General features: G+C 42.0%; 1 protein-coding gene across 1 annotated transcript; it reads right to left on the bottom strand.

Moving 5' to 3' along the window:
* Positions 1–87,687: 87,687 nt before the first annotated feature.
* Positions 87,688–143,450, bottom strand: cdc5l (CDC5 cell division cycle 5-like (S. pombe)). Its single transcript, XM_078541995.1, has 16 exons — positions 143,223–143,450; positions 134,584–134,687; positions 131,745–131,906; positions 129,866–129,993; positions 125,788–125,887; positions 123,352–123,570; positions 119,041–119,185; positions 115,515–115,703; positions 114,267–114,415; positions 112,846–113,008; positions 109,077–109,241; positions 108,776–108,856; positions 108,263–108,505; positions 103,001–103,198; positions 89,188–89,400; positions 87,688–88,168 (listed from the first exon to the last, which is right to left on the bottom strand). Exons 1-16 carry the CDS (start codon positions 143,265–143,267, stop codon positions 88,061–88,063), a joined length of 2,412 nt encoding a protein of 803 aa, XP_078398121.1. The 5' UTR covers positions 143,268–143,450; the 3' UTR covers positions 87,688–88,060.
* Positions 143,451–144,179: the final 729 nt, after the last annotated feature.

The following is a 144,179-nucleotide window of genomic DNA, read 5'->3' as shown; positions in this document are numbered from 1 at the left end:
GGGTGCATGGCGGTCAGCAGCAAGAGCTGGGGGGTGCCTCTCAGTGGGCCCACTCCTTCCCAATGTCCAGTCCCTCGCTCAGGCACTAAGGTGCCTTTGGTTGAGAGGTCACCCCAGCCCCCACCACCCCCTGGAGGTGACAGGCTGGCTGTACAGTTTTACCTGTTGTGCACGCTGCATGGTGAGAGGCTCCTCTTCAGCTGGGTTAATACAAGCAGTGGTGGTGTGAGGCCCTTAAGTAGTAATTGATCGGCCACTCAAGGGTCTCAATTGGTGGCGGGCCAGGAAGGCCAACCAGGACCTTAATTTTGGCAGAGGCAGAAAGATGGTGGGTTCTGGTACGCCACCATCCCACCTAATTACATGCCCTTCCTGCCTCCCAGCTCAAGACCACCGAGAGCGTAAGATTTTTTTCAGACTTAGCATTAGATCGACATCAAAGTTTTAAAGCTATTTTGGCAATCTTATAGGCACATTTTGTTAGGTAAGAAAATTCTGCAATATCTAGATCCCAGCCTAATTCCTGAGTTTTCTGTCACCAGCCATGTGAGTGGCCACAGGTATTCAGCACTCATTTCTTTTATTTGAGAATTCTGGCATTGCAATCTTTAGTCAGTTTGTTAGTCCAGGACTCTGGCCACTGATTATTTACTGGTCCTTCTTTTTTTTAAATCACTTATATTCAACTTTATTCAAAAATAGAGCTAAACTGTAGCTCTTAAGTTTTTGGGCATGGGAGGATAGGACAAGAAGATAATTTGGGTAGAGTTGCTTCAGAATTTAGGGCAAGATCCAGCTTCATCCCAGTATCTGCCTCCTGTTTATGTTGCAAAGTATAGCAGAAGCACGGAACCTTCCAGCCTTGCCCGTTATGTCCTGAGGTAGGACAGGCAAGGTGGCATTTTTTGCTTAAAATCCCAGGTAGGAGAAAGCACGCCTACATATTCCAAGTGTACAAACTATGGTAAAAACTAGAAGGTAGGCACCTAATGCCAGTTTCCTGATAACAATCCATCAGCTGGGCAGAGTCAACACTGAGCCATACTGGTCATCTGAAGTCCCATCCCATCACGGGTCCAGTTGTGAAGTGGAATACAATGCGTTTCAGAGACGTTATTTTTTTGCTTTCCTTAACTGTACGTATAATTCTGGTGTTATTCTATGATTTAATCATATCACTTGACCAATTGCAGGTCTCCAAGGTACTGCAGCAGTCACTGTGATGTCCTGTTGAACTTGTGGCACTGTACTATAATTGGTATCCAGACAATGCTACAATGTCATCACTACCTCAAACACTACGGTTATGGCACAGCGGATGGTAAATGCTGAGCTGCTCAAACTCCAGAGGGAAACTTGAAACAGCTGCCAAAACAGTTTTTGCAATTTATATAGCTGGAGGAGTGGTTTTGAAATCAGGGGAAAAATTTTCCCCTTTCGGGGGGGATGTGTGGGACCAGGCACGCCTCCGATTGGTGCCCACGATTGGGGGCGCGCTGCCATTTTACGTGGGCAGGCCAATTAAGGCTCGCCCAGCGTGACGTCCGCCAGGAAGTGCTCCCTGTGCAAGCGTGCGAAAGAGCTCACAGACCTCCCTGAGGCTAAGTGCTGCCTCACACTGTCACATGAGTTGGGACATATCCATGAGTTTTATTGAAACCTGTCTTAAAGATTTAAATACCCTCATGAAACCTCATCCCACCCGTGGATGAGGTTTCATGCTTTTTCCGAAGCCCGCCAGGGCTCCCGGCCTGCCCGCCAACCTTAAGGTTGGATAGGCAGGTCTATCAATGACCTTAATTACTTTTTCAATGGCCTCAATAGGCCGTTGACAGGTCGGCGGGCACACAGCTGATTTGGTTGCGCCCCCCCCCACCCCAACCTGAAAATGGAAATGACGCGGGGTGGCATTGGGAGTTCCACCCGATGTCATCCCGCGTCATTTTATGCGTTGGCGAGCGGGCCCCGGCCCCCGCTCGCCGACCGGAAGATCCTGGCCCAGGAAATGATGTCCCCGGCTCCTTGTGATGATTTCATAGTAAAGTAAACATTTATTAAAAAAATAAAGAAAACAAATAAAACACAATAACACTTAAACACACGAATGGTTTCACACAGTAAACATTACTTTGAAACAGTTCCACAAATCTTAACTTAACCACCCTCAAAGCTAACCTTCCCCTTTTCTATTCAGCAACTATCCTTATAGATTTTGGAATCTATAGAAGTCCAGTAATTTTTATCACACAGTGCTTTTTCCTTGAAAGGTCCTCTGAGGCTGACAGCAACTGCTTCTTTCAATCTGGCCTTGTTCACACTGTCTTCTGGGAGCTTTGACCAGCTGCCCTGCTGTCTCCTGGGGGACCTAAGCAGCTACCCCTCACATAGGCTTCAGTATTTCCTTAAATGTGTTCCTTCTCTTTGACCTCTCTATTATCTCAACTAGTCTCTTCAGAAATGCTTTCTTTCCAGAATTGATTAAATTATTCTTTACCTTAGCTCGTAGGCCTATAAAAACAAACTTATCCTATTTTACCTTATTTCCTTACACCTTTTTACAACCTGCATATACCCCCTTTGATCTAAAACAACTCAATTCAAAACTATTCCTGTTATTGCTTTATGTAAAACTCTGATTGAAGTTCCTCTTCGTTCATGAACATTTCAAAACCACGGTTACTGTTGACTTTAGACCCTTACCATCACTCTAGCTCTTAATCCAATTACAGCCTGATATCCAGTACATATGAAAATATGCCAGGGTTATTACCAGAAGAAAGATGTTACAATTTCTTGTTTTCTAGACACTATTCACAGGACTGTTAACTGTTTAATAGTCAAGGGTTCTGAAAATGTACTTTATGATCATGAGAGACTACTATCCCCTACAATATTCAGCTCAACTATAATTTACGATGTAACTTATTGGAAGTGTGAGCTGATACCAGGGGCAATGGGGAATCTGACACTTTGGTGAATGAACCATCTATCTCCTTAACCAATGATATTTAAGGATTGAGAAAGAAACTGAAAAAATGGAAAAGGAGAGCCAGATCAGATACAGAAAGAGAAATAAAAAGAAAGGTCATCAACCAGAAAGTTTAACTTTGTTTCTCTCCCCACAGATGCTGCTTGACCTGCTGATCATTTCCAACATATTTGGATTTTGTTTCAAATTTCCTGCCTCTGCAGTATTTTGCTTTTGTGCAACAGGTGAAGAAAGATCAGATTAAGAGAGACAGAAAATGTAATAGAAAGGAGAAGTAAGAAGAATATAAAATCTTCAAAAATTGTCAGTTTTAAAATCTCTAAAAATAATTTACCACCTGTAGGAATGAGACTCAGAAGTTAAATTGTTCTCTTTCTGGGCCAGAGGCCGATTGACATGGCATGAACAATTATCACACCATTAAAAGAGTACTTATGCAGCTAATTATGGCACCTATCTTGCAGCAAGGCTAAGGTTGGGATGCTGTTTATGCAAGAGAAACGACAGAGTGATACAAATTAGCCAGCAAATTCTAGAGATTAGCAATTCATGCCATATCTTGTTGTTCCCTGAATATAAATAATGGTATGTATCATGAACTTGACGGTATTTCACCAGGAAGATTTGACACAATGAATTACTAAATTCCAAAAGGCATAAAAATGTCAACTTTCTTCCCAGAGATTCACCCCTATATCTGGCTGCTGGCAAATGTACCTAGGTTCAACTATGTCTGCTATTCTGATAAGACACACATTCTGACATGATTTTCATTGCTTTATAAACTGCTGGATTAAAGGCACATACCTAACCTTATGTTACTGCAAGATTTGTCCAGTAAAAGTAACATATTTCTGGCATCTTGTCTAACCTGCTCTGAGGTTGGTTTCTGCATAAAATGTCCATTTGATTTGTAGTTTGACAACTGCTTCTTTGTTGTCTGACAAGATAATAAAAGGCATTTGAGGGTTTCCACAAAACCAAGACTCCAAAAAGTAACAGGGTGGCATTTCTCAGAAGAAGGCTAAAGTCTATTTTGTATTGTAATATATTTGGTAGTTTAAGGTCCTTACTCCAAAAACACAATTAATAAATATTTTATCTAGGCTGTTACTAAGAGTGGTAAGTTCTACGTAAGGAAATAGAATAAACCATAGCACATTGTAAGGTCAAAAGCAGAAAGGTCCACATACTGTATTGTACAGCTGCACCTTATGTGCTTTGATGCTTCATGTTTAATTCTCGTCTCCTCCAGCCCCCAAACATTTGGTTCTCTTCCCTATGCCACACACAATTTCCTACTATGAACGTGAGCAGGTTGCCTTGTCCTCAGGCTACTGCTAATGCCACTCTTGAATTAATTAACAGAGGGTGATAAGCCTGTCAAACTTTCTTCCTTCTTTCTAAGGTACAATGTTCCTTCCGGTGCCTGATGCCTCAGGAACTTGTTGCGTGAGTTAATTTACATTCTAATATTGTGGCCTGGATTTTAACATTCTGGCCCATTCACGCCGGGAACCCTGAAGTTTCAGCCATATATTTGTCACTGGCTTTTTTAACTCAGTCATGGTATTTGCATTTGACTTCCATGTTTTCTGACCAGTTAGAGCCAGCAGGCATAATGAAGACCTGAAGCAGCCTGTTTCAGCTCCATTATTTAAAGGGGTACTGCGAGCCTCTGAATGGATGCATTTTTGAAGTGCAAGAGCTGAGCCAACAAGTCAGGTTAAGAAGAATGGATTTTACTTTGCAATTATGGCCTAGATCTTCTGGTCTCCGGATCATTGGACTGCCCTGGCACTGCAAACCACCGCTCCCGGCCAAGATCCGCTACAGGACCCTTGGAAGTCCATTTGCAATGACTCTGTGGGAATTGCCCGGAAAATTTAAACTTCCAATGGGCAACTCCCCTGCCCTGGAAGCCCCCAAAAATGTCTCCAACTCTGAGTTAGAGTCAAAGACTTCAGACGGTTCTGACTTGCTTACTGGATAGTTACCCAGGAAATGTTAGACAGAAAATTCCTAGTCTAATTCCTGGGTAGCTATACAACTGACCCCCAAATCACTCACACTGACCCCTCCCTGACTCCCTCCTCAAGCCCCTAACTCCCCCCAACCCTTCGACAAACCTCCTGACCACCTGGCTACCCTTCACTGACCCCACCCCGACTCCCTCCCAACTTGACCTGATCTGACCTCACCACCCTACCCACCTACCACCCCAGCCTCATACCCACCTCCCACCCTACCCACCTGCCACCCTGCCATCCTACCACCCTACCCACCTGCCACCCTACCATCCTACCACCTACCACCCTACCTGCCTACCACCCTATCCACCTGCCATCCTACCCACCCTATCACCCTACCACTCTACACAATTACCATCCTATCCACCTGCCACCCTACCCACCTACCACCCTAAACAATTACCACTCTACCCACCTGCCACCCTACCCCATTACCCACTTACCTCAACAACCCTACCCCCTTACCCACATACAGATGCACCTATTCACCCATTCACTCACCCATTCACTCATACACTAACACACTGAAAAGCTATTTAAATATCCCAGCTTTTCAATGTGTATAGTGAACACTTACCAGAATGCAGCAGCTTATGTCGTAAGAAGGGGCCGTGGATTGTCTTCTCCAATTATCCAGAAGAAGCAGCTCCACTTCAGGTACGCTCTGCTTTTCAGGGGAAGCCAGGATCAGAAGTCGTGGCCAGAAATGCGGAGCTATGGTGGAGCACAGAAAAGTAATCCGGTAGTGATAGCCACTCCTCAGAAGATTCGGGCCATGGAATCATATCGGTTTCCAAAAATAAGGAAGCACCTTGTGGGAGGAAACACACCTGCAGCAAAAGCTCACCTTCAGACAGGGTTTTAGAAATTTATGTACTGCAGGGATTCAACTCCTATTGCAAGTGATCATTTTCCACTTTACATAAAAAATGTGAATGCAATCTTACAGCAGGGAAACATACGCACAAGTTCTCAGGGATTGCGTTACATATAGTTCATAAAAGACAAAAAATATTTAGTAACTGGACCTGGATACATGCAAAGCCTTAACCTAACATATATGAAGTAGACGTGTTAAAATTCAAGGAGCTTCACCATTTGAAATGATGATACAGATATATCTTAGAATTTTATAATAATGTTCTGCAATAATTCTTCCTGGACTAAGATTGCCTGTCTACTGTAAAAAAGGCAATATTATTGATATCCCTTCATTCAAAAATGTCAGGTGAGCTGTAGCGTCCATAGGTTTGATCAACTGCATACTCGTTTATCTCACCCACCTACCACCCTACCCCATTACCCACTTACCTCACCAACCTTACCCCCTTCCCCACATACCTATTCACACAAAAAAATCTGCTGTCAATTTTCTTTCCAGCTTTTCCGAAATGAGAATTATGAATTGTTCGGAATGAGCATGAACATTATATAAAAGCATGCTGAGCTGTTTCTAATCCCCCATTGATTTATATTGTTCCTTTGTCTGCTTTATGTTATGGGCAGTTGAATCTTTTGGTTAATTCTTGCCTTACCCACTTCCTCCTGGAGTCTGTATTGCGTTTTGACTTTTCTTTATTAGACAACAATTTCAAGTTGTTCCCTCTCTTTAAAATGTTTCCTTTTCTTATGTACCAAGGTTTGAATTTTCACTATAATCACTTTCAGATGCTATCCAACAGCTTTTCCTCCCACTAATGAATAAACTTGGTTTTCTGAAAAAGAAAAAGTAGTACTGGAGACCAAGAACAAATAATTAATGTTAATTAAATCTAAAACACATCAAGATAAATCAAACATTAAAATCACTGCCAAATTAAAAAATTAATTACCAAGACTACCAAGCCTAATTATAGCAGGCAACCACAGCATAGCACGTGGTGCCTTTCTGCCTCCTGTAGTAGGAGCCAATAAGGTTTGTTCTAGCATTCCTGATGCCAGGCAATATTTTTGGTTGCTGTCTTTCTCAGAGGGAATCATTCAATCTTTTTTGTGTAGTAGTTAGTAATCACAACACAGTGCACACTGCCTCTTTGACTTCTGTGTAAGGAGTCACTGAGATCCAGTTCTTACATTTCCCATGCTTAAGAGTCTGATTGTCTTGTGTGGGTCCCATAGGTTTTGTGTTCCCAGACTTGGGTCTTTAAAACTTGCTGTGAGACTTGTCAACACAAAACCAATTTTACAATTTCTGGCAAACTGCCAAGAGAAGCAACTCCTGCCTTAGGCACCACCCCTGTAATATAAAAGCAGTGAAAGAGTCTGTTCCTCAGTTTTCTGCCTCAGTTCCAACTCCCATGTGCATGAAAAGACCTGACAGTGCTAAAATTTACATAAAATAATGCTATTTTCTAATATACAGAGCATCATCAGACAACAGGAAAGAACTACCTAATAAAGAGATTCCTATTTTCAAAAGCAATAAGGAATCTGATGATGCACGCACTATCCTGAAATTGTCTTTTAATCCATTTGCCCATCTGGCTTTCATAGCACTCATTCAAATCACTTCAAAGTTTTCAAAAGATAAAACTGCAATTATCATTTTCAACTACAAACAGTAAGGATATTTGAGTCACAGAGTTATTTCCCTGGCAATGTACAATTTTCCATAAAATATTCATCATTAATTTATATCTGTAGGTATTAATCTAGAATGGTTAAAGCCTGTCCTTTCACTGTTTTGATTAATAGCACATACTCCAGTGGGTTTAACAGTGACCAACAGTCCCATATTTTCAAGGATTGTCCCTTTTTTGACTGTTTATCCTGTGTCCCTTAAGAAACGCCATTTTTCCCTTACTTCTAGAGCAGCCTGTGGGAGATTAAGCCTGCGAGTCTCCTCTTGCCTTTGCCTCCTTGTTGTATCTTGTGAGCACTGTGCCTGCTGGCCACCAAGGGGAGTTATGGTCACCAGAATGCCTCCCGCACACCCACACTGCTCTTACTTTAATTCCCTTTAACATGCTAGTTAATGCATCCATTTAAATTAATGCCTGTGATATTTTAACAATTTTTAATCTATTTTAAATGTAAATGTGCTAAAATATCTTAGAATGCAATTTCCATGAACTTATTTTCAGGCACACTAAAAAAGTACCCAAAGGAAATGGCACCCCAAAGTGGCTCCATGTCTTGCATCTTCATTTTCATTAAACATCAAAAATTAGGAGTAACAAAAATTGGCTCCACTGATACCCATTTCAGTTTCTTTGATCCAAGCTCTTGTTAAATGAGGCCACCTGTTAGGAGGGCAGCTTTGCAAATTTTACTATTTAATGCCTTATGGCAATCAGAACCAGAGCAGCTCCAGCAATGGCTTCTTTTCCTGTTTAAAACTGTTGCTTCTGGAGTCCTCCAAGAATCTATTGTTGGCCCTTTCGTATGTCTCATGTGCATGCTGCCTCTTGGCAACATCATCTAAAAACCCAAGAATAGGTTCTGCAAGTACACTGATGACACCAAGCTCTACCCCAGCACCACCTGTCTCAACCTCTGAACTGCCCCTGTGCTGCCAGAATATTTGTTTGACATCCAGTTTTGGGTGTGCAACAATTTCCTACAGTCAAACACCGGGCAGGACAACGCCATTATCATCAGCTCCCGTCATAAGCTCTGCACCATCTGTACCCTTCCCCTCTCAGCTGGATAAGTACAGCTCCAACAACACTCAAGAAGCTTGACACCATCCAGGACAAAGCAGCCTGCTTGATTGGCACCCCTTCCACAAACATTCACTCCTTCCATAATTAATCCATCACCGATGCACAGTGGCAGCAGTGCGTACCATCTACAAGATGCACTGCATGGACTCACCAAGACTCCTTAGGCAACACCTTCCAAACCCACAACCACTACCATCTAGAAGGACAAGGGCAGCAGATAGATGGGAACACCACCACCTGGAAGTTCCCCTCCAAGTCACTCACCATCCTGACTTGGAAATATATCGCTGTTCCTTCACTGTCACTGGGTAAAAATCCTGGAACTTTCTCCCTAACAGCAATGTGGGTATACCTACATCTCAGGGACTGCAGTGGTTCAAGAAGGCAGCTCAGCACCACCTTCTCAAGGGCAATTAGGGATGGGCAAAAAGTGCTGGCCCAGCCAGCAATGCCACATCCTGTAAATAAATAAAAAAAACTCAGAGTGAACCAGGCTATTTGCAACCTTGTTGTCCTATTTAATCCTGAGCTCAGCTTCCAACCCCATTTCTTTTCTATCACAAAAGATGTCTACTTCCACCTCTGTATCACTAACCTCCACCCCTGCCTCAGCCTACCTGCTCATGTGACCTTTCTCACCTCCAAAGTCAAGTATTCTTCTCCTGTCCTGTCCTGTCCTGGCCAGCCTCCTATCCTCCAGGTCCTGTAAACTCCTGCTCATCCAAAACTTTACTTTCACTAATTCTAACTCTTACCACAGTTTCCTTGTTTATGACTCACATCCTTGCTATCTTATTTTGTCTTCCGGTCTGCCCAAAGCCTCAATTTAGAATTCTCATCTCAGTGTTTAAAATAACTTCATGGTTTTTAACTCTATAACCTCTTCCAACCTGAAAACGCCCCAGAACTCTCCATTCCTCTGACATTGGCTTCTTGTGCATCCCCCTTCTCTAGCCCTACAGTTGGTGGGATGACACTGGTGTAGTGGACACTGGTGTAGTGGTAATGTCGCTAGACTAGTAACCCAGCAGCTCAGGCTAATGCTCTGGAGACATGTGTTTAAATCCCTCCATAGAAGCTGATGGAATTTGAATTCAATTAATAAACCTGGAATATAAATGTAGTCATCAGTGATGGTGACCATGGCATAAAAATAGAAAATGCTGTGAAGGTGATAAAGGGGTGGCAATTGGAAGCAAAATTGATAAATTTTTTCCAGGTTCAGATGAGAACATGAATTGGCATCAAAGCACGGTGACCATGACAACCATCATCGATTGTCATAAAAACTCATATGGTTCACTAATGCCTTTTAGGGAAGGAAATCTGCTGTCCTTACTTGGATTAGCCTACATGTGACTCCAGACCCACAGCAATGTGGTTGATTCTTAAATGCCCTCTGAAATGGCATAGCAAGCTACTCAGTTCAAGAGCAGTTTGGGATTGGCAGCAAATGCTGGCCTTGCCAGTGATGCCCATATCCCATGAAAGAATTAAGAGAAAAAAAAAGATTGGTTGCTAGGTTTTCAGCCACCTAAATTTTCTCCCTAAATACCTTCATGTCTGCAACTTTCTCTCCTTCCTTATGACACTCCTTAAAACTCACCTCTTTCACCAATCCTTTGGTGACTCCTCCTAATATCTCCTTTTTTAGCTAGACATTAATTAACTTCTGATTACTCCTCCCCGAAGAGCCTTGACACTTTTTTTTAATGCAATTTGTATTTTAGTTGTTGTTGAGCAACTGCTCCAACTACAGAAAATGCAATCACAATTGGTCTGCAGATGTTAACAAAGGAGAAGACCAAAAAACCTGAAAAATAACAGAAGTTGGGTGTGAAATGCCATATGTACTGCATTTGCTAATGAAGCATCAAAGATTTCTCATTATGGTGTTTATTCTAACACACCAGCTAGTGTCCAGTTCTCTTTAATAAATCAATACATTTGCTACCTGATTCTATCAGAATGTTTCATTAATAAATAGCTGTGATTTTATGGTAATCTATTGGCTGCTTCATGTGGAAACTGTTCTTATGGTGAAGGCACTGCCTCTGGGCCATTCACACTAAGAAAGTCCTAAACTTAACCCTAAGATAAAAGCAAAATACTGCGGATGCTGGAAACCTGAAACAAGAACAAAAATTGCTGGAAAAACTCAGCAGGCCTGACAGCATCTGTGGAGAGAAAGAGTTAGCATTTCGAGTCCAGGTGATTCTTTTTCAGAACTAAAGAGAAATAGAAATGTGGTGAAATATATACTGTATGAGGGGGATGGGGGACAGATGAAGCTGGATAGAAGGCCAGTGATAGGTGGAAGCAAAGGAGAGATTGCAAAAGATGTCATGAACAAAAGGTCGAAGGGGTGTTGATGGTGGTGTTACTGGCTAAAGGAGGTGCTAATGGTGACATTAAGAGTAGAAAGCAGGATGAGCCAGTGACAGATGGCCCTAGTGGGGGGAGGGGACAGTGTGGTAGCAAGGATCAAAATAGGCTAAAAGGTGGGGATAAAACAACGAATGGAAATAAATTTTAAACATAATAATAGAAATAGGTGGGGGAAAAATGTATATATAAAAATTTAAAAATAAATATTAAATAAATTTATTAAAATATGTTAAAATAAATTTAACCTCCAGTTTGTGCCAACTAATCTGATCTCAGCTGGGAAGACAGTAAAAGCTGTACCATTGACCGCAGTGGTAACTGCTCGTGAGGCCCCTCAGAGCCAAATAGCCTGTCAGCCTTCACCGTGGATAATTGTTTCTGGGGTGAGGATGTGGCAAGCGACCCCACTTTGTGGAACTTTACTCCTGTAAGGGAACTAACCCCTTCAGCACAGGGATAAGGGAGAGAAAACTGAAAGACAATCATATTTGACCATTTTAATTTTTAGCTGGCATTTTGCCTCTCTTGCCTTTTTACAGATTGGCCTGTAGAAAACATACTAATGTCAACACTTCAAACCCTCGCTGTTATTTTTAGGATGAAGGAAGTCTTTTGAGTTCTTAATTTTGAGGTTTATGTTTGAATTTATCATTCACATTGAGAATATAAATCTATTTCTATGTCTAAAAGAAAACAGCAAAGGAATGAATAAATTAATAATAGATCATTTAGGGGAATTATTTGTCTCCACACATTTTTGCTGTCACCCATGCACCAGAATAGTTATTTTTAGACCTTGTATGCAATATAACTGTTCTACATTTCTCAGTAGAAAATAAAACACGTAGACTGATATTAAATATTGAAGTTGGATGTCAGACTGTTGTATTTTAACAAGGGTCGCTTTGCTCGCGAGCCCGTTGCACGCTTATCTGTTGGTAGGCGAGTCAATTACAAACATAGAAACATAGAAACTAGGAGCAGGAGTAGGCTATTCAGTCCTTCGAGCCTGCTTCGCCATTCATTATGATCATGGCTGATCATCCAACTCAATATCCTGCTCCCGCTTTCTCCCCATATCCTTTGATCCCTTTGGCCCCAAGAGCTATATCTAACTCCTTCTTGAAAACATACAATGTTTTGGTCTCAGCTACTTTCTGTGGTAACGAATTCCACAGGCTCACCACTGTCTGGGTGAAGAAGTTTCTCCTCAACTCAGTCCTAAATGATCTACCCCATATCCTCAGATTGTGACCCCTGGTTCTGGACTCCCCCACCATCGGGAACATCCTTCCTGCATCTACCCTGTCTAACCCTGTTAGAATTTTATAGGTTTCTATGAGATCCCCCCATCATTATCCTGAACTCCAACGAATATAATCCTATTCGACTCAATCTCTCCTCATATGTCAGTCCCGCCATCCCAGGAATCAGTCAGGTAAACCTTCGCTGCACTCCCTCTATAGCATGTACATCCTTCCTCAGATAAGGAGACCAAAACTGCACACAATATTCCAGGTGTGGTCTCACCAAGGCCCTGTACAATTGCAGCAAGACATCCCTGTTCCTGTACTCAAATCCTCTGGCTATGAAGACCAACATACCATTTGCCTTCTTTGCCGCCTGCTGCACCTGCATGCTTACCTTCAGCGACTGGTGTACAAGGACACCCAAGTTTTGTTGTACATTCCCCTCTCTCAATTTATAGCCATTCAGATAATAATCTGCCTTCTTGTTTTTGCTACCAAAATGGATAACCTCACATTTATCCACATTATACTGCATCTGCCATGCATATGCCCACTCACTCAGCTTGTCCAAATCACACTGAAGCATCTCTACATCCTCCTCACAGCAGACGCAGAGATCAATATGAAATGAAGCACATACTATTTATTTACACAAACAACAGAGCACTAACATGATGTGTGCTTCTTCAGTCAGACCCTACTATAGATTAACATTTACATGGTAGCCCGCGCTACACAGCTATTGGGTCTTACAGTCACGTGGTCAATTTGCTCACAGCCTCTTTAAAGTGTATTACAGCTCAGATTACCACATCCCTCCCCCCTTACTTGAAAGTGCATTTTACAACATATCAATTATTTACAAAAATGAACTATTTACAAATTTTAGTCTCTCAGGAGGCTTTTTCAAACGTGTCGACTGTTGTAGTTCTATGACTTCAGGTGGTTTATCTGAGGCCAAACTCTTAGGAGTTATCTGTTCACTAGGCTCCCCATAGGAACCTGAAAGTTTGCCTCTTCAACTCTCTTAGGCTCAACAGGATCTGCAGGTACTTCCAAAGCGATAGGAGTTCATTCTACCTGTGGTGTAGACTCCAAAGGGAATGTTTGGTGCACCTTTTCTTTTGGATCTGTTTCCCGTTTCCTAAGGTGATCTATATGCCTCCTGATTATCCGACCTTCAACTGATGGACGGTAGGACAGGGTTCCTGTCACTGCACTTGCTTTATCTGGTAGCAATTTGGACCCACCTCCAAAGTTCTACTCGAAAACAGCTTCCCCTACAGTGAAGTTTCTTTCTTGACTATGGCAATTGTGTTCATTTTTCTGGGCCTCCTGACTTCTCTCTACCCTCCCCCCTAAATTTGGCATTATGAGGCTTAACCGTGTCCTGAGATGTGTCTTCATTAATAGCTCTGCAGGGGCAATACCGGTGGCTGTATGTGGTGTGGTTCTGTAACTAAGCAGGAAGCGCAATAACTTTGTTACAGTAGAGTGGGGGCAATGGCACAGTGGTATTGCTGCTCGACTAGTAATCCAGTAACCCAGGAAAATGATCTGGGGACCTCGGTTTGAATCCCACCATGGTGGAATTTGAATTCAATAAAAATCTTGAATTAAAAGTCTAATGGTGACCTTAAACATTACTGATTGTCATAAAAACCCATCTGGTTCACTAATGTCCTTTAGGGAAGGAAATCTGCCATCCTTACCTGGTCTGGCCTCCATGTGACTCCAGACCCACAGCAGTGTGGTTGACTCTTAAATGCCCTCTGAACAAGGGTGTTAAGGGATGTGCAATAAATGCTGGCCAAGCCAGTGATGCCCACATCCAATAAAAAAGAAAGAGTACCCCTCTAGATTTTTCATTCCGGACTTGAAGGTCTGGACTGCCCTCTCGGTGAACCCATTGGATGCAGGGTGGTATGGCGAGATCCTGACATGTGTTATGCCATTGAGGGTTGCAAATCTTTGGAACTCCCTGCTAGTGAATGAAGTTCCATTGTCAGACACTACTACCTCCGGTAAACCATGTATTGCAAAACTCTGACGCAATCTGTCTATGGTGGCGGCAGATGTGGGTGATCTCACCTCGTATACATCCATCCATTTGGAGTGGGAGTCAATAAGTAAGAGGAACGTTGTGACCAAAAAAGGTCCCATGTAGTCAACGTGGAGGTGGACCCATGGCCTTCCTGGCCATTCCCAAGGGTGTAGTGGAGCAGAAGGGAGAAATTTCTGTACCTGTTGGTGCTGTATGCAGCTCTTGAATAAGTTTGCGATCTCAGTGTCCATCCCTGGCCACAATAAGTAGCTGCATGCCAACATTTTCAATCTGGAAATGCTGATGTGAGCGCAATGCAATTGTATTAATAACGGTTGTCTTCCTCTGGGAAGCACAATGACTCTCACTCCCCATTGTAAAATGCCATCCTGGCAGGTGAGCTCATATCTCCTGTTAAAAAAAACAGGGCTTCATTTCGTCCGACTTTGGCTCATTAGACTATCGCTGCAAGACTTGTTCCCTGACATCAGGCAGAACTTAATTGCAGTTGATCCATTCTCTGATCTGTTTGGCGTTCACTGGTGATGAATCCCGAAAGTTTAATAACAAGACGAGTTCTTGAGGGATGGGACATTCACATTGCTGTCCTTCAGGGGTAATTGGCTCAGTGTGTCAGCATTGGCAATCTGGCTTCCCGGCCTGTGGATAAAAGTATGTTCATAAGTAGCTAGAATCAGTGGCCACCTTTGGATGCGTGCCGAGGCGATTGGAGGTATCGCCTTATCTTCCCCAAACAAGCCTAGTAGTGGCTTGTGGTCGGGCACTATGGTGAAGTGGCGACCATGGATGTACTGGTGGAATTTCTTAATGCCAAATATGATGGATAATGCCTCTTTTCCTATTTGTGAGTATCTTCATTCTACCTCACTTAGAGGTGAGGTAGCCAATGGGCCATTCAGAGCCATCTGTCATCCGGTGGGAGACTACTGCCCCTATTCCCTAAGGGGATGCATCACAAACAACAGGGGTGAGGGATCAAGCTTGGGTAGAGGTAGCAATTCAAGATGTAGAGTCAAGACAGGAGAGCAAAATAGTAATTTGAGAAAAGAGGGTCAGAGAATGGCAGGAAGGGACAGAGAGAAAAAACCTAAGAATACATCAACAGTCAAGACTAGATGTTACAAAGGTAACAAAAGGACAAAACTGAAGGCTCTCTATCTGAATGCACATAGCATTCATAACAAAATTAATGAATTGATGGCCCACATTGAAGTAAATAAGTATGATCTGATAGCAATTATGGAAACGTGGCTGCAGGACGACAATGATTGGATCCTTAATGTTGAAGGGTACATGACATTCAAGAAAAATAGGGAGCTGGGTAAAGGTGGAGGGGTAGCACTGTTAATCAAAGAGGGCAATTGGTGCAATAGTTAGAGATGACCTTGGTTCAGGAGATCAGGATATAGAATCGCTTTGGGTGGAGATGAGGAATGGTAGGGGGAAAATGTCATTAGTGCGAGTGGTCTACAGGCCCCCTAACAGTAGCCACAGTGTAAGACAAAGTATTCAAGAGAACATATTGTGTGTTTTTGATAAAGGGACAGTAATAATCATGGGTGATTTTAATATACACAGAAACTGGAAAAATCAGATTGGCAGCAATAGTCTGGATGAGGAGTTCTTAGAATGCTTTCGAGATAGTTTCTTAGAGCAGCATGTTCTGGACCCAATCAGAGAACAGTTTATATTAGGTTTAATATTGTGTTATGTGACAGGATTAATTAATGACCTCAGAGTAAAGGCACCCCTAGGTAGGAGCTACCACAATATGATTGAATTTTACATCCAGTTGGAAAGGGAGAAGATTGGGTCAAAGGCTAGTGTCTTAATTTTAAATAAGGGCAACTATGTGGGGATGAAAGCTGAGCTAGCTGAAGTGAGCTGGGAAACTAGGCTAGAGGGTAGATCAATAGAGAAGCAGTAGCAGACATTTAAGGGATATTTCAGAGTATTCAGAATAAGTACATTCCTACTATAAAGAAAAATTCTAAGGGGAGGCCCTACCATCTGTAGTTAAGTAGAGATGTTAAGGAAAGCATCAAACTTAAGGAAAAAGCATACAACTCCACAAAGATGAGTGGCAGGACAGATGATTGGACAGAATATGAAGAAGGGTGGAGAATGACTAAAAGGCTAATCGGGAGAAAGAAATTAGAGTATGAGAGGAAGCTAGCTAGAAATGTAGAAATGGATAGCAAGAGTTTCTACAGGCACTTAAAAAGGAAAAGAGTAAGTAAAGTGAGTGTTGGTCCTCTAGAGAGTGACAGTGTGGAGTTAATAGTAGATAATATGGAAATGGCGGAAGAAATGAACAAATATTTTACTTCTGTGTTCACTATAGAGGATACAAAAAACATTCCAGTAATAACTGCGAATCAGGAGGTGAACTGGAGAAAGGAACTTGGTGAAATTGAAATCACTAGGGAAAGGGTACTGAGCAAATTGATGGAGCTGCGGGCTGGCAGGTCTCCGGGTCCCGATGGACTACATCCTAGGGACTTAAAAGAGGTAGCTAATGAGGTAGTCAATGCACTGGTGTTAATTTTCCAAAATTCACTAGATTCTGGAAAGGTTCCACCAGATTAGAAAGTAGCAAATATAACCCTTATATTCAAGAAGGGACGGAGGCAGAAGACAGGAAACTATAGGCCAGTTAGCTTGACGTCTGTTGTGGGGAAGTTATTGCAATTGATCATTAAGGAGGTTATAACTGGGCACTTAGAAGATCTCAAGGCAATTGGGAAGAGTCAGCATGGTTTTGTGAAAGAAAAATCATGTTTAACCAATTTATTGGAGTTTTTTGAAGGAGTAACATGCGCAGTGGATAAAGGGGAACCTGTAGATGTACTGTACTTGGATTTCCAGAAGGCATTTGAGAAGGTACAACATCAAAGATTATTATGAAAAATAAAAGTGCATAGTGTAGTGGGTAACGTATTAGCATAACATATTAGCATGGATAGAAGATTGGCTAGCTGGCAGAAAGCAGAGAGTATGCATAAATGGGTCTTTTTCTGATTGGCAGGATGTGATGAGTGACATCCTTCAGGAGGTCTGTACTGAGGCCTCAACTTTTTATGATTTACATCAAACACTTAGATGAGATGAGGGGAGTGAAGACATGGTAGCTAAATTTGCAGATGACACAAAGATAGGTAGGAAAGTATGTTGTGAAGAGGACATAAGGAGGTTGCAGACGGATGTAGAAAAATTGAGTGAGCGGGCAATTTTTAAAAATTCATTCAGGGGATGTGGGCAACACTGGCTAGGCTAGCATTTATTGCCCATGCCTAATTGTTCTTGTTCAATTCAAATTTCACCATCTGCATGGCAAGATTCAAACCCAGGTCCCCAGAGGATTACCCTGGGTCTCTGGATTACTAGTTCAGTAATGATACCACTACACCATCTCCTCCCCTATCTGGAAACTGGAGTTTAATGTGGGAAAATGTGAAGTTGTTCACTTTGGCAGGAAGAACTAAAAAGCAGAGTACTACTCAAATGGAGACCGGCTGCATAATTCTGACGTGCAGAGGGATCTAGGTGTTCTAGTACATGAGTCACAAAAAGTTAGCATGCAGGTACAGCAAGTAGTTAAGAAGGCTATTGGAATGCTATCCTTTATTATGAGAGGGATTGAACATAACAGTAAGGATGTTATGCTTCAGTTATACAGGGCATTGGTGAGACCGCACCTTGAATACTGTGTGCTGTTTTGGCCTCCTTATTTAAGGAAGGATGTAAATGCATTGGAGGTGGTTCAAAAGAGGTTTACTAGATTGATACCTGGAATGAGTGGGCTGTCTTATGAGGAAAGTTTGGACAGACTGGACTTGTTTCCACTAGAGTTTAGAAGAGTGAGGGGCAACTTGATTGAAGTATACAAGATCCTGAACGGCCTTGACAAGGTGGACATCGAAAGGATGTTTCCTCTCGTGGGTGAATCCAGAACTAGGGGGCACTGTTTTAAAATTAGGAGTCATCCTTTTAGGACAGAGATGAGGAGAATTTTTTTCTCTTAGAGAGTTGTGCGACTTTGGAATTCTCTGCCTCAGAAGTTATTGGAGGTGGGGTCATTGAATATCTTTAAGGCAGAGGTAGATAGATTCTTGTTAGGCAAGGGAATCAAAGGTTATCAGGGTTAGATGAGATGTGGAAATCGAAACACAAGAAGATCAGCCATGATCTTATTGAATGGCTGAACAGGCTCGAGGGGTCGAATGGTCTACTCCTATTCCTATTTATTATGTTCTTATGTTCATATGATCAAATCAATTGTTTCTTTGGGTCGAAATGTACCAACAGGGCCAATGAATGTAGTAACTGATTTACTGCTGTAAAAGCCTGTTGTTGTGGGGCTTGGTAAGTCCGCCTGTGGTTTTTCTTGAGTAACTCATATAATGGAGCCAGTACTGTCAACAAATTTGGGAGAAAATGACCATAGCAGTTAACTATTTCCAAGAAGGACTTGAGTTCTGTGGCATTATTCGGTGCTGGCGCCTCATGAATAGCTCCCACCTTGTCTTCTACTGGGTGAAGGCCCTGCAAATCGACCCTATGACCCAGGTAAATCACATCTTTTGCTTGGAACATACATTTCTTCTTTTTCAAGCGTACTCTGGCTTGTGAGAAATGCTTCAATACCTTTTCCAAGTCAGCCAGGTGTTCTTCATCAGTCAGTCCTGTTACCAGGACATCATTGAGATAAACCACCACATGGGGTAGACCTTGGAACAAATTTTCCACAGTCTGTTGGAAAATGGCACAAGCCAATGGGACTCCAAAGGATAACCTGGTATACTGGTATAACTGGTGTGCGTTGATAGTCACAAAATCCCAAGGGGTCTTTTCTAGCTCGACTTGCCGGTAAGTGTGGCTCATGTCGAGTTTCGTATATGCGGATACCCCTGCCAGCTTGGAGTACAATTCATCAATTGTTGGTATAGGATCAAGTCTGTCAAGTCTGGCTACTTTGTTAACAGTCAACTTGTAGTCCCTGCATATTTTCACACTCTGGTCAGGCTTTAGAACTGGTCTGCACTGGAGTGCTGTGTTTGGCAGCAGCAGAGTGCTTCCGTTGGAGCGAAGCGCCAGGAATAAGGGAAATTTAGGGCCAATATAATAAAGTAATATAAATAATCCAAAGTAGAATAAAGTTAATGTAAGGGAAGTAGAGTTAGGGCATGGCAGGGCAGCTCAGTCAAGTGGAAGGCGTGTCCTATAATATGTGCGAAGACATGGATGCTACCGGTGTCCTAGTTGACCAGATGTGCAGGAAGTGCTGTCAGCTGCAGAAACTTGAGCTCCTGGTTTCAGAACTCGAGCAGTGGCTGCAGTCACTGTGGCACATCCGTGAGGCTGAGAGCTACGTGGATAGCACATTCAGAGAGGTAGTCACACCGCAGCTTAAGGGCCTGCAGACAGAGAGGGAATGGGTGACCATCAGGCAGTCCAAGAGAAGTAGACAGGTGGTGCAGGAGTCCCCTGGGATCCCCACTCGCAAATCAGTTTCAGTTTTGGAGGCTGGTTCCTCAGAGGAGTGCAGTCAGAGCCAAGTTTGTGGTGCCATGAGTGGCTCGGGTGTATAGGAGGGGAGGAAGAATAAAGGAAGAGCTATAGTGATAGTGGATTCATTGGTTAGGGAGACAGACAGGCATTTCTGTGGCCGTAGACATGACTCCAGAATGGTATGTTGCCTCGCTGGTGCCAGGGTCAAGGGTGTCAGAGTGGCTGCAGGACATTCTTCTGGGGGAGGGCAAACAGCCAGAGGTCATGGTCCACATGGGAACCAATGACTTAGGTACAAAAGTCCTGCAATCAGAATTTAGGGAGCTAGGTAGAAAATTAGCTAGCAGGACCTCTAATGTAGTAATCTCCAGATTGCTGTCAGTGCCATGTGACAGTGAGTACAGAAATAGGAGGGTAAGGCATATGAATGCGTGGCTGGAAAGATGGTGCAGAAGGAAGGGCTTTAGATTCCTGGGACACTGGGCCTGGTTCTGACACCCGTACAAGCCGGATGGGTTGCACACGAACAGAGCTAGGACTGAGCTCCTTGCAGGGCGTTTTGCTAGTGCTATTGGGAAGGCTTTAAACTAACTCGGCATGGGTGTGGGAACCAAGAAAAAATATTAGAGAGGAATACCAGGGTGCACAAAATACTGGGAGGGACAGATAGCACTAGTATAGAGAATAGTAAGTTAATAGGTATAGTCGGGGAGAAGGACAAAGTAACAAAATCTAAATCAGGGTTATTATGCATGTATGTGAATGCACGGCGTATAGTAAATAAGATTGGGGAGTTACAGATTGCCATGTGGAAATATGGTATTGTGGCGATAACAGAGACCTGGCTCAAGGAAGGGCAGAACTGGGTATTAAACATTCCCGGGTACAAGGTGTTTAGAAGAGATAGAATAGGAAGGAAAGGAGGAGGGTGGTGGTACTGGTTAAGGAGAGCATTGCAATGCTGGAGAAAGAGGATGTCTCAGAGGGTTCAAGGACAGATTCAATTTGGCTAGAGATAAGGAACAAAAGGGGTGCAATTACATTGCTCGGTGTAGTCTATAGACTGCCAAATATTGAGAAGGATGTAGAGGAGCAAATCTGTAGGGAAATTACAGAAAGATGCAGGCATTATAGAGTGGTTATAATGGGAGACTTTAATTACCCGAATGTAGACTGGGACAGTGGTAATGTAAAGGGTGGAGAGGGGCAAAAGTTCCTAGATTGTGTTCAGGAGAATTTTCTACAGTAGTATGTGTCCAATTCAACAAGAAAAGACACACATTGGACCTGGTTCTTGGAAATGGGGTGGGCCAAGTAGATCAAGTGTCAATGAGGGAGCATTTAGGAGACAGTGATCATCGTATTGTATGTTTTAGAATGATGATAGAAAAGGACAATAGGCAATCCAGAGTCAAAATAATTAACTGGACAAGAGCCAGCTCAATAGGGCAAGAACGGAGCTGGGTTAGATAGACTGGAATGAAAGATTGGCAGAAAAAACTGTATCTCAACAATGGGCTACCTTCAAAAAAAGAATTGGTTCAGGCACAGTCAAGGTACATTCCATCGAAACGGAAGGAAAAGGCAGGGCAAAAAAAATCCAGAGCTTCCTGGATGAAAAGGTGGATTGAAATTAAGATAAAGAAGAAAAAGTGTGCTTATGACAGATGTCAGGTAGAAAATACAACTGAGAACCAAGAGGAATACAGAAGGTTCAGAGGGGAGGTGAAAAAGCATATTAGAGAAGCAAAGAGGGATTATGAGAAAAGACTGGCAGTCAACATAAAGGAGAATCCTAAAGTCTTCTATAGGCATTTTAAAGGTAAAAGGGTGGCAAAAGGAGGAGTAGGGCCGATTAGGGACCTATAAGGGAATTTACACATGAGCGAAGGGGTCATGGCTGAGGTATTAAATGAATACTTTGCATCCATCTTTACCAAGGAGGTAGATGCTGCCCAGGCCATGGTGACAGACAAGGAAACTCTGTCACTATAAGGATTCAAAATTGATGAGGAGGAAGTGTTGAATAGACTGTTGGTACTTAAAGTTGACAAGGCACCTGGTCCAGATGAGATGAATCCAAGGATATTGAAGGAATTGAGAGTAGAAATTGCAGGGGCACTAGCTATAATTTTTCAGTCTTCCCTAGACTCAGGGACAGTGCCAGAGGACTGGAGAATTGCAAACATTATGCCCTTGTTCAAAAAAGGTTGGAAGGATAAGCCCAGCAATTACAGACCAGTCAGTTTAACTCCAGTGCTGGGCAAGATTCTAGGAACAATTATTCGGGATAGAATTAGTGGTCACATGGAAAATTATGGGTTGATAAGGAAGAGCCAGTATGGATTTCTAAAGGGGAAATTGTGTTTAATTAACTTTCTGGAGTTTTTTGAAGAGCTAACAGAAAAGGTCGATGAGAGTAATGCTGTTGATGTGATGTACATGGAATTTGAAAAGGCATTTGGTACAGTGCCACACAACTGACTTGTGAGAAAAATTATTGCTCATGGAATAAAAGGGACAGTAGCAACATGGATACAAAATTGGCTGAAAAATAGGAAGCAGAGAGTAATGGTCAATGGATATTTTTTGGGCTGGAAGAAGGTTTGTAGTGGAGTTCCCCAGGGGTCGGTATTGGGACCCTTGCTTTTCCTGATATATATTAATGATCTAGATCTTGGTGTGCAGGGGACAATTTCAAAGTTTGCAGATGATACGAAGCTTGGGAGTGTTGTAAACTGCGAGAAGGGCAGTGTGGAACTTCAAGAGGACATAGACAAGTTGGTGGAGTGGGCAGATAGGTGGCAGATGAAGTTCAATGCAGAGAAGTGTGAGGTGATGCATTTTGGTAGGACGAACATGGACCGACAATATAAAATAAGGGGTGGAATTTTGAAAGGGGTGCAGGAACAGAAAGACCTGGGTGTATATTTGCATAGATCATTGAAGGTGGCAGGACAGGTGGAGTGAGCAGTTAATAAAGCATATAGTATCCTGGGCTTTATTAATAGGGGAATAGAGTACAAGAGCAGGGAGGTTATGCTGAATTTATATAAGACACGTGTTAGACCTCAGCTGGAATATTGTATACAGTTCTGGGCACCACAATATAGGAAGGATGTGAACACATTGGAGAGAGTGCAGAACAGGTTTACAAGAAAGGTCCCAAGGATGAGAAAATTCAGCTGTGGGGATAATGTTATGACACATCAGTTGGTGAAGGCCGTTATTTAAAATCCCAGAGGGAAACTGTAAACAACTGTCATAACTTATATTTTCAAGTGGTATGTTTTGAGATGCAGCTCTAAATTCAGGAATCAGACCACCAGTTCTCAAAATGTTTTTTATTTCAAACTACATGAGACATTTATTAATTTACACCGGTTAAACATATACACGTGGCTACAAATTACTACTATCATAACCTTTTAACAAATTCGCAAACTAATCTCCACTAAGGCAACAACAACCCATAGACTTTAAGCAGAGAGCAGGCAAAGCATTTTCACCTTATAAATTCAAAATGAGGTCCCTTTCCCTTTTGTTCCTGTGCAGACAGTTGTAGGCTTACAGCTGCTTTGATGTTACATGCCTCTGCCCTGTACACACAAAACTGCTTTCTGTAAAACACAGCATTTATCTTTGAATGTAAATTCTCATTGTATCACCAGGCCCTTTGAACTCCACATCTTCTAACAATAAAACTCCTTTCGTAGTACCAGTTTTATTAGTAATATAAACATATTGCTTGGTGTCTCCTAGATAGGTGCGAGATTTCACTCCCACTCTTGAATGCTCTATTCAACAAAATGCAAATGTACCTCTACCTCTCTGTTTACATCTCAAAACTACTATACATTAAAGCACCCAAACTAGCTGGCTTTAATCCAATTAACACACACAGACTAAAGCTCTATCTTAAAAAAATAATTTCCAATAACATTATGTACATTAATAGCTTCATGACAGATAGATTGGAGAAGTTGGGGCTGTTTTCTTTGGAGAGGAAAAGGCTGAGACAAGGCTTGATGGAAGTTTTCAAAGTCATGAGGGGGTTAGACAGAGTAGGTAGGGAGAAGTTGTTCCTACTTGTAAAAGGATCAAGAACAAAAGGGCACAGATTTAAAGTGATTTGCAAAAGAAGCAAATGTGATGTGAGAAAAAACTTTTTCACACAACGAGTGGTTTGAGTCAGGAAAGCACTGCCTAGAAGTGTGGTGGAGGCAGGTTCAATTGAGGCATTGAAGAGTGCACTAGATGATTATTTGAACAGGAACAAGGTGCAGGGGTATGGGGAAAAAGCAGGGCGATGGCACTAGGTCATAATGCTTATTTGGAGAGCCCTGCAGACATGATGGGCCGAATGGCCTCCTTCTGTGTGGTTAAGATTCTGTGATTCTGTGCACTGGAACTATGGGTGCTGTCCATTTGGAAAATTATACAGGTTGTAAGACTCCCATCCTTTCCAACCTGTCGAATTTTATATCCACCTTTCCTCGTAATGCATAAGGGATTGGCCTTCAAATATCTGGGGGTTGCTCCAGGATCAACATGGATTTTGGTTTGGAGTCCATGAATTTTCCCAAGCTCTTCCCTGAATTTTCCCGAGCTCTTCCCTGAATACAGGGACAAGTTTCTGGTAATAATTCTTGTAGGTCTTTCATTCTGAGTTAGAAAATCTCAGTCCACTCTAATTTTATTTCCTTAAGCCAGTTCCGACCAAGTAGAGTTGGACCTGCTATCACTATTAGGGGTAGGTTAGCAGACTGGCTTCCATATTGTACAGGAACCTTGAATATACCTTCCACTTGCATGTTTTTGCCAGTATATGTCTTTAGTCTGGCATCTGAGTTTTCCCGCTTTAGTGTGTTCCCCTATGACTGTCGTGGATGCGCCTGTATCCGCCTCCATTTGAAGGGGTTTTCTGTTGACTTCTACTGCCACTTAGATTGGATCTGTTTTACCCATTTTTAATTTGTGCAGGAAGTACATATCTGACTCTGTTCCTTCTGGCACCTACATTATATAAATTTCATGACTTCTGCCTTTTTGTTTGAACTTTGCCCTCAATCTTTCTTTACAATATCACATAATGTGCCCATTGCAATGACAGTAGAAGCACTCAGTTCTCTTAAATTGTAGTTATTTTCAGGCTGTCTGGTTCCAATTCTGCTATTATGAATGTGGTTTTTATTTGTTAAGCCATTGCTGTTTGCTGGTCTGTTAATGGCGGCTGTTTCACGCCTTTCCGCGGAGCTCTGTGCTTCCACATCATTTCTAGCCGGTGCCTCCCTCCTGATGTGAAGAATGGAGCCATTTGTGCTCCCTTGATTTCTTCTGAGTCCCTGACTGTGCTTTCCATTGTGAGCGCCAACGCCAGGGCTTTGCTGAAATCCAAATTTGTCTCAGACAACAACCTTTTTGAATGGCGTCTTCGTTAATCCTACACACTAATCGGTCTCTTAACATATCATTAATCGTCGTCCCGGACTCACAGTGCTGTGTCAATTGTTTTAAGGCTGCTACATAGCAAGCGACTGTCTCTCCAGGGGCGCGACACCTTAAATTGAATTTAAAACGTTGTGTTGTTACGTAGGGTTTTGCTTGGAACTGGCCTTTCACTAGATTCACCAATTCATCAAAGCTCTTGGAATCTGGGGCATTTAGTGCCGATAGGCTTTGAATTAGGCCACATGTTTTACTGCCACATGTTGACAAGAGGATCGGCCACCTCTTCTCCTCCCCAATATGTTGTTCGCCAAAAAGAAAAACGCGAGGCATTCAATATAATGTGACTAGTCATCGGTGGTCTGATCAAATGGTTCAATGCGGCCCAATTGTGGCATATTGGAAGGTGATGGCTTTGACAACTACGGTGAGGGTTTACAATTGTAAAGTACTTACAATCGGCCTGCAGGCAAGGCTACTTCAGTACAGTTGAGTTTCCGTGGCTTTCCTGGGTGGTGTTTTGTCTCGTTGCCAGTTGTTTTTATTACGGGTCACTTTGCTTGCAAGCCGGTTGCACGCTTATCTGTTGGCAGGCAAGTCGATTACAATATACTGCAGACACAGAGACCAATATGAAATGAAACACATTATTTATTTACACAAACAACAGAGCATTAACATGATGTGTGCTTCTCCAAACAGACCCTACTCCAGACTAACATTAACCTGGTAGCCCGCGCTACACAGCTATTGGGTCTTACAGTCACGTGGCCAATCTGCTCACAGTCTCTTAAAGGGATATTACACCTCAGATTAGCACACAGATCAACCATTGTATTACAAAATAAAAAGCACTTGGAAAAGAAAACACAAAGATTTGTCATTTAATTAAGATTAGATATTGATGAAATCTAATTTTAGGCTTGAGACAGTTTATGAACAAACTGTCAATCCGTCTGAATCACCATACCTTGGTTAGTAATTTTTTAAGCTACCTGGTTTTATCTATTTAGTCAGATAAATGATTCATGAGCTTTAGCATTTTTAAAAAATTTTGGGTGGGTAAGTGGTGTTGCTTAACTGAAGATGTGTGTGTTTTGTAATTGCCCAATTACTTTTAAAGGCTCTCAGACATAATTTATTTACTTTTATGTTCTGTAAGCTCACCACCTTTCTTTTGGCTTCAAAAGGTATACAGAAAATTATCCAACATTAGATAAAAATATAGGCAGACAATGAGCAGAATCGTCCCAGATTTGTACTAAGTGCGGTAGCGGACGGGAAAGAGGACATTTTACCTGCCGACTGCAATGGCAGCTTTGCATGCTGTATCGTCCCATTCCCAGCATGTCCCACCTCATTAATAATGCATTCCTGGGAAACACGCTGAGTCGCTGGCGGGGCAGCCTGATTCACCCACCCTGCCATCACCTCAGGCCTTCAGTAATCCGGGCGCCATACTTAAAGGCCACCACTTCACAGTGCTAGCACTCTGGCTAGCTGGGTCAGAATCCTGGAATTCCCTTCCTAACAGCACAGTGGTGTACCTACACCACAGGGACTGCAGCGATTCAAGAAGGCGGCTCACCACCACCTTCTCTAGGATGGGCAATAAATGCTGGCTGAGCCAGTGATGCCCACATCCCCTAAATGATTTTTTTAAAAAGCTGTGTAAGAGATAGGAAGCTGCTGGGAACTGATGGCTGCCATAGAGAAGATTTGGCTGCCTCCAAATTTAGCAATGCCTTCCTTAAGCACCTACTGGATACAGTGGAGGGCCTCCGCAATGTCCTTTACCCCATTCTGGGCAAAGATTAGCAGCAAGGTGACAGTGGTGGTCGGCGCCAAAGCCCTGCAAAAGATGACAACCACCCAGTGCTGCAAGAGGATGAATGATCTCCTCTGTTCCACCAGGGTAAGTCACTCTTCTCATCACTCTCAACTCACACACTCACAAACCCTTCACATATTCACAGGGATCTCACACCTCAAGGTAAAACACCACTAACTCACACACACACCCTCACATCTCCATCAGGCTCATATTCTCTGGAGCTCGCGTCCTCATCCTGTCCATGGCTCCGCTCACCACACAAACATTCCACACAGTGCCATGTGTTCTACTCACACTCTCTCCATCTGTTTCCATGCAGTAGAAGCTGGTTCACAACAGCAGGGAGAGGTCCCAGACTGGGAGTGGAGTGGCCCACATTAGGCCCCTCGCTCACTTTGAGGAGCGTGCCACCGCACTGACTGGTGAGAACGTGGACCATGTCTGTGGCGACAGTGAGGTTGGCTAGGAACACCCTCATGAGGATCCTGCACCACAACATCACTCTCTCAACACAAGTGTGAGAGCTCTTTCTCCTGCTTTTAACTCTGCTGCCATGCACTAATTATCTCTACTTTGGTTCACAGGGAGCTCTGCCAAGCAACCGACACCCTCAGCCAGTCAGTCCCTCAGCTCAATCCACGTCCTCACCTCCAACCAAGAGGACACCTCCTCCATTGAAGAGCTGGAAATAAGCAGCCTGGAAGACCCATCACAGAGCTTATCCACACCCTCCACCAGCACAGAAACACACCCCTCAGTGGGACCTAGATCCAGAGCAGGCTTGAGGTTCACAATCTGGTGATCACCGCACGGACACATGTCCGCAGCAAGAGGAGACAGGTTCAGCCGAGCTCCCCAGCACTCGGAGGACTTTAGGGGAAGATGCATCTGTAAGGTCCAAGTCAGGCGACGGGCCTCTGGATTTGGCCTTCCAACTCATCATGGAGAGTCAGCAGAAAGTGGGGGATCATCACACAGAGCTGTTGGAAGCCCTCAACAGAGTGTCATGCAATTTGGAGGAATGCATCCCCCTGCTCTCTGATGAAGTGGTGTCCACACGTGCATGTATGGAGGTTTCCATGGGGAGGATGGTAGATGCCTTTGAAACCTTGGTCTAGCAGAATGTGGAGATGCGTACAGACCTGCACTCCATCATGGTAGCCATGGGTGAGTTCCTGCAGTGGCAACGCGAGAGGAAAATGGGGCACATCAACATCCCCCCAGATACACTTCCTCCTCCTCAAGGGGTCAGGCAGGGGCCCTCAGGCATCCACAGGGAGGACAAATGGCATCACACACCATCCTGAGTGATGGTCATCCACTCAGGGCTCTCAGAGGCTGACCTTCCGCTCTGAGTCCCTTTGCCTGTGAACCCCTCAACCTCATCCCCTGTCACTGCAGAGGGAGCAGTTGGTCCACAGAAGGACGGCCAAAGCAAGCCGGGGCCCTCAAGGCCTCAGCTCTCCAGAGGAGCCACACTGAAGTCACCAGCGACAACAGGGCCAATCATTGCACAGGCTGTCTCCACCCCTCCTGCGGATGTCAGGGCAGCACCTAGAAGAAATGGTAAGCCTAAAAATGTTAAGAAATCCTGATCATAAGTGGTTGCACGGGTGAACATTTTGTCACTTTACAATCTGAAAAAATATTCACTTTCACTGAATAATGTGTAATGGTGTCTTTCAGCTTCATTTACAGGCTTTACGAGTCCTTCACCTGCATCACCCCTGCACTTGCTGGTCCACAAGCGATTCTGGAGGGAGAGGTATGTATGTGGCAGCGCCTTTCGGAGCCTTGTGCAAGCACTCTCCCACGCGCGCCTTCTTCCATCACACTCATCTCACTGTCCTGAGCATTTTCAATGCTGCCTGCTGGGGTTCACTTTCAGTTGTCCATTTGGGCTGACTTGTATCTCCACCCACCCACTGATCACACTCCCATGCAGCACCTGTGTACATCCAACACAAGGCTCCGCTCACTTTTACTTTCAGAAGCATGGTTTTTGTAAGGTTTGCTTCCAGCTCTCCTATTCTTTCCACTCCCCCAGTCACCCAAGCCCTTTCTTCCATCACTGTGGATCCCCCTGGCATCACCTACACCTCCCCACCATCACATACCAACCCAAATCCTTATCTTTCCAGGATATCCAGGTGAACATGCATGTTTCCTATCTTCCCACCCCCATCCACATTGGTCTCTCCCACCTCCTCCTTCCCACCCCCAGGGTCTGTGTCTGCCTCCGAGTTCCCATCAACCACCCTCGCCATCCCTTCTCCCGCTACCGTCTCACTCTCACCCTCACCCTCCCATGCGTCCAGCTCACTCAGCCCTCTCTCATACACTCCATTCACTCCTACTATGCCCACCCTCAATTTGCTTCTCAGGAGGCAGTCATTGACTCTTCAGACCCCTCTCTTGCACATTCACCTGGCCATCCCCTTCCCCCTTAATCCTTCCTCCAACATTACCTCCTCCTCCACCTTTACTCCCTCCTCCGCCTTACTTCCTCCTTCCCCTGGGCTCTTTCCTCCCCCTGGACTCCTTCCCCCCTCCAAATCCCTTCCTGCCGCTGGACTCCTTCATCCCCCTGAAGTTCTTCCTCCCCCTGAAGCCCTGGCCCCTCCATAGTCTTGCCCCCCGAACTCTTTCCCCCGCCCGAAATCATTCCTCTCCCTGAATTCCTGTCCCCTTCCAAACTCCATCACCCTCCAAACCTCTTTCCTTACACCTTCTTCCCCATTTAACCTGCCTCCCCAGTTGCCACATTCTCCCCCATTACACCCTCCTCCCATGTATCCCCTCCACCACAACATCACCCCTCCCTCCTGGCACTTCCATTCCCCCCTTCCAACCTCACCCTCCCGACATCTTTGTTCCACCCCCTCTCAGCCTCAACCCCCCAACCTTGTACACCTTCTTCTCCCAGTCAAACCTAGACCTTCCTCTCTCACCACCCACCCTCCAGTTCACCTTCCTCTCCCACTCACAGCTGGATCTTTCTCTCCCCCGCCTCAATGGCCATCAGTAGCAGCCCATGGCCAAAACTGCTTTGGCCTGAAGCGGACCCCAGACATCCACAAAGACCTCCCACCTTCCGTGAGTTGCTTCGTGGCGGAGCCATGTCCATGAAAATCCACCCAGCATGCAATACACATGTTCCTCCAGGGTCTGGTAGCTATAGGGCTCCAGCATCTTCTGCTCCTCAGATGTGCGTGATGTGAGCAAGGCCCTAACGGTAAGTCCCAACTTCTGCATGGCACACTTGTCAAGATGTGTTCTGGGCCAGTGTGTTTTCCCACCTATGTGGGCGCGAAGTTTGATGTGGGGGGATGATTCCGGTAAGCAGGTCTTATGCAGACGTGTAAATTGATGTTCCCGACATACATTGACGTGTGGAGTGGACGATCGTAAACTGGCTTCACAACAGCGTGAAACCGATTTTTGGCTTTCTCGCCATATTGTCTGCTGAAGCCCATCATGATGCCCGACACCAACGTGGACGGAGAATGAATAGTGTTAGACTTCACTACTAGGTTTCTTGACATATAGTTTAGAAATTTGCACCATTTATGAAAACTGAGAACTGAATGATATGTTCATTTGCTAGCAAAAAACTGCATTTGCACTACAACAGAAGCAGTAGTGGAAATTTTGTCTTGCGTTGATACTGCAGTTCTGAGTCAAGGCCCAACTTGGTGACAGAACAATGCAGTCAAAGTCTCTCCCTCTGTTTTGCTCCAGAATTCGCTCGGGCTGACCTTAGATTCTCATTACAACTTCCCAACATAGGTACATAATGAATCAATATTATATCAACATTACATTTATAGTTCTAATGTAGCATAAATTGTTTTAAATTTTCTATCAATCCATGCAGGCAATACTGCATTTATTGCCCTGCCCTTAGTGCCCTTAGAAGATGGTAGTGGGCCTGTTCCTTGAATCACAGCAATCTTTGTAGTAACGGAGCTCCCATAATGGTGTTAGGTTGGGAATCCCAGGACACTAATCCAACAACGGTGAAGGGACAGAGATACCCAAGCCAGGATGGAATGTGACCATTTGGAGATGATGGTGTTCTCACAATATTGTTGCTCTTGTCTTCCTTAGCGATAGTGAACAAAGAAGGGAGGTGCTGCCAAGGCAACCTCGGTGAGTTGCTGCAGTGTATCTGCAAATCATACATACATAGCACACTGGTAGTGGAAGGGGTGAATGTTGAGTCTACTGGCAGAGGCATGGATTATAAGTGAACTGTGCCTTGGATTGTGTCAAGCATCCTGAGTTGTTGTAGCTTCATGCATTGAAACCTTCATCTTGCCTTTGTTCCATTCAGGTTTGACTATTTCATCCTAACTGACTTCGGTTTTGCTCAGGTTCCTCAGTCCCATACTCAATCAAATGCTGCCCTCATGTTAAAGATAGCTACACTAACCTGTCTTCTGGCATTCAGCTCTGTGTCCATGTCAGGACCAAGGCTATTGATAAAGTCTAGAGCTGAGAGGTCCTGGCAGGGCAGGATCATTGGTGAGCAACTCATTGGTGAGTAAGTAAATCTAGAACGTGAAAATGAATCTGTTATCTGACAATGCCATTTTCATTTAGGTAAGCATGGAAATTCACTAAGAGCTGGGTTAAACACATCAAAACTGAAGTTTTACAAAAGGATAGCAATCACTGTATTGTTAAACTACAACAATATCTTTAACCCGCAGTGGCAAACCACCACCCTATCGTCCTGTTCTTTTTCCTGTGGTCATTAAAACCTTTTGCTCTTTCTGCCTGCGGTTATGCTGAAGTTACTTATCTGTTATCGTTGTGGGTTTGAGCTGCAATTGTCCTTGGTTAGGATCAATAGAGACCGCTCGAGGCAAGGCTGCTGGTAAACTTGAAATTTTTTTCAACCTACTTCTAACTATATACGGGATAAGGCTTAGCATGAAGCTTCCCTCAGTCTGCCCTGTTGTCATATAATCACACATCAATGATGATGTGGACTGTCTATTTACATATTTAACATTAACTGCTTATACTATGTCTCCTCCCAAGTCATTGACTCTATTCAATACATTATTTACATTATTTTACACCTCCCCCCGAAGTTCCTGCCTTCATCTCTGATTCACAGAGGTAACCACTGTGTGGTTTCACTGATCTCCACAAACTTGTTCTCAGCTTTGTTGAAGGATGTAAAGTATTCAAATTCTTCTTGTTCTTTCTCAAACTCACTAGAGTAGTATGCAGTGGCAGATTTATAGTTAGTGGGGCCCTGTGCTCAGTTTTATTTTTGCACTGCCCCACCCACCGCCAAACAAAACTCCCCCTCAGGATAACACACACCCACACCCCCATCCCACCAGACACTGCCCAAAACTACAGGGCATTGGTTATTTCACTGGTCCTTTCTCAGTCACGGAACTACTTCTGCACACTATCACATAACCTCAGTTCTCACCACTTAGTCGAGAAAACTTAGTGCCTCTAACGAGATGATATAACTTAAAACGTGTATGCAAATATGCGTTGCTTTGCTCTTGTGGCACAATTGGTTATCACATGGTACATTAATTCTGCACTGTCAGGCAGACAATACTGAGGGAGTACTGCACTGTCAGAGGGACAGTACTGAGGGAGTACTGCACTGTCAGAGGGACAGTACTGAGGGAGTACTGCACTGTCAGAGGGACAGTACTGAGGGAGTACTGCACTGTCAGAGGGACAGTACTGAGGGGGAGCTGCACTGTCAGAGGGACAGTACTGAGGGAGTGCTGCACTGTCAGAGGGACAGTACTGAAGGAGTGCTGCACTGTCAGAGGGTCAATCAGGGAAATGAGCATAGCTGGGAGTTCAGGGATTGGGATGAATATCACACACCATGATTCCAGCCTCAGTGTTTAGATATTCTGGGAATTCCTCTCACTCCAGTTCTCAACACTCACCAGTTTCTTGGTCCTGTTTCTATTGGTTTTAATCCCCTTCTCTCTCCTTCCCAGTGTCTCCTGGGGTTTCCTGGGGTTCACCAGCTCTACTACCTGCTCCCTCCACTATAGGGTCACACCCCCAACTGAACATTATTCATTAGCCAAGCTGTGAGCTGGGTATTCGACCTTGGGGGGAATCACAGCTGGAACCGATTCTGTCTCCAACCAGTAGATAACACTGGTAAAAAGCTCACAGGATCCTGGGCTTAATAAATAGAGGCAGAGGGTTAGAAATGTCAATCTGTGTATATGAAGGGTTAATGTATATCAAGATTACAATGTGTCTGCAGACAGACATATATCTGTCTGTCTCTCACACACACACACACACTCGTATGTGGATGGAAAAGCCATTGCAGCCTCCCTTGCTCCCACATCCAGGACTCTACCCTCACTCATTCCCCTGTAACTGAGGGGACCAGCCTGAGGAAGGGGATTTCCAATGACAGTGAGGCCAGTGGCGGTGAGTGAGGGGCTGCTTATTTATTCCAGGTTCCAGTTCTAGACACTGTCTGCAACCGTGTGTGTGTGTGTGCGTGCGTGTGTATGTGTGTGTATGTGTGTGTGCGTGTGTGTGCGTGTGTATGTGTGTATGTGTGTGTGTGTGTGTGTGAATGAAAGGGCTGCGCAGCCGCCCCCAACCTGCCGAGCGCTGAGTTTTCTCTGTGTGGTTCAGTCAGTGCTGTCCAGGGGCTGTGGGCACGTTGAGCTCTTCAGAGAAGGGAACCTTCACCCCAATGTCTCCAGTGAACGCAAAGGGGAAACTGCCAAGAGATTTTTTGTATACAGCTGAGCAGACAGTTTAACGTCTCAGCTGAAAGATGGCATTTCCAACAGTTCAGCAGTCACTCATCATTTTGGGGCTCCCTTGTCAATTGGGGGCCATGGTATGGTGTGCTTTATGGTAAATCTGCCCCTGATAGTATGTGAATCGTTAGAGACCACCAGCTCACTGTTCCAGTCATCGTCTTGATCTTCTGGGTAACTGGTTCATTCCATTGAAGATCTTCTTCTTGTAGATATGAGTGCACTTCTGTTTCTTCTCACTATTCCATTTCCAGTGTCCGCAAAATCACGGCCGTTGTGATTTTGATCACAAATCCATACTGACTCCCCCACCTGGAGCTCTAGTAAGTGATGTATCCTCTGGCATTGATTATAGTTGCTGGTTTGATTTTGCACAATACTCATCTTCTCCATGCTCTCTCTATACTTGCTGCCTTGTGGCATGGCATAAGCATTTGCAGAAGTTTAGGAATTTGAGTCTGCAGTCGTCTTCCCATTAGAAATTCACATGGAGCCAAACCATTCTGGAGTGATGTGGAATGGTAGCTCAACAGTGCCCAGTTAATTTTGTCATTTTTGTTCAACAAAGCCTTTACTGTCGTTACTCCTCTTTCGGCCTCCCCATTAGCTTGCGGGTATCTGGGTCAGCTAGTTGTGTGGACAAATTCATAGTCTTCTGTGAACTGCTTAAAACATTTGTAGGCAAACTGTGGGCCATTGTCTGAAATGACTAGGATTGCAATGCCGTGCATGGAAAAAATTTCTTTTAATAACGTAATGATATCTTCCAAGGTGGGACCATGAATCACTTAACCTCAATCCATCTGGAGTGATAGTCAACGACTATGAGGAATGTCTTCCCTCTGAGCACAAAGCGATCCATTCCAATGGTCTGGATGGAAATGAGGATACCATCAATGGTCCTTTTTGCTCCTGGCAATGGATTGCACAGGGTGTGTGCAATTTCATAGAATTTCATCCTGAAACAATACTTCAAGCAACGAAGACATCACAGTGTCGTGGATGATTTGCTGATTTACAATGAGAGATTAGTCATACCCAGAGTCCTCTGGTAAGTGTAAGATTTTCTCCGTGACTTTTCTTCACTCCAGTCTTTGAGTCCTGTGGCGTTTTCCACTTTCCTCATGGTCATTTTGCTTGTTGCTTTTTCAGTTGCTGGGTGGTTTACTCTGTGCTTTTTGCATTGTCTTTACTGCTGCCATGATCTGTTATCATTGTTGCGGATGTTAGCTTCAGTTGTCCTTGGTTAGGATCAACAGAGACTGCTGGAGACAGGGCTGTTGATAAACTTCAACTTTTATTGAACATACTTCTAACTATATATAGGACAAGGCTTAGCACAAGGCTTCACAAAAACACTGTCTCTCAGAATGCTCTGTCATGTGATATTAAATCACTGATGACGTAGACTCTTTATTTACATATTTAACATTAACCCTTTAAACTACAGCTTACTCATTGTCACCACTCAGGCAGAACATGGCACTAGAGTGTGAGCTGTGCTGCAAAGCCTACAGGAAGCAGAATGTACACTCAACAACAAATGCGAATCCTTGCAGCCGACTGTCAAGTTCCTTGATGTTATGGCACAGTGGATGGTAAATGCTGAACTACTCAAATTCCAGAGGGAAACTTGAAACAGCTGCTGTGACTGTTTTGCAATTTGTAGTTTTATTTCGAGACGTATGCCTTGAATTCAGTAGTAATAAGCCCACCAAGTCTTAAAGGTTTTTTACAAAACTAAATTAAACATTTATTAATAGAAGAAAAGATTTTAAGCACATACATGGGTCTACAAATTGCTACTTTAGTAACTTCTAACTCCCCTAATTAATCAGACTCCCAGTTACATCTACGGTAAGGCAACAGTAAAACAAAATAGATTTCAACAGACCCAGGCAAAGCACACAATACCCTGGAAAGGGATATTCACAATGAGTTTTCTTAGCTTCGGTTCCTATAGACAGCAAGTTGATACATACGGGCTGGAGGATTTTCACACTTGCTAGATCTTAGAATGTCTTCTCCTTACACATAACCTCATCTCCTTTATACAGGTTTCTCCCTTTTTAATGTAAATTCCATTGTCCCAATATGTCTTTGTAACTTTACTTTTTCCACAACATAAATCTTTCATCGTAATCACATTGTAAGTAATTTTTGGGAAAAATAAACAGTTTGGATTAACTTCTTATGGCTATGTGTAACATCCCATTGTCTCTTTGAAATTCAAACTACTCTGGTTTATCTGAAAATACAAATGTTCCTCACACCACACATCCTAAAACTCCAGCCATGTTTACGTATTTAGCATTTCAAACCTAAATTTGAATAACTCAAACGCTCCAGACAAGCTGTCTGCAATTCAATTAAAACCCACATACACACCTACACACAGAGAAACTAATCCAAACCCCACTATTAACCTACCTTTACAATAAATCACAATGATATTATGAAAATTATTATATTTTCATGACACTTGGGCTTTTGTGAACTCACCTGGTGTCAAAGTTGATCCACAGAAAATAAGAGCAATCAAGGAGATTCCAGCTCATCACAACCTGACTGAGCTCCAGAGATTCATGGATGTGGGAAACCAAGTTGCAAAGTTCTTGCCCAACCTAGTTGTCATCAATAAGCTACTAGATCAGGTCTTATAACAAGGCAATACATGGTGCTGGGAGGGAGCACAACAAAGGTCTTTGGAGAAAATCAGAGATGCTGATATCACCTGATATTTTAATACACCATGACACAGAGCTACCTGTCTTCATTGCTGCTGATGCATTTTCTACAGGATTGGGAGCTGTACTCTTTCAGATACAAACAGGTAGAAAGCGTAGACCAGTTTACTATGCATCCTGTTCACTGACAGATACTGAAGACATATGCAGTGATAGGGAAAGAAACATTGGGCAAAATATTGTGCTTGTTGGGCGGCCACACGCTGGGCCTGAACAAGCGTAAACGAGCGTCCTGACGTCATCGCGTACTCGTGCGATATTTCGGTCAGCAGGCATGTGTGGGAATCGGCAGCGCGCCCACCAACAATTAACAAGCCTATTAAGGCCATTAAAGTTCTAATTAAATGAAATATTTCACTGTTTATCCAACCTTACGGTTGGTGGGCAGGCGAAAAGGCCAAGCGATCTTTGGATTTTTTGCAAAAGCTCATCCATAGGCAGGATGAGGTTTCGATCAGTGATTTTTAAAAAATAAAAAATTTTCAAACTAATGTCTAACATGTCCCTGCTCATGTGACAGGGTGACATGAGAGGACATGTTATTAACATTTTTAAATTCTTTATTTTTTATGTTCAAAAAGCTTCAGCTCCCTGAGGCAGCTCTGTGCCTCAGGCAGCCTTTACTGCGTGTATGCGCAAAGTTCCGTGCTCGCCCTCCTCCCGCCACCCCACCCCCCCCCGCTCGCCCAACAATGGCAGCATTGAGTGCTGCAGCATGCGATTTACGTTGGCTGGCCATTATTGGCCAGCCAGCGTGAAATGGCAGTCGGGGCCCGATCGCAGGCGGCGGTCCGATTCGCGGCTGCTCCCGCTTGCCCCCGCTGAGCCCGCCAGACAACCGGAAAATCCTGGCCATTAGCTGCAATGTGGGCTTGCGAGAAGTTTGCAGGTTATATTCTTGGTCTCTACTCCAAGTTAGAGACAGATCACAAACCCTTAGTGACACTCTTAAATTCTAGGGAGTTAGCAAAAATTCATCCATGACTACAATAATTCAGACTGAGGATGATGAGGTTTGATGCAAAGACAGATGGGAAAACAGCAGACTACAGCAGATGCTTTGTCCTGAATCCCAGTGGCAAGACCTGAAGAAGGCAAGGTGGCCCTTGTCTAATAGGTAGAAACCTTTTTTTTTAATTCATGGGATGTGGATGTCGCTGGCTGGGCCAGCATTTATTCCCCATCCCTAGTTGCCCTTGGTAAGGTGGTGGTGAGCTGCCTTCTTGAACCGCTGCAGTCCATGTGCTGTAGACACACCACAGTGCTGTTAGGGAGGAAGTTCCAGGATTTTGACCAGGGGCAGTAAAGGAACGGCGATATATTTCCAAGTCAGGATGGTGAGTGGCTTGGAGGGGAACTTCCAGGTGGTGGTGCTCCCATGTGTCTGTTGCCCTTGTCCTTCTAGATGGTAGCGGTCATGGGTTTGGAAGGTGCTGCCTATGCACCAGCAACAACCTTAACTCTACCAGCAACAACTCAGAGACCAAATTAAATTAGAGGTGCACAGAAATCCTGATGAAGAATGCATTCAGTTCAGACAGTATTGTGTCAAAGGGCAGCCATGCATGCTGCATGCCACAATCCCATTCTCAGACAACACTATAAACAGAGAGATTACCTCAGTGTAGTTGATGATTTAACCATTTATGATGAGAGACGGGTCATCTGAGCGTCCTGAGACTCGACATACTACCTAGAACAAATGGGCATCACAAAATGTCGAGCCAGAGCAAGATATTCTGTTTGGTGGCCAGGTCTCTCAAAGCCGTTGGAAAAGATTATGTCAAATCGTATTACTTGTGCTATTCATTGTTAGGAGACAAGAAAGCCATTGATGTCATCTTTTTTTCCATCAAGAACATCTTGGGATGGACCTTTTTGAACACAGAGATAAAATGTTGTCGATCATAGTAGACTACTACTCAAGATGGATAGAAGTCAAGCAACTGCAGCGTCAGACCTCTGAAGCAGTACTTACAACACTGAAGGAGATATTTGCAACGCATGGAATCCCCAGACTGTATGACCTTGAGAAACAGACCACAGTTTACCAATGAATATGTTCCAATAAAGTTAATGTGCCATAACCTCCGAGTTCCCCAGCATTGGATTTGGGGGGTACCCTAAAGATGCGCTGGGGAATCCCTCTTGGAAGTTCCAGGTAAGGGTTTGCACACTTCCTCTGGACACTTGCCCTGCACTGGGAGCAATCTGAAAATGCGTTTTAAATAGCAAACCTTTCATTGTTCCGCCAGGGTTACACCAATAGTTACCCAGAAAATATTTCAAGAATTAAAACCTCTTCTAACTTCTTGGATCTATTGTAAACACCCAGATCAGCCCCAATGGCCCTCCTCCCAGACCTCTGATAACCCCCCAATGGACTCTGCCCACACCCTGGTCAATGGCCCAGAAGAAATCCCCCCCACGGGCCCGCACTCCCACCTGACCTCTGACGGCCCCCACGGGCCCAAACTGACCGCACCCCCCCCCCCCACAACTCCGACAACCCCCTGATCTCCGGTCCCACCATCCCCCCACATCCCTGACCTCACACCCTGCCCACCCAACCTCTGCACCCCCGACACTCCCACCCAAACCCCCCAACACCCAACCCCCCACCTGCCACCACTCCTGACCTCCACCCGCCCATGCCCTGACCTCTGAACACCTCACACCCCCACCCCCCAGCCTCTGACCACCCAACCTCTCAACTCTACGACATCCAACCCCCCAGTCCCCAACAACCCCAACATCCAAAACCCCCACCTCGTGATTTCCGAACACCAACCCCTCGACATCCGACTTCTCCACCTGAACCCCCGACATCCAACCATAACCCCCCGACATAAACCCCCGTCCTGCAACCTCCCCACTCCCCCGCCCTCCGATCCCCCCATTCCCCCCAACCCACCACCCCGCCCCCAATTCAACAAGACAATTAGAGAAAAATACCGGCTTTCAAAAAGAAACCTCAAGAAGAAATTTTCTGAGAGATGCGCACATTATTTGAAAGAGTAGGCTTGGGATTTTCCGCTCCTATTTGTGGCAGGAGTCATGGCGGGTGTGGGGGGAAGTTTGGTGAGAGGGACAGAAATCGGTTCCATGCAGGGGTGAAATCACAATGGGATCATCCGATGGTGTCTGCCATGGCGGATCGTGAATCCCGCTGGAGGCCGGCCAACTTGCGTCCTGCTAATGGGATGCAAAGTAAGGACTGACCAGAATCATTCCCCCACGCCCGATTTACCGTTACACCAGCAGGAAAACACGCCGATCCAGAAAACTGGACAGCGAGATGTGCAAAAGTTGACTTACCGTTAGGGCCTTGCTCAGATTGCGGACATCCGAGGAGAAGAAAATGCTGGAGCCCTACAGCTACCGGACTCTGGAGGAACACATACATCGCACGCTGGGTGGATTCTCATGCACATGGCTCCATCACGAGGCGGCCCTCGGAAGGTGGGAGGTCTCCACCCAGCAGTTTCGACTGCACTGAGGCTTCGGATCTTCATGGACATCGCTGATGCTTTGGACCTGCTTCAGAACTTCAGGAGCTTCACCATGGGCTCGCACCATCTCTCAGGGGCATTGCCATGGGCTCGCACCATCTCCCAGGGGCATTGCCATGGGCTCGCACCATCTCCCAGGGGCTTCACTACGGGCTCACACCATCTCCCAGGGGCTTCACCATGGGCTCGCACCATCTCCCAGGGGCTTCACCATGGGCTCGCACCATCTCCCAGGGGCATTGCCATGGGCTTGCACCATCTCCCAGGTGCATTGCCATGGGCTCGTACCATCTCCCAGGGGCTTCACCACGGGCTTGCACCATCTCCCAGGGGCTTCACCACGGGCTCACACCATCTCCCAGGGGCTTCACCACGGGCTCACACCATCTCCCAGGGGCTTCACCATGGGCTTGCACCATCTCCCAGGGGCTTCACCACGGGCTCACACCATCTCCCAGGGGCTTCACCACGGGCTCACACCATCTCCCAGGGGCTTCACCATGGGCTCGCACCATCTCCCAGGGGCTTCACCATGGACTCGCACCATCTCCCAGGGGCTTCACCATGGGCAGGCCCAATTGAGCGGAGAAGTTGTGGGGGAGGAGAAGGGCCAGGTATGAATGGGAGAGGAGGGTGTACCGAGTGTAGGGGTGAAGTTGGGAGGGGAGGAGGCATTTGATAAGGGAGGGTGAAGTTCGGGGTTGGGGTGAAGGTGTTAGATGGGGGATGAAGTTGGGAGGTGGGGACGAAAGTATCGGGTGTGAAAATGTCTGGGGTGGGGGGAGATACTGTAAGGGGAAGGAGGGTGTAAGGAGGGGGGAATGTGTAAGGAGGGGGCGGAATGTCCAGGTGAACATGCAACGGAGGTGTTTGTGGGGTCAATGTGAGCCTCCTGGGGAACAAATTCAGGGTGGATGTGGTAAGGTGGAATGGTGAGTGTGAGAGGGGGCAGAGGGAGCTGGTAGGATGGGAGGGTAATGGTGTGCTGTTACTCGTAGAAAGGGCAGTGAAGGTGGTTGGCCGGGACATGAAGGCAAATACCGACCCTGGAAGTGGAAAGGAGGAGGTCGAGGAAGTCAATGTGGATGGGGGTGAGATTTTCTTGAAGTATTGTACTGGAACTATAATCTTTTTCCTAATGATATTGGATACTTTAAAGCAGGCTTATGTTTGTGCCTGTGTATGTTCTGCATGTGCATGGTTTAAATTATCAAAGGAGTCAGGTTTAAAACAGGCAGTTGAAATGGCCAATTTGAGATGAACAAACTAGGGTGAGGTCTCAGCAGGTATGGTGTGAATGGGATTTGCATTTTTTTAGATAAGTAGGAGAGGTGTTTGATTTTCAAAGGAACATGGAAAATGTTTACAACTGGCAAGATAAATAAGGCAAGGTTATTACGTTGATTTTTCCCAAAAGTGCTGGCCATAATGATAACATGAAAGATTTTTATATTCTGGGAAAAGTAACTTCTAAAGACACGTTCAAACAATGGGGTTTACAAATCAAATGGGATAAGATATATTTAAAGAAGGACAGAGAGCTGTGTGAGGTGTGGCCATGTGAGATTTTGAAAGATGCACTGTATGAAACAAACTTGGGGGGATAAAGCCTCTATCCACTCTGCAGAAGTTTGCTGTTCCAGTCACCAAAGTTGTGTTAATAGCCTTTGGAAGTCCATGGCCCAGTGGCTGCTTATGGTAATATTGCTGGATGACTTTATAAATTTGGTATCTATTTGGACTGTTGCCTTAAAGAGGTGCATAGTTAGAAGCCTGGTTAAGTAGAAATTTTGGGAACTGTTATGACTTATAATTATTATAACTGTTATAACTGTAAACTTGTGTGTGTTTAAGTTTTTTGTTCTTTTGTTAATAAATGTTTTGATTTAATCTTTAAAATCTCTAAAGATGGTAGTGGATTCATTACTACTGACTTCAGTGCACAAGCCTTCTCGTAATAAATACAAATTGCAAAATCATTGTGATAGTGTGGCCAGGTTCCCCTTGTGGATTTGGTCAGCCTGGCAAATATCACCTGCCATGTCATAACAGTAGGGAATATGCACATTCACCTGGACATTCCTGAAGGAGAAGAGTTTGGGATGTAGGGTCATGGTGAGCAGATGGAAGGTGATGCCAGGGGATCACCATGGGTGACCGTGTGGTGACAACCAGATTGTGAGCCCTTGCCCGCTCTACATCCAGGTCTCCTCTACGCTGGTGGAGGACATGGGTAAGCACTGTAATGGGTCTTCCAGGCTGTTTATTTCCAGCTCTTCAATGGACGAGGTGTCCTCTTGGCTGGAGATGAGGACGTGGATGGAGCTGGGGGACTGGTCGGCTGAGGGCATCGGTGAATCAAAGTAGAGATAGTTAGTGCATGGCAGCAGAGTCAGAAGCAGGAGAGAGCACTGACAGTTGTGTTGAGAGAAGGATGATGTAGTGCAGGATCCTCTCGTGGTTGTTCGCCGCCAACCTCGCTTTCGTAGCAGGAACAGTCCACGTTCTCACCAGCCAGTGCGATGACACTTTCCGGAAAGTGAGTGAGGGACCTAATATCAGCCACTCCACCCCCAGTCTGGGACCTCTCCCTGCTGTTGTGAGCCAGCTTCTCCTGCATGGAAACAGATGGAGAGAGTGTGAGCAGGACGTATGCTACGACAGATGATAAGGATGCGTGGAATGTTTGTGTGATGAGCGGAGCCATGGAACATATAAGGACATGAGCTCGAGAGGGCATGAGCCTGATGGAGATGTGAGGCTGTATGTGAGAGTTAGTGCTGTTGTCCCTTGAGGTGTGAGATCCCTGTGGATGTGTGATGGGTTTTGGAGCGTATGCTGAGAGTGATGAGAAGAGTGACTTACCCTGGCAGAACGGAGGAGAGCATTCATCCTCTTCCTGCACTAGATGGCTGACCTCCTCTGTGCTCCAGCAGTGCTGACCGCTGCTGCCACTGCCTCCCAGGCCAATTAATGACTCTGGTGGACCTCATGCAACCAGAGCGGCGGTAGAGGACACCGTGGTGGGCCTCAATGGTGTCCAAATGGCGCTCCAGTGAGGTGTCAGTACATGTGGAGGCTGCCGTCTTCTTGGCTTTCGGGGCCATCTGTTGCCTTGAGCAGCCCTAGCCTGTGGACATGAAGTAGGCTGCGCTCTGGTGCACTTTAAATATGGCGTCTGGAGTGCGGAAGTGCTGAGGTGATGGAATGGCGGGCAAATCCAAGGCCGCCCACCCACGATCAGATGTGTTTCCCATGCATGCATTATTAATGAGGCAGGGTGCACCAGGAAGGGAATGATACGGTGCGGCCAGCGGGAAAAGTGTTGTTTTTCATGCTCACCGTCAATTGTGACTTAGTGCAATTCAGGGAAAATTCTGCCTTAGGAATACATCTGAAGGACATTATAAAATGGTACAGTACAGAAAGAGCTCGTTTGGCCTATCATACCTGTGTCGGCTCTTTGAAAGACTTATCCAGTTAGTTCAACTCTTTTGCTGTTTGCTCTACATAGCTCTACAATCCTTTTTGTTTTTAAGCACGAACCCACTTTCCTTTTGAAAGTGACTGTTGAATCCACTTCCACCCTTTCAGGCACTGCTTTCCAGATTATCAGTAAAAATCTGTCCACTGATCTTTCATGGTGGAATTCCAAATTCCTTGGCATTTAAGCATAAAGCTGCCAATGTTACATGGACATAAATTTAACATACAATATACCTGAGGGATCCTCTCCGGCTTAAAATCTGCAAGTCTGTGACAAGTATAAATAACACCAGCAGCTGTGCAGAGAATCCCTGAGATGGAAACTCTCCTGTCTCAATATGAACAGAAACTCTTTTGAAACATATTGAAACACAGGTGTGGACGACCACCTGTGAGACCAAATGTAATAACTTTACTGGTGTAGTATTCTGATTGTTGACACACTGCTCTAGGTTTTATAAGAAATGTCTGTTTGTTTCTATGACAGTAGCTCAGACTAGCATCTGAAAATGTTTCTAACAGGAGGAACAGTAGTAAATTTTGGGCTTGAATTTTTGTGTGTTACTCTAGTCTTCTGATATAATCGTGGTGAGAGACAAGCGGAACCCCCAGGGTAATAGTAGAGATCTGTTATAGCTGATTCTTCACCATTTTTCTTGGTGCCTTTCCATCTGCCCCTTAAAAGGCAAATGATGGTTTGGGGGCATTGACCCCTCAGTCAAGACTTCCTTGACCCAGAAAGGGGATCCAGTATTGCAGTTCTGGCCACTACATGCAGTAGTTGAGCTGTACCTGCCCACACAAGGGCTTCATGAGAGGTTCAGCAGTGGAGAACAGATCAACTAAGTGGCCTGGGCTCCAGAGTGTAAACAGTTAAAAAAAATCAATTCATGAATCAGGCCCTTTCTTTGGGAGCTGATCCTTTAGTAGCACACTCCACCCCAAGGGTGGGCAAAAGCCGATATCCCTCGGCATGGGGCATGAGGGTGCCATGATATTAACCTAACAGTCAAAATTGTAACCTGAGTTATTTGGGTCATTATTCCTTTGAATCATAAATAAGCTACTGGAATACTGTAGATTACTACACTTTGGTATTAATTTTTTTTGAGTAAATGTGAATTATTCACTGAATTTTTGTAGACACGTTGAACTGAAATTGAACATTCAGACTGTCTCTCAGCAGGGGAATCCAGCAGCTGACCAGGAATCTGCAAGGTCAGGTGAAGGTCTTCCACTAAATCTTTAACAGAGTCATGGCATAAATGTCCCACTTCCAGGTTTCCCTAGCAATTGGACTGAACCAGTCTGATCATGACCTGCACCTCATTGTTGAAGTTTCAGTATTTAAAGGCATCTTGACAAGGAACAGAATGGAACCATTCTAAAACTGACAAGCGGCAGACAGCAACTCAAGTGGTGGAGTGTAAGGGAAAGGGGAGACATAAGGGCATAGGAAATGGCTGTTGATGTAGGCCATTTGGCCCTTCAAATTTGTTCTGGCATTCAATAAAATTATGGCTGATCTTCTACTTCAACTCCACCTTTCTTCACTATCCCCATATCCCGTGATTCCCTTAGTAACCAAACATGTCTTGAAACTACTCAATGGCCAAAAACTTACCTGTGTCGGGTGAGCTGGGCGGGAGCAGGCAGGGACGGGCACAGAACCGATTGCTGTCCGTGATCGGCTGCGCGCCGCCATTTAACATGGGCAGGCCTTGGCCCACCCAGCATGGTGCATGGCCAGTATCGCTACCTGTGCAGGCAGGAGGAGGAGGGAGAGTCCTCGAAAGAGTGCAGGAACCTCCCTGAGGCATGGAGCTGCTTAAGTTGCTTAAAAAATTTAGCTATAAATAAAGTGTAAAATTATCCCGCTCGTGGATGAGGTTTCCTAAAAAACGCAAAGGTCGCTTGGGCTCTTTGCCTGCCCGCCAACCTTAAAGTTGGACAGGCAGCGTTGTTAATTACTGTAATTTGTTTATTAATGGCCTTAATAGGCCATTGACAGTCCTGCCATCACGCAACCGCCTCTGGCCTGTGCCCACCGAAAGAAATATCTAAATGACGCATGTCATCTCACGTCATTTCGTCTGTCGGCGTGTCGGTTACGCCACCACACGCCAATGGCAATATTCTGGCCAATGGCTGAGCATCCACAGCCTCCTGGTGTAGAGAATTCCAAAGATTCACAGCCCTTTACATGAAGAAATTGTTCCTCATCTCAGTCCTAAATGGTCAACCTCTTATTCTGAGACTGTGACCCCTACTTCTAGATCCCCCCACAAGGAGAAATATCCCAGCATCAGCCCTTAAGCGTTAAGCCACTTAAGAATTTTATATGTTTCAATTAGATCACCTCTCATTCTTCTAAACACAGCAGAATATATGTCTAGTCTACTCAATCTCTCTTCATGGGATGATCCTCTCATCCCAGCAATTAGCCTTGTGAATCTTCATTGCACATCCTCTAAGGCAACTTCATCCCTCCTTAGGTAAGGGGATCAAAACTGCACAAAGTACTCTAGATGTGCTCTCACCTAGACCCTGTATAATTGTAGTAAAACCCTTTACTCTTGTACTTGCTTTGTTAGAAGAGCTGATATCATTTGCCTTCTTAATTGCTTTGTGTACCTGTATGAACTCCAATGAAGTGTCATATTGAACTTGAAACATTGGCTGGAATTTTCCGTCCATGTTGGCCTTGGGCACCATGGCAGACCTGAGTGGACAATATGGTGGAAAGGCCAAAAATCGGTTTCACGCCGTCATGAAACTAGTTTGTGATCAGCTGCTCCACCCGTCAATGACGGGCCGCATTTCCTGCTGCCAGACATTGGGAACACCATTTTAGTACATCTGCATATGATTATAATCCCTGCCCGCTGGAATCATCCCCCCACGCTGGATCATCTGGGTATGTTGGCATGATTGCACACTGGCATGTTTCACAACTGTACATAAGTGACGTGCACCTGGCAAGCTGCACTTTGCTCGGGACTTTGAGGTTTGTTTGCCTACCTTTCTTGGGGCAGCATTCATGGTCATCAGCGCCAGGCTTCGCAAGCAGCACCACATCACTTTTAGGAGGGTTCACAGGCAGGTCTCTATCTACCAGACCAGCCGTAAGACGAAGGTGGCTTTTCAATGGCCGCAGGGCTAGAGCTTGTTTGGGGAAGGGGGAGAAGGGGCCTCAGGCAAGGGAAGAAGCTGCAGGGCGAGGGCTGTGCTGAGGAAGGGGGTATCCCAGGGTGTGTGTGGGTGCACATGTTGATCTGTGCAAGTGGTCTCAAGATAGTGAGGGTTGAGGATGCAGTCTAAAGAGGAGATGAGGCCAGATGGAGATGTGAGGGTGCGTGTGAGAGAGTGAGTGGTGATGTCCCTTGAGCTGTAAGTGAGTGAGATGCCAGTGAATATGTGATGGGCTTGTGTAAGTAATAGTTTAGAGTGATGAGATGGTTGCCTTGCCCTGATGGCACATTTATCCTCTTCCTGCACTGGATGGCCAAACTCTCCTGCGCAGCATTGGCACTGCCCACCACTGCCACCACCTCCCAAACCGGAGTGGTGAGTTTGCTGGACCGCCTGCGGCCAGAGCGGGGGTGGGGGACATCACGGCGGGCCTCCAAAAGGCATTTCATTGATGAGTCACTGAAATCTTCTTGGTTTTCAGGGCCGTGTCTCTTCATTGGAGCAGTCCTGGGCTGCAAGCATTGAGAACTGTGTGTGGCTGCAGTTTAGATATGACACCCGGAGTGAGGAAACAGTGAGGTAACAGCATGGCCAAAGATTCAGAGGCCACCCGCCAGCGAGACAGTGTGTTTCCTATGGCTGCATAATTAATGAGGTGGGAAGCGGATGGTATGGTGCGAAAAGCTGCCACTGCGGCTAACGGGTAAAACATCCTTTTCCCCGCCCACGATCACACTTAGTGCAAACCTGGGACGATTCCGCTCATTAACTCTGTTTCTCTCACCACAGGTGCTGCCAGATCTGCTGAGTTCTTCCAGCACTTTCTGTTTTTTATTTCTGATCTCCAGCATCCATAGTATTTTGCTGATGTCAAGCTAACTGCCTATAGTTTCATGTTCTCTCTCTCTCCCTCCTTTCTTAAATAGTGGGTTTCTATTTGACTCCTTCCAATTCACAGGGCTGTTCTAGAATCTAAGGAATTCTGGAAGATCAAAACCAATACATCTATCTTTCCAGCTATCTCTTTTGAAAACCCGAGGATGTGGGTTGTTTGGTTTCAGAAGAATTGTTGAGTCTTAGTCCCATTAATTTCTCCAGAAATAATTCTTTACTAATACTAATTTATTTAAGTTCCGCATTCTCATTAGATCCTTAATTCCCTGTTATTTCCTAAATGATTTTTGTGTTTTCTATTGTGAAGACAGTTACAAAGGATGGAATTTTATGGTTCCTCCCACCAGCAGGATTTTCTAGCCCCGCCAAAGTCAATGGACTTTTGAACAGCTCCCTGCATTTTACAGCCCCGCCCCCGCCACAACTGGGCCATAAAACTCCGCCCAAAGTATTTGTTTAATGGCTGTCATTTCCTTATTACCCATTATAATTTTTCCTGTAATGGAATAATGCTTGCAGCCCACTTGCACAAACCCCTTCCATTTTACATACCTATAGAAATATTTACTACCTGTTTTTATGACTCTTGTTAGTTCACGATCATATTCTGTTTTTCCTTCTTTATAAATGTCTTGGTCATCCTTTGCTGATTTCTACAATCTTCCCAATCTTTAGGCTTACTATTCTCTTAGGCAAAATTATTGGCATCTTCCTTTAATCTAATACTATCTTTAAATTCTCTTGTTAGCCATATTGGACCACTTTTCCAATGAGGCTTTTTTTCCGTAAGGGAATGTACACTTGTTGCAAATTATGAAATGATTCTTTAAATGTATGCCTTTGATTATCTGCCATTGTATCTTTTAATCTAGTTTCTCAATCTGCCTTAGCCAACTCGGCCCTCAGACCTACATCGTTTACTCTATTCAGACTTGAGATCTTATGTTGGAATTTTCTGGACTTAGTCCCTGTTGGAACAGGAGGACCATTTTCTGGTTGTGAATCTGATTAACTAATTCACACGACTTGCCATGGCTCTTTCCCAGAACAACGACATTATCATTCAATCCCTGCATTTCCTGAATAGTTGGGGAGGGCGGTCGGGATTACACACCTAAACAAGCAATGAAAGATCTTTATTTAAAGGGGCCTGGCAGGGTTCACAATGGAAGCTACTTGCTGCATTTGAGTAAATCTGTCCTGAATGACTGTAATGATGTTGGAGGTGCACTTTTTCCACCAGCTGCCTCAGGTGGATGCAAACAATGTTGTAAAAGTCTTTTGCTTTTGCATTAAATGCTACCTAAATGCAGGACAAATAAGGTACCAAAGCCTTGCCCATGCATTTAACAAAGAGGGATCGAATTTCATGTGGATTTACCCCGAGTGACATGTATAATCAGGGTATTAAAAACACCCACCGTAAAAGAGAAAATTGGGTAGAAACTTCTCCAAGTTCAGAACCTTAACAGAGTCTGGAATTGCAATTGGGAGAAGATTAGCTGTTGGCTGCTGCGACAGTCTGTAAGCAAGAGTCACTCGATTTTTCCAGGTAGGATTATTACTTTTTTTAATGCTCTACAAGAAATGTCTCCTTGTGTTTGAGACATTCCCAAGGGAACATATTTTTGAAACACACCTTTCTTTGAGAAAAACTTGAATGCGGGCCAAAGTATCAGGGAATTTAGTTTCCAGTAACAAGAATCTGATAGCTTAGATTTTTCTCCTATTTTTTTCCTTTCCTTTTTCTCCCCTCCTCTTCTGACAGCATTGATTCCTTGTTGGGCACAGTTCACTAGGCCAAATATGTTCTTCTGTACCTTAGCCAAGTGGCCATTCATTGCATGTAAGCCTAGACATTGAGTTTAGGCAGACTGTTTGACAATGCGTGACTTCACATTCAGTTGTGTCCTCACCTGATGTCCTATGGGGAATGCAAACAAGGTTTTGAAGCAACAATAAGTCCTCAGCTTCAGCCTTGGTTCATCCTTGTCCCTGAGTCAGCAGGTTGGGTTTTAGACCCTTCCAGGACTTGAACACAAAATCTAGGCTATCACTGCAGTGCAGTGTTAGGGAGTGCTGCATATGTTGGAAGTACAGGGCAGTCTTTTGGATGGAATGTTTAACCCTATCATTTGGACAAAAGAGACCCAATGGCATTATTTTGAAGAAAAGCAGGGAGGTTCCCTCCAGTGTCCTGGCCAATACTTATCCCTAAACCAATTCCTAAAAACAGAAGATCTGGTCATTATCACATTGTTGCTTGTGGGACCTTGCAGTGCATAAATTTACCACTGTGGTTCCTACATTAGAACAGTAACTACACTTCAAAAGTACTTCATTGACTGTAAAACAGTATGGGACATCGGGAGGTCATGAATGACGTTATATATAAACAAGTTCTTTTCTTTCTTTATAGGCATTACTCATTGTCTTGGTTAAAATTAAATAGTGTCATAAATAAGATTCTTATCCATTTCAAATTAATGAGTTTCTTGCTGCTATTGTTGGCTCCTGTTAGTTTTAAACACCGGATATATCCAGTGAATGCTGACAAATGGGAACTGCTGAGGCAGCTCAATTAAAAATTACTTTCAACTACTGGAAATCATTCTCAAACAATGCTTGAGATCTTGTAACGCATATGCTGAAATAATTTCCTCAGTAAATATTTAGTGTACTTAGATGACCTCATTGCATATACAAATTATTTTGATAGTGTAATTACAAGGGCTGAAGGAGATAGTTGGTAGCTTATGTCAAGCTGAACTTATACATGTTTTTTTTATTGCAGAACAGTTTCCATTATGCCTCACCGACCTTATTGTAAATATGACAAACTATTCATGAATCTAAAGTTTGTTTGAGGAACTCAAAGTTTATGGGGCAAAGTCAAATGTTGCAAATGAGATCTAATATTAAGTGATCATAGTGAACGATTCTACAAGTTGTGGAAAAGGTGGGGTGAGGATGCATCCTGAGAAACTCCACTTTAAAGATGAGGCAGCAATATACCGCAAAGAATAAGAGCCAATGTTATGTCCTCTGAAGCCTGCTACAACTATTTCCCAACCCAATTTCACCAGACTCCTTGGAGCATGAGGGAGAGGCAGCAACCCCGATATCAATGAGCCTGTAAATTCAATCAGGGAGAACCAAGCATCTACATAGTGAGGAGACACCTGCCCGACTGGAGATGTGGCCTAACCAGTAAGTATTGACGTGATCTCTTATGCAAAAAATGCGGTTGGGGTTATTTATGGTCAGGCATTTTGGTTAGAAATTGCAATCAATAATTTGTTACTGTTACGGTCAGGTGAGAAGTGCTAGAATGGGTCCCCTCTCTTTTCACTTCTCGATTGACCGCAACAGGTGTTTTTTAAAAATTCAGTGAGTGTTTAGCTGTTTACAAGCTGTGACTGTAAAAGACACACAGACAGGTTTCCTTGTAATTTTAAAAAAAATAGTATTTATTGTACTTAACACCCAATTTAAGTAAAAATAATAAAAATGTTCTGACTCACACACACACATGCATCAAGAGTTCACACACACGCACACACATGCTCACACACGTACACACACGCATAAGTCACAAAGTATTGGTGAAAAAAGAGACACGCTGAGGCTTTTCATCAAAATAAAATAAGTGACAGCTATTCGCTGACTCATTCTTCAGGGCAATGCCTTGACCAATCAGGGTCAAGCTGCCTGATTTAAATTTCAAACAATGCTTGGCAGTTAACTGTCAGTCACCATCACTGGTGCATTCTCCATGGCAACACCTCTACCAATCAGAGTCTACTTGCCAACCAATCAGCATCTCTTCTCACATAGCATAAATTGTTGTTTTCCCCTTATATTGGTATTCTTGTGAAATGTCCTGTTGAGTGCAAGATGAAAAGCTTTGGTATGTCTCTTTTTTCAGCAATACTCAAGTTCTGTACTATCAAACCACTATAAGCTGCAAAGTGGGAGGATGGATGAGAAAGGTTAGTTGTATACGGGTCTGGTAGATTAATGCGTCGGGTGGTTTCAGACTGGGCTCAATGATCTGTCCGAATTCTGCAACAGGATGATTTAGAGATGTTGATGGATGGTTTCTATTTGGTTTCCAAGAGTCAGCAGCTGCTGGGTTGGTTTTTAGGCGCTGCCCACGGTGCACAGCTAGTCAAACAACAGGCAGGGCTCAAGCTTGTAGGATAGATGGAGAGAGTCCTCAGGGCCTTTCTTCCATAATCTAATCATGTCTAAACCATGGGCCTGGAATCAACTCACCATGACCATGTTTGGAAACTGGGCAGTTGGTGAAAACAGATCATGTGGTGAACCAACTAACCCTCTCACATGGTTTAAGTAACTTCTTATCTCCAGGCCATAGCAGAGAAAAAGAAGAGATGCTGAAGCTGGAGGAGTTCCTTTCTCAACCAGGGTCCATTGTTCAAAGTGATTGTGACTGATGGCTTGGCCCACACCCAGCTGAATACACAGGTTGTCTGGATATTTTGTGATTGGCTCAGGATATGGGTTATTCACACCCCTCTAAGGTGATTGGCTCTGATGGAGTTTTCTAGACATCCTGACTCCATTTTTAATGGCTTTGGAATTTGTAGGGTACAGTCATAAAAATATTCGGTCATCTCAGAAGCTCCTGCTTAAGTCATTTTTTTAAAATGCTGCTGTTCAGTATTTTTAAAACTCAACCAGTGGTTTCAGTCCAATAAATAAATAAAGTCATTTTCGAAATAAAACATGACTTCTTAAGAGTTACTAAAATAGCTTCAGACTTATGCCTTGCTTTAAAAATGAATTTAAATGAATGGTGAAAACTGGAATTCCTAATAGGAGTAGGCCTGCTTCCTTTGTGGGTTGAGCCTGAGTATTATTTTTCATTGTTGTTTTCTTTCAGTTTTCTTCCTCTTTCTGCCACCTTTGAAGGCATTGCACCCTACTGGGTTATATATGCCTTCAATAATTCATCCAAGTTACCCCTCTTCACGTGTCGGGGCCATTTTAACTTCATTCACTGGATGGGAAACCCTTGGGATCAGCTGCAACATTGGTTTTACTTTCCATTAATATCAGTTTTCCAATGTCTTCCAATCCCGTGTGTTTCCAAGTTGTTCGACTTTGGCGGCAAACTCATTCTCCCACACACAGCTTCTGGTATGGGTCTGTGGATAACCATCAGGAGCAAAAATATTGCTTTATTTTTCTCCTATCATATTCTAAGAGCTCAGAGGCCCCATTGCTAATCTGGGCGAGAACAGTTAACTCAGCATGGACCAAGGGTTGACCCTGGGATATTTCTGAAACTCTGGGTCATATGCAGCAAATTTACCAACTGAGCTATTGGATGAATTTGTGCCATCTATTTAGTCACTATCACTACATTTGCAGGGCTGCTTTATTTGCTTTGGAACACAAAATGACTTATTGGCAGCTTGCATGAAAATTTTGCTTCTGGACAGAAGACCAAGATGAAAATGTCCTCAAATCACCTTTAATAAAGACTAATAGTTGTACGACTAGACATAACAACTGCTGAAAAGACTGATGGGAAACTTTGGAAGCTTTTAAATGAGCTGCTATAGTCTAAAGAAAACATGGTAAGACCAAAGTTGCACAATTTATTTCCACTTTGTGTCTGTAGAACTGGCAGCACCCTGTCTCTCACTCCTCAAATTGTTTCACAGTCAATGTATAGGCCATTCAGAATTCCTGGCAATGTGCCCAACAGTAAAACAGGGCAACTGGTCACCACAGACTCTGATTTCTTCATTGACTGATACATACAATATTTAAGATGGTAAAACATATGATCAGAGTTAATAAATCAAAAGTACTTTAGTAAATTATTTCAAATTTTAGTTGAAAATGTAAGATGATGTAAGAATTTTGGATTTCTTTTATGTATTTACATCCTTTATATAATCTTCATAAATATGGCACATTTGGAGCTATTTAACTTGTTTTAATATTTTTGATTGGTATCAGTTAACAGATTCTGCCAAGTGAATAATTAACTTTCTGAAATAATCTTGAAACGAATAAAGGAACAATTGCAACACAGTACAGTGAACTGGAGCACATACTCATATAAAGAACAGCTAAAATAATTCTTTGAACACAACCCTGTATTTGTCTTCATTATTAATAGATAGGTATTGAAATATTGTTGGATGTAGGGAAGCAAATTAAGACCATTCCTTTATGATATTTTTTTCGGTAAAGGTGAACTGTTTCAGATTCTTTAAAATTTTACTATAAATATAAAAATAAAGTTATGATCCCTTCATTCTCCTGTGCTTGTCTTTTGAATAATCCAGTGAAAGCTAAATGCTGTAGATAAGGGTGTCCAAAGCTTTGGTCTTCATGAGTCACTTGGATTAATACCAAAGAGTCTCAATTGTGACAAATAAAGTTTACATGCATTTTTCTATTATTATGCATTTATCTCAAGCTGACTGATCTTGGTACTCTGATTTAGGACAACTCTACATTTGAGGCAACAGCACTAAGGACAGTACTTTTCAAACATTTAGGCCCACAACATTCAAATAGAAAAAGCTAGTGGAAAGCAATATATATAACAAAAGAACACTGACTGGGCTTCAAGAGTGTCCCCATGACATCCCTGAATTAGATCAAATTCTTTACCAAAACAGATTTGATCTCTTCAGGATGTGTTGATGCAAATATAAACTTTTAGGTGCAGAATTTCTTCAGGAGTTCTCTGATCTCCTGTTGTAACCTTGGTTGAAGGTCTGTGGAAACCCTAGAGAAATAGTGTAATTGGCCATTAACATTGTTTCTGTGGAACTCTCACTTCATCTACCCCTCTTAGTATATGTAAGGGGTTAGGAGTTTTGCTGTGAGTTGTTTGTTGGTGGATTAGAGATCATTTCTGGCATTTTTTGCTTGATTTGGATAAACCCAGGAGTGCTAAACATTTGCAGAGGCTTTCTGCAGAAAGGCCCCTTCAGTGCAGAAACCTGTGCAACATTCAGGACGAAAATGGGGATTGTGTACTCAGCTGGAGGGACCTCCTCCACAGAGGAGGAGAGGGCCAGAAGGAAGAGCAAGCATGTTGCCAGCAGGTACCGTCCCAGGGTCTGCCCTCTGGACCGAGAGGCACAGCCAGAAGGGGTGGAGAGCCAGCAGGCTTCGCAAGGGAGAAGGGTTTGGAAAAGGTGCCATTACCCAGCAGATAGAGTGTATAGGCAGCAATCATGTTACCTGGACCTGACAGGGGTTCAGTGTTGAAGAAACTCTGCCCCTCCAGGGAAACTGTCACCTCTATCTATGACATGATAGGCCCTGAAATAGCCTCAAACTGTATAGGTGGCCACCCAATGCCACCCTATGCTCTGAAGGTGGCAGTGGCCCTGAACTTCTATTCCTCAGGATCATTTCAGGGGTCAGTGGGAGATCTCTGTGGAGTCTCACAATCCGCAGCCCACAGCTGCATCAAGCTGGTCACAGGTGCACTGTTCCGAAGGGTTAACACCGCCATTCACTTCAGGACAGAGGAAGCCAGAGGCTTCGCTGCAATTGCAGGATTTCCGAGAATTCAGGGAGCCATTGACTGCATACATGTGCCCATCAATACGCCAGTGGGAGAACTGTGTGCTTTTGTCAATAGAAAGGGCTACCACTCTAATTATGTCCAGTTTGTGTTTGACCACAAGAAAGAGACACTGCAGGTTTGTCCCAGGTATCCAGGGAGCTCCCATGACGCCTACATCCTGCATCACTCCCAGGTGCCAAGGCTGTTCATCGATCCAGCACGGTTGGATGACTAGCTACTGAGGGGACAAAGGCTATCTCCTGACAATGTGGTTGATGATACCACTAAGACACCCAAGGACTGCAGCCGAGGAGAGCTACAACCGCAGTCATGCCTCCACAAGGGCAATAATTGAGAGGACAGTAGACCTGCTCAAAATGAGATTCCACTGCCTGGAACACTCAGGAGGATCACTACTATATCCTCCAGGTGTCCCTTATTGTAGTAGTCTGCTGTGCCCTACACAATCTGGCTGTCTCAAGGGAGACATCCCCCTTGGACGATGAAGACAAAAATGCTGTTCCAGAGGCCGCAGATGACAATTCCAGTACTGAGTCTAAGAAGGTGCCTGATCAGCCCCAAGATGAGGAGCAAGATCCCAAATTGAAGATGCTTATGGGAGACCAGGGAGGCCTTGATTCAGAAGTCTTTCAGTTCAGATTCCAAAGCCAGGAGTCAAAATGATGGCAAGGTGACTTCTACATTACTGATCTGTGCTGATGAGACCCTCCTGACAACCTCCACACATGTCCCTACCTCTAAAATAAACTTTGCAATCCGGTTTATGTGTGACACACGACTCCAAGGCCTCCTCCCTAACAGTTGCATGAAGCACAATAAGGCCACTGGAGATGATCTCACATTTTAATAGTGAAGTGTGAAACATACATACACCATTACATACATGTCAATGAAAAATAAATCACCCATTGGGGCCCCTTCTGTGATTATATTGACTTGAGTTTCCACTTACGAGTGCTACATCCTGGTTCTTCCCCCTCACTGGCAGCTGCATTGGAGGCAGGCTGCTGATTGATGCCCCATTGGCCTTGATGGCTCTGGTCACCGGGGCCTGTGTGGGCATCGACCAGGCAGGAGAGTCCTTGCCATGACTGGGCACTCCTCAGTTGTCAGAATCTCCTCAGATGCAACAGTGACTGGCAGAGGGGCAGAGGAGGTGCTGCCATCATCAGCAGTACCCTGAGAGGAGCCCCCAGATGCATGGAGCTGCAGGTCATCTGCCAACATGAAGTTTGTTTGAACCTCCCTGCTCACTTGAAATGGACAGGGTGCCAGCAGAGTCATTAGGAGCTTCATCCATCTTTCACGTTAGCAGTGACCTGCTGAGGTCACTGCCAGTATGTGGGCTCACAAGCCTGAACACAATCCCAGAAACCCCTGATTGAGCTCCTGGAGCTGCCGCTCCATGAGTGTCACCATTCTCTCTATGGAGGGTCCTGTGCGCTCAGAGCTCTGTGTTAATGCAGTGCTCACGCTCTGCATTGACTCCTCCAAAACGGAGACCACGGCACGCAGACCCTCAGGGGTCTCTGCCAGATCTTCATGTGCATCCCACCGGACATCCAGCATTTGCCGCCTAATAAACGACTCCAGAGGCTCATCATCTGCCTTGGGCTCAGCATCGTCCTGTCTCCCGCAGTCTTCTGACTGCCAATGCCCTGGGGACTCTCTGCCTCCGACAGCTCCTCAGGCGAGTGTGAAGTGCCTTCCCCAGTGTGCACTGCCATTTGGTTCTGAAACACATATGCCCACCAACATACCTGTATCTGCGCTGGTGCATAGTGCAGAGGGAGGATGTGACGCGGGTGCTACTAGCGGCAGGTCATCCTCTGATGTCAAGGGAGGGTGCTCGAGGTCGTTCTGGGATCTGGAGGATCTTCTATCTGAGGCAGGGGAAACGTACATAAGTCTTGATCAGCATCAAGAACTCAGAGTGCATTCATTCTGGTTGCTTCTCAGAATGGATATCTGGATCAGCAAAGACCTGAATGGATAAGCATCGGGGAAATACTGGTTTTCACATGTCAGTCTTACAACCACTGCCCTACATCCCTTCCCCATTTCTTCCTTGTCCACTGGACTCTTACCCTCCTCCGAGTCTCCAGCTTCTCTGCCTGACTTAATATTAGCGGGTTGGGGACACCACCTTCTACACTGTGACTCCTTTTCTCCTGTAATGACATAAGTGCTTTCATGAGTTCCCCCCTCTACATGCCAGAACATACCAGCCTTCCCCGAAAGATACAGGTTCAGATGCCCATCGTGGCAAACAACCCTTACTTTCATGCTAGCCATCCGGTATATTCACATACAATCCTTAAGGGCACATTAAGAGGTGCCAATTTAAGCTCGGGATTTCACACCTGTGAGCCCAACAAGTGCTGTCACACACAAACACATCTCTCCACGGTTACATCTGTAATCAGTACTCACGCTTTCAGGGTGAAGAAGGTCATTGAACCTCTTCCTGCTCTGTATCCACGTCCTATGAAGTACATCAGGTCCGGTCACCAGAGTTTCCACCTCCATCCATGCCTTCTTTGCTAAGTGTGGTGGTCCCCGCTAGCCCCCTCACGGCCGCAATATCTCATGTTGGGCATTTACTGCCTCCAGCAGAACCCGCAGGCACTCATCAGAAAAGCAGGGGGCTGACTGGCTCCAACCATTCCCATCGCACCTGGCAGGGGCTCCGGGTGCAGGAGACATATTCCAGCCACAACTGACAGCACAATATCTCTGGAAAATAGTCTGACCCTTGGAAACTCAGCAGCTCCCTGAGGCAGTCCCATAACAACTGTCAGCCTTTAGGGAGCTCTTTTTAAATCATTCATCCCGGTACTAGACCACCTCCCGCGCACCACCCCCCCCCCACCCCCGCCACCCCTCCCCTGGCAGCGCTGAGCCTCTCTCAGCGAGCATTTCACACTGGCCACTAATTAATTGGCCAGCCAGTGTGAAATAGCTGTTGGAAGCCGATTGCGGGCAAGAGCAGATTTCACATCCGCTTCTGGTCCTGCCAATCGCACTCGCCCAACAAGCCGAAAATTTAGGCCATAGAAATTCCAGACATTATTTTATGTTTATAGATCAAGCTCTTGAATTTTAGGCTTAAGACTTAACTACTAGGGAAGACATGATTTGCAAAAGCAATACATAGGAATTGTCATGAAAGCAAAATACTGCGGATGCTGGAAATCTGAAATAAAAACAAAAAATGCTGGAAAAGCTCAGCAGGTGTGGGAAAGATGTAATGGACACAAGACAAAGGGAGTGTTAATGGTAGCGGTAAAGATTAAAGAGGATACTGATAGTGGCATAAAGGTAAGAGCAGAATGTGTTAATAGCAGAACAAGAGTCAGTGCTCTGTGAAAGCACAACATAGAACCCAATGACTGTGTGGGGGGGTGTAGTGTGGTGGGGTTGGGGACAAAAGGATAAAAAAAATGAATATAAATAAATGAATAAATTGAAAAGCAAATAAAACCAATTGGATTAAAAAAGATGTCAAGGTGGAGGAGAGAGTTCATGGTCTGAAGTTGTTGAACTCAATGTTAAGTCCGGAAGGCTGTAAAGTGCCTAATCAGAAGATGAGGTGCTGTTCCTCCAGTTTACTTTGGGCTCCACTGGAACATTCACTGGGCGTGAGAGCAGGGTGGTATGTTGAAATGGCAAGTGACAGGAAGGTCCGGGTCAAGCTTGCGGACAGACCGAAGGTGTTCCACAAAGCGGTCGCCCAGTCTGCGTTTGGCCTCCCCAATGTAGAGGAGACCGCATTGGGAGCAGCGAATGCAGTAGACTAAATTGAAGGAGGTGCAAGTGAAACACTGCTTCACCTGAAAGGAGTGTTTAGGCCCTTGGATGGTGAGGAAGGGGGAGGTAAAGGGGCAAGTATTGCACCTTCTGCGATTGCATGGGATGGTGCCGTGGGGAGTGGATGAGGAGTTAGGGGTGATGGAGAAGTGGACAAAGGTGTCACAGTGGGAACAGTCCTTACGGAATGCTGACTGGTGGGGTGAAAAATGAGGAGAAGGGGAATCCTATCATGGTTCTGGGAGGGAGGGGAAGGGGTGAGGGCAGAGGCGCAGGAGATGGGTCGGACATGGTTGAGGGCCCTGTCAACCACAGTGAGGGGGGAGCCCTCGGTTAAGGAAAAAGGAAGACATGTCAGAGGCACCATTTTGGAAATTGGCATCATTGGAACAGATGCGACGGAGGCGAAGGAACTGAGAGAATGGGATGGAGCCCTTACGGGAAGCGGGGTGTGAGGAGCTCTGGTCGAGGTAGCTGTGGGAGTTGGTTGGCTTGTAATGAATATTGGTGAACAGTCTATCACCAGAAATGGAGACAGAGAGGTCAAGGAAGGGAAAGGAAGTGTTGGACATGGACCATGTGAAGGTGAGAGAGAGGTGGAAATTGGAAGCAAAATCGATAAATTTTTCTTGGTCCAGACGAGAGCGTGAAGCAACACTAATGAAGTCATCAAGTACCAAAAAGAGAGTTGTGGGAGGGGGCCTGAGTAGGACTGGGACAAGGAATGTTTCACATACCCCAAAAAAGACAGGCGTAACTAGGACCCATGCAGGTACCCATAGCCACACCTTTCTTTGGAGGAAGTGAGACAAGTTAAAGTAGAAATTGTTCAGTGAGAGAACAAGTTCAGCCAGACAGAGGAGGGTAGTGGTGGATGCGGATTGTTTGGGCCTCTGTTCGAGGAAGAAGCGAAGAGGCTTCAGACCATCCTGGTGGGGGATGGAGGTGTAGAGGGATTGGACATCCATGGTGAAGAGGAAGCGGTTAGGGCCAGGGAACTGGAAATTGTTGACATAACGTAGAGCACTAGAGGAATCACAAATGTAGGTGGGAAGAGACTGGACAGGGGAGAGAGAGTGGAGTCAAGATAGGAAGAAATGAGTTCCGTGGGGCAGGAACAGGCTGACATGATCAGTCTGCCAGCGAGTTTTAGTAAACACCTTGTCAAACACCAGGAGGGAAATGGAAAGCAACAAAGGTGAACAGGGTGAAAGGGACAAATGGAAACCCTATCAGAGAGAAGAGCAGTACTTATTCATGATAGGCTTTCCTGGAAGAGAAGTGGCAATAAATTAAGCACTAAGTTGAAAGCAAAATACTGTGGGTGCTGGAAAACTGAAATAAAAACAAAAAATGCTGGAAAAACTCAGCAGCATCTGTGGAGAGAGAAACAGAGTTAACATTTTGAGTTTGTATGACTCTTCTTTTTTATTTATTCATTTTTTATCCTTTTGTCCCCAACTCCACCTTCCCCACCCCCCACTCCACAGGGCCATCTGTCACTTGTTTCTATGTTGTGCTTTCACAGCGTGCTGACCCTTGTTCTGCTATTAACAGATTCTGCACTTATCTTTATGCCATTATCAGCACCTTCTTTAGTCTTTACCACTGCTGTTAACACTCCCTTTGTCTTGTGTCCATGACATCTTTGTCAGTCTCTCCTTAGCTGTCACCTACCCTTGACCTTCTATCTTGATCCACCCCCTCATAAACAGTATAAAATCCATCACATTTCTACTTCTCTTTAGCTCGGAAGGCGAGTCATACGGACTTGAAACGTTAACTCGGTTTCTCTCTCCACAGATGCTGCCAGACCTGTTGAGTTTTTCCAGCATTTTTGTTAACTATGAATTGTGTTGACTTCAGGCTTTGTTCTGCAGTATTTGTTATTTTTATTGTGTAGAACATCATCACCAACTGAACTATTGCTCTTCAACTCTTATTTGGTGAGAATAAATTAAATTATACCCCTGAGCACATTACGTGAAGAGGCTTATCTGCCGTTATCAACTCAGAGTTTCACAGGGACTCTAGTGCTTTGGTCATAAACAGATTTATAGGATTCAAGACAAAATTCTGAAATGCTTTAAGTATAGCAAGCATCATTTTAAATACAATATGCACAAGAAGGATATGCAATGAGGAAAAGTTAGAAAAGTTTTGGCCAGTTTGATCCTCCAAATGAGTTTTAGGATAGGAATATTCTGTTTGTTGTCCATCTGAAATCTGGTCTTTGTAAGGACTGTTGAAATGGTTATCTTTATATTTATACCCAGTTGGTTGTATTAAATATTTGCATCATTTGTGAAATTCCATTGGGTTAATTCTGTGGTCCAAGTCTTTAAACTAGCAGTATGTGTTCAGTGACTGTGAGCACGGGTAATGTGATTATCGCTAAAAGGGACTTTGTAAAGGCTTGACATGGAGAAATCAAACTAAAAACATTCTGTAACATTTATCAACTATCTGTGACTTTCCTTGATTACTATATAAAAATAATAAGGATTCCAATCAAATCAGCCACCATGAGACCTGCAACCTGCTCTAACACTCAGGAGGTCATGTTTGAAAAACTTTTGTTTCAAAGAAGACTGCAGTAATGAGAGCTAGAATAGAGCTGACTTAGAACAGTCATCTCTGGTCCTAGTTTGCCTAGAGTAATTAGGATCGGTCAAAAACCAATAGAGTTGATGCTTTTTTCAAGATGGTGAATTGTAAAGATACATTTATCAGATCAAATAATTGTGGTAGCAGCAACAAGCAGATCTTGAAGCTCTGATACTTAATACACCGTTCTTAGAAATTTTCTTAATCGTTTTATCTGTTCTTAAGGATAATAAGGACCTTCGAATGTGGACTCTTTTTCTTGTATCTAGGTCAGTTTCAGCATTTTGATCATGGTAACACTATTCACTGCAACATGCTTTTCTTTCAGTTGTCCAAAAATCTTGGTAAATTTACAGATCGGGAAATTGTGGTTTAGTCACTGGAAGGACTCAAAATCAGTGCTCAAACTTTCTGCATCCTGATTGGAGGTGGAAAAGCACAATGTCATCATACTGCAGAGAAAACATCCCTATGTGTATTTATACAACTTTGGAATAGTTGAGGTAAATAAAAATGTCTAAGCAGTTTTTCTGTAATGCTTACTTATCATCTGCAGTAAAACAGCAAGAAATATGTTGTTAGCAAGAAAAAAATAAGTAGAATGTAAGCAATGGGAGATAGTTGATAGTTATAATAAGTCAAAATCATGTAAAGCTCTAAGCTGAATTTCTATGAGGGATAATTGATCTTGTAGAGTAAAGTGTTAACAGTTATGTCAATAGTGAAGATGTAAGCATGACATCAGGGTCAGATGACCAAGAGAGCAAGACACAGAACTATCTGTGTCCAGAGAACAATGTATTTACCATGAGGTCTTTGTAAATAAATAGTTTCAAGAAAAACTATATACTGACTATCTCCAAGTCACTCATAGAGTAAGCGAAACCTTGTCAAAACATTGTGGCAGTGCTGGAGGCCGCAGTTTAAAAAGCTGAGACCACAGATTGGTTACACACAGGTGAAGACCTTGGAACAGCTTGACTTCACACCAAAGAAGAACAAATATAAAATGTACCTAGGTAGGGGAAAGTGAACCATTGAAAAGCTACTAATCCTTTCAAAACCCTTCCAACACATCAAGGGTCCACAGAATGGACAACAATCAGAGCTCTGGAGGTGACAATTTGAAAGGTACTGAACAGCTTCAGGTTTACAAGGAAAGGCACAAAAACACCAGGTCAGTAATCTTTTATATGCAATTGTAACCATAACTGACAATATCCTGGTGAGTCAAGGAGTTCAGGAGACCTTGGCATCCTATGAGGACACTCTGAGGTCCTTCAAAAATTACTTAAGCCCTAAGAAAAACCTAGTAATTGAATGGGTGAGATTCAACCAAAGGAGCCATAGGCCTGGTGAATCCATTGATTAATTTATTAATGACTTGTATCAACTGGCCAGTGGTTGCAACCACGGGGCTTTAAAGCATGAGTTAATTTGTAATTGCACTGTAGTTGGTGTGCTTGATGATGTGCTCTCCAACTTTTTGCAACCCAAGGAGGATTTAACATCAGAGAAGGCCGAACAGTTTGTAAGGCAAATAGAGCTGCAACAGCAGAATCATGGTGTACTTTGGGGAATTGTCGAAGCTCGGGATGTAGGCCCAAAGTTGAGAGCCCTGCCCACTGAAAAGCCCGCAAAAAAGCCCGCCGAAACTGCTAAAGAGGTGGGGAGAACCCTTCCACATATTTTAAAATATTCCAGATGCAGCACAAAAAAGCAGCATTGCCACGGAGAATGTCCAGTAGGGGGAGCCGAATGTTTTCTCTTTGGCTAGAATGGATATTTAAAAGAGTTCTGCAGATCTAAAGCACAATTTAAGGGAAGAGGACAGGAACAAACTTCTAACCATGCTAAAGTAAAGCAAATTGGAAATAATGGCATTGAGGATAAAGATTTCCTGGGAGAAATAAAAGATTCCAATAAGCAGTTCTGGTCTGTAGAGCTGGAAGTCAAAGGATACAGAATACAATTTAAACCGGACATTGGGTTTAAATTGCAGATAAATTGGACTGGCTTAATAATGTTGAGATCCAGCCATCAAAAATAAAGCTACAGGGGCCAGGAGGCACAGACCTCAATGTGAAGGGCTGGATAACTACAACCCTTAGACATAAAGGTAAAGGTAAAGAAATTAATGGAACTCCTTATATCTTACAGAATCAGGAACTTCCTCTGCTCAGGAAGGCAGCATGTTCAGGACTTGGGTTTCTACAAAGGTTCGATAAGGTAACACAGGATGACAGCAGAGCCGTATTTTGGGGTGAACTTGCTAGGTTGTTCCAGGGACAGGGAAAGCTCAAAAGTGAGTACCACATCACTCTACTCCCAGATGTCAAACCTGTCTGCTTATTTACCCACAGGAAGGTACTACAGCTGCTGATTGAGAAAGTCAAAGAGCAAATTGACAGGATGCTGCATCGAGGAGTGATTTCTCCTGTTATGGTGCTTACAAAATGTTGCCCAGGTCTAGTGACACTCCCTGAACCTAATGGCGAAACCAGGCTCTATGTTGATCTGACACAGTTGAATAAAGCCATTCAAAGAGAGATACACTCAATGTTTTCTGTTGATGACGGTTTGGTGAAGTTATCCAAAAGTGTTCTTTTTATGAAGCTGGATGCCAACAGCGGTTTTTGGCAGATCCCCCTTGACTAAGAATCAAGGTTTTTGCCGATGTTTATTATTCCCTTCTATCGCTTTTGTTTCAATCAACATACCTTTGGCATATCCTCTGTGCCAGAAATCTTTCAACGCACTATGTCCAACATCCTCAAAGGAAGAGAAGGAATTATTTGCCACATGGACGACCTGCTCATCCAGGGTGCATGATCATAGGGTCCGGGAGGTTTTAAAGGTGCTTGAACAAGCAGGCCTCGCTCTGAATGAAAAGTGCGAATTTTTCAAAACCACCATCAAATTTTTCGGCCATATTATACACCAAAAATGGATAACAGTCAACCCCCAAAAGACTAAGACGATTAAAGAATTTCCACATCCCCAGAGTGTTGCTGAAGTACAAAGGCTATTAGGCCTGGCCAATCAGGTGGGGAAATTCACCCCAAATCCACCTGCCATCAATGAACCTTTACAAGACCTGCTGAGAAAAGGTCAGCAGTGGTACTGGGGAGTCGAGCAGAAGAATGCCTTTGACAGGATCAAAGAGCTGCTCATCTCTTTGGACTTGTTTGCACATTATCACCTCAAACTGCCAACAATAGTGACAGCTGATGCATGAGTGATGGCGCTTGGAGTTATTCTTCTACTATTCATCTATTCATCCAGGAGGATGGCAGGGAAACTGAAAAATGTTATTTGAAAAGAATTGAAAAGAAGCACTAGCGACGACATGGGCCTGTGAAAAGTTTTCATATTACTTAATGAACTTAATAATTTAGGATTGAGATGGACCATAAACCTCTGGTTACTCACCTGAACTCCAAAGAAATTGCTAAGATGCCACAAAAGATACAACGTTTCTGGTTAAGACTCATGTGCTATGATTCTGCGACAGAATACATGCCAGGGAAAAGTCAGACAGCTGCTGACATACTGTCAAGAGCTAAGTCAACCAGGCTATGGAACTTCTCTTGACACTCACATGGACTGCCGCAGTTCAAGAAGGCAGCTCACCACCACCTTCTCAAGGGCAATCAGGGATGGCCAATAAATGCTGGCCTATCCCATGACGCCCACATCTCATGAGTAAATTTTTTAAAAACTCATCTCTGAGGTGGCAGAAAAATCTTCATTTATAACAAGTGCCCTACCAGCCTCTGCAAATAAACTCAGGGAGATTAGAGAAGCCCAGCTGAAGGACACAGAATATAGTCAGGTCAGAACATACTGCTAAGGCTGTTGGCCTGAATATGCCCCAAGCAATCAGATGTTAAGAAAATACCATGAACAACAAAAACTTCTGATGATTGTTGGTGATTTTCTAGTCTTCAATGACAGGCTAGTAATCCTGAAAGTGATGCAAGGAAACATTCTCCAAAAACTCCAAGGTGTTATTTTGGCATTACTAAATGCAGAGCACAGGCACAACAATTGATATGGTGGCTAGGAATTTTGAAATCCATGAAGAATTTATTTCAACATGCCATACTTGTGCTATCAACAGCCAAGAACCAACTGAACCATTATCCCCATCAACATTTCTATCCAGCCCTCGGCAAAAGTTAGGAATGGATCTATTTGACTTCAGAGGAAAAATCTACCTCATAGACATTGACTATTATTCTCACTGTTTGGAAATCAGCAAACTTCATACCATAACCGCAGAAATTGTGGTAAAAGCTTTGAAACACATTCACTCTAACCTTGGTAGTCTGGATGAGATAATCTCAGACAATGGTCCACAGTTATGAATGAACATTTCCAACAATTCACAGAGGAATATGGATTTCACCATGTGACCAATTCATCACACCATCCACAGGCTAATGGAGAAGTGAAGAGAGATGTAAAAACCATCAATACATTGATGAAAAAGAACAATGATCTAGAGTTAGCCTTATTCAATTACAGGGTGACGCTATTAAGTAATGGCTTTTCGCCAGCAGAACTGCCAATGGGGAGAAGGTTAAAGGCCCAAATTCCTTCATTGCAACATAAACTCAGGCCCAGCATCACCCTACAAGACCACGACCAAGTGAGATATCACGAGCAAAGACTCAAAGAGCTGGTATAATCGCCAGCATAGAGCTAGAACATGGCCCACATTAGAACTTGGACAAAATGTGTGGATAAGAGACCATCAGGTGGATGGCATTGTTATAGAGCAAACTCAGCAGTCACAATCATACCTTGTAAAAATACCACCTGGGGTTCTCCAAAGAAACAGAAGGGCTCTGATACCCATAGAAGCTGCAGGGAGACAATCATTCTAAAATTACATTGATGGTAAAGACGAGATGGACTCTACTGCAAACACCCTCAGAAATTATGCTCGAGCCCAGGAACCAAGTGTAGACCAGCACCTTCAATTGAGAATACTCAAGACGAGATCAGGGAGAGTTGTAAAAGCACCAAACAGGCTCAAACTGTGGGGTTATGACTGTGTGGGAAAACGGTGGGAATGTAAGTAGTTACATTAAACAAAAGGTAACATTTATTCTTCTTTAGAAATCTACGAACCATTCCACTTCTGTATCCCTGCAATCATCCCACCATTTTGCCAGATCCAATCACATCTCCTGTCCCCCAGGACTTTTCTTGATATTCGTCCTCTTCAATTGCGAGATCAGCAGCTCTTGCACAAAATGTTAATGAGGCTCAAGGACAAATTTCATGTGTCAGCCTTCCTGTCTCCGCATTCCTGGTTGGGACTTGGAAATGGGCCATAACCAATTCCAACCTCATAGCTTAAAAATCAGAAAACTGACAAAATTAAGCAAAGGAGTGTTAACATTGCTCAAAGTTTGTATTCCTGACAGTAAAGACAGTAGCTGAGACAGACAGGTCCAGAAGGTCCCCTGGTATGATTCCCAGTCAGTACTGAGTAGGCTGCTTTCAGCTGAGTTGGCAGTAGGATTGCTACAAAAGTCTTCTGTATCCCTGGGCTAGAGAGGGAAATATCAGTCAGGGCTCCCATTCTCTCTGTTGAATAACCTGTCAACACTCACTGTCTAGGATTACGTGTGGAGAATGAGCTAGAAGTAACCTGTGCCATGGAATCATACCTCAGCAGGGGTTGGAAGTTCCTGGCAAGAAAAATATTAGTCAAAATGTTGTATAACTGATGGTTTTGGGATTAAAACCTCAGAGTGAGTCTTTATTATTTTTCTTCTGTAATTCTCTGCTTATTGTAGGCATTGAAAGGATGCAAAGGAGACCAACCAGAATGATTGAGGGATGGAAGGATTGGATTATGAGGAGCAATAAATACAACGTGAGCATGTTCTCACTGGCTAAAGTTTGAATTTTGTCATGATTGCTGTTTTTAAGTGTTCTAAACAAACTAGATTGAATGGAATTGAAAAGCTGAGAAGTTATATTAAACTTGTATAGTCTCTTTCTTGGTCGAATCCTCATTGTTTGAGTATGTCCAATCTGTAAGTGATTTCATTGTCTTCTGTGAGTCCTCTCATGACTGAAGAGTTCAGTGCGGGATCAGCTTGGACATCCATAGAACTGGCAGTTCACATTTTGTTGTTGGTGTTTGTTTCATTGTGTGTTCGGGGCCTAGACGTATGTTTTGGGGATTGTCTCTTCTCCCAAAGTATGCTGCTCGAGTCTATAGCTTCTCAAAACTATTACTCTTTATTTACGGCAAGTATTTATACATTTGGACCTCTACACGAGGTTGGAGCTTCTCCTCCAGGACTCTCTTACTTCTCAGTCATGTGATCTGGCATCATTATTGCATCAGCATCATATACGCTTCTGATGTTAACACTACTCTACATTTCCCCCCCCAAGTTTCTATCCCCATCATATTTACATCCTCCAGGAGAGTGTGAGAGGAGGACACCGAGCCAGGCAGTCAGCAGCACCTAGAGGAGAGTGTGAGAGGAAGACCCTGGGACAGGCAGTCAGCAGCACCTAGAGGAGAGTGTGAGAGGAAGACCCTGGGACAGGCAGTCAGCAGCACCTAGAGGAGAATGTGAGAGGAAGACCCTGGGACAGGCAGTCAGCAGCACCTAGAGGAGAATGTGAGAGGAAGACCCTGGGACAGGCAGTCAGCAGCACCTAGAGGACAGCGTGAGAGGACGACCTGTTTCTACCTGTCAGAGCTGAAGTGTGACGTCAAAGGAAAACAGGTAGGTGATTGGTGGGTATTTCTTCCATGCCTCTTTTGATTGGCCAAGTGGTTTAAATCAGGAGACATTATTACAGCTGAAGAGTGCAGTTAAGAAATTCACTTTTAAAATATTTAACATCCAAATTAATTAATTTAATAGAGATGGCTGGGCAGGCGATATGTTGCAGCTGTATATGTTGGAGCTGGTGGACGCCAGTGTCATCCATGGTGACCACAGATGCAGCAAGTGTTGGCTGCTCGAGGAACTTTGGCTCAGAGTTTATGAGCTGGAGTCCGAGCTGCGGACACTGGAATTCATCAGGGAGGGGGAGAGTTACCTGAACACTGTGTTTCAGGAGACAGTCACACCACTTAGATTAATTACATCAAATTTGGACCATGGTCAGGGACAGGAAGGTGTGACTGTGAGTGAGGCAGGTATGGGGATCCAAAATTTAGCTTTGGAGGAGACTCAGCCAGTGCCCTTATCCAATAGGTATGAGGTTCTTGTTCCCGGTGTGGATGAGGGCACAGACTGCAGGGACAATGAGTGAACTGACCACAGCACCGTGGAATAGAGCACCATTCAAGTGGGGGGAGAAAAGAGAAATGTTGTAGTAATAGGGGATAGCATAGTTAGGGAAATAGGTACTGTTCTCTGCAGCAAAGACAGAGAGTCCCAAAGGCTGTGTTGCCTACCTGGTGCCAAGGTTAAGGACATCTCTTCTGGGCTGGAGAGGAACTTGGAGTGGAAGGGGAAGGATCCAGTTGTCATGCTCCATGTAGGTAGGACTAAGAAAGAGGGACTATGAGCAGCTCGACGCTAAATTATGGCATATTACTCCTTCCAAGCCTGTGAGGATGTGAGACATTGTTTTCTGAAACAATAATGACTGAATGGCATTATAAATGTGGTCAGCAATCTGGATTCCTTGTTCAGAGACAACTGCTAAATCCATTGTTCACATACAATTTGGTAAATAAAGTACCCTTGGCTAGATTGGCAAGGTTCTCATCCACTGAAGCCATCATGTGGATCCCACATTTCACTGATTTGTTTAGTTGAGTTAAATCCACACGATTCTTATAGAGCCATTTGGCTTTGGGACAGTAACCATTCCTGAACACCATTTTGTTGGCTTGGTGACCAGTGAGATAACCCCTTGCTGCTGCATCTTCTCAATTTCACCCTCGTCTTTGTCCAAGCGTGAGAGAGGGACTTTTCTCGGTGTAAAGGGGCAAATTGGTTTAACATCAGCTCGTAGGGTGATATGGAATCCTGTCTTTAGCTTTCTTAGGCCTATAAATAATTTTGGAAACTTATTTTGAAATGTACTGCTGTAGTCCTCATCAACAACTTTGTCCATTTTATAGATTATTTCAGTTTTAGGCATGTCTTTCTGCTTAGTAATGAGCATTCTTGTTTTTGAATTACACAGAGAGGATCGAGGATTTCTCAGTCTTTATATTTCAACTTTGCCATGAGCTGCCCTTTCACCTTTAAAGTTGTCTCACCAGGCCTTGCAATTTGATAGATGAAGGTTGCAATGTAATCTGTTTGAGTCATTTGTCTTCCTCTGTTAAAACAGAAACCCCTGCTCCTGTGTCTAGTTTAAACTCTGTGGGGCATCCATCCACTTCAAGTTTAATGCTCCAATACTTGTTTTCAGTATAATTTACCTCCCCCAGGAAGGTTAGTTCCTTTGCCTGTGGTTCTTCCACTTCTTATACGAAGCTCTGTTTTAAAATTTTCTCCCTCTTTTTACAGGTTGGAAGTGTGTTCAAGCAACAAACAGTTTTGAAATGGCTTCTTTTTTCCACAGTTGTGGCACTCTGCCCCCTGCTGGACATTCTTCTTGCTTGTGCAGCTTGTTCCCGCCATACTGAAGACATTTAAAAATTGTGGTTGGTGTGCTGTTGGCAGGCTCAGGCTTTGGCATGTTTTCTCTTTTATGGCCTACAAACTGAATGGTCTCACTTGATCTTCTCCGTGGGACCTCTCCTTCCAAGTGGACAGACACCTGATTCTGTTTCCTGAGTTCCCTTTGCCCCACAACCTGCACTGCCTTTACTAATGTTAAATACTCTCTTGTCTGTAAGAAACCTGATAATACTTTGTCTAGGACCCCAACTACGATTCTGTCCCAAATCAGCTCATTCTTTAAGATTCCGTGATAACAGTTCCCTGCCAGCCTATAGACATCCCTGATGAATGAATCCATGCTTTTGCCTGGTCTTTGCTTTCTTTTGTTACATTTACCCCTATCTATTATTAAATTCTGACAGATGGTGAAATAAGAGCTGGAAGCTTGTAGGGCTTCTTCATAAGAAGTTGAAGTATCTTCAACCTCCTGCCTTGCTATCACGTCATCAGTGATTGATCTTACTGCATCAAGTAGTGTACTGACCTGGTCTTTCTGATCTTTTTTGTGTAACCCTGAAGCAGTTCTGGACTTGTGAACGTTTTTCTCCAGTTCTGTGTGGGTATTGGCAATTTGGTGCACAGTGGGAATTCGGTGCATAGAGGAAGAGGTGCTCTTTGCATTTTCCTTGGCTATCCAACTTCTTAAATCTTCAGAGAGTGGTCTTGCCCTGCTGCAGCAGTACAGGCTACAAGGGAAAGGAATAACTGGTAAGTAGTGGGTCAGGTCAGGTAAGTATTTACTACTTTAATCACTTATAGTTTAAGGTCTTTTTGTGGTTTATAGTTTGTATATTCTATAGTAACGAAGGTGAGGAAAGAAGGGCCCTAGAGTAATTGATTTAAAAGGTTTAATTTAAAGGGATAAGCCATGGCAGGAGAGCTCAAAGCTGTGCTGAGCTCCTCGTGCTCCATCTGAGACCAGCATGTGTGCAGGAAGTGTGTCCAGCTGCAGCTCCTGGAAGCTCAGGTTTCAGATCTGGAACGGTGGATGGGGACACTGTGGAGTATCCGCGAGTCTGAGAGCATCATGGAAAGCACATTTAGAGAGGTGGAAGGAAGGGAATGGGTGACCACCAGGCAGTCCAAGAGAAACAGACAAGTCGTTCAGGAGTCCCCTGCAGTCCCGCTTACAAATCAGTATTCCATTTTGGAGGCTGATGAGGGTGTTGGTTCCTCCAGGGAGTGTGGACAGAGCCAAGCTTCTGGCACCACAAGCAGTCTGTATAGAAGGGGAGGAAGAGAGGAAGAGCAATATTAATAGAGGATTCTATAGTCAGGGGTACAGATAGGCACTACTGTGGCCGTCAACATGACTCCAGGATGGTATGTTGCTTCCCTGGTGCCAGGGTCCAGGATGTCACTGACCAGCTGCAGGGCATCCTGAAGGGGGAGGGTGATAAGGCAGAGGTCATGGTACATGTTGGTGCCAATGGCATAGGTAGAAAGAGGGATGAGGTCTTGCATCAAGAATTCAGGGAGTTAGGCAGTAGACTAAAAACCAAGACCTCTTGGGTAGTAATCTCTGGATTACTCCCAGTGCCACGTGCTGGCGAGCTCAGGAATAGGAGAATAGCGCAGATTAATACGTGGCTTAAGAGTTGGTGCAGGAGGGAGGGTTTTAGATTCCTGGAAAACTGGGACCGTTTGTGGGGAAGGTGGGACCTGTACAAGCGGGTCGGTCTACATCTGAACCAGAGCGGGACTAAATTCCTTGCGGGCGGGTTTGTCAGTGCTGTTGGGAGGAGTTTAATCTAATTCGGCAGGGGGGAGGGGGACACAGAATGTTAGCAGAATAGGGACACATCATCATACAGTAAAACAGTCAAGTCAGAGGGAGTACAGCTGCAATAAGCTTCAAGGGAGTAAGGCAAGGCTGGATGGCCTCTGCTTTAATGCCAGGAGTATTACATGTAAGACGGATGAGTTAAGGGTGAGGATTGACACGTAGAATTGTGATATTCTAGCAATCACTGAGATGTGGTTGAGGGAGGGGCAGGATTGGCAGCTCAACATTCTGGGATATAGAATCTTCAGGTGAGACAGGGGAGGGGGTAAAAGAGGAGGAGACATTGCATTATTAGTTAGGGAGTCAGTTACTGCAGTAAGGAGAGATGATATCTTGGAGGGGGCATCGAATCAAGCTTCGTGGGTAGAGTTTAGGAATAAAAAAGGGGCAGCCACATTGTTAGGTGTTTATCATAAACCCCCAGATAGTTAGCGGGAAATTGAGGAGCAAATATGTGCACAATTTGTGGAGGTGTGCAAAAACAGTAACAATAGGGTAATTATATTAGGTGATTTCAACATTCCCAACATTAATTGGGATAGACATAGTATTAGGGGCTTGGATGGAGTGGATTTCTTGAAATGTGTACAGGAGAACTTTTTAGGTTAAATGTAGAGGGTCCAACAAGGGACGGCGCAGTGCTGGACCTAATTCTGGGGAATGAAGCCGGACAGGTGGCTGAGGTGGTGGTGGGGGAGCATTTTAGTGATAGTGACCACAAGATGGTACAGTTTAAGTTTGTTATGGACAAAGAAATAGACAAGTTGCAAAAAAAATGTTTTGGATTGGGGGAGAGTGGATTTTAGTAAAATAAGGCAGGATCTGGCCAAAAGTAGACTGGGAACAGCTACTTGTGGGGAAATCTACAAAGGAGCAGTGGGGGGCGTTCAAAAAGGAAATGGGGAGGGTACAGGCTCAACACGTTCCCTCTAGGGTGATAGGAAGGAGTAACAAGCCCAGAGAACCATGGATGACTAGAGATATTCAGGTTACGACGTGAAGGAAAAGAGAGGCTTTTATCAGGTACAAGGGGAGCAAATCAGCGGATTTGTGCTCCATTAGTGGAGTATAGAAAGTGCAGGGTGGAGCTTAAGAAAGTAATTAGGAGAGCAAAGAGGGGATATGAGAAAGCTCTGGCTGGTAAAAGTAGGGAAAATCCCAAGATATTCTATAAGTATATTAATGGGAAGAGGATAACCAGGGAAAGAGTAGGGCCCATAAGGGACGAAGGGGGCAATCTATGGATGGAGCCAGATGACATCGGTAGAGTGTTGAACGGATACTTCACATCCGTCTTCACCCAAGAGAATGAGGATGAAGGTATCAAACTCGGGGAGAGAGACTGCGAGGTTCTTGAGCAAATTGATATAGGGAGTGACAAGGTATTGGAGGTGTTGGCAGGCTTAAAAGTGGATAAATCTCCAGGTACGGATGATTTGTGTCCCAGACTGCTGAGGGAGGCAAGGGAGGAGATTGCAGGGGCTCTGACCCAAAACAACTGTTCACTACTACTCTATGTTTTCTGTACCTTAGCCAAATGTTGTATCCATGTTGCCACTGCTCTTTAATTCTATGGCCTTCAATTTTGTTAACATTGTTATGATCTTTTTTGAAATCCACAATCCCAGTTATTCACTGAAAGAATGAAGCCACAAGATTCCAGGGTTTGAAACAAAGGAACTTTTGCTATACAAGAGTCAAACAAAACAAACACCAAGTACCATCTTGGATAATCTCCTATACTCTAAAGCCCAGAATCAATATAAGTTAAACATGAATTAATGGGCAAATTGTGGTCGATTATAAGCTATAAATTACACATTAAATGGCAGATACAACTAAGACAGGTCTTAGAAATTCACTCAGCAGTCCACTCAGCATATATGTCATCAATCTTAGTCACAAAGTCCTTCAAAATTCTGGGAGAAATTTTATGGCTCCTTTGAAATGGGGAGTGATGCAGTGAGCCATTCAAAAGTCCATTGTCTTCGGCGGGACCGGAAGATCCTTCCACCAGGAGAGTGCCATAAAATTCCACCCTCCATCTTCTCCACAAATAATTTCAGCTCCTCTTATAGGTTTTGGCCTGACCCTCTGTCAACTGGAGCGCATGACCAACCCAAGTTCCACGGACACAGTCTTCATCAAAAATGGCACATGCTACAGGATGTCCTCTATGGTCTGGATGACATAGATCCACCAGTGTTATCTTCAAGTAATATAAAGAACGGCAGCAACTGTACATTTGACTATTCTCAGCTTCTGGATTTAGCCTTCATCTTCTTCAGCCTGCCTGTACTGCACCGCTGGGATCATCATCTGAGCTCGGGTGGCTCTGTGTCCTTTAATATGTTTTCAATCAGTTTCATTCTCCCCAGATGTTTTTGTTTCCAATCTCAGTTTCAGTCTTAGTTTCCTTAGAAGCTGGGAGGGTTAGTTTCCTTTCTTAGTTTCCATTTTCAATTAGGGTCTGTTGCAAAAATTAAAAGATGTGAAATCACAGATTCCATCACAACGTGTATTTTGTATTGCTTTGCTAATTACATTACCTCATCTGCCTGAAATGCCGAGGCCTAGCAGTTCTTCTCAGGAACTCTTTTAAGGTAATAACTGTTCTTTTTAGAGCAAATTTTACATGGTGTAACCGTTAAATAGTCTTACTCAATGTTAATTCCATTATTGTTATATCATAGAAACATAGAAACACAAAAAATAGGAGCAGGAGTAGGCCATTCTACCATTTGGCCCTGCTCCACCATTCATTATGATTATGGCTGATCATCCAACTCAATAGCCTGCTCCTGCTTTCTCCCCATATCCTTTGATCCCTTTTGCCCCAAGAGCTATATCTAACTCCTTCTTGAAAACATACAATGTTTTGGCCTCAACTACTTTCTGTGGTAGCGAATTTCACAGGCCCACCACTCTCTGGGTGAAGAAATTTCTCCTCATCTCAGTCCTAAATGGTCTACCCGTATCCTCAGACTGTGACCCCTGGTTCTGGACTCCCCCACCATCGGGAACATCCTTCCTGCATCCACCCTGTCTAGTCCTGTTAGAATTTTATAGGTTTCTATGAGATCCCCCCTCATTCTTCTGACCTCCAGCGAATATAATCCTAACCGAATCAATCTTTCCTCATATGTCAGTTCTGCCATCCCAGGAATCAGTCTGGTAAACCTTGGCTGCACTCCCTCTATAGCAAGAACATCCTTCCTCAGATAAGGAGACCAAAACTGCACACAATATTCCAGGTGTGGCCTCACCAAGGCCCTGTATAACTGAAGCAAGACATCCCTGCTCCTGTACTCGAATCCTCTTGCTATGAAGGCCAACATACCATTTGCCTTCTTTACCGCCTGCTACAGCTGCATACTTACTTCCAGTGACTGGTGTACGAGGACACCCAGGTCTCATTGCACATTCTCCTCTCTCAATTTATAGCCATTCAGATAATAATCTGCCTTCCTGTTTTTGCTACCAAAGTGGATAACTTCACATTTATCCACATTATAATGTGTCTGCCATGCATTTGCCCACTCACTCAGCTTGACCAAATCACACTGAAGCATCTCTGCATCCTCCTGACAGTGCACCCTCCCACCCAGCTTTGTGTCACCTGCAAATTTGGAGATATTACAGTTAGTTCCCTCATCTAAATCATTAATAAATCATTAATGTGACTACTGGGTTGGTAGAAAGCAAACTATTTGGATCTTGGTCTTTTTTATCGTGCAATCTCTACATTCATTTAAGTGTGTTCAGATGAACATTTCTGCTTCTTTATATAGTCATGGAAAAGTCAAATCCAGCATATCCAGTCATGGTTATTTACAAATCTCTTTTGTATTTGGCACTGCTCCCATTTCTCAGAATGGCTGGTGCAATGTACTCAAGGGTATTGGTAACTGCTTACTTTGTGCAGCAGATAATACTGCTCTAGAACTCTCCAGGAGTAATTTGGCAAGGTTTTACTGCCAGCCCCCTGCTTATGACAAGAGTGGGAAGGGGACAGAACTACCACACTGCAGCTCCAATTATCTACCCACATTTGCTTGCTAGCTAGTAAGGTCCCTTGGTGGTAGTATAGCCTCATGAGATTACCCTTTGTGTAGCTAAACTGGCTGCTGTCTGCTTCAGCACACTGCTTCTCTTGGGTACAGTCAGGTTTTATTGCAACGAAAGAGAAACATGAGCGAGTTAAAATCTCTGCAGATTCACTCAGTCCCAGTTGCAGCATTGGATTAATACCACAGAGCATATACAAACCAAAAGCTACCTACCATTCTTCCAAACATGGTTAAGTCATCACTTCATGATAATCTGTGTTGCCAGGCCTTATACCATAGCTTCCTTGAGGCAAATGTCTCCAAAGCATAGAGAATCATAAATTGTAATTTTTTTTTTACTTAAGGCATCCTGTTCTGTAAAGAGAGAATATTTGGGTATTAAATCCAGATGCATAAGGTTCAAGTCTGTCTTCTTATAAATTACAAGTAATTGGAAAAATGAAAGAGGAACTTTGCTTTTTGCCAAATCATCGTAGTAGTACAGATTTAAATCCAACTCAAATTTTAATTTAGAAAGGGTGGTTTGGAGTACAACCATACTACAAACATATTCGTTTCACAACATTTATCAAATACAATGGGGGCATGATGTACTTAAGTTTCTGTTTTGAGAATTAACTAGTTGTTATGATGGCATCCTGGGAACCTACAGTTTCTTATGTTTATTCAGCAAGTTTTACCATGTATTTTACTAGTCTACACTTAGACCACCCTGAAGTATAGAGTATCAAGTTTTATAAGAAAATAGAGCTATGTTTAAGAGAACAGGAAACAATTCATTGTTATATGCTAGGCAAACAGGGTAAGTGGTAGTTACAGTGCACTTCCTAAACATGATAGCTTTATTGGAGTTAGGGCCACTTTGTTTTGACTGTTGAGTGTACTTTTATCATATTTATTAATATAGAAAACACAATAGTCAATTTCACATCCAGCATTTTTCCTTAAAAAGGGCTCATTCATTGTAAAATTTTGTAATGTTATACTAAATCAAGTACTGTATCATATACATTCATTATCTACTGTCCTAAAATACCTAGTACCATGTTAATTGACATGAAACTTCAGGCATTTGAGCACCGAGGAGGAAACTTACTTTGGCTGCATTAGTGTAGATGATGATTTGTGAATGGTATTGAATTAAGAAATGTAGGCATCATTGATGAAACAGAAAATGGTTCATGCACTGTACGATTAATAATGGATGAAGCTGAAACCAAATAGAGAACAAAAGATTATTTGTGTGTAAAGAGAGTGTGTGAGCAAGAGAGAGAGAGAAAACAGAGAGGTACCATTTATTATCCAAGCATAAGTATTGTGAACCTATTTTATATGTCAGACTACATGCCAAATGTAGTTTCTCATTCTCTGCAGTTCAACTTTCACAATAATACTTTATTTTACTAGTGCACCTATGTTGCTTGATATAGAAGTTCTCTACTGAGAACCCAAGGAAATGCCCAATGGAAATTGGTTTCCTGCACAATGAAGCTCAACGTAATCTCAAGAAACAATAGTTCATCTTTTGATCAGGCACTTTACATCCTTCCAGACACACCTTTGTGTTCAATAATTTCAGACCATAATCTCTGCCCCCATTTTGTTTCCTTTTCCTTTGCAGATTTCATTTTTACTCTAGTGTTTCTCTTGTTTTTGCTTTCGTCATTCTGCTAGCCACACCTCCTCCAGATACATCCTTTATTTCTTTAATTTTCCCATTTCCACTCCCTGTGGATTTTCACCACCAATTCTTTTGTTACTCAATCTCTCCTGTTTTCCTTCACAGACCTTCTTGTTTGTTCTTTTTCCATCCTCTCCCCCACCACTTCTTTCTCTTGCTTAAAACCCATTAAATTTGTTATTTTTCCCAGTTTTGATGAAACATTTACTCTGTTTCTCTCTCCACAGATGCTGCCTGGGCTGCTGAGTATTTCCAGAATTTTCTGTTCTTATTTACATACGAACTTATTAATTAGGAGCAGGAGTAGGCCACTTGGCCCCTCAAGTCTGCTCTGCCATTCAATAAGATCATGGCTGATCTGAATGTAACCTCAACCCCATATTCCTGCCTACCCTTGATAAACTTTCACCCCCTTGTTAATCAAGAATCTATCTAGCTCTGCCTTAAAAATATTCAAAGGCTTTGCTTCCACCGCCTTTTGAGGAAGAGAGTTCCAAAGACTCAACCCTTTGAAAGAAAAAAATTCTCATCTCTGTCTTAAATGAGTGACCCCTTATTTTTAAACAGTGACCCCTAGTTCTATTTTCTCCTATAAGAGGAAACATCCTCTCCACATCCACCCTGTCAAGACCCCTCAAGATCTTAAAGATTTCAATTAAGTCGCCTCTTACTCTTCTAAATTCCAGTGGATACAAGCCTAACTCCTGTCCAGCCTTTCCACATAGGACAACCTGCCCATTCCTGGTATTAATCTAGTAAACCTAGTCTGAACTGCTTCTAACACATTTACATCTTTCTTTAAATAAGGAGTCCAGTACTGTACACAATGCTCCAGATGTGGTTTCACCAATGCCCTGTATAACTGAAGAATAACCTCCCTACTTTTGTAATCAATTCCCCTCACAATAAATGATAACATTCTATTAGCTTTCCTAATTACCTGTTGTACCTGCATACTAATCTTCTGTGATTCATGTACTAGGACATCCAGATCCCTCTGAATCCTCTCACCATTTAGATAAGCTTTTTTATTCTTCTTGCTAAAATGAACAATTTCACATTTGCCCACATTATACTCCATCTGCCAGATCTTTGCCCACTCACTTAACCAATCTATGTCACTTTGTAGCCTCCTTACATCCTCTTCACATTTTACTTTCCTACCTATGTTTGTGTCATCAGCAAATTTAGCCACCATTCCTTCAGTCCCTTCATCCAAGTCATTTATATAGATTGTAAAAAATTGAGGCCCCAGCATGGATCCCTGTGGCACACCATTCATCGCATCCTGCCAACCAGAAAAAGACAACTCTCTGCTTCCTGTTAGCTAGCCAATATTCTACCCATTCCAATATGTTACCCCCTACACCATGAGCTTCTATTTTCTGCAATAACCTTTGATGTGGCACTTTATCAAATGCCTTTTGGAAAACTAAGTACAGTGCATCCACCAGTTGCCCTTGGTCCACAGTACATGCGACTCCTTCAAAGAACTCCAAAAAATTGGTTAAACATGATTTCCCTTTTACACAACCTTGTTTAGTCTGCCTGATTGGCTTAAATTTTTCTAAGTGCCCTGCTATTGCATCTTTAATAATAGCTTCTAATATTTTCCCTATGACAGAGGTTAGGCTAACTGACCTATAGTTTCCTGCTTTCTGTCTCCCTTCCTTTTTGAATAACAGAGTTATATTTGCTATTTTCCAATCAAATGGAACCTTCCCCAAATCTAGAGAATTTTGGAAAATTAAAACCAGTGCATCAACTTTCTCACCAGCCACTTATTTCAAGACTTAGGGTGAAGTCCATCCGGACATGGAGATCTGTCAGCCCACAGCCCGAACAATTTGCTCAATACCACTTCCCTGGCGATTGTAATTTTCCCGAGTTCCTCCCTCCCTTCCATTTCTGGATTTGCAGCTATTTCCAGGATGCCCTTGTGCCCTCAATAGTGAAACCTGAAGCAAAATCCTGTTTAATTCATCCTCCATCTCCCTACTTTCCATTATCAATTCTCCAGACGCACTTTCCGTAGGACCAACACTCACTTTGTTAGCTCTTTTCTTATTTAAATACCTATAGAAACTCTTTACTATCCGTCTTTATGTTACTAGATAGCTTTCTCTCACACTCTTAATTTTTCTTCCTTGTTAATCTTTTTGTCATTCTTCGCTGTTCTTTATATTCTTTCCAATCTTCTGACCTTCCACCTGTCTTTGTGCAATTATATGCTTTTTCTTTAAGTTTAGTACTTTCTTTAACTTTTTTAGTTAACCACAGATGGTGAGCCCTCCCCTTGGAATTTTTCTTTCTCATTGCAATGTATATATCCTGTGTATTCTGAAATATCCATTTGATTGTCTGCCACTGAACTTCTATGGATATATCCCTTTAACCTCATTTGCCAGTTCACCTTAGCTAGCTCGGCATTCATGCCCTCATATTTGCCCTTATTTAAGTTTAAAATACTAGCCTTGGACACACTCGCTTCTGCCTCAAAATGGATGTAAAATATTATGATTGCTGCTACCTAGAGGTGCCTTCACTAGGAGATTATCAATTAATCCTATCTCATTGCTCAATACCAGGTCTAGTATAGCCTGCTCTCTGGTTGGCTCCACAATGTGCTGTCCTAAGAAACTATCCCGAAAACGTTCTATGAACCCCTCATCTACACTGCCTTTGCCCATTTGATTTTTCCAGTCTCTATGTACATTAAAATCCCACATGATTATTGCTGTGCCTTTCTGGCAAGCTCCCATTATCTCTTCTTTTATACTCTGTCCTACTGTGTAGTTACAATTAGGGGGCCTGTACACCACTCCCACAAGTGACTTCTTGCCATTATCATTCCTCATTTCAACCTGAACTGCTTCTACATCCTGGTTTCCTGAATTTAGGTCATCCCTCTCTAGTGTACTAATACAATCATTAATTAACAGAGCCAGCCCTCCACCTTTTCCTAACTTCCTGTCCTCCAGGAATGTCACATGTCCTTCAATAATCAGGTCATCCCAATCTAGGTCATCCTGTAGCCATGTCTCTGTAATGGCTATCAAATTGTACTTATTTATTTCTATTTGTGCTATCAGTTCATCTGTTTTGTTTTGAATGCTATGTGCATTTGGATACAGAGCCTTTAGTTTTGTCCTTTTATTATTTTTGTAGTGTCTAGTCTTATCTGCTGGTTGCTCTTAGATTTGTACTCTCTGTCCCTTCCTATCACAGTATGTTTATCATTTCCCATATTAATACCTGTCTACTCTTTGGTTTACCACATCTTCCCAAATTTAATCCTTTGCCCCCACTTATTTATGTTGCTTTCTATTTATTAACTTTACCACCAATCTGTGTATTATTTTAAAACTTAGAGATAGAATAGAACTTAACCACTTACCAGATACTCACCAAACAGCTAGCTCCTTTCCCTATAGTAGAGCAAGAACTAATTTTTATGGGGTGAGAAAGATAGAAAAAGGAAACGAACGCATCCTTCCCCCAACTCCCCTCTCACCAAACTCCAAGGGCAGAATTTTACGACAGCAGGATTTTACGTGCCCGCTGTCATCAATGGTATTTATAACGGCTCGCCGCATTTTACAGCCCTGTCCCCGCTGAAACGAGGCCGTAAAATTCTGCCCCAAGTCTTCACTCAGTTAGTCAGCTGCACTCCGTTTGTCAAGGCTGCACTAAAGAACCCTGAATTTATAGTAAACTCAGCTGAGGCTACAGTAACCAGATTCAACCAGTTAGCTAATTAACTACTCAGCTCCTACAGCTGAGAGTGAATTTACCCTGTTTAAACTGCAAAGAAAGAACTTAGCCTGCTTACACAGTACTTTCCAGTTCCTGCTGATTACAGACTAGATTAGGTTTTAAGAGGAAATTTTAAGAACAAAATTAACACTTAAAACTCCCCTCTCACCAAACTCCAAGTCTTCAGTTAGTCCATTTTCAGAAATCCTTTGCATGTTGAGCCAAGAAACACAAATAAGATGAGCTTTGAAATTATCTACTGCAAAAAAAAATACATTTTACTATCTATCTTGTTATGTATTCTTGGTGAAGGGTTTATTTAATGTTTTGCAACCAAACTAAGGGCCACCAGAACCAATGAATATTCTTGGTCCTGCTTACACAGAAAGTCCAACAATCTCAAACTGCACACAAATTAAAAGAGATTACATAATTGCCTTATAAAGTGTTAGACCTAATCTTCATTACTGTGTTGATCTGATCATCTAATCATAGAAAATAATAATATTGCTCTTAAGAGGGTACCAGTGTGTCAGGAATCTAAGTTACTCACAGTTAATGGAAAGCTGTAAAAAAGTAAAATGTGAAGCATGAGCTGGGTACTGTTGTTTACATTGGAAAGAAAATAACAAGAGGAAATGCAGGGTTAGGAAGCTTATGACATAAAAGATTCACAAAAAGCAAGATGAACAGGAAGTGTGTTTCCCCACTTTTGCTAATGGTGTTCTTTTGTATGCTGAGGATGCACAAATAAAGTGTTTTTATAATGAACCAAGAAAACCAGATTAAAATGAGGAAAAGTATTATAAATATTTTGGAAAAGTAGAAAAAAATGTTATAACAAAATAAAAAAGATGTTATAACAAAATAGAAGGCAGACGGGAATGTCCCTGCTGCCCTTTCTAGGCTAATGCCTTGACCTGGGATTTCATAGCGTCATTTCTACTGGATCAGCAACTGACAGAAATAAAGGAAAAGTAATGATGAGTGAGAATACACAGCACACGACAAGGAATGAGTTGCTAGTTGGGACAAACCAGTAAAAGATGTAAGCACATGCTACTTTTATAATTGCAATAATTTCCTCAGTCTGCGTGTATCTGTGTGTGTCAGCTTGGGTGTGGTTCCAAATATTTGTGTGTTAAACAATAAATACCTACCTTTCTTTTAAAACTTACAAAAACCTGTCACTTGCTTGTTCTTAACAGTTAAGCCACTCAGGAGTTAAAACACTTTTTTTTAAACAAAGCACGTTCTTCAGTCAGTGGATATGTGAAAAAAAGGGAGTCTTGCCTTTCACCTCTTCCCTGTCTGTAACAATGGGCAAAGTAGTCAAAATCAATACTTCGGTTGTTCAAATGATTTACAAACAGAAATATTAAAAGGAAAGACCTGACAGTCATAAGTTGGTTGTTTTTTTTTTATTTCTTCCTTTTCCCCTGCAATCTTTCTTTGGCACCTTTTCCTTATTGACTGGTTCTAGCCCTACCAATCTCATTCTATAAACTGCTCATACACCTTGACGGATGTGATTTTAAGCACACACATGGAGACCAGAAAGATTGTATACTTCATTCCCCCATTGTACTGAATTAATTGCATTAATGCCTTGCATTAAGATAGCATTATGAATTTTGTAATTGGTCTTACTTGGCTTGGAGGGAGAAGCATAAGGCTCCTACTCCCCAGTCATTATCCAGCAATCTGTGCTAAAAGTGACATTGGTTCAGCCTTAGTTCTGTTGCTGCCTGTATTTGAATAGCCAGTCGACATTCTGTTATGGACGGGGAGCGATGTGGCATCATTTTCCCCTTTTCTCACCTCTCGGCTGACCACAAGATGTACTTTTGAAAAATGAAGGTCAGGGGTTTGTGGTGATAAAGTCATGCTGGTTCATCCCAAACAACATTAAGCTTCTGGCTTTCCAGTTGAAGTTGGTCAAGCCTCTGTAGTGAAGAACTATAATCTTGCAGATGAAATGAATAAGTCCCAATTCCCTGCCTAAGGAGACTTTTGAGGCAGGGTCCTCCCTCGTGCTGGGTGAGAGATAGATTCCCTCTAGTGTCCATATACCAGACTGACCTGCTCAGCAGCCCCTGTGGATTAATGAGGTATTGGCTATCACCAACCAGTTTCAGTCATGTGACAGCAGTATCAATATATTTCATTGCCCACACAAATGATTATGTTATAAGCCATTGTCACGCATGGAGAATGAAGGCAGCCATTCACACCTGCTTCTGATAAAATGTTTTCTTCACATCCCACTTTGTCAGATTTCAAGTTTGCAGATACCAAGTCTGAGGTGACCATTATATTTGAGTTTTTGTAAATATTCAGACAATAGCACCTGTAAATTCCCCAAATGATCTTGTTGCGTTCGGATTCACTTCAATTGAGGGTTCTCCACAAGGATATTTATATTTTAATGAATTTACAGAGGCATGTTCAGCCATGAGTTAAAGCCTTATCCTGCTATTACATTCCTTGACCCTTGTCCTGCTATTACCACATCCTGCTTTCTTACCTTATTGCCACTATCAGCACCTCCTTTAGCCCTTACCAGTACCATTAACACCCCTTTGTTCTTTTGACATCTGTCAATTTCTCCTTTGCCCCCACCTATCAATGGCCTTATATCCAGCTTCACCTGCTCCACCCTCCTTAAGCAGTATAAATTTCATCACATTTTTACTTCGCTTTAGCTCTGAGGAAGTCATACGGACTCAAAACATTAACTGTTTTTCTCTCCACAGATGCTGTTAGACCTGCTGAGTTTTTCCAGCATTTTCTGTTTTTGCATGACTTAAAACTTGTCTGTATAGAAACAACAAAAGAAGTCACCTGACTCCCCCATAGTCCATTTTAAGGTAGATTGCCCTTTCCGTGATGTTTTTTTTTTAAAAGATAAAGTGTTCATCTTCCTTATATGTTTTACAGGCATAGGACATGGCCATGACAATTCACTCTCAAGGTTCTCAATTAGAATGGCCACTTGAGCCTATGGAACTGTATGCAGTAAAGAATCAGTATCATTCTAGTTAGGTCTAGTAGGTCAAGGGCAGTGGACAAAGAGGAACACCACCACCTGGAAGTTCCCCTCCAAGCCACTCACTATCCTGACTTGGAAATATATCGCTGTTCATTCGCTGTCACTGGGTCAAAATCCGGAACTCCCTTCCTAACAACACTCTGGGTAAACCTACATCACATGGACTGCAGCAGTTCAAGAAGGCAACTCATCACCACCTTCTCAAGGGCAACTAGGGATGGGCAATAAATGCTGGCCTAGCCAGTGACACCCACATCCCATGAATGAATAAAAAATAAACAGTGATGGTGAATATATTCCAGTAGCATCAGCACAGGTGGGAAGGGGAGCAAACGTGCAAGAAAATAAAGTGCATGATACTAGACCAGAGTGACTTTCCCTTATGTCTAAGGGGAAGCATCTGATTTAGCATATCTACAGCAGTGCTTTTCAAACTATTTTCCAATGTGAACCATTTTAACACTTGGGAAATTAATGGGACTCCAAAGACTAAAGCAAAACAGCAAAATTAAGTATCATAGTAACATTCAGTATATTATTAAAGCTTGCCTATTATAGATCATATAATACATCATAAGTGAAAACCTGTGTTTTCATAATACTTTGCAAAAATGTTATTATGTACTCACCAGTCTATTATGTCATCTGAGCCACTCCAGCTCGAGGAGCTTGGCCAGGAAGCAGCAGGTACTACTGATGTTCATATTTGCATTCAGAATTACTAATCTACAGCAAGGTTTCCTATAGGCCATGTTAACATTATTGATTTTAATGTGAGACTAGTCGAAATAATTTTCTACTGAGGATTTCAATTGACACAAAATAATATTCATAGTCCCAAAGGCTGCAGTTTCAACTGTGGATTCTGCTACACACAGTGTAACTTTAATATAAAATGGACTTAATTCGCAAGGTAAGTGAATGTGGAGCCGTGTCCCTCCCAACATAGGGCTGGGCTTTATGAAGAAAGCAGAGTGTTTCTAAACAGGCATAGAACATAATGTGCAAAAGTCACTGACTAATGAAGTTTCAGCCAAGTTCTCCATTTTCTCCAGTGACAGAAGACTCAGTGAAACCCCTTTCCATACCCTCCCCATAAACACTGTAATTAGCCCCCTCCCCCTATCTCTCTCTCACTGTAATCAGCTCCTCTTCCCACACAAACAAGCCATTCTCTTCCTCTACACACACACACTGTAAACAGCGAATCCCTGCCCCACGTACACTGTAAGCAGTCACTTTCTCCCCACTCCACACACAATCTGCAATCAGTCCCTCTTCATGCTACTCCCCACCATACACACAGATCAGCTGTCTAGTGGTGGCCCATGAGGAGACACAGCAGCTCTGACAGCTCAAGCTGGTGAATGGCCATTCTTAAATGGTTTTGAGAAGGCAAAAATAAATTTCAACTCCAAGAGAAGAACAGAGCAAGGGCAGGGTTGAATACCGTCTGGGTCTCGGTGCCATTGTGGGCCGCAGTCTCAGGAGGGGGAAGTTTGAGACCCTTTTATTGTTTCTGTGACTCAAATTGCGCGACCCACAGTTTGGGAACTGCTGCACTACATGATTAAAACTAGAAGCTCATTGCACGACAGATCATCTATTCGATCACATGACCCATAATTTCATGATGGATTATAGGAATACCAAAACATTGAACTACTAGTGGTGAAAACCTATCGTTGATGGTTTTTAGACAAATAGAGGCTTGAATGAAATGTATAATTTGCTTTTTTATTTGCATCATCCATACAGCACTAAATAGCTTCTTTCCCAGGAATGTGCAATGTTCAGGAAATATTAAAAAACCAGTGTTAACGATCGAATCAGCAGAACAGGAAAATAAGTTGAAATAATAATGGCATATAGGGGTTGTTCCAAATGAGAACCTTGTACGTATTTGGAATGCTAAAATTTTGAGGTAGCTCAAGAGAAGTTAGTGGAATAGTAAATGATTCAGTCATTCATACCCTTTTGACGAAACTAATTTGGCTCTGAACAGATATTTTTAATGTTGTTGCATCATTTTCAGGATTAAAATGTTTGCCAAAGGAAATAATCCATTTTGACAGATGCACATTTCCTTATGGATTATTTCCTCAATCCCTTGCTGGCTTTCCTGGATTCAATTTGGCCAATACATAACTGTTTCAATCATGACACACTACACTCCATTGGTCCATCATTCCCATCTCCTTGAACATACATTAGCTTCCTGTGCCTCAATGTAATGAAACTTCAAAACACAAATATTTTCAGTAGGGCTGATCCACCCCCAAGCACCCTTGCTGACCCTTTTTGTGTACGGCTCAATCATTATACTAAGCAATTTCTGGACAAAATACGTGCATATTTCAGAGTCACCATTCTGAACTTTGTTGAAGGCTTTACAAAAATTACAGATCGAGAATGAGATTTGAGCTCCTGATTCTAGAGTTTCAACAAAATAATCGAATGTTTACAAGTAATCCAAAGTCAAAGTCATTGGTGGGAAAGGATACCTGTAAGTGTGCTTTTGTCATCGAGCATATTCAAAGAATATTGTTGCTGCTCTGGGCTAGGTTATTTAAGGTCAGAAATTCCTAGACATCTCTCCTTTGTAACAAAGCTCTAAGAATGCAAGATCATGTGTTGGCACGATTTAGCATGGGGAGCTCACGCTAAAAGCCCAGTAGAACACCATTCTCTGTTGTTTGAGTTAAATATGTACCAAGATTGGAGTTTCTGAAGTGCAGCTCTTCAAAATTGAAATCCTAAACCCAAATTTTTTAAGAGCAAGTATTACAATCATTTAACATCCAGATCTTATGCACACAGATTTAATTATTTTCAAAATAAAAAGGAAATAAATCTATACAAAGAATAAACAAATTTCACATTTTATTAGAATGTTACTCAAATCACAGTACAAATCACCCTTTCATATGTTTAACATACAGTTAAGAAATGCTCAGAAAATATTTATTTGACTGTTGAAGATTTGATACTTGATCAGCTTAACATTGTTTTCTTGCAGCACTGACAAACAGGGACTTTACTCCATATATTACTTACATTCTCATGTGGAATATACAAAGGACCCATATATACTACAGCAAAATGCTAAGCACAATTTGCATGGGGTGATATTTCTGAATTTTCCTTTCTATCCATAGTTGTAACAGAAAATACTGTTTAAATGGAGTTCACTGTACAGAGCAATGTGAAATGCATGCAGAGCATAGGTTGTTCCATTTTCAATATTTGGCTGTCGCAAGCCCTTCTTTTTCCAAAAGCAAATCTGCGTACCTTTGCTGGAGTTCCTTCTCTCTCTCCTGCTGCCGCGCAACATCTTCTCTCAAAGACTGAGTTTGGAGTTAGGAAAGGATACAGCAAATAAAATAAATCAAATGATTCTTTATGAACAGACAATATTGAAGATTCAGTTCATTGTTCATTTATGGAACTATCCTTTTGAAAGTCAGAAAACATTTATAGAATAAGCTTCACTATAATTTTCTAAATTACATAGTGAAAGGTTGCATACTTAAAAATGGGCTACAGAACTTTCCTAACATTTGGCAGCTACAGAACAAATCACTCATATTACTTATGAAAAATGTATCCTGTCAAAGATAGATAAGTAGTAATAGGATTGGGTCTAATTGACTAAAGTGAGTTGACGCAAAAAAAATACAAGTACAGTACTTGAGCTTTTAATCAATGGTAGTCCAACAAATAATTCTTCAGTAGTACGTAGGAAATACCTTAAATTCAAAATTTGTTCTCGAATTAAGTCTTTCATATGGCTACTGAGGAAAGTATAAGGCCATCAATCTTTGGATAAAGGAGTATTCTACCTAACACTGCCAAGGCTACCAACTTAGTACCTTGTTCGATGTAAAAAAAATAGTTGGTCAGAACCCGTAATCTTTGTTTTCTGCAGTACATGAGACACCCATTCTTTCTCTCTCCACCACCACCACCCCACCAACCTATCCTTCCGAAGGAGGGCTAGCCTGCATGAAACTTAGTACCGAATATTTCGGGGTGAAAGCAGGGCTACCAAGCACTAATTTTTACTGATACTTGTACTTTATGAGTGAAACTGGTTTTCTACTGAAAAGAGATAGACATGAGAGTCCTTATGTGTTTTCTGGTTGCTGAAACAACTTTTTTTGTTAAGCTACATATAATGTTTTGTGCTCAACCCCAGGTTTCAAAACCAATATTTCAACTTGCTATATTACTATATGAAAATTATTATATTAAGAATGAATTTTAAAATATTCCAGTGCAGCAAGTGCTGAATACTTGATTATAAAATAAAAAATTAATCTACTGATTCTGCAAAACTCAAAAAAGCAAAGAATGTAAGAATTACCTCTTGTCTCCTTGGAATAGCAATATCTTCATGCTTCTTCAATTCTTCAAAAGTACATAATTCCAGGTGTGCCTGCTCAATCTGATCCCAGAGGTCGCTCAACTGTTTCATTAGGCCTGTAGCACGTGACTGATATCCTCCAAGCAGTATCTTGAGTTTTTTCTCCATTTTTGCTGCCTGTTTTGCTTCTGTAGTCATGTGATTTCTGTTGGTCTATAATAAGAAAAATTGTTGCTTGCATGACTGAGTAAAGTAGTCCAACATTTTCTAGAATTAAATAAAAACTAGTTATCAAAGCTCAACTGCTGCATTAACCACCCATCCCCCACAAAAAACGTACACAATTCAGTGCTAATTTTATTTGAGATATTCCGGCCTTATGATATTCCAAAATAATTGTCCAAGTTTGGTTTAATAAACACAAAGTTATCCTTAGTCTTTGTCAGAGGACAATTGATAGGTTCCAGCACAAAGGATTACGAAGATGAAGGAGTGTCAGGCACTTTCCACGTACAAATTTAATGCTGCTTATGAACAAAGGCAGCCAAAATGACAAACTTATTCTGACTGATTTAAAACAAACTGCAGATGCCAATGCAAAATTGGACATTATCAAGCTCATGAGGTCGACTATGAATTGTGCTAACATTATTTTAGGGAATTATCTTGAGAAATTGGGGCATAGATACTTCAAAATTCATAAACTGTCTTTTAGCAGACCAACATCCTACACTGAACTTGTTTACCACAATGTTAGAGGGTACAGTAACCTAGCGGTTATGGTATTGGCTAGCAACGCTTAAGTCAGGAGTTCAAATCTCATCATGGAAAGTTTTCAAATTAGCTTCAATAAATCTTCAGAATTTACAGGCTATCACTAGAAAATGACCACTGTCACAGAAACCTATTATGTTTTCAGTCAGAGGAACTTGCCACTTCTATCCTGTCATGCCTAGATTTGATTCCAGTTACACACTATGTGGTTGATGCTTAATGCCCTAAATACCATCTTATCAGTTTAAAGGTTTCAATGCGCTTCATAAAGGTAGGAAAACAACTGGAGAACAAAAATGGACATAGGAGGATAGGGGGAATAACCAAAAGCAATATTTAAGAGGAGAATTCTCAAGTAGGGGAGAGAAGTAACATGCCAAAGGTGCTTAGGTAGGACAATGTGACTGAAGGTTCTGCTGCCAAAAGTGGCACAAAGATGGGAGACTACAAAAGCAGCCCGAATCATGAAAGTTAAGGGTGCACAGGAAAGCATTGTTATAATGCAGTCAACACATTTCCAATGATTGTGCTTTGTAACCACACCTGAAGGTTACAAGACTGTAACCTTGGCCTGTCCTTTTCCTTGACCATGTCTTCCCCTTGGTGGCATTATTCATAGGTTGGAGTGAACCTTCATATTATGCTGAGAAAATCCAACTTCACTATTCATCTCAACCAACCATTTGCTTAGTCTCTGATTAAGTCCTTAATGAGCTAAAATTTCATTTAGCATAAGAATGAAGTTATCACACTTGGTTCTCCTAAACCTTCAAACCGTAGCATTCAACTCCCTCCCCATTTTTGGCAATTTCCTCAAACTAAGCCCAAATGGTAAGCATCTTTATTGTCATGTTTGGCTCGGAGGTGACCTTCATGCCCCATAGGGCATGGGTAACGGAGTTTGGATGAGTTCAACTGGTAGAGAGGCCAGCAAGGAAAATTTTGGAGTAATCTAGTTTGAAGGCAATGAAGCATGGATAAGCTTTTCAGGTACAGTAGTGGGGCAGCAAGGTTAACATGGAGATTGTGGTTTTGCAGAGGTGCACCAGGATTTTCCCCTCGGCGATTTGGGGGCGGGGCCACGTCACCAAGGGGAAAATGACGCGGGATGATGTCGGGAGGAACCCCTGACGTCATCCTGGTCCATTTAAATCTTCAGTAAGGCGGGCGGACAGCGAAATCAGCTGTCCGCCCGCCGACCTGTCAATGGCCAATTAAGGCCATTGACAGGCTAATTAACCTTGTTAAAGACCCAGCCCATCCAAGCTTAAGGCTGGCGGGCAGGCCAGGAGCCCCAGTGGGCTCTAGATTATTCATGAAACTTCATCTACTGGCGGGATGAAGTTTCATGTCCGTTTTTTAAAAATTTAATAAACTTTGTGTGTTTCTTATTAACATGTCCCATCTCGTGTGACATTGTCACATGAGGGGGACATGTTAATAATTTTAATATTTCTCTATTTTTTGACTTTTCTTACCTGTCAGTAAACTCCCTGAGACAGCACTTTGCCTCAGGGAGCAGTGCGCGAAAGAGCGCACTTTGACAGTTGGGGATTCCCTCCCCCACCCCCCGCACAGGAAGCACATAGCGCTTCCTGTCGGGCAGGCCGCTGGGTGGGCTTTAATTGGCCCACCCACTCAAAATGGCGGCGGGCCCTGTTTTGGTGGTGGGGGTTGGCTGTCCACCCACCTCCGAGCCGGTGGGGCCCGCTCGCCCACCAAGGGCAAAATTCTGCCCATGGATAAAGGCAGTATTGGTGGTGGCAATAATATGGGGCTTGAAGGAACAGATAGTAGTGAACAAGAACTAACTTGTTAAAATACTGTTTTACCCTCAATTATGAAAGTCTTCGAGTTTATACCTAAAATAATGAACTATATGAAGATTTCTCATTGCACTGGACTTCTGGATAGAATAGATTATGATTACATTAAAATAAACTGATAAATGGGGCCCTATGTTAACATCTACCGCAATATCTCAGGAGTAATAGATGCAGTGAGCTCTGAGAATAAGTAACTTTAGACAATGCAACGTATAGATCAGTGGTTTATTATTTCATTGGATTTAAAAGAAATCCTTTCATTAGTTTATTTTTTAAAAATGCATTCATTTTTACATCTCCATTAAATATGCTTATTTCAAAAGAAAATGTTTAATCATCCTGAAGATAGGTGATTTCATCTGGTAAAATAGCAGTGTAGGAGAAAAGTCTTCAAACAACACTAGGTTGTTCGAATTCCTCTTGTTTTTCAATATTGTTCAAGTCACACAATGTATAGCTGTGCGTTACATTCAAGTAGCAGTATAGACTATAACAAAAGATACAACACAAGAGGCCAATCGGCACATCCATTTCTCCTTGTCATACAGGTTATTGCTGGAAGTTTGAGACTTTAAATAAAAATAATTTTCCTACTACTGTGCATAATCAGGAATTGATCCATTTGCAATTTCAATTGTTTCAAAATGTTATTTTTAATTTTGTTGTGAAAATGAGTATGATAGAGATGGTAAAACTATCTCAAAATCATTAATTATACTGGGTTTTCAGACTTCATTCCAGCCGACTTCACTAGCTATAATCCTGAGTCACCGTTTTGATTCAAAATGGCAGCCAGAGCTTTGACATCCACAATAATGTAGCTTTGGAGAGTGGAATGAGGGGGCTTAAAAAATTTACTTGAATTAAATCATGGATAAAGATGGGACTTTTAAAAAATAACTGGCTTGTTTAGTAGTTGTCTTTCACTGCCATAACTATTTCAAGTTACCAACTCACAAAGGGATTAAGTAATGCACACCTTGGAGTTGTAGTGTACTGACAAACTTACAAACGTTCACTGAAATATGGTCTGCAGCTGTTTTTAATACCATTAGAAGCAGCGTAAATTCTCTGAATGGAACTGCTACTGCCTGATTCTCAGAACTACCCGTGTGAATGATTTCCAACCTACTTCCCACTTTTCCCTGCCAAGATATTTTAAACAAATCCACCCGTTGTGAATAACTTCCTTGATTAACTGAAACTTATCCATACTGGTATAAATAAAACATGCTATTCTTGCAATCCTGTTGTGCTTATTTTTTCAACCAAAAATGAAATTTAAAAAAAGAAACATTGCTCCAAATGCTTACTCTGTATTAAGATTCTTGCCACTCATTTTTGTTGTAGAACTAATAACTGTACACTATGAAACAGCAAGACTATCCTAAAATAATAGAAAGGCAGGCTGTTAAAACAGATTATAAAATATAACTTTTTTTTGCCAAAAATATAAGGTAAAATGCCTTGGTGCACATTAAAGGGTTCTTGTTGTATCTTGGCCTGCATAATCAGTTCAGTGAAGGGTTTTAAAATGTGGTCCTATTGCCGATTGTACGGTTCAATCCTAAAAATTAAAACATTTTCTGTAGCTAATATTTAACCACTGAAGCCAAAAGAACTAACACAATTAAACACAGAACAGTGAAGGTTGGTAGGGCAGAAATTTATCATTTAGAATCACTTTTAGCTTTATACATTTTAACAAGTTCTTATAATCAAGCAACAAGCACTAACAATGAAAAAATGCACAAACTTTCATCTTCAGGTATATCATTATTTGCAACTACTTTATTTATTCTACCTTGGGATAAAGTTCTGGTTTAAAAATATGGCTTCATCAAAAGTAGACCAATGCTGCACCCTTCTGGATAGCTACCGGTAAGGGTAATTCTTGCAAATGTCTAACAACATTTTATATTACCAAACATGTGAAATTTATTTAAAAGCATTTCTTTCGAAATACAAGATACTGTTTAAATTTCAATATATTATAATGTATGCATCTATCGCAAAATCATCAGCACTTCCATACATAGGTGAAACTGAAGTAACAAAATTGCTTTTACAAATTTTAACATATTTAGAAAGAACCAAACATGCGTTTATATTGTGCCCGGCATGATCTCAAGACATTGCAAAGAGCTGCACAGCCAATGAGCCATGTTTGAAATGTAGGCAAATACAGCAGCCAAGTTGTACAAAACAAGATCCAACAAACAGAAATACAACCAGATGATCAGTTTTTGTTAACTTTGGTTGAAGGCTAAATGTTGACCAGGACACTAGGAGAATTCTTCTGTTCTTCAAGTAATGCCATGCACTCTTTAATATCTAAACACATCTCCTTCAATTGTGCAGTATCCATCAATACTGCATTGTTTGGGTCAGGTCTCTTTGATCAGACAATAAACAAAACTTGTATCTGCCCTCTTAAGTGGAGGTAAAAAATACCATGGCATTATTGAAAAGATTATCTGACTGAGTTTGGAAATGGATCCTGAACTCATGATCTTCAGGGGAGAGTTTTGTCTCTAAACCAAGATGACAATTAGGTCGTGTTTATGGTCAGGTCTCTGCTATCTCTAAAACTCAGTAATTTACACTATGCCTGCATTTCATATGGAACCATTTCTGAGTCTAGAAATGCTGGCATGTTCTAATGCAATTAAAGGAAAAGAGCCAGTATTAAATATTGCCAACATCACTAGACTAGGAGTGGCTTCCCCTTTCATATTGCTTCTATTTTAAATTTAGTCAACTGAGGGTTTTTGTAGAAAATTGTGGTTTCAAAAGTTGGTTATTATAGGGCTTAGAGTTTTTCTAAAAACATTACAGTGCACCATTTCTGAATGTTGTGGACTTCTTAGACCAGATGGTTTGTTCATGTCTTTTTTCTGTGGACAGTCAGACATCATAATAGTGGGTTTCTCCTGAAAAGGTCCATGTTTTATGTTGTTACAGTGGACACTAACCATCTAGAGCATGTACTAGAAAGCACAACAATTAGTAAAGTTATCTCCAGATGTTATAAAACTGCTTTCAGTTGGGTATTAGGGGTGCTGGTGTGATGCATGGGTCTAGATCCTGTCTTAATGAATCTAGCAACTTTACATTGGATTTGCATATTGGGAGAAGGCAGTTCGATCACCCCACCAAACCTAATATAAAAGCAGCTTTAAACTTTATGGGCAGGATTTTCCCCCTGTCGGGGGAGAAGTTGAAGGGCGGGCGCACACAGACGCTCTTCAGATCAGCGCCCCCAATTGGGGGCGCAGTGCCATTTTACATGGGCGAGCCAATTAAAGCCCACCCAGCGTGACGTCCACACAGAAGCGCTATGCACTCACTGCGGACGGGGGTGTTTCCAAAGTCGAGAGTGCGCTCTGTCGCCATGGGTAAGATGAGGTTTCATGTAGGTTTTTAAAAATTTTAATAAAGTTTTTGTAAAAATTATGGACATGTCCCAACTCATGTGACAGTGTCACATGAGGGGACATGTTAGGGGAATTTTATTTTTCTATTTGTAGCTTTTTTACATTTTGAGCCGATCTCCGTGAGGCAGCACTTAGCCTCAGGGAGATGAGCACGCTCTTTCGTGCGTATGCGCAAAAGAGCGCACTCTCGATTTTGGGAATACCCCCCACCACCCGCACAGGGAGCGCATAGCGCTTCTGTGCGGACATCATGCTGGGTGGGCCTTAATTGGCCCGCCCACATAAAATGGTGCTGTGCCCCCGCTTGGGGGCGCTGATTGGAAGCACGCCTGTGCGCGCCCACCCTTCAACCCCCCCCACCACCCCCCACCAGGGGGGGAGGGGGGGGAGGAATCCTGCCCATCCTTTTTCTAATTCTCGCTGGGGCTCCTGAACTGCCCGCCAACGTTAAGGTTGGACGGGCAGGTCCACTAATTAGTTTAATTACTCTGTCAATGGCCTCAATTGGCCATTGACAGGTCGGCAGGCGCGCAGCTGATTTTGCTGTGCCCCCGCCTACTGGAAAATTTAAATGGGGCACGGTGATGTCAGGAGTTCCGCCCGATGTCACCGCGCGTCATTTTAAGTGTCGGCGAGCAGGAGGCGGGGCCCGCTCGCCAACAGGAAAATCCTGCCCTATGAATAACTGCATGGTTCTCTATTCTCTTAACAAATACACTGAGAAATATCAAGTGTGAAATTTGTGCACGTTATGGAACCTGTGCTTCACATAATATGCATAGCTACATGTACTCTTTGCACAATGGGAATGCACTAAAGTATAAGCAATATCACAATCCTTAAAATAATGGTATGTCAAGAATCAAGTGCAAGTAACGGCAAAATACTGGGGATGCTGGAGATCTGAAGTAAAAACCGAAAGTGCTGGAAAAACTCAAGTCTGTCATCATCGATGAAGAGAGGAACAGAATTAACATTTCGAGTCCAATATGGCTCTTCATCGGAACCCAGTGAAGAGTTCAGATGAAGAGTCATATTGGACTTGAAATGTTAACTCTGTTTCTCTTATCACAGATGCTGCCAGATCAACTGAGTTTTTCCAGCTCTTTCTGTTTTTGATCAAGAGAAAATGTTGACCAATGCACTGATAAGATAATGCCTACTTTTCAACAGATTATACTGTAGTACAACACACAGCATAAGATATAACGAAACATGTTGACAATCTAATTGCCTGTTAATTTTGAGTTTCAAACAGTGTTGATCACTTGCATTCCATCCACATTTTGTTATAAAGCGACATGATCAGCAGGTTCTTATTAGAATTTGAGCATTCGGAAATACTAAAGCTGTATTTCACCCTTTAGAGGACTATCCCAACCAAAAAAAATGCAAGCTTAGATCTTCCATTTCCTTCAGTGTACACTATGTCCAAAATCTTTTTCTACACCAATGCCCATAGGTTCTCAGGGGATTAATAAGCAGTTTATATCTTCAGTAAGACTTGTAAATCATTTAACTCTAAGAGATGTATACATACGAGCAAGGAGGAGTAGGCCATTCAGCCCCTCGAGACTGCTCCGTCATTTAATAAGATCATGGCTGATCTGATAGCAACCTGAAATCTGCATTCTGCCTATCCCTGATAACCTACCACCCCCTCCTTACCAAGAATCTGTCCCCTTCTGCCTTAAAGATATTCAAAGACTCTGCTTCCACCACCTTTTCAGGAAGAGAGTTCCAAAGACTCACGACCCTCTGAGTGAAAAAATTTAGCCTCATCTCAGTTTTAAATGGGCGACCCCTTATTTTTAAACAGTGACCCCTAGTCCTAGATTCTCTCACAAGAGGAAACATCCTTTCCACATCCACCTTGTCAAGACCCCTCAGAATCTTATATGTTTGAATCAAGTTGCCTTTTACTCTTCTAAACTCCAGCGGATAAAAGTCTGGTCTGTCCAACCTTTCCTCATAAGACTTACTCAATCTTCAAAATAGGCTTTGTTTTGAAACAAAAATCTTAATCTCTGATCTTTCAGAAATAGATTTATAATGCAGTTTAAAAAAGAACCATGCAATTCTGTATTAATTATTTTAAAAGTTTAATAAAGGGTATAGGTCCAAAGTTTTAACCTTTGTTTCCAGACAGTGACTGACCTACATCTTTCCAGCACTTTATTTTTAAATAGTGTTCATAATGTTTGATTAAATTTATCTATTACATTATCAGTCTGATGCAGAAATGCTATTTCAGCCACTGGCTAAGCATTTGCTGCCAGGGCAAGAAAATGAGTAGTTCAGCTGAGAAAAGTTCCCTTACCCAATAGTAAGGTATTCCCAAAAGAGAATGTTAGACACACACCTAAGCCAGGTTTTAGCAAACTTGCAAACACATGAATTAGGAGGAGTAGACCACTTGGTCCTTCGAGCCTGCTCCACCATTCAATAAGATCATACCTCATCTGATTATAACCGCAACCCTACATTCCTGCCTATCCCCGGTAACCTTTCACCCCCTTGTTAATCAAGAATCTATCTAGCTCTACCTTTAAAATATTCAAAGTCTCTGCTTTCACCGCCTTTTGAGGAAGAGAGTTCCAAACTTTCAACCCTCAGAGAAAAAAATTCTCCTTGTGTCTTAAATGAGCGACCCCTTATTTTTAAACAGTGGCCCCTAGTTCTAGATCCTCTCCACACCCACCCTATCAAAACCCCTCAGGATCTTAAATGTTTCAATCAAGTCGCCTCTTACTCTTCTAAATTCCAGTGTATACAAGTCTAACCTGTCCAACCTTTCCTCATAAGACAACCCACCCATTCCTGGTGTTAGTCTAGTAAACATTCTCTGAATTGCTTCTAACACATTTACATCTTTCCTTAAATAAGGAGACCAGTACTGTACAATACTCCAGATGCGGTCTCGCCAGTGCCCTGTACAACTGAAGCGTAATCTCCCTACTTTTGTAATCAATTCTCCTCACAATAACTGCTAACATTCTATTAGCTTTCCTAATTACTTGCTGTATCTGTATACTGCCTTTTGTGATTCATGCATTAGGACACCTAGATCCCCCTGAATCTCAGAGCTCTGCAATCTCTCACCCCATTCTTCCTGCCAAAATGGACAATTTCACATCTGCCCACAATCTCTTCCATTAGAAAACAAAGCAGCAACTAATAGAAGTACAAAGTTACTTATCCAGAAGAACATATTGTTAGATACTGCATTCTAAATTGAAGTCTTTACATTACCGATATGAAGGCAATTTGAAAACCCATTCTATCAGAAATTATATAAATATTAATACTGCAAAGATCCATGTTAGACAGTTTTTGATTTTACAAATACATATTTTACTACAACTTTACAGTAGAAGTAATTTGAGGCTTCCAACACTCACTATCAGAGTACAAATCAGACAGCAACTTCTGGTAACTGCACATGCACAGTTAAACACAGAAATCAGGAAGTTGCTGACTGAGTTGCCCTGCTCCTCCAGAGGCTTCACTTCAACAGTATTTCACCAAAAGCATTGGCATTGAAACATACGTAACAGTGTGAAGTTGCTGTACCTACCTGATAAAAACCTACTAAATGCCCCAAAAAGGTTACAGCTTGTCCATTCCAGTGTAAGTTTTTAATGGCATATTAAGTCTTAGTTGCTGCCAAACAACCTCTCAGGCACTGAAAATTAACTTCCATAAGTGTGAAGTCTCATTCCTTTGTATTATAATTATTACTGGTGTACTTATGCATGTAATAACATTTTATTTTTAAAGACTTTTTCCTTCCATCTCTTATTTCTCCCTTACCCCCTCTTACCCTCTCACATTTTGTTTTCTGTACATGATTTAGCATTGAATTAACTATTCAACTTACACTGCCTGGTTTAGATTTGGTGTGGCTCCTCATCGGTTCTTCATCTGACTAATTAAGGAGATGCACAGTTGCTTGCCCTGTTCACATGTTACAGCTCCCTGTGGAGGGTGCTGTGTTGTGCTTCAAAAAGTGAAAAACTAACCGTCGCCCCTTGACATTCAATGGCATTACCATCACTGAATCCCCCACTATCAACATCCTGGGGGGGTTACCATTGACCAGAAACTGAACTGGACTAGCCATGGAAATACTATGGCTATAAGAGCAGGTCAGAGGCTAGGAATCCTGTGGCGAGTAACTTGCCTCCTGGCTCCCCAAAGTCTGTCCACCATCTACAAGACACAAGTCAGTAGTGTGATGGAATATTCTCCACTTGCCTGGATGAGTGCAGCTCCAAGAAGCTTGACACCATCCAGGACAAAGCAACATACTTGATTGGCACCCCTTCCACAAACATTCACTCCCTCCACCAACGACGACAGTGGCAGCAGTGTGTACCATCTACCAGATGCATTACAGCAACTCACCAAGGCTCTTTCGACAGCACCTTCCAAATCCACAACCTGTACCATCCAGAAGGGCAGGACAGCAGATGCATGGGAACACCATCACCTGGAAGTTCCCCTCCAAGTCACTCGCCATCCTGACTTGGAACTATATCGCCATTCCTTCACTCTCATGGGATCAAAATCCTGGAACTCCCTTCTCTGTAGCACTGTGGGTGTACCTACACCACATGGAAAGCAGCAGTTCAAGAAGGCAGCTCACCTCCACCTTCTCAAGGGCAATTAGGGATGGGAAATAAACGCTTGCCTAACCAGTGAAGCCCACATCCCGTAAATAGAACCATAGAACACTACAGCACAGAAAATAGGCCATTCGGCCCTTCTAGTCTGTGCCGAAATATTATTCCGTTAGTCCCATTGACCTGCACCAAGTCCATAACCCTCCAGACCTCTTCCATCCATGTATCTTTCTAATTTATTCTTAAAACTTAAGAGTGAGCCCACATTTACCACGTCAGATGGTAGCTCGTTCCACACTCTCACCACTCTCTGAGTGAAGAAGTTCCCCCTAATGTTCCCCTTTCACCCTTTTTATGAAAATATTTTTAAAAAATGCCTTCCTAACCACTGCAGTTTACAGTGCAACATCCCACAGAAAGTCTGGCTAAGTCTAAGTACAATGAACAGCCTGCACTGTTTGTTTACCACGATCGCAAAATCTGGTCTGATATATTTAACATATATCAGTCCAATTTACCTCAAATTGCTTGAAAGGGTAAGATATCTCAAACATTTGAGCAGCTGGTGAAGCTAGCCATTTCACACTGCTACTATTTATAATTAACTATAATTATAATTAACATAGAATTAATTCTTGGGAAATAAAGAACTCTTGCAGATAGATGAGAATAATGGCAACAACTCCACTCTTGCAACCAACGTTCATTTCACAGTTTGGAAATCTTATGAAAATAAAAAGCATAAGATGTCCACAATTTTCAAAATGACCATGGCTTTATGAGGCTCTGCGAGTTTGCGTCAAATGAGTTTGAAATATAACTGAATAGTACCTATTCCATTGATATTATTTCTAGCTTGGTTTCTTTACCAGCAGCTCATGATCCACCTCACTGACCACCAATCAGGAGTTAACCCTGCAAATAATATTAATTTTGTGACTAACTCCCTCTGATGGATACTTATGCAATTACACCATGCAACTTTAAAATGTCACTTGGTAGGACAGTTTGAGTATAACTGAAAAAAGAGACATGCTGTCGAAGCTTTTCATCTTTCACTCATCAGGGCAAATGTAAGAATGTCAAATTTCAAAGGCAGCAACAATTTATATTGCATGAGAAAGGGTGCTGACTCGTTGCAAAGTTGACTCTGACAGGTTGAGGTGTTGCCTAGAGAATGTACCAGGGAACTATTGTCCCCCATGCCTGTTTAATTCAACAATGGTGCAATGCCTGAACATGTTCCTTTTTGCTGCAGAGGACAGGTCAACTGATAATCTTAAATTGGATATTAGTGTAACTCTTAGCACACCCAGGATTGTTCGGCAAATGATGTCCAATCACAGAGACACATCTAACTTTAGACATATGTTCTGAATTTTGAAAGCATGGGCTGGTTGAGAACGGTCTATTGCAAACAGCCGAAGGGACATGCTATTTGAAATGATCTGCCAGTCATCGGAATTCATGGCCTACGCACCTGGCATCATATTGGCACTAAAATTCATATATCACATTACTCATTTGTGTGGTAGGCAGAAGTTCTTTTTGGACTGACAATAGCATCCCGTTAGTGGAAAACAGTAAAACAGTAGCAGCATGAAATGGCTAGCTTTACCTGTTGCTCAAATTTTTGAGGTATCTTACCCTTTCAAGCAATTTGAGATAGACTGGGCACTTTTCAGGTTCAAAAGTTGCGGCTTAAGGCCCATTCGTGAGCATGTACGATACGCAGCAAGCAATGGTCTGATCACACCAAGGAAAGGAAGTTTGTTAGACTGTTCTGTTTCAAAGATGAATTTGAGCACAATTTGGAGCGCGTTAAGATGTGTATGGAAATTCTTATATTCTTAAATTCTGCGGCTGCAGATTCAAATGCAGCAAACTTATTATCTAAGTATCGGGAATATGCAAGGTGTAGGAGTTAGGGTCATTCCTTTGAAAATGTGTTTCTCATGGAAACTGACAAAAATGTTTGCGATAGCTGGGCTTACAGCAGATCCCATGGCAACACCATCTATTTGGGCATACATGGTGTCATTAAAGCTGAACTCAACCGCGAGAGTAGTTAAGTTCATAAGCTCAATGAATAGAGATTCAGAAAATGGCAGCACATCTAATTTTTTTTCTTTGTTCTTTCAAGGGATGTGGGCAAAGCTGGCAAGGCCAGCATTTGTTACTCATCCCTAATTGCCCTTGAACTGAGTGGCTTGCTAGACCATTTCAGAGGGCAGCTAAGAGTCAACCACATTCCTGTGGGTCTGGAGTCACATGCAGGCCAGACCAGGTAAGGATGGCAGATTTCCTTCCTTAAAAGGATATTAGTGAACCAGATGAGTTTTTACAACAATTGATGATGTGGTTTCAGGGTCACCATTACTGAGACTAGCTTTCAGTTCCAGGTTTATTAATTGAATTTAAATTCCACCAGCTGCTTTGGTGGGATTTGAACCTGTGTCCCCAGAGCATTAGCCTGGGCCTCTGGAATACTATTCCAGTGAAATTACCACTTGCCACAGTCTCCCCCTTCCCATAATGTACTGACATGGTGCAAATGTCTGTGGCTTCCTTGAGTGGCACATTAGTGAACAAGTTTGCGATGACAAACGAGCACACGGACACAGTTGCTATCGACATGCGGGCTGCTTATAGTCTTTGCAAATCCTTCAGTGTGTGTGTGGAAAATTCACCCAGAATTGGTTGTAGCAACTCAACCATGTGGCCACCTCAGGCTTTGCAGAGCCATTCATAGATAAGAAAGGATGTAATGGGACATCACTTACATGTGTCTTGGGCAACCTGTACATACAAAGATGGTGAACCACGAGGATGAATACTATTATTTACGCCACAAGGCAACTCATTACTGTTTTTTTAACTTGCTTTCAAGCAGGACTATGTGGTCAGACTAATGGATACAAATTCAGGCAGTCATTATGAACAGAGTGCATTTAGCAATTTTGTCAACTGCTGGTAAGCAAGTGAGATAACCATCAGTTAATTGTGCTCAGTTTGAAAGGTTTAATGGTATTGATCTCATATTCTCTAAGAAACTGGTTTTAGACAAGGTTAATATATGTCCCTTTGGACCATGAGAAAAATAGTTCTTCCATTTTATTGGGCAGCAAATAGCTTTCTAGTGAAAACTAACCTCCAGCTTCTTTTCCAGTGATTCTATTCGGTCTTTCTTGCTAGCCAGGTTGGCTCGAGTGTATCTGTTCTGTCCAGGCAGATACAGCACCTGACTGTAACATTCCTCCCACACCTGGTTATATGCATCAAGAGGAAGGTCTCCATGCCCCATTCCATGTTTTACAACCTCCATCTCCAGCGTCAACAAATCACCTGCCTGAAAAAAAGGTATACGGTAAATATGTTGTAAACTCTTACAATTATAAAGGCATTATTGGACATTATAGCTACTATTTTTTGAAAAAGAAATATTACCAGCTATTTTAGAAATTAGAACAATGCACTGTAGATTTTACTTCAAATACCTCCAAGCCTGAAGCTCTATACTGAGGATCCTGAATTGTGTTTTTCTAGTGTGTCTTGCCATTTTATTCATCAAAATATTAAATTAGTAATTTTGAATCAAAATCCAGCAATGTTGCTTTCATCACTACTTTCAGAGGTGGACCAGGTGAAAATGGCAAGTGGATTTGAAAAGAACCTTAATTATTTTGTCAAAAAAGTGGGCCTATTTTATAAGTATCTGGTTTTGACTATATGGGTCTATGATTCACTGCACTAGTCTTGCCAAGTTCTGTCGCACACTACTACAAACACATTACTGACATCCTGTGGCACAACTGGTGTATTGTAACCGTACCATGCAACATCTGCAGTGATCTGAAGTTGCGCTTTCCTACCAATTGGATTTGAAACCAGTGCCATAAACAATAAGGAAGGCACTTTTTATTGAGAGTAGCAGTATTGTGGATGAACAATTTTGATTCGCTGAAACTGCTGATGTCGATTGGCCAGGCAGCATTACATGTTTTCCACTGCTGATGTCTCTGGTGTGTGCCTGTCAACCCAATTACTGGAGCCAGTACTGGTTTGCGCCAGGATCTGGTGATAACATCACGCACCAGCAACTGACAGCCACTCTAACAGTCGCGCTCTCCAACTACAGGTAATAATGTGGCAGTCATCCCACCTCTCGCTGCCTGAAGCTGAGGGAGCTGTCCTTATGCTACTGCCCCACTCCCTCTGCCTCCTCGTGTTTGTCCCCGTCCTCTGAGCCCTCGCCGCCCCGGCACCTCTCCCGAGCCCTCGCCGCCCCGGCACCTCTCCCGAGCCCTCGCCGCCCCAGCACCTCTCCCGAGCCCTCGCCGCCCCGGCACCTCTCCCGAGCCCTCGCCGCCCCGGCACCTCTCCCGAGCCCTCGCCGCCCCGGCACCTCTCCCGAGCCCTCGCCGCCCCGGCACCTCTCCCGAGCCCTCGCCGCCCTGGCTCCTCTCCTGACCCCTTGTCACCTCAGCTCCTCTCCTGACCCCTTGTCACCTTGGCTCCTCTCTTGATCCCTTGCCACCCCGGCTCCTCTCTCTCGAGCCCTCGCCCCCACCTCGCCCCAAGCCCTCCCACCCCTTCTCCCGAGCCCTTGTCGCCTCTTCTCCGGAGCCCTTGCCGCTTCTTCTCCCAAGTTCACGCTACATGGTGCTCTGGTTTCCAGCCTTTGACAAGCACAATGTATCAGGCTACATCTTGCTCCACCTGGGACTCAGCACCTCGCTCTCTAACCCAGCAGAAATCTCTTTGTTTTTCCTAGGTCTGCGCCATCTTTGATGCAGGCAGCTGCCTAGGGTGTGCTTTGACTTCACAGTAATTTTAAAGTTTTGCTGAAAAAAGAAACATGGTATCAAAGCTTTTTGCACTGCACTCATCAGGACAAATGCAAAAATGCCAAATTTTGAACGAAGAAAAAATATACTGCAGGACAAAAGGATACTGATTGTTTGGCAAATCAACTCTGACTGGTTGAGGTGTTGCCATGAAGAACGCAGTTGGGAACTATTATCCCCCACACTTTTGTTTAATTCAAAAAGCATGCACTGCAACTTTTGTGCATATGAAGTGTACCTTCTGTGGTTGCCATTTTGATTACAGCCCACAATGTATCCACAGTGCATTATCCTCCAACTTTCCTTTCACTAAAAAATGTTATTTAGATCAATATTCATATAATTCAGTCAAATGGGAAAACAATGCATGAAATACTTCTATCTGACACTTTATAGACTTTTTCATGCAATAGCTTCATAGAAGAATTTCAACATTGTGACAAAAAAAACCACAAAATAATATGTTTGCAATTCTAGTTTATTTAATCATTCCAATCACAAGGTCTCAAAGATTTTCTAAATATTATTTCTGGCACTTGCTAGACTGGCACATCATTAACAGTTTAAATAATGCAAAAATTTGAGGACCTAAGTGTTAAGGTTAAAGTGCAACCACAGCTCTCTGAAAGAAGTGTTACTTATTCCAGACACAAGTGCACTTTAAACTCTCTACGTGCTTTGTCCCCATGTCCTTTTGATACTGCCCAGTAAATTGAATGACAGTAACTAACCATTTATTTGTCTAATTAAAAGTGTATCACATAGAATGATACTAATCCAAGCTTTTCATTAAGTCGCCATTACTTAAGCTGTGCATGGTGCTTTTATGAGAGTTAGGACGTCCACAATGCACAGGAGCAATGGATCAAACATTTACCTAATTTGGTTCATGGACCCTTCAAGCCATAACGACAGAATACATAGAATCATAGAGCACAGAAGGAAGCCAATCCATCCATCATGACTGTGTCAACTCTTTGAATGAGCTATTCAATTAGTCCCAAACCCCCTGTTCTTTACTCATAGCCCTGCAGCTTCTTTATCCTTTCACATATTCATCCAATTTCCTTTTGAAAGTTACAACTAAATCTGCTTCCAATATACTTTCAGAAAAGGTATTCCAAATCACAACTCACTGTATAAAAACATTCCTCATCTCCTCTCTGGTTCTTTTGCTGATAACTTAAATCTGCACTTGCTGCTTACTGGCCCTTAAGGTACCGGAAACAGCTTCTCCCAAGTTACTCTACCAAAACTGCATTCAAGTATTTATCTAATTCCCTTTTGAAAGATACCATTGGATTCTTTTCTACCAAACTTTCAAGAACTCCATTCCAAATCATAACAACTCACCATTAAGATAAATTCTTATCTCGCCTCTGCTTCTTTTGCCAATTACCTTAAATCCCCTGGATACTGATCACTGGAAACAATTGCTCCTTATTTACTCTTATCAAAACTCTTCATGTTTTTGAAAAGCTTTGTCGTATCTCCCCTTAAAATTCTCTGCTCTAAAGAGAACTACCCCAGACTCTTGGCTTAACAGAAGTCCCTCATTCCTGGTAGCATCCTAGTAAATCTCCTCTCCAAGGCATTAACGCCCTCTTTAAAGTCTGGTGCCCAAAACTGAGCACAATATCCCAGCTGAGGCTATACCAGTGGCATAAATTATGCTACAAATGCAACATCCAAGCAGGTCCATTTTTAAGCAATTAGTAATAACTAGTCAGCCATTTATTGTAATTTTGTGCATAGATATATAAATTACCCCTAAAAAATCCCATGATCTCCATACTATCTGAAAACAAACAAGCTGCACTGCTGATCCAAAAAGATACTGATCTCAGTTGCATTTCCATGATCAAGAAACACCAACAATTAGATTAAAATGTTATTAATTTAGGCAGCTGAACAGATAAGAGGTAACTGAAAAACTTTACATCATAGCTAAACTATTAATGAAAAATTATTACTTTTGTGTTTCCAGAGCTTTTAAAAGAAGAGATTAGCCTTATTCAAGACCTAAAAATCAATCACATTTTTCAGTCTAGTGCTTTTCAATTATGGAATACAATTGCATTTGAAGTCAAAAATTCTACATTTAATTTAGAAAATGTAATACCAGCACTTGTCAATTGCAACCTTGGAGCCTATTTTCAAATGTTATGTTTTTTCTTTCATATTGTTTTATATCATTTTTTCAATTTAAAAACACAAAGCGTGCATCTTTTTACTAATTTCAAAATTCTATAGTGGTGTCTACGCAGGTAAATAATAATAAAGTGACTGTATTTTTTAAGGTACAAGACATTTTTAAAGCTTCATTCCAATGTCAGGTTAGACAGCAAGTTCAGGAAAAGGGCTGCATAAGAGAATTAAAGAAAATATACAATTTGTAAGGGATATTCCAGTAACAGTGCAAGGAATAGACTAACTTTCATTCAGAAGGTTCATGTTCCATTATGGCGTTTGGTGTGCATGATATTCGTTTCCATTAACTTTTCTTTTTGCTACAAGATTTTCAATACCTCTAGTGTTATAAAAGTATTTTCTTTGAAGTAATGATTTGAATATGGAAAGTATATTTTTACATTTTTTAGAAAAAAAACTTTGAGTACTTAAAGCAGATTTTAAAGTCAGGCACAAAAATGATCAACTTATCAGCACATTTTTTTGCTAGTTATGAGAGTTAAACCTCTTTCCATTCTACTATTGTTACAAGTTGCTTATATTCAGACAGCCAAGAGTCATTGAGGAAACAACGACCTGATTCTGCAGCTTCTTGCACAATAGGTAATGTAAAACTGAAGAAAAAAAAACATTTGTTTCATCAAATCTAATTCTTCCACACACCACGTGCAATTTACCCAATAATGGATTTTAAACTACCCATTTAACCATCTGAGGGAATGTTCTGCATAATTACTTCCTAATCCTCAAAGGTAATCATGCAATGATTGAGTTTATTCATGCATTTCCATATCTCTTTTGTTCAACCCTGACCTGGTGCATTCCACTAACACCCACAAAACCTCCGCTGCTGCCCTTCCCTACACCAGCAACACAAATTATTGTGAACCCAGCACTCTTCAAACCCGAAAACCTGCAATCTCATCCACAACCAATCATCTAATTCCTTTCGAAAGAAGTTTACTGAATGACCCTCAGATTTTTTTCCCCCCAGCAAATCCACTACTCAGTATAAAGGTCTCTTCTAATCTCAAGTACCACCTAAGCAGTATTAATTTTAAGCCTGTCTCCACTATTCTGTTCACAGTCAGAAATCACCTGCTTACATCTCTACCGTCCAGCATTTTAAAGTCCAGGATCATATATCTAATCATTCTTTTCTTCCCCAATGGAAAAATGCAAGCTCTCCATGATTCTCTCAGAATGAAGCGCCCCAAACTCTGGGATTATTCTCCTTCCTAGATGTAAACTTATTAAAAAAAAATCAATTTTTGTTCCATATCTCTTCAGATTTTACTCACTTAATGAAATGTTCCATCATCCAAGACCTATCATTAGTTAAATGTTCTATTTAAACATCACAACCATTAACAAACCTTTTTCATGTCTTCTTTACTGATTTTTTCATACCCATTGTGTTCCAGGAAAGCAATATGCTCAGCATTACTGGAGCTTGATCCTGCTCCTTTCCCTCTTTTACCAAACTGGTCCACATATGGATGATGAAGTGTATCATAGTGTAGCATGACAATCATTTCTTTTTTCACCATCTCTTCAGCTTTCTGCATCTCAGTCAGGGGTGGTTCAACATTCAAAGGTCGTAAGATGGTTTCATTTACCTATAATTAAATAGGAATGTGGCTTATACACAACTATTTTATATTTTGAAAGAACATTTCCATGGTTATCTGCATGATGCCTCATCTTAAAAATTCTGAATGTTATTTATACATCTTTCACTATGTTACTATTGCCACCTTTTCATAGTGCAAATCTTTCATTGATAGAAAGCCTTCCTTTCCACTTTCTGTAGGATATAATTTACTAGTTTTCAATTCCACATTTATTTCCCGTCTACATTTAATATTAAATTGCAGTTTTATACTCGCCTCTGTAGGTCTTGGAAGATTTCGCTGTACTGATTGGTGTCTCTTTTTTAACTCCCTCTCACGCTCAGCATCTTTCATCGCCTGAAAAGGAAATAATGAAAAATCTGGAAGTAACAAATACAAATTTGGCTTTAAAAGCCAAATGCATGCTAAATATACTATACTATGCCACTGAGCCATCAGCAGGTAATTAATAAAGAACAGATCAATTTCTAGAATTCAAACACTGGCCACGTGATCAAATGAAATCATTACTATTAAAATCTGATTTAGTAAATTATACGCTCTTGAAGAAGCTTACTTGTCTACGAGATTCTACATCAGCAGCATCTTCTATGAAATTATCTTCTGTCTCCTGCTCCTCAAGCTCTCGCTCTGCATTCTCTGGGAGCACAATTTCAAAGTCATTCTTTGGAGTAGGAAGGTTCAGCAGTCCCATTCGCAGTTGCTCTCGGTGCTCTCTTTCCTACAAGTAAAATTAAGCATAAGTGTTGGGGGCAAGATTAGCAAAGTCCAGAGTGACAACACAAATAGCTGTAGGCTTGATAGGATATGGATTTCAATGCTGTATCTTTAATATCATGAAGGCTTGTAAAAATAATGATCTACGTCATGGCCTTGATGGAAATCTGGCTGAGGGGCAATGATACTTTCCAACTAAATGAAGCCTCCCCATCTACCTATACCATCCATCACGGCCCAGTGGCAGAGTGGCTTTTATCATCAATTCACACTTGGTTTGTTTTTTTTTAAACTCCTTTGGCTCCTTTTCCTCCTTTGAGCATCTCACCTTTATTCCACCCTTCCAGCCTCATTTATAAACTTTGTCCTCTATCAAAGAGACCATAAAAGTGCCATAAAAATTTTCTCATTCAGCTATCTTCACTGCTTTCCTCCCTCAGTCTCTGAACCAAGCAACTTCTCATCCTTGGTGATTTCAACCTCCATCTCAATTTATCATGCTTTCTCTTAAGATCAATGCCCTCCTACCCTTGGGCCAGGATCTTTAGGTCGGCGAGCAGGAGGTGGGCCCGCTCAGACGAATAAAATGACACGGGATGACATCGGGCGGAACTCCCGATGTCACTCCGCATCATTTTAATTTTCAGGTCGGCGGGGGCGCAGCCGAATCAGTTGTGCGCCCGCCGACCTGTCAACAGCCTATTGAGGCCATTTAAAAAGTAATTGAAATAATTAACGGACCTGCCCGTCCAACCTTAAGGTTGGTGGGCAGGCCGGGAGCCCTGGCGGGCTTCAGAAAAAGCATGAAACCTCATCCACGGGTAGGATGAGGTTTCATGAGGGTTTTAAAAAATTTAATAAATGTTTGATTAAAAATGATGGACATGTCCCAACTCATGTGACAGTATCACATGAGGGGACATGTCAGGGAAATTTTGTGTGTGTACCTTGACCGCTTTTAAATTTGGTGCCGATCTCCCTGAGGCAGCACCTAGCCCCAGGGAGGTGAGTGCGCTCTTTCGGGCGCATGCGCGAAAGAGTGCACTCTCGGCTGAGGGAATCCCCCCGCCCGCACAGGGGGCACATAGCGCTTCCTGGCGGACGTCACGCTGGGTTGGCCTTAATTGGCCCGCCCACATAAAATGTGGCGCACCTCCAATCGGGGGCGCTGATCGGCGGCACCTGCCCGCGCCCGCTCCTGCACTTCCTCCCCAATGGGGGGAAAATTCTTCCCTTAATCTCTCTTTCCATATAAACTCCCTAATTCATATTCACAGCCACCCCCTTGAACTCACCATCTTGCATGGACTTGCTACTCAGTGTGTCAATCATGGATAAGACCAGCTCTATGGTCACTTCCTTGTATCATTTTCCGCTCACATTGCTCCTCTGTCTCCCAATTCTACTTCCTTCTGTATCTCCAACTGCACTTTCAAAATCTACTTTGGGACTCCATTCATCACAACATTTCTGTAGCTGATATAAAAGCAAAATACTGCAGATGCTGGAAACCTGAAACTAAAACAGAAAAAGCTGGAAAAACTCTTCTTCAAGAGTCATATGGACTCGAAACATTAACTCTGTCTTTCTTTCCACAGATGCTGTTAGACCTGGTGAGTTTTTCCAGCTTTTTCTGTTTTTATTTCTATAGCTGATTTGCTCAACCACACCACTGCCTATACCTTTGATGTCCTAGATCCCATTAAAACCATTACTCTCACACCTTTGTCATTCATCCAGTATGACCTTCACCTCCACTCTCAAGTCCAAGGGACGCACACTTGAAGCCGTGTGGCAGGCAACTGGTTTAGCTATTCACCGCCATATATGTTTGAACTAAATAAAGCACTATCGGGTCCTGGCAAAACTGCTCACTAATCCAGGAATGCAAAGATAACCCCAGTTTCTTTTAGCTACGGTAAACTACCTTCTAAACCCCTCTGTCTTGTCTCCTCCATCCTCACCAACTAGAAGTGCGAGGAGCTCATGGATTTCTTTGTCACTAAGATTGAGACCATTCAACCAGCTGCCTCTGCTGCTACCCTCCCTTCCACAAGCCCAACCAGACCAAACTTCCTCTAATGCTATCACTGAGGTACCTATCATTATGATTTTCAGCATTCACTTGTACTGTTCTAAAATTCTGGAAACATCAAATGTTGCAACAGAAAAGTGGCTGCCACCTCAAGTTAATGTAATTTTAGTTATCAACACAGAACATACAGCTCACTAATCATCTATAATACTGGGCAGAATCTTCTGGCTGGCACGCGGGTGGCGTAGTCCGCATGCCAGCACTTAAAATGTCGCGTGCTGACATCGCGCGAACATCCCGACGTCAGTGCGCGGCATTGCAATATTTCGATTAGCGGGTGCGCTATGCAGCAGGACACGCGCCCGCCATTAATTAAAGGCCTTGTTAAGGCCTTTAACTCTCCAATCGACCAGGATTTTGAGGGGCCCGTGCGCTGACCCAAAGTTCGCACGGGCCCAACGGGCAGGCGGGTAAGTGATTTTTTTACAAACCTCATCCAGTGGCGGGATGCGGTTTGATATCGGGTTTAAAAACTTTTAATAAAGTGTTTGTGTTCTTCAATAAAATGTCCCATCTTGTGTGACATTTTCACATGAGGGGGACATGTTAATGATTTTTTAATTTTTCTATTTTTAGAGCTTCACAGGGTTTCAGCGATCTCCCTGAGGCAGCATTTTGCCTCAGGGAGATGTGCTCTCTTTTGCACGCATGCACGAAATAGCAGACTCTGGCAGTTGGGGAATCCCACCACCCCAGCCCGCACAGGAAGCGCATAGGGCTTCCCATCGGGCGACACGCTGGAAGGCCCGCCCACTTAAAATGGCGGCGGGGCCCATTTCGGCGGTGGCAATCGGCTGCCCGCCCACCGCCGAGTCGGTCGGGCCCGCCCATCAAGGGCAAAATTCTGCCCACTGTTTCTACAAATTGGTTGCAGTAAACCGCTAGCAACAGCAATGACACTGGGCTATATTTAAAAAGAACTTGCTAAATCAATAGGCTAAATAATGGTGAAAACAGTTCAGTAGCAAGGATTTATTTGACTGCTCATATGTCCTTTTATAATACTGTAACTTTAAGTCAATAGGCTAAATGCATCATACATAAAATCAAGTCAAGCTTTCTCTTTCGTTCTGGATAAGTTAGTTACCTCAGGACTAAAAAGGCAAGCAATAAATAACTAAACTATTTAGCAATGCAGATGGCATAAGTTTCACTGATTGGAAGTAATTAATTACCTAAGTATTCTACATCTCTCCTGCTTCAAGGCATAGCAAAGTATTACCATTCAGTCTGCACTGAAAACCTTTAAAGTAAAGGTATTTGGGCTCAAATTAAAATAAATTCAAACTATAGCCCATATTCAAATAAAAACAAATTGAAGGGAAAAAAATAGAATATTACTATTTATATTGCATAATGCATGAGGATATGAAGGAATTTTAGTGTTAAGGCAAATACTTAAGTCAGGTTTTCATTGTGTACATTTAATGTTGTGTAGATTGTGCGCTAATATAAAAGTATACTTTTTTTAACTGACTAAGGATTAACTCCAGAAATAGTCCTAGCGTCCTACCAGTTGTTTGGTGTATGAAGGATCATTATAATCCACCATTTCCTCTCCTGGGTTGATATTCAATTTGTCTCGTAAAGGAGTCCTTCCTGGGGTCACTGCAACACCAGGTTTAGGTGTCATTCCACTGCGCGGAGTTAAACCATCGCCATCATGTGCTGGAGTCCTAAACATTTTAAAATAAAATATTTTTATCTTATTAAATGTCATTCACTCTGCAAAGACTTATCTCTTCCAAATAGTCATATAAATGCTTAAAAGGTGGGCCTGAATTTTAGCTTTAGCAGTTGTGCACGATTGGCAGGCTCAGGAGCAGTTGGAAAACGAGCACCCGACTGCAATTTCGTGCTGACTGGCCAATTAACGGCCAGCCAGTTTGAAATGCGCGCTGAAAAGCTCACTGCTGCCGGGGTGGGGGCGGGAAGAGGGCATGCAATGACATTTCTGCGGGTGCAGGTGAGTGCTGTGAGAAAGCTCCCTGAAGGCAGACAGCTGCCTCAGGGAGCTGCGGACCAGAAAATGCTAAAATAAAGGTTTAAAAGCTGCAAAAAATGTCCACGCATCATAACCAATCACCTGAAAATATAGCTGATAAAAATGCTGTTCACATATTTATTTCTATTTTATTTCATACAGAAATTTCATCCTACCCTTAGATGAGGTTTGATGAAAAATGCAAAGGACGCCTGGCCGATTCACCCGTCCGCCAACTATAAGGTTGGACGGGCCATGAAAAATTGGAGACAACTGCGCCATTAATGGACTTAATTGCCCTCTTAATTGTCGGTCAGCATGCTTCCGACTTTTGCGCGCACCCGCCAAGCGAAATATCGCACGATTTTAGGCCAGTTAGGTCGGGTGTGTGCCCACCCGCGGGATGTAAAATTCAGCCCGTGATGAATAAAATGCAGATGCAACTTAAAAGCTCAGTTAGGATATTGATGGCTAGAATCACTTTCCTGCACCTTTCCAGTTCATTCTTACTAGGTGTTCTCTGCCCTCACCATCCTGGCAAGGAGATAAAGGATACATTTGTCTCAGTTGGCTTGACTGGAAACAATGTCACCCAGACCTTACTTCTTAAAATCCAGCTTTAACTTCTGTACTCACTTATCAAGACCTCAACATAAATAATGGTGTGAGAGGATGGATTGCTGTTTCTCTTTTCAAGAGTTAACTCAAGATGGTCTATAGTCTGGATTTTATACATAATCTAGAAGCTATTATTGTCACTAAGCAATATGAAAAGAAAGATGAAGTTTAATAAAAAGAGGAAATATTACACAAGTTAAATTAAGCAATAACTCATATCAAATCATTTCAGTTGCTCCCTGCAAAAATAAAATTTTACTTAAAAATTTCAACTTTTTAATCCAAAACTGGTTGAAAAAGAATTAAGTTTCTGCTTTAAGAAAAACACTTACCTGAAAGGTGTAGCAAGCACAGTATTTGGTGTCTGAACAACCTGTCTCTGTGGGGTTACTCCAGAGAAATCACTTTCATGGAGAGGGGTGTTCAATCCACCTTTCAGGGGCGTATCAACATTTGTCAGTGCCATCAAGTTTTGAGCTTCCTACACAAAGAATAAACAGAAAAAGCCACTTTGATGGAACTCAATTTTTCTGTTTACCTTCCTTACCCTTTCTCCTGAGGTCACTCATCACCTATTACCAAAAGCCCATTTCTAGCACTCCATCAACCCTACACTGAACCAGAGCAGACCTCTGCTGAATCCCCTCAAATTCATAGTGTTCAGAGAGCTTGGTAACTCCCTATGATGGTTCAACAAAGAATATGAGCAAAGTTGAGTTCTGATCCGTACTTTGCTCCCTTATAGTGTTTTAATAAGCCACACTAAATAGCAATCAAAAAGCACAATTTCACATTTTAATTTGCCTCATTGAGCTCAGAGAGCAGCTGACCAAAAGTACCAGCTCAATGCCAGGTTTGATTCCCAAAATGGGCCAAATTAGCTAATTTCAACCAGCACAGAATTAGGGATGCTGCCACTGACCTCATTGCTGCTGGGTTAAAGAAGGAAAATCTAAGCTACTGTTGCCAATGATTCCTGATGGAAGTGCTCTTGTGTGAACATTAGATACAGATAGGATCTGTCTCAGCTATGGTATTGTGTAGTCCAGTAGCCTACGGTCAAGGTTCATGAAAATAATGGTTATTTAAGCAAGATGCCAGCGATGCTGGAATTGCTTAGCAAGGAGTAAACAGCTAAAGGAAACAGAATTAAATTTGGTGGAAAAAAATCTTTAATGCATTTGAAGGTTTTCTAGTCTCCAGAACTAAACAACTTAAAAGGACCATTGCTACACTTATACAATTACTTGCTTGTATTCAAAAAAATAAATTACCCAAACTTGGGGCTGTAATTGTCTAGCTTCAGCTCAGAAAACATAATGTAACATTCACAAAACTGTCAAATTTTAACAGTTGAGATGAGGGAAAAAAGAACTCCACCCGCTACCATAGATAAGGGTCTTCCCCACAAAGAACAGAAAAATTTACAGATAGCATTTTCTATCCTCAAGAATTCAAGACCATTGCAGTGATTATTCTACAGTGGGAGAAATATTTGCAAGACAGCTCCATATAATGACAATGTACGATCTGATCTGATATGAAATGTGCACCAGTTCAGCTTAAGGAGGCTTGGTTACCTGGAGAATACGATCTTGGGCTGCAGGAGTGCGCGCGGTTCGCAAACTCAAACCAGTGTTGGCAATGCTATATTCAGAAATGAGAGCATTGGACGCAGAGTTCGGCATTCCAGATTCTTCGACTGTCTGACAGGCCATCTCACTAGCCTGACCAATTTTGACTACTTCTTCCAGTTCAGCATCAGAGATCTTTTAAAAGGAAACACATTTTTTTTATTTGATAACAAAGCTTCAATTCCTTTAGTGTAATGAGACTTACAGGTTCTATTCAAAATATAAATCTTACAAGTCATATCTGAAACCTGTTGGATGATATTTACCCAACCATAGAACACAGCAAAGAGTGGTGAAGTGGCAAAGTCACAAATGCATTATGGTGCCAGATAATTCATATCCAATGGCTCTCTGCTTACATCAAAGGATGATAATTACACTGAAAGAGAGGCAGTGCCACTGCAGATTGAGTGAATACACTGTATACGGTGACAAGAAACAATGACACCACAAAGCAGAGGGAAAGGCAGTATGTAGCTTTTACAAATAAAACTGCAGGGACCACTTCAAATGAGTAATTCTGTTGAGTGGTTGCAGTATAGTTGCCATGAGATTTAATAAACATAGGATTTCCTGTATTGAGTGGATGAAGAGGAAACAGCTGCTGATTGTTAAACTCTCAGCACATTCTATTAACAAAAGAGGAATAAAAAAAGTTGATGGGTCTTACAACATGTCAAGTAACAATTGTTGCAAACTGATTACTAACAAAAACTATGAAAACCGTTAAAGTGGGGGTCATAAGGAGTTCTTAGGGCTGATTTATTTCTTGCTCATTACAGACTAAAACAGGTTGTCAGATGAGAAGTTTGTTTTTTTAAATATAGATTAAGAACGACAGAACCTGTTCAGCAAGTGATGTTACTTAAGAAAGGCAGGAAGGAAAAGTTGTCACACTTAGGATGCAGGTAAAAGTTATCACTACATATCCTTCAAGGCTTGTTATGCTAAAGTTATCCAATTACATCTACAAGCGTGCAATTTACAATCAGATGTATAAATTTTGAAGAAGGGAAACTAGTTAAATTATGCAACCTTAGGGAAAATGGGAATTTAAAACTTCAATATGGTACCCTAAAAGGGATCAATAGCTTCAAAAGTTCTAGTTAGGGCAACTGTCGCTCTAATCACTGATGGTGAAGACTAAAGAATGCAAGCCAGGTTCTAAAAATAGTTTTTTGACCTGCTGAACTAAGGCCATCCAGGGTGTACAGGGGTCAACATTTTATGCCACGACCAATGTGAAGTGTAGAAACAGATGCAATTAAAAAGGAAACAGCCGCAGTTAATCTTACTCAAAAGCAGTTACCCAGTTTGGTGTACACTTGTGCACAACAATGTTCTTGAGTTGGCTTTTATTGTGTGCATATTACTAGGAATAAAACGAATTTTCCGTTCCAGATGAAACTAAAGTTAAATTAAAAACTGTTTGATCAATTTTACAATTGGACAAATTGTTGCCACCTCAAAGGAGATATCATTAAAGGCTTGAAGACTTTCTGTGCACATAGCCGCGGCTAATATCAAATTCACGTCTTTACACATATCTTCAAACATTTAAAATACTTGGAAAATAAGTCAGACATGTCCTTGGCGCCCAATCTCATCCCATTCTTATTTTACAATGTCCTCTAAATAATCTGTGTTTATGAACAGAAAGCAAAACCGCAGAGTAACAGACCAACAAAATACATTACTCCTCAAAATAGGCATAATATTTTAATGCAATTTGCAAGTTAAGAAATATCAAACTTTGAGGGTGAAGATAACAAATGGATTTTTAGGTTCATTCTGACCTGTGAATAAACTGAATCATGATGAGCACATGGCTGCTTTGTATCGTGATAGTTTTGATATGAGCAGCTATGATGCACCAAGCTATCACAGCATAACAGCCACGTGCTCATGGTGATCTAGCTTATTCAAATTACTGACAGCTATAAGAACAGTTCACCAGTTAGGGCACTTCAGCACGACTTGTCAAAGCTACGGAATTAGAGGAAATAAAATATTCTTCATGTGTCAAACAGACAAGACCACCAACGGTCATTATATGAATATGGGGAAAATCTGCACGGAACACATTGATTGATCTCCCATGAAATCTCGCATGGATATGAGAAGTCAAAACCAAGTGCAATACCCAAGTGAAGCAGTGATAGTGAATGGGAGAATTATAACTTTCTATTTGCACATGTATAACAGAAACTGCCTATGTAAAACTTCTCATATTATAATAACACTCTTGTAATTAGTGATAAGTTTATATTAGGCAGTTTCTTAAATGTGGACATAGGGAGTAATAACAGAAAAAGCTGATGGGCAGAAGCAAGGTTTTTAATATATTACTTGTTAATCTCCCATGACATTGCACACAAAGTCAAATGTTATGTTGTTTCATAATGACAGCAGCATTAGATGGCAAATGCATTCTTTTAAATAAATATAGAAATCATGATTAAATTAAGGTAAATGATTGGGATAAAGTGGAATATTAAAAGGTTTTCATAAACAGGTTTGTTAAAACAATAAAGATGAAACACATAAATTGCAGAGCAAAGTGTATAAATGTAATGTATACATAGTGTGTCAGCATATGTAAAAATGAATTTTTATAATGTACAAAATATCTCAATTATGTAGTACTAATATCAGAACAATGAATATAATTTTACATTTGTGCATTTGTCTCTCGGTTATTTCGAAAACAAATGTGAAGTCAGAAATACGATGGCTGAGAATAATACATAAAGGGTGGAGGGATAGGAAACATTAGTGGAGGAAACAGTTGGGCTGTGGAATGGTGGTGCACTGAATACCAAAGGTGTTGTGGAGGTTAGCAGGTAGTAAAAGTTGAATGATGGTAAATTTTGAAAGGTATGTGTCAAAAGCTTTTGGAAAGAAATTTAGGTGATTTCACAATTGCTGCTAATGAGTTCAGAGAATAGAAGATGTTGTTGGATTAAGATCAAGGAAGGAATAGAAAGAACAGAGTGAAATCAGTAAGGAAGTTAAAAAAAATTGTGTCTGCATATGAAATTCAGGCTGAGGGTCTTGGAAGGTTTTACAATGTGTGGAACTTAAAAAAAATTGGAGTAAGACTTCAAAAAAGAGAAAAAGTGACTATTTTAAATAAAATAAAATTGTGAGGTACAATGCAATCGTGGTCATGACTATCAAAAAGAGTTCCTCTGCAGGCAAGTCATTTAAAATACTCTAACTTATTTTTAATTCATGTGGTATCAAATATAAGTATCAAGGTCAGAACTGTGCCATATAACCTGACAGACTAAGCTGACATAACAAAGATCTACCATGTGTATCTGTCTTAATCCAAGTGTATGCTAAAGAATAGTACAACTGCAGTTTTCCTCTTTTCACACATTTGGAAGGCTGCAACGTGAAGTGAATGGCATCCCAGAAAACACAACTATTACCTTTGCAGTGTTCAAAATAGCTATGTACGATTTACCTGTGGCGCAGGAAGAACCAGTTTACTTCTTTTTTTGGTAAACTCAGAGACTCCACTGATCTGTAATATAGCAGAAGGCAAATCTGATTCTTTCTTCTTTTTCAAACGCTGCTTATCTTTTTTCTGTTCAGATTCTTCTTTTTCACTGAATTAAAAAAAAATACTCTAATCAACATATTAATGAATATTCAAGAGTTGTAGAAAGCAAAATGCAGGTTCTAACAGCCCGTTAAATTTGTGAAATGGCTACGGCATGTTTTTATTCTGAACTACTGCAAAGCATTTGAAAAGCCACAGTAATTTGATAAGGCTAAGAAACTGAAAACTATCATATTTGAACTTGAAAATATTTTCATGAACCAGTCAGACACACTTCTTAAAACTAGGCAACAGGGAAAATTTTGGACAGTCAGGCCTTCTTTGAATTCCAAGTTGTTTCTGTTGATATGGATTACACTGATTAATATTTTTACAAAGGGAGTAAAAGTTGCAGCAAAAACTAATGCCTCAATCAAACAATGAATTCAAAAAAATTTAGTGCCAGCAATTTTAAACAGGGAATTGATATCAATAGTTACCCCCTTCTCAATGCAAGTTTGAAAGCCCATATGCCATCAATTTGAAGCAAAGTCAGATAAACATTAGTTGGGAATAATTATATGTTTGAGAGCTCACAGTTATACTTGATTCCTACTGTTCTTTTAAGCGTACTCCAACAAAATAGAAATTGCCTTTGTTGAACTATATGTCTTAAGCAAAGCTCATTTGTACTGCTCAGTGGCAACCAATAACTGGCTGCATAATCAGGCAATAGAGCTGGAAGAAAGTCTATCCTAATTGATTTTTTTGTTTATTTAACACTTCTGTTCAGCAATCAACAATTTATCTCACTCTTTGATAGTTAAAGCCTTTCTCAACTGTTCAGATTAACATGCTTGTTCGCTGAACTCCCATACTGATGCTGTTTCTGTTTCCTTGTGGCTGCTGTGGTTTACATGCTATACTAACATCTAGGCCAACATGGTTTTACTTTTCAATCACCTCACAGACCACCTGGCTGGTTCTGGTTAAATCCCTGACCTCTTGATGACAGTGAATCCCAGAGTCTTGGTGCAGACTTGGACACCCCAAGCTGCATATCGGCCTCAGAATCTCTGACCTCCTTGCAGATCATGATTCTCCTGGTCTGAAGAATTTCCTGCTGAAATCACAGCATCCCGAACAATCCTACCACTTGAACCCTTACCATTCTTGTTTAACTGCTGGTGTATAATCAAAATCCTAAAATAATTTGCCCTTCCTGATGCTTTCCATGTCTGATAGGTTTCTCTGGAGTTTAATATCTCTAGCTTCTTTTCCATCTCCAACTTCTCTGGCTCCTTGGAACATTTGCCACTTTTGCAGCCCTTCAAGACCCTTCTTGTAAACTATCCTAGGCCTCAGCATCTTTGTCACTAAATTCCTCTTTCTGTCTACCCTCAATTCGTGCATCAAGCAGGTACTTAACATCCATTTCAAATTATCATGGAACGGTACAACACAAAGGGTCATTCAGCCCATTGCACCCTTGCTAGATCTTTGAAAGATCTATCCAATTTGTCCCATTCCCCTGCTCTTTCTTCATAGCCCTGCAATTATTTTTCCTTCAACTAATTATCCAATTTCCTTTTGAAAGTTACTATTGAATCTGCTTCCATCATCCTTTCAGGCAATGCGTTCCATATCACAACTCTGCATAAAAAAATGCTTTCATTATGCCACCTCTACTTCTTTTGCCCATGACCATAAACCTGTGCCTTTTAGTTAATGAACGTCCACTGCCACAGTTTGTCTTTATTTACTCTTTCAGAGCCTTACATGGTTTTGAAAATCACTATCAAATCTCTTAACTTTCTATACTCTAAGGAGAACAGCCATTGCTTCTCTAGTCTCGCCAAGTAACTAAAATTCTCTGAACCCTACTAAATGGGGAAATTATTGTCAAGTAAGTGATTTGTTTGATTTCCATTTGCAGAGATTTCAACAATGCACATTACGGTGAAGGCTAGAATCAGTAAAGGCAACTTTGAGATTTCCATGCTCTACCCCTCATGCGGTCTCCAAGAGTTATCAACTTCAGGGGATTAACAGCCAGCTCTGATAGTTTTGTTTTCATTAACATTGCATAATCCAGGCCATTCTGTTTGAGATTCTCTCCCCCTCTATAACAAAGAAACACAGACTCAAGAGGAAAGGTGCAGAGTTTGGATTAAATAGCTTTGCAAGGGAACAACAATTTACCATATTTATTAATGACTTAGATGATGGGATAGAGAGCCAGATATCAAAATTTGCCAATGACACAAAGCTAGGAAGCATTTAAGAAGTGTAGATGGAAGCATAAAATTACAAAGCAATATTAACAGATTAAGTGAATATGCAAAACTCTGACAAATGGATTTCAATGCAGGTGTAAACAAAAGTGAAGTCATTCACTTTGGACCTAAAAAGGATAGATCTAAATGGTGAAAATCAAGAAACAGTGGAGGTTCAGAGGAACTTGGGGGTCCATGTACATAGATCATTAAAATGTTATAGACAGGCACATAGAATAATCAAAAAAGGCTAACGCAAAGTTGACCTTTATATTTAGAGAGCTAGAATGCAAGGGGTAGAAGTTATACTACAGCTATACAAAGCCCTAAATAGGTTACACCTGGAGTACTGTGAGCAGAGAGGGGCATACTACTTTAGGTAGGATATACCGGCATTGGATGGGGTGCAGTGTAGATTTACCATAATGATACCTGGGACAGAATTTTCTGCCTGTCGGGCAGGTGGGCCCGACCCAATCTCCGGTGGGCGGGGAGCTGATCCCTGCCGGAGAAGCAGGCCCCGCCGCCATTTTACGTGGGCGGGCCAATTAAGGCCCATCTAGCGTGATGCCCGGTGGAAAGCGCTATGTGCTTCCTTTGCGGGCTTGGGGGGGGGGGGGGGATTCGCCAAAAGTGAGAGTGCGCTCTTTTTGTGCACGAAAGAGCACACATCTCCCTGAGGCTAAGTGCTGCCTCAGGGAGATCAATTCCACTTTGAAAAATATTAATAGAAAAAAAAATTCCCTAACATGTCCCCCTCATGTGACAATGTCACATGTGATGGGACATGTTGATAATTTAAAGAATAACTTTATTAAACTTTTTAGAACCCTGCATGAAACCTCATCCCGCCGGTGGATGAGGTTTCATGTTTTTTCTATTTGCTGCCGGGGCTCTTGGCCTGCCCGCCAACCTTAAGGTTGGACGAGCAGATCCTTTAATTGTTTAAACGATCCTGTCAATGGCCTCAATTGGCCATTGACAGGTCGGCGGGCAGCAGCTGATTTTGCTGCGCCGCCGCCTTCCTGGAAATTTAAATGGGGCGGGGTGACATCGGGGTTTCCGCCCGATGTCATCCCGCGTCATTTTACATGTCGGTGAGCGGGCCCCATCCCCTGTTCGCCGACGGCAAAATTCTGCCCCTGGATTCCAAAGATTAAATTATGAGGAGTGGTTACACAAACTAGACTTGTATCCCCTGAAGCTTAGAAGGTTAAGAAGTAATTTATCAAAGTTTTCAAGACATTAAGGTGAACTGATAGGGTGGATAAAGAGGAACTATTTCTGCTAATTTGGGAGCCCAGAACTAGGAGACATGACCTAAAGGTTAGATTCAGGTCATTCAGCAGTAAAGTTAAGAAACACTTCTACATACAAAGGATGGTGGAAATTTCTAACTCTTCTTAAATAGTTGTTGATGCTAGGTTAATTGTTAATTTGAAATTGAAGATTGATAGATTTTTTTAAACCAAACTTATTATGTGATATGGGACAATGACAGTTGGGTCACAGATCAACCATGATCTCATTAAATGGCAGAACAGACTTCTTGAGAAACTAAATGGCCTGTCTCTTTCAAAGGTTCTATTGCTTATCAAGCTGTGCAATATATTCTGAAAGAACATTTCAACCCCTTATGGACCAATTCTCTCTTCATTTTTAACTATTACTTTCAGTAACTTTCCATGTTTTATGGGTTCTGTGGATGGTTCTACCTGTAAATACGTTTATTACTAACTTATGCATATTAATCTGATTGGCTTGTACAACTCACAGATGACTCAATCTGCTTCATTTGTAAGCAGAAATTTGATGCGTTGAGAGAAAGCCAAAATTGTAACACCTAGATATATGTAAAAATAAAAAGCATGGGTAGAGGAGAAAATAGGAAGTAATGGGCATAACAGAAATAGAGTAAAAGCAGATAATTATAATTTAGTATTTTTGCCGCACTTACGATCTTAGCTCTCCATCCAGATGTTGCTGGCGGAGTCTTTTAAAATCTGGTTCAAGCGCTTGGTGGTTTTCCTCAGCGGTATCATAAAAACCTGCAGCAGGTTTCTTCTCAAAGGGAATCTCAGCATTATAGTCCACTCCTCTCTTCTTTTTTCTTTTCTTTTGTATCTCTATTCCAGCAGCTCGCAGTTCCCTGCGTTTCTGAAGTGCTGCAAGTCTCCTACATAAAGTTAAAAGGCACGTGGATTATCAATTTGTTATCAAGGTTTAGTTTCCCAGTTCTTCTTGATTAGAATTTCCATCTGATACAATTTTACAGCAAAATAACGTGTAGGTCAGGAAACGGAGGTTGGTTGGAACAATCATGAAGCCTATCTTTACATTAAAGTTAGTAAATGTTTCTTTTGTTAATGTTCATAAGCACCAGAATGTCAATTTCAAAAGGCTCTGGGGTAGATTGCTGATACTTATTTTATCAAATAATGCTTATTAAAATATATCAGCTGTTTTGAAGAAAGACTTGCATTTATATAGTGCATTTCACATCCTCAGGACATCCCAAAGCACTTTATAGCCATGAAGTGCTTTTTAAATGTAACTGCTGTTGTAAGGTAAGTGCAGCAGCCAATTTGCGCAAAGCAGGACCCCATAAATGGCAATGTAATAATGACCAAATAGTCTGTTGGTTGAGGAATAAATGCTTAAGGTGCAACCCAAAGCCCTGAGGTATAGTTCTGTTTCAGAAAAGAGGGAGGAAAAGAAATAAAATTGTAAAAAACCTCTCATGAATGTCCATTTACAAGCCAGATTTTGGCTATTGCAGGCACAAAAATGATTAGAAATTATTTTATATTTATATAGCTTGCATTTCTTGTTGAAGGAAAAATTGTTCAAGATTGTCAGAACTTGCATTGGTAACATGCTTGAAATCATATTTGAAGATAAAGTAAAGGCTGAAGGGATGCACATATTATTGAAAATGCAATATGCCCATATTGACTATTGAAAAAAAGGCAGGGCAGGATCATGCTGCAGTCCTGGTCAATAGGTTAATTAGTACATTTATAATACTGTTAGTACTTCAAAGAATAGTCATTTTCATGATTGTCAGTGCATGTTGCTTAATACACCCAAGTACTACAGTTGCTGGAGGTGAAACAGGCTCATTTCTGAAAAAGATATTTTCCCTTCATATTCAGACATCATCATAGAACCATAGAAAAGTTACAGCACAGAAAGAGGCCATTCGGCCCATCTTGTCCATGCCAGCCCAAGGACATCCTGCTGCCACAGATATTCTCAGATGCTGTGAGACAATGAGCTGATCCAAAAATTGAAACACTTTATCTGTACGGCAAAAAACATCTGGCCATTAGCATTAAGAAAATAATGCAAATTGCTCCAGAAAACTTTAATTTTCATCTGCAAGTAATACCATGAGCTAGTCCTGATAAATAAAGACAGAAGAATAACCCCAGAAATTAAAATGTTATAACATACTTAAATACCACCACCTTCTCAAGGGCAGTTAGGGATGGACAATAAATGCTGGCCTAGCCAGCGAAGCCCACATCCCATGAATGAATAAAAACAAATAAATAACAGCTATACAGGATAAATTATAGAAAGTGAACTTTATTATAGAAAAAAATTCTATTACTAAGCTTAATATATCATCCCACCCCTTAAAACACCTACGATCAAAACAGAGAGTCACATATGTTGGCCAGAGATATTTGCATTAAGGTCAATTTCAAAGTTGCTGGGTATAGCGTCTCATCTGCTCTGTTTATTTCAGGCAGAAACAGACGATGCAAGCTGCAATGATGAACTTAAAGTTTCCTTAACTGCTGGAAACGTATAAAAGGGAAAGAAAGGGGAAACGCAGTAGACCACAGTCAGAATTAAAGAAAGTACCATCAGGGCATTACTCCACTGTGGCTATTCTAATCCTACATACCCAGTAACATTTTGTCATCAACAAACTCTACCTGCACAATATACCATGGTTTCAAAAATAATTTACTAAATTTGACAATACATCTATTACTTCAGACAATACAAAAAGACTTCCATTTTATAAAAACAAAATTATTACAGGAGATTGGCAATGGTTATCTTGGTAACCGCTACTCTTCAACCTATATATTGTTCAATTCTCCCAAATGTTTCCAAACAGACTTTTGTAAAATCAGTTATTAAAACAAGGCATATGTATTGGTTTTGAAGTAGCCCACTACCGATAGTAACAAAAGATTAACTATAATACACTTAATCACATCATTGCATATATCAAGCAAAGTGAACACACCCACTATATAGGACGGGAACTTTAACATCATGCTCCTCACAGCTGTTTCTTTGTCCAGAGAAATATGGATATATGCTCATAAAATATGATTTGAATTAACCTGTACAAATTAATCCAAAGACTAACCTGGCTTCTTCAAGCTGTTTTTCTCGTGCTTTTCTCTTAGCTTTCTTGCCTTGAGTATTAGCCAAACGAGCTCTGGCCTCAGAGAGCATCTCAAGCTCATCTAAGAATAAAAAGTTTTTTTTATATGCAATTTGGGACATTTTAAAATCAGTACTGGGATATACAAGGGATAGAAGAAAATACTAATTTTCTAAAGGAAAATACAACATAACAAATGAACCAATAATATGCATTGAAAAATAAGTGATTCCGATGAATTTCTGTCAGACCTCAGGCTGAACATTTTAATATTGTAAACATTGTAAATCCATTTACATTAGAATTTGAGATCAACTGAAGTATGCTGTCATAATACAAACGAGAAATGTTAGGAAACTGAATCTTCCCCTCCCCAATGTAAATACCAATTCCAATTCTACTAATGGACCATAACCAACACCACAGTAATGAAATCTGATATGCAACTAAAATTTTTCATGGTGTTTAGCAAATATAACAAACAGCATATCACTTTCTGGATTTGAATATAATTAATAAAAGTCCATACAAGACCACATGTGTTTTAGCATGTTTTTATATATATATATATATATATATATTATATATATGTATATTAAACATATTCTGCCAGCTAAGAATTAATCATATATTCTCAATAATAAAGGACCACAAAGCAAAATCAGGTATCTTTAAAATAGTGCCCTCTAAAAACAAACTTGTACTGTGAAGAAAGATTTGGTAGAAGTGAGACAAATAGCAACGGTAGCTTAAACAGTATTACAAACAAATCACTCAAAAAGTTAATTCATAGTAAGTCTGAGATTATCTTAGTCTAAAAAATAGATGCTTAATTGTAAATTAAATTGTGAGCACTAACATAATCTTTGTCTACTACAGTCCTCAGTCCCTTATTGTGGGTTATGTAATGTTACAAAGCCATGTTTTATAAAAAATGACTTTAGAAATTTACTGGCTGGGAACCACTGACTGGATTTTTAAAAAGACTGAAGCCACATTCCAATGACATGAAACCGCAGTTTCTAAAATGGCTGAAAATTTGCATAATTCTACACGATAAATTCCAAAGCCATTAAGTGGAGTCAACCTGTCTGCAAGAGAATCAACCATATCTCCTGTCTCCATTCGCATGACATCCAGAATCACCTGGGTGGGAACTACACATTAGATGTAATCACTTCAGATAATGAAATCTGGCAAAGAAAGGAATCCACCCCAGCCATAATCTAATCAAGTTGAAATCATCTGCCTGGAATACACTAGCCACTACCATATTTGGGTCACTAGTCAGTTGGAGAGAGAGGATGTGACAAGCAGCTAACTCCTTTTGTGTTTAAAAAACTGTTTTCTCCAGGTCAAAGACAAAGCAGAAAATTGCTGAAGTGGAAAGACCCCAGTGTGGGGCCTAATTCTACAAACTTGAACCCCATCTTCTGTTTTTGACTCTCCCTGTACCGCAGGCAAAGATCTTAAAGAACTCAACCCAACAGCAGCTGTTTCCAGGAAATACAAGACCTGTATAACAAGCAGAGTTGATAAAGGGGAACCGGTAGATGTAGTGTATTTGGATTTCCAGAAGGCATTCGATAAGGTGCCACATAAAAGGTTATTGCATAAGATAAGAGCTCACAGTGTTGGGGGTAATGTATTAGCATGGATTGAGGATTGCTTAACACACAGAAGTCAGAGAGTTGGGGTTTTTTTCAGGTTGGAAAGACGTAACTAGTGGAGTGCCACAAGTATCAGTCCTAGCGCCTCAATTATTTACTATCTATATTAATGACTTGGAGGAGAGGGCAAAGTGTAATGTATCCAAATTTGCTGATGATACAAAAATAGGTAGGAGGGCATGTTGTGATCAGGACTTAAGGAACCTGCAAGGGGATCTAGACAGGTTGAGTGAGTGGGCAAAAACTTGGCAGATGGAGTTTAATGTAGGAAAGTGTGAGGTCATGTGCTTTGGTAGGAAAACTAAAAAGGCAGACTATTATTTAAATGGAGAGAGACTCCAAAAAAGTGCAGTACAGAATCTTTTGTGCTTACCACAAACTCCCTAAGTAAGCATTTTCCAAAGAATAGCAAAGTAACAGGAATGTAGAATATGTTCCTCCTCTCTGGAGAATACTAGAAGTTAGATTTCTAATTTCTCAACCAAGTGTCTGTAACATGCCCGTATGAAGAGGCTTGTCACTTGCTGGTAATGAGGCCTGTCTTCAACATGTTGCCCCTGTGGAAGCCCATGGTCTTGTACCCCACTTGGTGACGTTGGATAGCTACCAGACCAACTGCTGCCTCCTGCTCCCCCAATATCTCTGCTGCTGAGTAATGACAGTCATTCATTTTCATCACCCTCCTTACATTTTTTGTTACAAAGGTCTTACAACAACATGGGAATGCATTAATCTGAAACTGCATGCCTCAAAAAAGTTCCCCTCACATGATGATAGTGAAACTGGTACTGCGAAAAGATAAAGGAAATCTCCCCAGCCAGCCATTGAAAGCAAAGTCAAAGCAATGGAGTGAAAAGCAGGTCACTGGATTGGGGAGGAAATGGAAGACCATGTTACTCTATTACTCTAAACCCCCTCCCCCACCCTCAATGAGATAATGTACTAAAATTATACCTGTTCTTCTCCTCTTTCCTGAACTTGAATCCAAACATTCCCACCCTTTAATTCAGTTTAACCTGAATTATATAGGATTACACAGGATATATGGCACAGAAACAGGCCAATTGGCCTACCTAGTCCATGCTGGTGTTTATGCTCAACTCAATGCCTTCTCCCATCTACCATTGTAATCATCTATTCCCTTCTCCCTCATTTACTTGTCTAGTATTCCCTTAAATGCATCTATACTATTCGCTTCAGCCACTCCATATGGTAGCAAGTTCCACATTCTTACCTTTCTTTGGGTGAAGAAATTTATTCCGAATTCCCTATTGGATTATTTGGTGACTATCTTATATTGATAGTGTCTAGTTGTGCTCTTCTCTGTATCCACTCCATCAAAACCTTTCATAATTTTAAATACTTCTATCAGGTCACTCCTCAGCCTTCTTTTTTCAAGAGAAAAGTGACACAGCTGGTCAATCCTTTCCTGACATGTATACCCAAATATTTCTGGTATCATCCTCGCAAATCTTCTCTACACCCTCTCTGCCATCTCGATATTCTTTTAATATGGCGACCAAAACACAATGCAGTAATTGTGTGATCCAACCAAGGTTTGATACAGGTTTAGCTTAACTTCCCTACTTTTCAATTTAATCCCTCTAGAAATAAAGTCTAGTGCTTGGTTTGCTTTTTTTAAATGGCTTTGCTAACTTACGACACAACTTTTAGCGATTGGCATATTTGTACTCTGAGATCCCTTTGTTCCTCTACCTCACCTAGACTTGCACCTTCCAAATAATATGTGACCTCCCTATTCTTCCTACCAAAATGTGCTACCTCACATTTATCTATGTTGACCCTCATTTGCCTATTCCCATTCTACAAGTTTATCAATGCCCTCCTGTAAGTTGTTGCAGTTGTCTTCAGTATAGAGTACCTCTCCCAATTTGGTGTCATCCACAAATTATTTAGAAATTGTGATTTTTGATTCTAAAGTCCAAATCGTTAATGTAAATTGTGAACAGCAGTGGTCCCAGCACTAATCCTTGTGGAACACCACTTCCCACCTTCTGCAACCCTTTGTTCCCACTCTCTGCTTTCTGTCCTTAAGCCATTCTGCCACTTGTCCTCTGACTCCACATTCTCCAACTTTATTCATTAGTCTACTGTAGGGCACCTTATCAAAGGTCTTTTGAAAATCCAGATAAATTGCACCTACTGCATCTCCTCTGCTACCTCCTCAAAAACTTTAATAAGGATAGTCAAGCAAGGTTACTGCACATACTCGAGATGTATAAACATATAAGAAAACACGATTCAGTAGGTTGTCATATATAATTAGGATGTTAAAAAAATATAACTGATTTCAAGAGTGATAACTTGGTAGCTCAAAAGCAAGCTCTGCAGTCACTTTTAAAACATTACTAGTTTTAATCATGATGTACCTTCATCCATATCCACTGGATCAGGCCTGGCTGGTTTAGTTTCTGGATTTGGATCAATCTCGCCAGGTTTAAGTTTTCGAGGGTCATCAGCGGTTTCTTCTTCTTGATCTCTCTGTGCAGCCTTGTCTCTGAAACAAGTTCAGGTCCATCAATTCAGTTGAATGGCATCTTACTAAAAGTGATTTTCTAAATATTCTTTCAAAACAAGGTCAGCATGCATAAAATCCAATTGCACCGAGATATTTTTGTCCTACGTGTAGCCAAATCAAAATAACTTGATCCCAAAGAAATTAATTACTTCAATTAAACAGTATAGTGGTTTTAAATATTAAAATAGCAATATGATGGTAATTCGTTCAATCTTTGTGCACAGGAAATATAAAAATATTTGTTTCCTCCATGAAAGCTTCTCACTAAAATATGGTTAAAACCAGTTTAGATTGGCACAATAAGCATCAATAAAAAAAACTCTCAAATCATCTGTCATAAATGCAGAATACAAAGACCTATGGTTTACAGAAAATAAACCATGCATATCCGCATTTTCACACATATCCTCAATATGATGCCTTATTTAAATTGCAATTTGCAAATGAAAGCACTTATATACAATAAGTGATCAGATACATGCTTTTGGACTCATTGGTCTACTAAAAATCAATGAGCAATGATCATTTGTGGATCTGTTGGAAATCAGATTTCTCCAAATCACTTACACCAAGTTTATACCATTTCCAAGTATCAAAGCAACTTGCTACAGGTCAGATCAGGAAAGAATGTTTGTGATTGCAAAATATTGAAACCAGGAGGAAATCCGAACATGGGGCGATGTAAAAATAGTTTATCGAAATGTGGGGCAGATTTCTCTCAATAAAAAGTGCCTTTCAAATATCTGGCTTGAAGAGCCTCCTCTTGTGCAAAAATCCCTTTTCTCCTCTACAGTGCAGGAAGGTAATCCTTGGTCCTTGCAATGTTTTAGATAAGTAGCAACTTCTGGATAAAGGCAATTTTAAAATTGAGAGTAATTTGTGAGTTCAAGCAAATGATATGGATCTGTGTCAAACAGAATCTTTCAATAAAGACTGTTTTTCCTCTTAAATAAAACATTGGAACACATTACATAAATCAACAGTACTGTACTTGGTCAGCCTTTAGGTATTTATTGTCAATTATAAGTCTCCCACGATGACAGCATAAGCTTTCCCCAGGGTTTCAGCAGTCCTTTTTCCAAGCGATTTAACAGTCTAACATTTATCATTAGATTTGAACATGCAAGGTGAGGAATGTAGACAGACTAAATTACCCTGTCTGCCACTTGTAAATTGAATTATCTACTGAATTCCTGACAGCTGCAGGCAGCACTAAAGAACTTGGCACACCATTCCAAAGCATAAGTAACTGGAACAACAGTACAAAAATTACACTTTTCTCCAAGTTTGTCATTTAGGTACAGTTTTCAAGTTTAAAAAGCTGAATTCCTAGTTTAAGCAAATGATTTGCATCTGTGTCAAACAGAATCTTTCAATAAAGACTGTTTCTCCTCTTAAATAAAAACTTGGAATATATTACATTATCCACAGTAGTGTACTTGGTATTTATATTCAATTACAAATCGCCCACAATATAAGCTTTCCCTCAGGTTTCAGCAGTCTTTTATTTTCTCTTCCTATTTCCGCTATAATGTTCTATTCAGTGGAAACATAGAAATTTTCTTTCTATTGAATACAAGGAATAACTAAACAGCAATGTCACAAATAATTACACTCTTGTGAATTCTTGATAATGCAACATCTGTCTCTCAATTCCAAATCAAAATCTAACTAAAGAAACAATCAGGTTGTAGATTCTAAATATCAAGACACATTATCTGTCAACTTACAGGAGATACTCATAATGTTCCAAACACTGGGCAGCTGTTCTGCCAATAATTGGAGCAATGGTCCTCCACTGCGTTGGCATGAGCTTTGCCAAGTGCAGTAACTTCTCTTCTTCCTCCCTTGACCATTCTGTCTTTTTGATACTTGGATCCAACCATTCGTACCTTTTATGTGAAAAATAGCAAAAACATGATTAAAACAACAAAAAGCTAGTCTGCAGTTCAATTAGTTTGGATTTAGAGATATCTTTACTTGAATTAGCAAGAGAAAAATCTTGACATCAATGCAGTATAATAAATATACACTTAGATACATAGGCCCAGGTCCTGTGCAGGAATCTGCGGAAATCCCGATATACTGACTCCGTGGGAATTGCCCAAGAAGTCTGAATTTCTGATGGCAATTCCCCTGCTCAATGGGACCCTCCGAAGACTCCAACTCGGAGTTGGAGTCAGAGGCTTCGGACAGTTCCCATTTACTTACCTGGGTCGTTACCCAGGGAATGTTGGACAAAAATATCGTAGTCTAACTCCTAGATAACTATACAACTGATCCCTCCCTGACATCCCCCCTGTCCTCCCTCATGATGCCCTCCCACCGACCCCGAACCAACTTAACTAGTCCCTATGGCCCAACTGCTCTGACCCAACATGACTAGGCCTATCATCCAAATGCCCCCCTTCAATCCCCCGACCCAACTAGCCCCTACCATCCGACCCGACTACTCACTTACTCACCTGCCACCCTACCCATCTATGCATTCACTTATTCACTCATACACTTATTCACTAACATACTGGAAAGCTGTTTAAACGTTCCAAAGCTTTTCAGTGTGTTAGTGTACGTGTACCAGAATACTGCAGCTAGTGCCGTAATAAGGGGTGTGGTTTGTCTTCCCTCTGATGATCCAGCACTACAAGCAAGTAGTTCCACTGAAGGTATGCTCTGTGTTTCTTAAGAAGCCAGAATCAGAAGATCTGGCCACAAATACAGAGGTCTGTCAGTGTGCAGAAAAGTAGGAGCGGAATGGCAATCCGACGATGACTGCTGCTCCTTAGAAGACTTGGGCCATAATGGTCTGGATTTTATGATCAGTGGTGAAGCAATAGTACGTGCCGCTGACTTTGAAGAAAGTTGCCCACAAAGATTTATCAATCTCTGATGCAGACTTCTCCTTTCTTGATGGCAGCTTAAATCTGGTGCCAAGGGACTCTTCGGGCATGTAGCAGCAGTGATGTTTGCAAGCAGGGTAAGCAGGCGATCACAATGAACTATTCTCAGAGATAGCAAACGAAAAAGTTACGAACAATAACCTCTTTAACTTTTAACTTAAAATTTCAGATAGTTAAATAAACAATTATGACAGAAGCTAAAATAGAGATAAACTTTCAAAAATTATTTCAAAATTACGTGGAATTTATTCTAATGGAGAGAGTTGATATTCCACAAATCTAAAGTTATCTTTTTAGGGTCAGTGAGGGTGTCTAGCAATAACTATGAACTTAGCATTCCATTAGAAGCTCACTCATACCTCATTCAACAATTTCTTACCTTTTCAAGGGTTTTTACAGCAAGACTAACAGTTTTAGAGTGGAAGTTCCATCCATTTAAAAATTTCCCAATGATTGCAGTCTGGGTGACCTCAGCAGTGCATCCTCTGGAGTAGCACAGAATCACTGACAGTAACTTCTAGATTTCCATGCTATTCTGCACATGTAGAGGTTCCCAAAATTGTCAGCTTCAGTGTAATAATGACAGAAAATGCTGACAGCTTCACTGTAATTATCAGCATAAAATCCAGGCCATAAAGACAATTTACTATAGTCCTATTTTATGAAGCATTTTAACTATAATCACAGAAATATTACCTGTATTTAATCTTTGCTGTAAAGCTGAATGATGTTCAATATCTGATAAATCTAAATCTGGCACACCAGTTGCATCCTGACCACAAGTTTTTAAGTTTAGGCATAGCTAACTGGTCGGGGTACAGTGATCTTTGATTATATGGTTCCCAGTGCAGGTTGTTCACCTGCTTTTCACATTTCACAGTATTATTTTCGAGAGCCAATAAACTGGTAGTTTATTTCAAAAAAATCATTAGACAACTTGTACTGGTCACCAATGTTCCCACTAAGCTGCATAGGTGTGTGCAAGTGTTGTTCTGGTACAAATAATTCATGTTTGTATGGTTGTGCAAAATATTTAATCTTGTAGTCAGTGACCTCAAAGAAGTTGAAAAGCATACCCAAGATAAATACAAATGAGGAAGGCCATTTATTAAAAGCTTCCTAAAATCCAAAACTATAAAGCAAGTGGGAAAGCTCCCAATTTAACTGCACCCAATTTGAGACAGCCCCCTGGCCTCTCCTCTGTGGTTCCCAATAGTGCAAAGTTGAGGTCATGAACTTAACTGTGGACAACTGTAAGCACAAGACTGCATTCAAGCTTCCTATATAAACATTTATTTTTGCACCAAGTTATAGTGAACAAGAAAATGTTATCAAGTTAGTAAAAATGCATTTTAGCTATGATTTGTAAATACTTTTCATCCGTTTGGAACGTAGGAACAGGAGTAGACCGTTCAGTCCCTCAAACCTATTCCTTCATTCTATCAGATCATCACTGATCTGTTCTTCAGCTCCATTCATTCACCATTTTTCTATATTTCTTGTCTAACAGAAATCTGTCTTGAAAATTTCAAATTAACTGTGTCCTTAGCTTATTGGTGTGGAGGGGGCAGTAGGGAATAAAGGTATTTCCATCATACAACTGCTATTTTTGTGCTAACAGGTTTAAATAACAATTTCTGATACAATGGAAAGAAAATGTCAAACTTACCATCTGGCTTTGCATTGTTTGGCTGATTTTCTGTGCAGCAGAGACGCAATACGTGACCACTGGTTTTTGCCATATTTCATAACCGCTGCTTTAAGAATCTCATCCTAAATAAACAATGTCAATAATAAAAGAGCTGACACGTAACATTTTAAAGCAAATAAATATGTTTAGCATAAAAGGCACTAAAATTGCAGAACCAGACAAACTCTGATGGGAACCGTGGTTAGTCGGAATACTTCCACCTATAGATGAATATCCTTTATCCGTACATCAGAAAACCAAACACATCCAAAGACCAATTTTTTTTTGAACAGACCCTAACATGAGCCAACATGAACTTCACCGACCTAATGCATCATTATCATCCCTACAAAATGTGCAGTAGTGGCCCATAGTTGTCTAGCTGGCCACTTGGTTTTGGTGGCATGCCGATCAGTCCCGCCAAGATGTTTTTTGCTTACATTAGTTGTTGCAAATGCTGCATGTCGTGAATTTCCTCCTTCCAACTTTGCAGCTAATTTATATGTTAATAAAGCGATGTAATATTATATTACAGGTGTACTGAGTGTTAACAGCTAAGTAGGATGTGAGAGAGTTGGCAAATGGAACAACAGCCTAGTATTTGTAGACTATAGCTAGCCTAGACTAGTAAGTAAGCCTGGCCTACCATATATACAGTAGCTATATCACATCTGAAAAGTGAGAATATCTGAATACCGAAATACCAAGGGTTTTGGATAAGGGATACTTGGCCTGTACATTTTTTTCAAAGCACTTAAAAAATATTTTCTCACATGTATTTTGAAACATTGTTTGTGTTTCTTCATTATTAAATAGCAGGCTGTGGAGTCTATCATAATTTTCTGGTGTAACTCGCTTCTAGTTTTGACTGTGCTAGAAGGTGGAAACAATGAACCAAGGAGTTTCCCACAAACGAATGGAAATTTCCAAGGTTACACTTAAAGGTCATCTGTCTCTGGGAAATAGCATGTGAAACAGGTGCTTTTAAAAAAGAGGCAGAAGGGGTTATGGCAAAATAAATGAACTAGAAAACTTTTCTATAAAACGCCTAGCCTCGTACTGACATTAGCACTGAAGCATGCTAGGTTAAATTATAATACATTGAACTCTTTAATAGTCTCCTAAATGAATGGAGATTACATTCATTCTGAAAAGTCTGAAACTTAGCTTTAAAAGGATTTATTGGAAGATTCATTAATGGCCGGTGGAAAAGACAAATTCACTATATTAATCAAATTCTCACATCTGTTGGCACCCTGGAACAACAATCTTGCAATTTTACCAAAGACCCTTGAATTAGAGCTCCAACTGTCAGTGTTTTCATCCAGGCAACAGATGCCTGTGCAAGGAAATGCAACATCTTTTTTGCACCCATTGTCATGTATTCACAGGTCACACCCTGGGGAAGAGGAAACTCCACGGAAATTTCTCAACCCAAATCTCTGAACATTGGCAGTATGAATTTATTTCACAGTAGTGATCTTTACAAATCCCAAAATGAGATTGATAATTTGAATAAATTAGAAAAATGCTGTCAGCTGTGGATGACATGAAGCACACTGAAACTGCCCAAACTCATGTGGTTTAAGGCCACCACAGCAAAGTGAGAGCAGAGACTTTCAAAGTCTCAGTTATAAACCCAGATCCAGATATGAAAAGTTCTATCCTCAATCCACTATTTTAAATGGTTCAGAACCGTACTCTAAGCGTGATAACAGTGCATTGTGAGACACAACACAAACTCTGGACACAGCCTCAGGTAAATTTTAAAGTGTGCACCAGCCTAAACCAAAGAAATCCTACACTCCACTGTTTGTCTCATCAACAACACAGAGTTAACCACCATGACTTGTTTCCACGTCCTGAGGAATGTGCTCCCGAAGATACCTTGTTGATTATTAAGTATGGTAGGATAAGATCACTAACACCAAAGTACTGGAATCTTCTGACAGTCCAGCATTGAGGCTACGATGATCAATGCTCATTTCCACTGGGCTGAACATCATGTTAGGATGTATGCTATACAGTTACCAGGGCAGGTGCTTTCTGAAGAGCTGGTGCATGGCAGATGAAAGCAGGACTGGCAAAGGCACACTGAAGGTTCATTTGAAGTAATACAACAATGTCATTCCCTCTTGTGACACCTTGGCCGTTGCCGGATGGCAAGAACACGCTGATGTGTCACACAGAATCACGGAATTATTACGGCCCATCAACTCTGCACCAGCTCTCCAAATGAGCAATTCACCTATAGCCCTGCCTTCCCCCCATAACCCTGCACGTTCTTCCTTCAGGTAACTATCTAAATCCCTTCTGAATGTCTCAATTAAACCCTACACACTCTGACAGGGCATTCCAGATCCTAACCACACTGTGAAAAAGTTTTTCATGTTGTCATTGTTTCTTTTGTCGATTACCTTCAATCTGCCCTCTTGTACTTGATCCTCGCACAAGTGGAACAGTTTTTCCCTACCTATTCTGTCCAGACCCCTCATGATTTTGAATACCTCTATCAAATCTCCTCTCAGCCCTCTCTCTTCCAAGGAAAACAGTCATAACTTCCCCACTCTATTTTAACTGAAGTTCCCCATCCTGAACATTCTCATGAATCCTTTCTGCACCCTCTCTAATGCCTTCACATCTTTCCTAAAGTGTGGCACCCAGAATTGGACACAATATTCCAGTGTTCCCGAACCAGTGTTTTATACAGGTTTAACATAACCTCCTTGCTCTTGTACTCTATTCTCCTATTAATAAAGCCTAGGATACCGTATGCATTAATAATCGTTCTTGCAACCTGTCCTGCTATCTTCAATGACTTATGCACATATAGATCCATGTTCCTTTGCGAGAGTTCACAATGCTTCCAAGTTTTATATCATTCACAAATTTTGAAATTGTGCCCTGTACACCAAGGTCTAGGTCATTAATATGTATCAGGAAGAGCAAGGGTCCCAACACTGACCCCTGGGGAACTCCACAACAAACCTTCCTCCAGTCCAAAAAGCATCCAGTAACCTCTGTTTCCTCTCACTCAACCAATTTCATACTCATGTTGCTACTATCCCTGATATTCCATGAGTTACAACTTTGCTCACAGGTCTGTTGTGCTGCACAGTATCAAATGCCTTTTGGAAGTCCAAGCACACCACATCAACAGCATTACTCTCAAAAACCCAACAGCATTACCCTCAAAAACCCAACAGCATTACTCTCTGTTACCTCTTCAAAAAACTCCAGCAAGTTAGTTAAACATGACTTTCCTTTAACAAATCCATGCTGGCTTTCCTTAAGTAACCCGCATTTGCCCAAGTGATGATTAATTGTGTCCCAAATTATTGTTTCTAGAAGCTTCCCCACCACCAAAAATAAACTGACTGGTCTGTAGTTGCTGGGCTTACCTTTACACTCTTTTGAACAAGGGTGTAACATATGCAAGTCTCCAGTCCCAGGCATCCCCCTGAGTCTAAGGATGACTGTAAAATTATGGCCAGTGCCTCTGAAAGTTCTATTCTCACTTCCCGCAGTATCGTTGGGTGCATCTCATCCGGTCCTGGTGCTTTAAGTACAACCTATCTACTACCTCTTCTTTATTAATTTTAAATCCTTCTAGTGTATTAATTACTTCCTCTTTCACCATGACCTGGGTAGCATCTTCTTCCTTGGTAAAGACAGATGCAAAGTATTCATTTAATACCTCAGCTATGCCCCGTCTTAATGCGTAAATCTCCCTTTTGGTCCCTAGTCAGCTCCACTCCTACTTTTACCAGTTACATGCCTCTTGAAGACTTTGGGATTCCCTTTTCTGTTAGCTGCCAGTCTCTTTTGATACTCTGTCTTCGCTTTTCTTATTTGCTTTTTCACTTCCCCTCTGAACCCCCTATATTCAGTCTGGTTTGTTGTATTATCCACCTGACATCTGTCAGAAGCATACTTTTCCTTCTTCATTTTAACCTCTAACTCTTTTGTCATCCTGGAAGCTCTGGATTTGTTTGCCCTACCTTTCCCCTTGGTTGGAATGTGCCATGACTCTTTTTTGAAGGTAGCCCATTGTTCATTACCATTTTTCCTGCCAACCTTTGGTTCTAATTTATTCGGCCCAGATCCATTCTCACCTCATTGAAGTTGGCTCCCAGCCCGCCCGCCCCCCTATTAATTATTCTTACTCTGGACTTACTTTGTCCTTTTCCATAGCCAACCTAAATCTTATGATGCAATGATCACTGTTCCCTAAACGTTCTCTTACTGATATTTGATCCACTTGGCCCACCTCATTCCCAAGAACCAGGACCAGCAGTGCCCCCTTTCATGTTTGAGTGGAAACAGTGCTGTAAATAATTTTCCTGAACATGCTCTCGGAACTCTTGCCTCTCTCTGCCCTTTACATTACTACTATCCCAGTCTATATTTGGATAATTAAAGTCCCCCATTATAACTACTCTTACATCTCTCTGTAATTTCTTTGCAAATTGTTCTCCTACATCCTTCCCACTTTTTGGTGACTTATAGGCTACACCGAGCAATGTAATTGCGCCTTTTTTGTTCCTTAGCCAAATAGATTCTGTCCTTAACCCCTCTGGGATATCCTCGCTCTCCAGCACTTCAATAATCTCCTTAATCAATACTGCCATCCCTCACCCTTTTCTTTTCTTATCTTTCCTGAACACTTGTGTCCAGGAATATTTAACACCCAGTCCTGTCTTTCTTTGAGCCAGGTCTCTGTTATAGCCACAACATAATATTTCCACATGGCAATCTGCACCTGTAACTCACCAATCTTTCTTACCCCGCATTAATCTTGATTTTGACTTTATTACTTTCTCTCTTATTCTGACCCTACCTAATAACTTACTATTCCCTACTCTGGTGCTGCCTATCTCTCCCAATATTCTGTGCACCTTGATATTGTCCTCTGATATTATTTCCTGATTCCCACACCAATTTAGTTTAAACCCTCCCCAATAGCACTAGTAAGGAACTCCCACCTCTATGTCTGCACATGCCCCATCTCCTTCAGAACCAGTCCCAAGGATATCTGCTGGGCCATCTTTCCAGCCATGCATTCATCTGCTTTATCTGCCGATTTCTATATTCACTCGCCTGTAGACTGGCAGTAATCTGGAGACTACTACTTTTGAGGTCCTGCTTGCTAATTTCCAACCTAGCTCCCTAAATTCAGACTGCAGGACCACATCTCTCTTTTTGCCTATGTCATTTATACCACATGGACCACGAATGTCATTCATATCAATGAGAGAGAGAGAGAGAAAAGGCCATTGAGCTGCAACACTGTTGCCAAGTGTGGAGATAAAATGTGAGATATGTATGGATCAACATTGGTTTTCCTCTGCCAAAACTGCTTACTATTCTAAAATCATCCAGGAACAGGAGAATCTCTCAGGAAAGTGGTTATGAGAGACTTGTGGCAGATGATATTAATCAATGGAATGAAGCAGGAATTTCGTACTAGGGATCAAGGAAAATAAAAAGGTAAGTCCCGTGATCCAATTTTGCAGTGGGCAGCTTAATGATAACAATAAGAAATATGGCTGCCCTCTCTGATAGCGAAAACTTTATGTGGAAGGAGAAGGGTGGAAAGAAAGGAACTCAATCTCAGTTCGGGGTGTACTACATCTTATTTCCATAAGAGCAGTAGTATCTGCTAATGGAGCTCTCATTCTTAAGCCAGAATCCATTGAGGTGCAGATTGTAGCTACTTGGGAAACCTATTTTAAGTTTGCTACTATACTGTGGAAGCCATTGCAACAAACCTAATTTCGTCATTGCTTGTTATTCAGCCATGCACACTTGAAGCATGGATTTCAGGTAGTGACCAGGAACCATAGTTTATTTTTATCCTATTTCCTCCCGTGCCCGGGGTTGCCATCTAGTTTTTGGTCCTCCGTTCAACATGACATTACTACAGCTACCGATATGCCCACTCACTGCCTCACCGCCACCCAAAATGCTCTCTTGCCCACTGACGCCATTACGCTCTCAACCTGATTGTTCCCCCCAGCGCAGCCTTCAACTCTGCTCCCTTAAGTACTGTGTACACAAATGTGAACATTTATGATGGAAAACTGGTATAGCCATTCACTGCCAGTTCTAGCTGGACCACATCTCTACCAACACAGCTACTATTCCAGCATCATCCTGCAATGCAAAAATAATCCTCAGATTTTCTTCTCCGCTACTAACCACCTTCTTAAATCGTCCTCCCCGATCTCCCACACCATCACCTCCATCAACAAGTGTGAGGTGCTCATGGAAGCTTTTTCACTAAGATTGAGACTAGCTGCCTCTGAGCTTCCCTGAATCCCCCGAGCCCACTGGGCCAAAATTCCTCTAAGGTTCCCCATGCCTAACCCAGAACTTGCGAATTCTCTAGTTTCTCTCGCCTTTCACCTCCCCCTCCCCTTACTCGAAAGAGAAACCTCGATCCCTCTCTCCTTGCAAACTATGCCCATCTCCAGGCTCCCACTTTGCTCCAAAATCCATGAATGTGCTGTCACCTTGCAAATCCGTCCTCATTTCTCCTAGAACTCCAAGGGCTGGATTTTTGTGTTCCAAAAATGGAAGGAATGAGTGCTGGAATTGGCAAAACTGAGGCTCCAGCACTGGAATTTTCCTACACAAACTTTCCATTGGCAGGAAGAAGTCCAGATTATATTCGGGTTGCAACCCCACATGCACATTCTGTGACAGGTCATTGACAGGTCTAGGAGACATTTGTATTTCATGGAAGACAGTATTTTCACTGGTCAGGCAGGTTTTGGAAGTATTTGAAAACCTACCAGGTAAGAGGGTTCTGGAACTGTGGGCTGGGGAGATGCTGAGGAGTTGGGAACATGCTAACAGGTAAGTGTTAAATGTTTTGACAACTTCAAATGTCATTATTAGATGCTGTCTAATATCTTAGGTGTGTTTTACTGCAGTGGTTGATCATAGGGCTCTGTTGTGCAAAGATAAGTTCATCATTATATTAACCAGCATTGTGTAAGTGTTCAGGTGCATTAGAGTACTTTTCCCACAGGAGAAGTGTTATTATGCATTCAAAACTGTAGAACACAGTGTCTGGTAACCCTCCTAACATGATCTGAAGTGACTTAAACATCTTCAGTGCTTTAAGTTAGAAAATAATTGGGCAGTTGCTTTAACTTAGGAAAAAAAGCTAGCTACCTGCTCCAGGACTGCTTTGAATAGGAGGCTATCTGGTGTAGCTTAGAAAAAAACTAGCCATCTGTTGCTTCAATTTCAAAAGGATGTAATGCTTTGTTGACACAGCTGGGCCATTATGAATGCTTGGCTGTGTTTCAAAGATTGCTAATGGCCTGGTCACAGAATGGGACTGTTTACTAAGTTGTCCAGAGGACTGAAAGCTTTGTGTAATTGACAGTTTTAAGAGGTTTAATTGGATTCTGAATTTGCTGTGGTTTCTGAATATGTGTTTGTTTTCACAACCTAATCACCACTTAACAGGATTTAACTCTTTTTCAATGGGACTGGAAGGTTTTCTTCAGTATGATATTTAACAGTTTTGTTAGACTGTTTAACTTTATTTTCCAAGTCCATTTCGAAGACTTCCCATTAGTATTACATGACTCCTGAGGTCTGTCCATAGCGGAAAATGGGTGAGTGGCTGTAGAGGTAGATGAGGGTGATGAAGGACATGAGAGGATATGGAGAATACGAAGACATATGGTAGGAATATGAGGGGGCATGGAGAAATGATGGTTGGGGTCATAAGAATAATGTGCAGAGGTGGGCCAATGTCCCTGAGAATGGAGGTGGACCTTCTAACAGCTCGCCTTGGCAACCACACACCTCCAATGTTGCCTAGGGAGGCGGCAGATCCACGAAATGGCCCTTGTTAAAGTCACAAATGACATCCTATATGAATATAGTAAGCCCTGCCTCCTCATCCTTCTCGACCAGTCTGAAGCCTTTGACCAGACCATCCTCCTCCAAACACCCTTCACCATCAAGCTAGGTGGTACTGCCCTCACCTGGTTCCATTCTTGTCTACCCAGTCATAGCCAGTGGCTTCTCTTTCTGAAGCAAACCCCCATCCCCAGGATCTGTTTCTTGGTTCCCTCAATTTCTCATTTACCAACTGACACCTGGTAAGTATTTCCAGCACTTCCTGCTTTCATTTCAGATTTCCAGAAACCTCAATATTTAGCTTTTTTGTTGTTGTTTTGGGGGTATAAAGACAACTCGAGAAAGCTTGGAGGGAGTGGGTGGGGAGCTAGCTCTAGATAGATTGGAATAACCCATCATCTTGCAGGAGTTCAGTCCACTTCAAAACAGCAGGTACAATCTGAGCAGAGAAATCCAGCGATTCCAGGTAGAACATCACCTGCGTTTCCTAGATTTAAAAAAATTCCTGCCCCTAAAAGAGCACCTTGAACAAACCACTGGAAACCTTCTCTGAGCATAAACCACTGAATAAATATAAAACTCTGGCAGGTCGGTGTGACTGGAGGGTGGTGCTCAACATCACAGATTTAAAACGGGGAAATAGAACCGGGAAATGTTGACAGTTCGGCCCGGTACTAGCCCAGGGACAGGGGAGCCCCGGTATCCGGGCCTATACCACAGGCCCCGCCACTCACCTCCGTGTTCCTCCAGACACCTCCTTTAATCATTATCCGCGGCATCTTGGCGCTCGGCGACGGGCCGGAGGGGATCCTCGGCCAGCTGGTGGTGGGGAGAGGGGAAACAGCGGCTCGGTCAGTCGGTCAGCGCTGGGGCCGGCCTCCGGGATCGGGCTGCGCACAGCAACGGGCGGAGAGCCGACAAGGAGCACGCACCGGACAGCAAGAGGACAACACGCCGCCGTCGTGAGCGCCCCCGAACCCGGCTGACTGACACTGCACCTAAGGGACACACCCCCAGCCTGAACCAGCCCAGGGCAGAGGTTACTTGAGGGTTACCAACCCTCCAGGGCCATTCACAAATTGAAGTTTGTGGGCTCTATTGCCAGCAATCCTTGGGAGGGGGGTGGTGGTGGTGGTGGTGGAGGGTGGGAAGTGGGGGGAGAATCAGCAGGACGTTAAAATAATTGAGTGGTTTTTTTTAATTTTCTTTGTTTATAATGAACATAATTGGAAATGGAAAATAGGGCTGCTTTACTGACGTTGGGAATGAGGCAATTAGGAATCTCAGTTGGCTTGGGAAGTTAGTCTACTGTGAGGATGAAAGTGTTAGTAGGCTAATGACAAAGCCAGAGTGTTTGGGGGCTGAAGGTCGTTATTTGATGAAACCTCCAGGAATAGTTCAACAGAATTGGCAATCCTGAATGTGTTTTTCTTTGTGTGTAAGATGTTTCCCTGAATTGGCTTTATGAGCATATTACATTTTTTTCCTTTAACTTTACACACTACCATGAATAGCACTAAAATCCCTTGGTTGCTAGATGGTGTTAGTCAAGATTGGTATGTCTGAGGGAGAAGAGCAGAAATTTTTGGTGGGGGCATATAGAAACATAGAAACTAGGAGCAGGAGTAGAAGTAGGCCCTTCGAGCCTGCTCTGCCATTCAATATGATCATGGCTGATCCTCTATCACAAC

The sequence above is a fragment of the Cetorhinus maximus genome, chromosome 5 (genome assembly GCF_964194155.1).
Source record: "Cetorhinus maximus chromosome 5, sCetMax3.hap1.1, whole genome shotgun sequence".
NCBI classification, from domain to species: domain Eukaryota; kingdom Metazoa; phylum Chordata; class Chondrichthyes; order Lamniformes; family Cetorhinidae; genus Cetorhinus; species Cetorhinus maximus.
This window is presented reverse-complemented; position numbering and strand designations above follow the sequence as displayed.

What these genes read in the sequence shown, in the direction of transcription:
- cdc5l (XM_078541995.1), bottom strand. Translation starts at nt 143,267, where the DNA reads ATGCCGCGGATAATGATTAAAGGAGGTGTCTGGAGGAACACGGAG. An exon ending in AAACAGCTTGAAGAAGCCAG is followed by an intron (nt 123,571 to 125,787) that starts GTTAGTCTTTGG and finishes AACTTTATGTAG; the next exon opens with GAGACTTGCAGCACTTCAGA. An exon ending in CCCAAGATCGTATTCTCCAG is followed by an intron (nt 114,416 to 115,514) that starts GTAACCAAGCCT and finishes TTCTTTGTGTAG; the next exon opens with GAAGCTCAAAACTTGATGGC.